The 144,179-nt window shown below is 42.7% G+C and overlaps 3 protein-coding genes across 7 annotated transcripts in view; 2 read left to right on the top strand and 1 right to left on the bottom strand.

Annotated features, from left to right (window-relative positions):
• The window catches only part of TUT4 (terminal uridylyl transferase 4), a 76,173-nt gene extending 10,232 nt beyond the window's left edge, over positions 1 to 65,941 (bottom strand). The window contains exons 1-26 of one of the 5 annotated variants that reach the window (XM_077824821.1): positions 65,799 to 65,941; positions 54,190 to 54,865; positions 51,858 to 52,021; positions 50,337 to 50,453; positions 46,018 to 46,195; positions 41,919 to 42,007; positions 36,604 to 36,655; positions 31,517 to 31,586; positions 30,031 to 30,157; positions 26,983 to 27,102; positions 25,362 to 25,580; positions 25,055 to 25,229; positions 21,802 to 22,553; positions 19,280 to 19,430; positions 17,578 to 17,664; positions 15,293 to 15,396; positions 15,063 to 15,120; positions 14,863 to 14,966; positions 14,119 to 14,208; positions 9,910 to 10,023; positions 8,707 to 8,784; positions 8,134 to 8,311; positions 7,705 to 7,752; positions 7,528 to 7,610; positions 4,489 to 4,604; positions 3,480 to 3,640 (exon numbers count right to left, since the gene is read on the bottom strand). In XM_077824821.1, coding sequence (XP_077680947.1) covers positions 3,480 to 3,640; positions 4,489 to 4,604; positions 7,528 to 7,610; positions 7,705 to 7,752; positions 8,134 to 8,311; positions 8,707 to 8,784; positions 9,910 to 10,023; positions 14,119 to 14,208; positions 14,863 to 14,966; positions 15,063 to 15,120; positions 15,293 to 15,396; positions 17,578 to 17,664; positions 19,280 to 19,430; positions 21,802 to 22,553; positions 25,055 to 25,229; positions 25,362 to 25,580; positions 26,983 to 27,102; positions 30,031 to 30,157; positions 31,517 to 31,586; positions 36,604 to 36,655; positions 41,919 to 42,007; positions 46,018 to 46,195; positions 50,337 to 50,453; positions 51,858 to 52,021; positions 54,190 to 54,751 — 3,997 coding nt within the window. In that variant the 5' untranslated portion in view covers positions 54,752 to 54,865; positions 65,799 to 65,941. Of the gene's footprint in view, positions 1 to 3,479; positions 3,641 to 4,488; positions 4,605 to 7,527; positions 7,611 to 7,704; positions 7,753 to 8,133; positions 8,312 to 8,706; positions 8,785 to 9,909; positions 10,024 to 14,118; positions 14,209 to 14,862; positions 15,121 to 15,292; positions 15,397 to 17,577; positions 17,665 to 19,279; positions 19,431 to 21,801; positions 22,554 to 25,054; positions 25,230 to 25,361; positions 25,581 to 26,982; positions 27,103 to 30,030; positions 30,158 to 31,516; positions 31,587 to 36,603; positions 36,656 to 41,918; positions 42,008 to 46,017; positions 46,196 to 50,336; positions 50,454 to 51,857; positions 52,022 to 54,189; positions 54,866 to 65,798 lie in introns of all 5 variants that reach the window. The other 4 variants (XM_077824820.1, XM_077824819.1, XM_077824817.1 and 1 more) reach the window with 4 other exon arrangements.
• A 6,169-nt stretch (positions 65,942 to 72,110) lies between these two features.
• On the top strand, positions 72,111 to 101,235 carry GPX7 (glutathione peroxidase 7). The gene is made up of 3 exons (XM_077824823.1): positions 72,111 to 72,347; positions 93,291 to 93,552; positions 98,077 to 101,235. Exons 1-3 carry the CDS (start codon positions 72,111 to 72,113, stop codon positions 98,238 to 98,240), a joined length of 663 nt encoding a protein of 220 aa, XP_077680949.1. The 3' UTR covers positions 98,241 to 101,235.
• Positions 101,236 to 107,288: 6,053 nt separating this feature from the next.
• On the top strand, positions 107,289 to 122,231 carry SHISAL2A (shisa like 2A). The gene is made up of 3 exons (XM_077825379.1): positions 107,289 to 107,470; positions 121,582 to 121,721; positions 122,212 to 122,231. The coding sequence occupies exons 1-3, from the start codon at positions 107,289 to 107,291 to the stop codon at positions 122,229 to 122,231; spliced, it is 342 nt and encodes a 113-aa protein (XP_077681505.1).
• Positions 122,232 to 144,179: the final 21,948 nt, after the last annotated feature.

Below are 144,179 nucleotides of genomic sequence, written 5' to 3'. Positions count from 1 at the left end.
TTAAACCTGCTGCCTATTTATTATACCGGGGGACCACTCGTTCTTATGTTATATGAAGGGGTAAATAAAGTTACCTATTCACTTTCTCCACACCATTCATGATTTTATAGACTTCTATCATGCCCCCCCCCCCCAGCTGTCTCTTTTCTAAGCTGAACAGTCCCAGTCCTTAACCTCTCCTCTTATGGAAGCTGTTCCATACTCCTAATCATTTTTGTTGCCCTTCTCTGTACCTTTTCCATTCTAATATATCTTTTTTGAGATAGGATGACCAGAATTGCAAGCAATATTCAAGGTGTGAATTACCATGGATTTATGTAGTGGTATTATGATATTTTCTGTCTTATCTACCCCTTTCCTGATGGTTCCTAACATAGTTAGCTTTTTTGGCTGCTGTTGTACATTGAGCAGATGTTTACAGAGAACTATCCATGATGACTCCAAGATCTCCTTCTTGACAGGTAATGGCTAATTAAATCTCCATCATTTTGGATGTATAGTTGGAATTATTTTTTCCAATGTGCATTACTCTGTACTTATCAACATTGATTTTCATCTGCTAGGTTGTTGCCCAGTCACCCAGATTAGTGAGATCCCTCTGTAACTCTTCGCAGTCAGCTATGGACTTAACTATCTTGAATAACACTAAGCAAAGGACCAGGAGCCAGAAACTCCTGAGTTCTAATCAAAACTCACTGTATGGTTTAGGTATATCACTTAATCTCATTAGCCTTGTCTACAGCAGAAAATTTATCCATTAATGAAAACAGGTGTTAGCAATGAGTGCAACACAACTGGCCGTTTAACCTTGTTCTGAGCAATATGAATGCTCATGTAAACAAGACTCCTTATCTAGAAGACATGGAAGCCCCGTCTGAATCAGAGCTTCAAGAATTGCTACCAGCAGTGGAACTTTACCAGCATTAGCATCATTGGGAAATTTTTGCCAAAAAACCCTAATGCAAAAAATGGGGTAAACATTTTCAAAAGCAACTCTGAAACATAGGAACCTAACTCCTTGATTTTCAATAAGACTTTGGCTCCAAAGTCAGTTTTTAAAATAGGATCTAGGCTCCTAAATGATTTAAGTGCTTTTGAAAATTTTAGTCAAGGCCTTTGTGGGATTATATTTACCTAACTCAGAGGGATGCTGGAGGGTTAATGTTTACAAAGCACTTTCAAGAGGAAATGCACGACATAAATGTGAAGTATTGTCATTTATTATTAAATGCATCAATCAGGGAATGAAAGGCATTTAACTATAAAACTTTGGATGGGGAATCAAATATGATATTCTGAAACTAAGACTAGAAACTAGACTACTTACATAATGGTTTTTAGGCAAGTCAGGCAGAAATTGTTGTAAATTATTAAGACACTTAAAAAATCTATTCTAATGTCAATCACTGTTTTATGTAAGGGTTGCTCTGCCTGCCATTTTTTCTGAAATTTTAAACCACTGATCCCCATTCCTCCCTCTGCAAATCGCAGCATAGGAAGTCTCATTCTAAATACCTCTCCACTCTAACGGTATTTTTGCCTCATACAGCAGAACCTTCACTTTCAGAGAGATCCATGAAGCAGCAGACAGCATGTGGAACATTCTATTACAGCAGTTAATTAGAATTAGCATTTTTTTCTTTGCTAGTCTAAAAAGCAAGATATTCTGTGGGTTCATAGAATTTGGTATTGTCAAAACAATGTGTGACACCACTTTGTAATGTCACAGAGAGACAAGGACACAAACTCTTACCAAGGGATACTGTAAGTGGTCTTGTGAATGATATATACAAGCAATACAAAGAACTAGTCCATGATATTTAGTGTGCTGGCTAAAGAGCAGGGCTGTAGTAAGACTAACTGAGGCCTGGACCCATCACAATTTCAGCACAGCTATATCGCTCTCCCCATTCAAAGACCTTGTCTACACAGAAACTTAGTGCAGGATAAATACGTGTAAATCTGTAGTGCGCTAGCTTGCCATGCACTGATTGGTCATGTGTACACTGCTTCTGAGCATTAAGCTCCATAGTGCACTTTGATGTATGTCAAAATGTATTAAGGAACTTTTAATGCAGGGTAACAGGATCCACATGGTAACATAGCGTGCATCAGGCTACTGCGCTGTACAGTCACATCCTGGGTTGCTGCGCACTAAGCCTCCACATAGACAAGCCCAAATAGAGACATCATCTCCCAACACTTTCCTCCTTACTCTTCCTTCCCAGCTCCTCTGATTATCTACCCCTGTTTGGTCTTCTTGTTCTTTCCTCACTCCCAGTCCCCATACTCATACTATACTTAATTTCTCACTGCTTTATGCTGTTGGGCCCCTTCAGACCACTCAGTCATGTCCCAAGGATCCTTCCTTAACCCACTCTTGCCAAACAGTGAGAAACTACACTTTATCATTTCAGAAAGAGATATGCAAGGGAGCCTGATGATATTATTTAAGAGAGGTGTATGACCAAAACCCTGGATCCAAACACCATTGCACTCTAAAGGATTTTGGATTTCAACTTTACATCTTAGACCCACCTCCAACTATAAAGCACTTCAACACAGAAAAAGGTATATAATTTAAAAGTATGTTTATTTGTGAGAAGAGACAAATAAAATCTAGTGTTAATTAAACCGCCATACCCTTCCTGTCTTCACTATAATGGAATGCACTTTCACACAGCAAGGCTCTGAGTGCAACCCCCCTTTATAAATTAAAAACACATTTTTTTAAATTTAATACCATTATAAATTCTAGAGGTGAAGTGGGGTTTGGGGTGGAGGATGACAGCTCGCGACGCCCACATATTAACCTCACAACCCCCTGAGGGGTCACGACCCCCAGTTTGGTCTCAATGAACAAGAGCTAGGATCCCTGCCCCCCGTTGTGGCTGCTTTGAGCTGGTCATGCAGCATAAAATACTTCAGGATTCTGTTTACATAGGGGAATACCCAAGAGGGATTAAGCTGATGCAGCTGACTCTAAACCAGCCAATCCTGGCCCTTCCAACGCGGTGTAGGGTGGGTAGGCCAGGGGCATAGCCTAACATGCTAAATCCTTAGCCAGCAAAGCAGACCCTTCAATAGCCGTTCCTGGTGGCATAATTTGCAGCAGCGCTTAGGTTGCTTTAAATTATGCTGGGGTCCAAAATACCTCCCCAACTTTTCCAGGATCAAGAGAGTGGAAAGGTGACTTAGATATACCTTTTTCCATCCATTCACTGTGTCTTATGATGAACTCAGCATATCTGGACTCAAGAATCTGGTCCAAAGATTCTAAAGCTTGAGCAACATCCCTTTTGGAGAAAAGAGGTGCTTAAAATGAAGCTTGTGTTGACAGACAGTGGGTGTCTTGTGCTGCAAATGTGAGAAGGTGTAATGCTGAGGAGGGTGGTGTAGAAACCCAAATAGAATAGAATAGCCTCAGAACTTTCTAATGACAACAACAGAAACCGTTATAGATGAGACCGCTTGTTTACCTGGCACGCTGTTATTTCTCTGTCGAGTCTGTTTGAATTCAGGACAATCCCTTCGAACATGTCCCACATCCCCACAGATGAAACATCTCTTCTCTCTAGTCTCTCTATCCTCTTCCTTCACTTCTTTTTCATCGTCTTTCTCATTCTCCTTCTTCTTCAGCCTACATGGTAAAGTTTATTAACACTGGTGCCAAAACATCATCTGTACAATTCTACAATTCCTATGCCCAGGAAGGAATATCCTGACCAACATATGTACTGGAACACAACTACCCCAGAGCCCACAGGGAAACACTTTCCAGAGCCTGGGCTGGTTAAGGAACAGCTTGTAGTAGAGTCAGTGAACTCAGTTTCTGTTGGATGGTGGAGGTGCTACAACACAAGGTATTCTCAGGAAGAATACATTAGCATCCTGGTCCTGGCCCAGCAACAGCACTGATGGGTGCAGCACAAAGCAGTTGAGCACTGACAGAAGAAATGGCAAACTGGAATTAATGTGAGGAATAAGAAACAACCTTTCTTTAAGCTGTACTGTTTTTTCATCATAAGCAATACAATAATCCACTGTAATAGTTTATACGGTTGTACGCTTTAAAGTCATGTGGTAAAACGTAGTCCCCCTCCCAAAGCTTACAATCTAAATAGACAGTGTATTGACAAAGGCTACAGGACTGCTTGCAATGAAGAGCAGATGATAATACTGGTGTTTAGCACATATCTTGTTAGTTCAACCATGCATGTGTGTGCACGTTCTTTCAGGAGAGCACTGGGAATTGGTTGTGGTTAGTCATACAGCTTGGGCAAGGCAAAAAGGGGGTGGGAAGGTGAGGTCAATGGACTCTTAAGAAGGATAATGGGAAGCTTTGATAAGAAATACACTGTACTCTCTGTAATATGTTTTTCTTATCTGCATTGAACATGCAAGCCATGAAAGTCCTCCTCAGTTAATATGATGATCGGAATTAAATAAATTTTAATTTAAGATGTCTGCTTCATGTATTTTACCCACCTTCTCCTTTTCGGACAGTCTTTCATGTAGTGACCAATTTTTCCACAGACACGACAGCATCTATCATTGGGTGCCAGCTCCCCATCTGTCAACACTTTGGAATCAAAGAAGTATTCCTGCAGACAAGTATCAGACTTTTACACTACAGAAGTTGTTCATTTATTAATTTACAACAGCCAGAGAGGACAGATAAATCAGATTGTCCCAAAGACCTAAAGTGGGGTGGCATGCTTTCATTTCCTACTCTCTCATGTTCGTTCTATGACAGACTCCACGCAGCCTTTAACTTACTCTAAGTTAAAGCCAAAATATGTGTTTTATAAAGAGAGCAGCTTGATCTACAGGAGTGAACGTAGTAACTCCCCTGTTATAATCACAGCTCTGGGACAGACTCCCATTGTGAACTTGGGCAAATCATTTAACTCATCTGTATGAATGGGTGTGATCTGGAGGTGTGGGGATTAGTTGTTTATTAAAGTGCTTTGAATAAATAAAACATTATAATACCATAATTCATAGTATTTCCCTCATGTTAGGGTGCACAATTAGGGCGCATATGTTGACTTGGCCAACTTTTCTGTTAAATGTTGGATGAAACCTTGGGACAGACCACTGCAAATTGAAGAACATCCAAGATATTTCCATTTAGGTACTGGAGCATCTTGCTGAATGCCCTTGCAAACAATAAACTCAGATGCTGCTTGAGAGACAGTTGATTAATAATAATCTGTGAAGTGGTTATTACACAGACACACATACACTTAGTTCATTTTATTCCTCAAACACAAAAAACTATGTCTAACATGCTAATTTATTACTTATTAATTGTATATATGCAACACCCAAAAACCCCAATCAGATCAGCACCCACTGGGCTAGACACTGTCTAAACACAGAGCAAGAGACAGACCCTCCCACAAGCAGCATATGATGCAAGGTAAGACAAAATACAAGCGAGTATAACCAACAAATGGAAAGAGTGGAGGAAGGAGGACCATGGTAATTGTGATAGCCATATTTATTTACATATACCAGTTATATGTTCAATTTGCAGATTTTGAAGGTGAGGGGTTTTTTGTTTTTTTTAAAGATATAAGCGAACAGTAAGGTTGAGATTTTCAAAAGCACCTAAGTGACTTAGGAGCACAAGTTCTATTAATAATCAATGGAACTTGCACTCCTAACTCACTTGCTTTTGAAAATCCCTTCTTATCTAAATAATCCCATCTGGCCACCTGCTTAGCTATTATTTCAGGGGTGGGCAAACTACAGCCCATAGGATTGCCAACACGGTGGTGCCGCAGGCCCCGTGCCACTCCCGGCACCACGTCCCTACGGTCCCTGGTGAGGAGCGGGGCGAGGGAGGCTGCAGGCTCTGCGTGCTGCCCTCGCCTGCAGGCACCGCCCTGTTCAGCTCCCATTGGCCAGGAACGGGGAACCGTGGCCAGTGGGAGCTTTGGGGGAGGTACCTGCAGACAAGGGCTGCAGGGACTTGGTGCCGGCTGCTTCCGGGAGCAGCGTGGGGCCAGGTCAGGCAGGGAGCCTGCCCTAGCCCCGGTGCGTGCCACTGTCACCCTGGAGCTGCTCCAGGTAAGCAACGCCAGGCCGGAGCTCGCACCCCGAACCCCTCCTGCACCCCACCCCCTACCCTGAGCCTCCTGCCACACTGTGCACCCCAAACCCCTGCCCTCAGCCCCAAGCCGCACCCCTCCTGCGCCTCAACCCCCTGCCTTGAGCCCCCAACCCGCTGCTGCACCCCACACCCCTCCTGCACCCCAACTCCCTGCCCTGAGCCTCCTGCTGCACCCCATGCACCTCAACCCCCTGCCTTGAGCCGCCAACCTCCGCCACATCCCACCTTCACCCCAACCCCCTCCTGCACCCCAAGCCCCTTCCCTGAGCTCCCTCGTACACCCCGCACCCCTCCTCCTCCCCAACCCCTTGCCCTGAGCCCCTTCCTGCACACCGCACCCCCTCCCACACGCCAACCCCCTGCCCCAGCCCTACATTCGTGGCCCTGCATGCAATTTCCCCACCCAAATGTGGCCCTCGGACCAAAATGTTTGCCCACCCCTGTATTATTTCAAGGTTTTTCAAAGATGTTGTTTGTTTTCTGTCTAAGATACAGGTGTTTCAGCTAAGACCCTTCCTTGGGGTGTAAACATCAGTCTGCAAGCACAGGTTCTTTGAAATACTGATCGCTTAATGGGAATGGATTTCTGATAGTGGTTTACAGTGGACAGTACACGTTCTACTGGTTAGGCTTGAAAAGTTTATTTTCTTAATGAGCAACCAGTCATTACCACTGAGTGTAGAAATTAATAATACTGGGTATGTGCAAAGCCTGATGCGATTGTTTCTTCTATTTAGCAACTAATTCAGACTATCACCAAAGTTCTTAAAGCCTTTAGTGTGTTTTAAAGCTGATTAAGCAAAAAGTCTTCTGACTGCTTTAGCAAGAAAACTAGTATTGATCATTATTTTAAGGATTCACACTCAATTTTTGCTCCTAGATAAAATCTAGGATTCTCTTCCCTTTTGATGATGTATTTTGTACATTAGAGCTGCTTAGCACATAGCTGGAGAGCCAAATGCTGCTCCCTGTCTGTAAGTCTAAGACAAGAACAAAGCTCATCAGCTTCACATTTTTATTGCTGAGGAACTCAAGCAATAAGCAAATTTTATTTATTTATCAAATAAAATATAATGATAATGGTTATGTGTGTACTCTTTTTTTTAAATAAAAAAAGTTATAAAAATCTACATACAACTCAGGTGCTTCTGGGAAGTTGCCAGTGCAGTACTTACTATTACAAAGGGTTTGATCTACTACATAGCTCCCTTCTCTGAGAATGCTGAAAATACCTGCTGGTCTGTTTCTATATGCCTAGTACTCAGCCTTCTATCCAGTTGTACCTTTTTTATTCAGTTTATGCATGAGTGCATGTCACACACATTTGAAAGAAGCCAAGAGAATGCACCACTGATAGATATAGGAAAGGAAACTATACTAAAGCTTAAGACACAAAGAGAACTTACAGCTTCTCTTCCCAGGATTGGATAGAATGGGGTACCAAACAGTTTTCTCCCATTGATGAATGCCTTCATTATGAAATTGGTCACTAATGAAGAGAAGATAAAATCATTGGAAGACAAAAGAAAGGCACTTTGCTTTAGAAATTAGTAAGAGCTCTGTAGTAGGAATAAATATCTTACTTTTTCTGGAGACTCCAGCACCAAGATTATGATTCAAGTCAAAAGGATCTAAGGGAAGGAAGAAAAATATCCAAGAGTGGGCAAAATATGTTGCAGCATAAAATATTCTCTCACTTAATGTATCTATTTAAATGTGTATGGTCCCTTATTACATATACCTATAGGTGGGAGCAGAGCAATTTTTTGGTTATTGATTGCAATGGGTGTATCAATTGATTGCAATAGATGTGAATTATATACAGAAGAAATATTAAAAGTTAGGGGTCTATTGTCCCATTTACGTATGCTGTAGGATTTGCAAACCAAAGTCTCATCATCATTAATGGAAGTTCCCCATGTAAAGATCCTGTGCATCAATGGGAGATCAGATCCCCAAGCACGTATTCATGGTTTTGTTGCATAACAGAACAGAAATTCAACAAAAGGTACCTTCAATGGCAATGCATTTGGATGTCCACTGTTTCTCAAAGGTGGTTAGTAGTTTCTTCTGCCGAATGCTGATCACATATTCTTTGAAGTCAAATTCTTCAGTGTAGAATCGCAGCAACCCTAACCAGAGTTCTCCAAGTGACTCGGTGTTCTTTCCAAGTGAAGGCAAACGCTTCTTCTACATGCAATTTAAGACACAGTTCATATAGGTACAATTAATCAAGTACTTTCCCCCACAAACTACGCATCTTAATAAGGGGCTTGTCTACATGAAAAAGTTATACCTGTATAAACTAAGCCACAACTTTAAATGGATATTTTTATACTGCCATAACTCCCCAGGTGGACATTTATTCCAGTACAAGAGTGCCTTTTTCTGCTTTAACTTATGTTGCTTTGGAAGCAAGTTTGGGGTTTTCGGTTTAGCTTACTCTTATACTGGAGTATGAGTATCTACACAGGGAGTTATAACAGTATAATCATGACAATTTAACTATGCTGGTATAACTGGTAAAACTCTCCCATGTATTCAAGCCCTATGTTTTAGTGAGTATTTTGGAATTGGAACATTACCAGCTCTTCCATGTCATCAAAGAAAAAGGCATTCCACCCATCAACCATTCTCTGTGGAATCTGTTTTCCATCAAATATCTGCAAAAACACAAGAACAGTTATCTTCCTCGTGTTCACTGCCACCTTGGGTTTAAGTAATCATAAAACAGTGACAGTTTTGCTGCGAAGACTCTTGCAAGAACAGCTTTCTATTTCAGTATTAGTTTGAAAGGTGCTTGGCATTACATGGAAAACATTCAAATGCATTTTACCTAAAGGCAATTCTGCTCATCTATCAAATATTTCATGTATTTTAATTTCTTTGTTCCTTAGAACTAAGAAAATGTGCATAAAATCCTCCCACCTGGTTGCAGTCAGCTGCTCTTTCCTATTAAGTCTCTAAATTAAGAGAGACCATAGCTGGCCTCACCCATCATGACTTTAATTTGGATAGGCCAAAGGGAGACTCAGCTGTTACTTAAATACAGCCCCAGAAGCAGCAGTATTAGACCATTAAAGTAGTGGCAATGAAGTAATGGTCTCAAATAGAGTGACTCAGCCAGAGTTCCTCTTTTATGCAAAAGAGGAAAAGGCAGATAGATCTGAGAATTATTCCTATTAGGGAGCTCCAGAGAATGTCAACGTTTCAGGGAAAGGCAGATGGCTGAATAAATGCAGTTTGCCTCACCTTAAACAATAATGGAGGTATATAATGTTATTTTATTAGTAAAATTTCTTAGCATTTATGTAACACAATCTTCAAAGCGATAGAAACATTAATTGTTCCAACACCTTATCAGGTAGGAACATAAACATCACCCTTCTTTTGCAGATGACGAAGCTGAAGAGCATTGAGTAATATGCCCAAAGTCATAGAGCAAGTCAATAGCAGAGCTGGAATTAGAACTCAGGACTTCTAACCTGGACCATCATTACACCTCCTTGCTGACTGAGTCCTCTTTCTCTTGATTGTACAAACACCATAATTTGACCAAAACCCAAGAAAGTGAATGCAGCAGCACATAACCAGGTCCAAAATACATTCCTGGTTTTGCTGCTGTTTTCTTTTTAAGTGTTACTTACAAAGTAAAAGTTAGAAAATGGATGATGAAAAGAGGCCCAGGATTTTCATTTGCACCCAATACCCCTAGGACAAAAAACTCTCAAATCTGACTTGAAAAAACAATGCCATTTTTTCCATTACATCTTTTCCTGAAAACCTACCTCCTGAAGAACTGGGATAACTGGGGGATTTCTCTGTTGCAGAAAGTACAACACCATAAGGATATAGGCATATGAAGATAGGCTTCCTCTGGATGCATCTCCAATGTCGCAACGCTGGACAAAATACATTTTGAACAAAGCACTGAATAAAAATTAAATGACAAGGTATTTAACTCTGTGAACTATGGAAATGAACCAAAACTCAGTTACTGTTTCAGAATTAAAAAGTGTTTAATGAAGTCTGAAAGATAACTGTCAACAAATTTAGAGAGAGACACTGTCAAGTAGTTTAGGAACAAAATTTGACCAACTCACAAAGCTTCAATGATCTGATGGGAAAATGTCTTCCAAATTCTATGGCCCAAATTTTCCAAAGCAGCCTCTAAAATTGGGCAGTTTTTGATATCCAGCTCAATTTAGTTCCAAAACTTCTATGTTGTGAAACCAACGTTTTCCTAACCTTACGTTAACAAAGATGCTTCCATATTTTTAGTTTTATTTTTTATTTTAAATTTTTATTTTAATGATTTTGATGTGAAGTTAGTTATTTTCCTGTGGTATTTGCAACTTACTTAATTGTTACATTACACTAGTGTATAATACCCGCTAAATGTGAAACCAGCTAGCCTACTTTCATTGCCTGGGCTCTATGAACATCACACATAAATGGTGAATTACCTTATTAAAATTGAAAAATGTATAATTTATTATGGTTTTATTAGTCACAGATATGGACATAAGATTTTATGAAACGTATCAATTTTAATCTGGCAAATTCCCTTTAAAATATTTTGAAAATATAGATGATTGCTTTGCTGTAAAAAAAAAAAAAAAATCTTCTTTAGCTATATATTAACTGTAACTATTATCAAAATGGAAGACATTTATTAACCTGGTCTGGAAAAATGAGAGCAGTACTTTGTGCTACTTACTGACCCCTGAACTCACGTGCTAACATACTGATGTGCTTTTAAACTCTGTTCCCATGTCTAGCATACAAATAACTCTTATTGGCAGTTCACTTTACTCTAAATACATACACGCAATGCAGTGCAATTTTAACAGCCTCTTATTAGGGCTGTCAATTAATTGCAGTTAATGCCTGCGATTAACTGAAAACAAAATTAATGTGTTAATTTTTTTAACACGTTAATCACATACCTCTGGGCGGGGAGGAAGGTATGGGCGGCGGGGGGCTGAAGCGCTCTGGGGGCAGCAGGGGGGCTGAAGTCGCAGCTCCAGGGGCAGCGGGGAGCTGAGACCCCAGCCCGCAGCTCCGGTGGCAACGTGGAGTGAGGGAGGGCTGAAGCTGCAGCTCCAGGGGCGGCAGAAGCCACAGGAGATGGGTGGGCCTGAAGCCACTGCTCCGGTGGGCAGTGGGGATGGGGGCCTGAAGCCACTGCTACGGGGATAGCGGGGGCCAGAGCCCCGCATCCCGAGAAGGGCTGAAGCCTGGCGTCCCCCACCCTGAGGGGGGTTTAAGCCTAGCGGCCCCCATCCCAAAAGGGGTTTAAGCCCCTCACCCTGAGCGGGGCGAAGGTGTGTGGGGGGACACAATTTTTTCGGGGGGGGGGGCAAACATTTTTTTTTTTTCGTCAAAATGGGGTCACCATCACAAAAAGTTTGAGAAACATTGCCATAGAGAACAGAGGCCTGGCAAACTCAGCCTCCCTGCACCAGCCTCCCCTCCCCTGCCGCATGCCAAATACCTGAAGTAAAAATCCACCCTCCCTTGTATACAAGAGCTAAGTCAGCTAAAGGGAGTCATGTAAAAATAATAATACCCCTCTACCCCAATATAACGCAACCCGATATAATGCGGGTTCACATACAACACGGTGAAGCTCCGACATGCTGCTCTGAGCAGCGTGTTAAGGGGGCCAGGCCAGGGCCGAGGGGTTGGATAAGGGGCAGAGGGTCTCGAGGGCGGTCAGGGGCTCCCCGCACCCCCAGGGTCTGGGAGGCAGGAGCTGTGAGGGGGCACTTTTGGGGGCCCCACAGTCCCAGAGTGGCCCGGGTGATTAGCAGGGGGCCGGAAGCAGCCCGCTCTGCTTCCCTTGCCCCAGCCCCAACCGTGTCGCTCGGGGGCAGGGGCTTGGGGGAAGGGATCCCCCCCGCAGTCACCAGCAGCGGAGGAGCCCGGTCCCAGCCCGCTCCACTCTGCCAGCTCCCAGCCGCTGTGCTCCGCTTCCCGCCGCATGTGAGTGCAGGACCTTTCCCCACCCCCCAGCGACACGGCTGGGGAAGGGGTAAGGAAAGCGGAGCGGGCTGGGGCCGCGTTGCTCCGCTTCCCACCGCAGGTGAGTGCAGAGGACGTCCTTTCCCCAAACTCCCCGCACTCACCGGCGGTGGAAGCGGAGCACCGCGGCTGGGAGGTGGCAGCGGAGTGAAGCGGGCTGAGGCTGCGTTGCTCCGCTTCCCGCCACTGCCAGTGAGTGCCTGTCAGGAGGCGGGGCATGTGGATAGGGGTCGGAGCAGTCAGGGGACAGGGAGCAGAGGGGTTGGGTAGGGGGTGGGGTCCTGGGGGTGATTAGGGACTGGGTCTCTGAGGGGGTGGTCAGGGAACAAGGAACAGGAGGGGCACCAAAGCAAGTTCAATATAACATGGTCTCACCTATAACGTGGTGGGATTTTTTGTCTCCGGAGGACCGCAACCCAATATATATCGTTATATCGGGGTAGAGGTGTAATAATAATTCTACATTTGTAGTTCAACTTTCACGATAAAGAGATTGCACTACACTACTTTTATGAGGTGAATTGAAAGACATTTCTTTTATCTTTTTTACAGCGCAAATATATGTAATCAAAAAATAATATAAAATGAGCACTGTACACTTTGTAGTCTGTGTTGTAATTGAAATCAATATATTTGAAAATATAGAAATCATCCAAAAATATTTAAATAAATGGTATTCTATTATTGTTTAACAGTGCAATTAAAACTGCGATTAATTGCAATTCATTTTTTTAATCACTTGACAGCCCTAGTAAATATTAATCCAAATTCTTTGTTATTAATAAACACATCACACCTTCCACTATCCCAATTTTGACAGACAGGGAAATGGAGGCAAAAGGATTTAAGTGATTTGCAGGCCAGAGGAGGAGTGTCCCAGCCAGAGAAAGTCAGGAATTCCTGGCTTTCAGTCTTGGGCTTAGACCCTATCCCTCTCTCAGTTCCCATTGTGCTCTTCCAAAGAATGTAAATACAGAGTCTAATCCCCACTTGTGAATTAATTATTAGCATAAGTGATAATACACTGGACAAATGACTATCACATTCTGGAACAAAGTCAGAAGTATATTTCCATTATCTCAAGGGACAGCAGTACATTAACAGCTTGTATTATGGTACAGCTCTGAAGCAATAATAAAACAAATTCCGCTAGTCTTTTCATGAAAATCCATTCATGTAGTTAATTAAATAATGTAGAGCAAATAAAGAGATAGTGTTTCAGTCAACAAACAAAGAGGCTGCATGCCAAGTCATTTACAGAGCCACATACCATTTATCTCCAAGATCTCCCTGCATAAAAAAACAATTTCTATTACGCTTTTCTGCATGATTATAGGGGAAAGAAATAATATTTTTTTTAGCTAGAAAAAATACCATCTGGATGCACAGTGCATTCTGATTCCCAATTATATTGTTAAGCTTTTTTGTTGGTGTAGCTGGCTTGAGTTAAGGAAATTAAAACCTACTTTTTCAGAATATCAGCTTTCCATCAAACACAAATGGTTCAACAGCCAACAGAGAGCATTTAGGCCAATTTTTGCTCTAGAATATGTTTGCAACTTCACTGGCTTCAATGGGAACTCACCGTACATACCTGAGGACAAAATCTGGTTCTAAGAGCTTGTCTACATGAAGCAGCAATGCGCTCTAGAGGGGTGTGATTTCTAAAGAATACTATGGAAGATTAGTTTGTGCCAGCAGGGTCTACACAGGCCACTTAGTGCACTTTAAAGTCACACTCTTCTAGTGCACATGTATAGACATGCCCTAAGGCTTGAATATGCCCGTACACAGCCATTCAGAAGGTAGCATCTTAATTCTCAGATTAAGAAGATTCCGCTTGTCTCATTTCTAGCTGGCATCAGCATCATGTAAGCTCTTTGGGACAAGGACAGTCTAGCACAGTGCATAGTGCTATACAAATAATAAATATTGATAAAGTCAAATGTTGTACTGTATCTTTATACTACCTTAGCAAAAACTTTCATTGTATATCCCAAATATTGCACTCTAGGATCAATAGCTGCATACGTAGCCAGCATTCTTGTGTTATGCTGTGCCTGGAAAACAGACAAGTATTAGACATAGTTTAAAATGGTACAGCTTGCAGTTCAGACATGGGGATGTAGAGAGCCAAAATATACAGGGAGGCAAATTCTATGCTCAGTGACACCCATGCAACATTTCAGTGTGGTTGCAAGAACACAATTAAAGGCTGACTTCAGACCAGTATATATGTAAAAATTAGCACCTGAATACACCAGCTTGTTCAAAGATGGAGTCACTCAAAAACTGAGCGAATCTGGGGCAAATCCTGGTCTCTCCTTTGCTGGTCTGGAGGGGTCCACGGCAGGGAAAAGCTGTTTGTTTTCACAATGTAAGAAAAGAGCCAGAAACTGAAGGACACACAGGTTCCATTAAGCTGAAAGGCCACAGTGACTCCTCTGCAGCTCAAAAAAGGAAGGCCCCTCCACCACTGTGCCACAAAACTAACCAACTACCTGGGCTGGGCACTGGGGTGAGGATTTGGGACTATTTTAATTAAAATATTTTAAAAAATAGGATATGGTAGTTTCATTTCTAATTCAGAATTATTCCCTAGTAACTTTAATGCTATCTCCATCTTTTAGACTTCCAAGTATCACCACCTGTAGGCAAACTTTCCAAACAATCCTGCAAAGTATGCATTAGCTTTTACAGAAAGAGACACTTACTAGCGTATTGTATAAGCTGATGTCTCCCTCTAAGCCACTCCGTCTGTGTTCAAATTTTACTATAGGCACTTTGGCTGTTGTTATAGGCAAGATGTTTTTTAAACCTGAGGAGGCAGGATAAAATATTTCCATAAATGTTAAACATACAAATAGATACATGTAATTGTAAATATCATGTAGAGTACATTTAAAATACATACCTGGATGCTTTTTAAGAATTTTTGCCAAACCTTCAATTATTTCCTTACAATTTAGTTTCTAGAAAAATAAATAGCAAAATCTGAGCAATTAACTATGGATCCTCGCCCCACAAATTGAACAAATATTATATTATATTTCATGGAGTAAGTGAATGAAGGATCATAAATCTTTCTTCATTTTCAGTATAAAATGTAATTGCAACACATATTTTCAAATATTGAACTCCCACCTCTGCATTTTCATGGCCTTCCAAGGTCATGCAGATATCCAGATCACTGTCCCGGAATCCAAATCCATTTTTTGAAGAGCCAAATAAGCACAGTCTGGCTTTGTCTAACCAAAAGAATAGACAAAAAAGTCACTTTTTTTGTAATATCTTTTGGCACTGCTTACTACTGGAAATTGTTTATTTGAGATGAGAGGCTGGACCCAATTTTGCATAATATATTTAATGGACTTTTAAATCAGTTTTTATTGGACACCTCTGACATCTCATGTCAAACAGAAGTAACTGGTACATTATTTTAATTTCTATGTGCAACTGACGAGAAATTAAAATGCAATTTTTGATGTGCCTGCTGTGTTAGGGACTCGGTAACTAATTATTACATATAAATTTCTACATGCATTAATTGGTTTTTTACTGTACAATACAGTTTTAACAGTTTTGAAAAGTATATAAGTACATGCAAAAAACTAGTCATAATACATGTTAATGACACCGATACTAAAGTATAGCTATTCGTACTTGATTCTTTGTGATTTTTTGGTTCGTGTATACTTCCTATGGTTTTGCAACTGTAGGGATATAGGCTGACAATAAACCAGGATGTACTATGGTTTTAAACTGAGCTGGGATATTAGCATGAGCATTAGGCTCAAAGCATGTGACCAAAAAGAATGAGATCATGAGAAAGAAGAGTTGTTGTGTTAAACTGGCAATGACCATTTGAAATACTAATGTTATCTTATTTAAGGTTGGGCTGCAGTAATAAAAATAAAACAAGGTAAATTGGGAACCAAGCGCAGTAAATAATTGGCTATGTAAGATACTGCTTCTTCTGGCTTTAGCTAAGGTCCGATAATTGGCAATGATATCACTTGTTTGTTAATGGGTATAAAAAGGTAAACTCAGAAGTTCATTGCTAATACCTGCCTGATCAAGTTGGAGCTGACAATATAGGTTTAAGCACCCCTGAGTTCAGCCCATTTGTAAGTGCCTTGATCAAACAGCTTATAAATGGTTTGTTGCTCTTTGGATGTAATAAATTGCTTATTTAGGCTTTATAGGCATGTTTAGAGCAATTGTAAACATATTATTGGGCTTTGGATGTAATAAAGGAATTTAAGGTTAAATTGTTGTTGTGGTAATAAATACAGGTAATAACCCTGTATAAATCATGATAATTCCAACAACAACATGAAAATTCCATTTTCTGTTACTAGGAAAGTTTGGTTGATTGGGATGTTTCTCTGTGCCCGTTAACCATAGTCTATGGTACAAGATACAAATAATTAAGCCAATGCAGTTCCTGAATGAAACTTTTTATTTCCATTTTGGGTTATTCATTTCCATTTTTGTTTGAAATTTATTTTCACTCACTTATTAATAAGCATGGTAATATAATTGAGAAGAATTTCTTTCTGAATGACCTGTTTTAGATCACTATAATTTGTTCACTTTGAAATCAGTGATAAGAAACTATGTCGATCAGCTCATGGCTACTTTCAAACCTTTGATGGAATCAGAAACCTTCAGTCTTAAGTTTTTGTGACAGAAAGATAGTGCCCTCAATCCTCAGATGTCACCAATAAGCACAGGGCACAGCTGAAGAGTGGGGCTGCAAAAGCAGCATTCACAGCTACCTGATCTTGGGGCCAATTCTGGAAGAAAGAATGGTCTTCTGGGTAAGGCAACAGACTGGAACTCAAGTGACCTGGTTCAATTCCTGATTGTGCTACAGACTCTGGGTGTGACCTTAGACAAGTCACTTAGTTTTTCTATGCCTTGGTTTCCACAATAGATATATATTGAGAATAATGTTTCCTACTTCATGGAAGTGATGCGAAGATAAAATCATTAGGATTTCAGAGGCACTCAAACACTATATTGACAGGGTCCATGTAAGTATATGGGCCACAATGCTACTCTAAACTATATGCAGTTGGCTACAGCCCAATAATACTCTTTCCATCCTATGGCATGCCTCCTGTGCTTAGGGTCAGCTCAAGGGTTTGGTTATGTCAACCTACATCATGAAGGCTTTTCCCCATGCTGGGGAGATGCACCAGTTGCCAGCATCACTGGGGCAGCACAAAGGGGCCAGAGAAGGGTTAAGGATTGAGTTTATATGTCTACAGGTACCTTTATATACACAGTCAAAGGGAAGATGCCACCATTTTAAAATAGAAAAAGGAACAAAGAAAGACAGTTCTATATTAATGGGCTAGACAACTGGAATGAAGGGAGAAATTTTAACAACAAATGATAAGTGGTTACCTATTATTACATACCATTGTATTCTTTTCTAATAAATCTTTCCAAACTTGCCAGAATTTGTTCTCTGTTTTGTTGCTCAGAGAAAGGAGGTGATAATTCATCTGAGAAAAAAAAGTTAGACTCTGATGTAACATTCCACTACATTTTTGGCCCTAAATATCTGATTTTATGAATTAAAGTATTTGCTAATATTTATTCTCTTTGAATACCGATTTTTTTTTTTTTTTAAAGTCTGACATTTTCTATGGTAGTTAGTACTGACTGCATTTTACTTTGGGACTTGATCCTGTTGTCATTACTCAGGCAAAACTCTTGGGAGCCAATAAGAGCTTTGCCTGAGTAAGAGCTGTGCAATCCGGCTAATACTGAGGGCTTGTCTACAGTAACAGTGCTGCAGCTGCATCAGTGCAACTGTGCCGCTGTAGCACGTAGTGAAGATGCTACCTATGCCGATGGGAGAAGCTCTCCCATCAGCATAGGTACTCTGACTCCCCAAGAGGCAGTAGCTACATCGACAGGAGAAGCCTTCACATTGACATAGTGCTGTCTACACCAGGGGTTAGGTCAGTATAACTGCATCACTTAGGGGTGTGGATTTTCTACACCCCCGAGTAACGAAGTTATACCTGAGCAACGTAGTTATACCAACATAACTTGGTAGCGTAGACCAAGTCTGCAGCCACACTGCTTACCGCACCAAATCTCTGTTACTCCTGGGGGGATTCTGCATCAAAATATTAAAAATTCTGCCCCAAAAAATTAAAAAATGTGAAAAATTCTGCAAATTTTATTTGTCAAAATAATGCAATATAATCAGTATAATATATATAATAATATATAATGCAATATAAACCAGTTTCAATTGTTTTGGTAAGTTATTTAAATTACAATATAGAATAAAGTCACAATAACCATCAGCATTTCCTAAACACATGAAAGTTAAATTACAAATGCTTGGTAACTAATACCCTGCATTCCACTTATAATCCTGGATTTTCATTTAAATTAAATTACAGATCACCAAACAGCAATAAAAAAAAAAGTAGAATGTCATTTTAAATTGCTCAGACTTTTACACATGAAAGTCGTACAGTTTTGCTAATCATTGTCCTGGACCTGGCTGAGTACTTTGGGAAGTGCTTGGTTCTGCTTGTCCTGACATTTTATTGACTGCTTGGTAAATGTTTTATTTGCGCCATGACAGTGATCAACGTCTCCCCCACAGGCACGCATGCCCAGCCTCCCTACCCCCACAGTGATTTGCCTTTCTGAGGCTGCTTCAGGCACGCTGGAACAGACACACTGTCCCCCTGCATATATCTTTTGCATTTTTCTGTGTGGGGGGCACGGAAATATGTAGACCATATGAATTCTACGTGCCTGCAGGTGTGCAGAATTCTGTCAGGAGTACTCCATGCACATTGGCTGCCTGTTCTCTCCAAAACCAATAATAACTGAAGATAAAAATTCTTGCTTATTTTGGGGCCAAATTCTTTGCCAGCATAACTCTACTGACCTCAAACTGTATGACAAAACAATATGGGCCAAATTCTGTTTCAGCTACATTACTGTACTTCCTCCCACTAAAGTCAATGGAGTAACCACCACATTAAAGGGAACAGAATTCGGCTCTACGGCTTTAATTTTTAGAAATTATGAATTACAGCCTATGAAGTGAAAAGTCCTACACTAGTCCAACAGTAATACTGTACTTACCAAAGCATCTCTTACACACTATATCAAGTATTTCCCGAAATCTGTTTGTCATTGGTGGTAGTGGTTTTAGATCAATTTTCTTAAAATCCTCTGGGCAGTCATTTTTGGAATGGCCATCACGTTTGCAGATGCTGCATACTATAGTTGGAGGCTATTAGAAGAAATAAAATAAACAAATTTTAAAATATTTCAATAAATGCATACTATTTCCATAGGAGTGTGGTGAGCAATAACAGCGTTTATCTACAGAACAATAAAAGAACACCCCCCTTGACAAATCACCTTTAGCTCTTGCAGTGCACTACGGAGCTCAGGAATTCTGCCCCCAGAGGACAAAGGGAAAGGAGAGGGCTGAAGAGGAGGGAATCACTCTCGTACTGAAAACAAGAGCTTTTCATGAGGAGGAAGGGAACTAGCCTTCCCACTCCAAAATTGTATTTGCCACCAAGTATATGCACAATTAACCTCCTAGATAGCCACCCACTGACTGATCTGTTAAGGGTGATAAAAATGTAATGTTACAAGCCCAGTCATGTAGTACTTCTTTACAACCTTCTGCCCCATAATTCTCTCCTGATTCTAAAAGTCAAGGAGAATCGAAAAGATTGTTGGACAGAAATCTGATTGTTACCAGTGTCCCTTTAATAAATTGGACTTTTACAAAAAAAGTCTGAAATGACTAAAACATTTTAAAAATCAAAATGAGGAAATATATGTTTATATTACACAGCTATCACTCACAACAGATCTAGGCCCTTAGAAACTCCACTTTCATAACATGCTATATTATCGTCTTTAATACCACATGTTATCTGACACTCTGAAATTACAATCAGACTGTTCTCCAGTCTAAGTGTCAAGAAAAGGTGGGAGTGGATAAAAATCAATGTTTCAAACAAAAATTAAATATATTTTTATTTAATTTAAATAAAAATTATTTTAAAAAAATTAAATCAGATTTTTTTATTTACATTTAATACAGGTTTATTTTTAGGGGGAAAAACTAGTTAAAATTAAATTTGAAATTAACAACCTATGTTAAGGTCTAAACTTTTTACAATCGATTAAAATAATCTAAATTAAATACAGAAAATAATATTAAGCAATACGTTTCCTACCAAGTTGTAAAAAAGTCAAAACAGCGAACTCATGGAAGTTACTGGCTAAGCACCTGGAACCAGAGTTTGCTGAAATGCTACATTAGTTTTTGACAGCAATTGCCTCTTCTACAGGTGCAGAGAGAATGTTTTCCTCATTTCAGTTTATTCAATTAATTCATTTCAATGAATAGTTCATTCAAAGCTAAGAAAGCAATGGGAGTTTAAAAGCAGGAAAGCTTGTTTTCCTCTTCCAAATAATGAATAAAAAGTAGATATGAGATTCACTAATTCTAAAATATTGAAAAACATGATGACTAGAAACAATAGTTCAAGTTACTAACTATATTAATAAAGACACTGTAGAAATTGCAGTAATCCTATAAAGTCTGGCAGAATTGAAGCAGCACATACCCTGAACTCCCATTTAATTCCTTCAGTGGCAGGCAAAAGAAAGGAGATGTAATCAAGCTGGAGTCACTGATCATTTTTTGATAAGGCCTTTTTGGCTCTGGTCACTTTTGGCTGGGTGCAAACTGAGTGATGTCAATTTGCTCTAAAACATCTAATATTCAGGAAGATGCCTGCATACTTCTTATCACTGCACTGGCAAGTCTTTTCTCGGAGTTACATTTTTTAAAACTGAAAATCTGGAGTTTTCCATATTGGAATTTATCAGTTTTTTTACCTAGAGAAGGAGAATATGAGGAAAGCCAACCTTCCAGTCCTTGGGGATAGCTATAGCTAAGGTGGTAGCTAAACATTAGTCTGGTGCATTTAGATAGGGTCAAATTAAGTAATGTTTGTACAATCCTTTGAAAACTGGCAAATGATATAAAACTACTATCAATAAGTTTTATTCAACATAATAATTTGCCTTCTTACAAATGAACAAAAATAAAGAACAAAAAAAATCAGGTCCCCAAAAAGATGGGCTATCCATCTTTCTTTCATTCTCTTCTATGGAGAGCAACTGCACTGCACTTCCCAACTGTGGAAAAGTAATGAAAGTTAGAAAATAGCCTATACCTCTCTAATCTGACACAGTGAGGAACATCACATTATATAACCAAGATAATTATACATCTCTTTGTACCATAGGTAAATGGGTCGAGGTGCTGGTAAAGGTATGTTGTAACTCCTCTCAAACCATGGTGATACCCTGACATGTTAACTTATTTCAGCCCCCTAACAATATATTCATCTGTGCTGAGGGAGCAAGTATTTGAAACAGGAAAAGTAGTAATCCATGACAGAGAATGGAATAATTACTAAACCATTCTCCCACCTAGCAGTCTAACAGTTTGGAAGCAGGATACAGTTCTAACAGGCAGTGAAAGGAGATACTTTGCAGCCAACTGTATCTTTTATTGATATGGGAGTGAAATAACTCCATCACTTATATATCTTTAAAATGCATCTTACCTTTCCAGAAGTCAAAATGAATTTATCAAACACATAATGCATTTCTTCTCTGGAGGGTTTATCTTCATCTTTAAGGTTACAAAGATCTACCATTGCTTTGCAGTTGTGCGAGGTAGCTGATGTGCTAGTGCGCTTATTCTTCTGTGAACACTCCATTACTGAACTCTGTCCACTTTCAACATCAACAAATTCATTCACAGAATTTGGGTCATGGAACCAACGTTCACTGCAATTACAATGGTGACTTAGCTTGTCTTTAGTTAGACAAATTTCTGAAAGCTCTAGATCATCTTTCTCTTTGAGTGATTTTTGCTTTAATTCACAGCATTCTTTAGAAATAAGAGATACTGTTTCCTCTCTGTCTTCATCATAATTGGAGTCCAATGCATCTGTTTTATTTACTAACAAACTGTCTGTGTCCTCAGAAACACATTTCCTGGATGTAGATTCCATTTCATTACATTTAAGTTCATATTCTTGTATACTACATCCATTTCCTGCGTTCTGTTTCTCTAAAATGTTTTCTCCCTGTGAAAGGCAACAGTTGGCTACAGGTTCTCCAGATTTTGCAGATTTCTTGCTGCTAATTTTTTCCTTTTCTTTTTGCTTGGTATCTGATTTGGATTTAATCCCATCTTTAGTTTGTGGACATGCAAAATATTTATAAGCTGTCCTGAACCGCTCCAGGATGTACTCAAACACCATCTGGCTATTTAGGCTTCGTGCAACATTCCTCTTTAGTGCAAAAGGATCTAGAAAAAGACAATTCAAGTAGTAATTTACTACTTTACATTAAGTAATACTTACACAATAATGTATTTCAAATGCATAAATTATTAGTATTTTGTATTTCAAATTACAGAACCCTATAATATAGTCCAGAACTATATTTATCATGCTATACATCCTCTTCTTCATTTCATCCTGGTACCTGACTGTTTTCATTACAAGGCTGAAGGATATAATGGAATAAATAGCTCACAATCATATATTGTTCTTAAGTACCATTTAAGGATCTGCATCCCAAGAGAGTCTTTAGATTTTTCTGTATAATCACCATATATTTACTGTAAATGTCTGATTTAATTAATGAAAAATTGTGTACCCTTTCTGCTTTGTTAAAAAAATCCCACATTATGGCTGATTCCTAAACTTCAAAGTAAAATAAATATCCAGACATTACAATCAATCTTCGGGCAACTCTGCCCAATATTTTCTCCTTCTTTGATTTTTTTCATTGATTTAATTTGATAAATAATTTATTTAAAAGTGAAGCAACAGTCAGGAAACTGACTATTTAAAATGATCTCATAGAGTTTCATATTTAGTCTCTCCTTGTAACTTCCAGATCAAATTTGTGGTTTACAAGTCAAAAGAGGACCTTCATAATTGCAATTACTGATAATTCCACCTCAGATCTTAAGTATCAAGGTGGGTTGCTTCTTCCTCTTACATCAACTCCTGTACTAAAAATTCATCAAATGGAATTTAGCTGAAAACATTGTTAAAAGAATATAATCCCTCCCTCTTAGAATAACCCCTATTTGATCATTATCTTGACACACTTTCCCTTTTTTCTCATGGTTCAGATACTCTTTGACTCTATTCAGTTCCTTACTCTAATCTCAGGATATGTCTACACTGCAATAAAAGACATGCTGCACCAAGTCTCAAAGCCCAGGTCACTTCCTTGGGCTCACAGAGCTCACACTGATGGGCTAAAAATAGCAATGTAGATGTTCCAGCTCTGGTCGGAGCCTAAGCTTTGAGACGCGGTGCTGCAGGTTTTTCTTTGCAGTGTAGAGATACATACCCTTAGGGACTTCAGTTTCCAGGATGATGACTAGGTTGGATTCTCATCTCCAAAACTCAAAGTTTATTCACACAGACTTAACTTCCCCTCCCCAACATTTCTTTGATCATGTCCAATACAGATATCCATCTTACCAACACCTCCGTCACCAAGGTCATTAACAAACTTCCTTTTAGCAATGTCAGAGGAAATATTTTCAAATCCTATTTCACTTTGTCTCCTGCCTTTGACACATTTCATTACTGTTCTCTCTACCTTCCCTAACACTGTTCTCTTCCTGTTCTCCTCATACCTCGCGGATTCCTCCTCAGCATCCCTTTGCTGACTCCCATTCTCCTCTTTTCTGTTGGCATTCTTTAAGATTCTCTACTTGATCCATTCCTTTTCCCTCTATGTGCTTTATGAGATCTCAGGCACTACCATTTCTAAGCTGATAACTAACCAATCTACCTCCTACTTTCAACCTCCACCCCTTTTGTCCAGTTTCTCGTATCTAGCCATCTCTCCTACACCCCCCTCCTGGCTGTCTCACTATCTCCATCTCTTATAAAAACTGAACTTATCTTCTTTCCCAACCTTTTTCCCCACTTCCTCACTTTTCTATCACCACTGGCAACAGAGTTCTGGTACGTTATTTGCTGATCTTTCCGAACCAATACTGTTTATTTTTTAAAAAAATAATAAATAAAAGATTAATGTTTTCCAAATGGAAATGGATAAAACTTAGGCAAAGACAGGGAACTATTCTTTCTCCCATCACCACATAAGGTATCACCATCAAATTTATTCTGCCTCAAGGCTCCCAAATGTATTACTTATGGTCAGACATCTAGTTTTTAATATATTTTCCAGGACATACTCATCATTCCACTATGCTGACAGTCAGCTTCCCAGTGTGGGAATATGGCCCATGGGAGCTTTTACTCCACTGAGCTGGTTCCATTCACTCCAATCAATGCTCTCCTCTCTGCTCTGCCCATATGTCAGAAGCAGGGGAAATAAACTGATGATCAGAGGCAACTAGAAGACCCAGTGGTATGGGATCTTGCAGAGGTAATGTTCCCACAATCCCAGAACAAATGGGAAGGAAGAATGGGTGGAGAAAAGTGCAGATAATGGGGAATGAAATAGATGGAGATGGTTCAAGGAGAAAAGGAACAGTACTGCAGAGACGGAATGGAAGGAAAAAAGGGCTGGGGGGAAATGGTGCTCCATCCATATTTCAGGAGTCATTGTACTCATACTGCTGTGCTGGGCAGATGACACATCCTCAAGTAGCCTGATTAACTTTTGTACATTTGCCAGCTAAACTGGTACTTTCCTCTCCATTTGCATCCAATGCAATTTCTTGTCCAAGTACTAGAAATAAATGTTAGATAAGTAAAATCCAAAGAATAAAGCATAATGCCTGTAGACTTGGTAGAAAGAACATTACCGCACCTTCAATGGCTATTCGCCTTTTAGGCCAGTTTTTGTTCTCTCTGGTTAAGAGTTCTTGTACCCGTATACTGATGACATATTCCTCCAAAGCAAATTCCAGTGTGTAAAACTTCAACAGTTCTAACCACAGTTGCCCCAGAGATATTTGGTGGGGTTTTTCAAATGCTAAGGGAGACTGAAACAAACATGAATGTTTAGTTGCAATAAGAAATGAAAATTCCAGTATTTTTCTAAGTTTTTTTTTTAAATAAAAAGTTTAAAGATCAGACAGCAGATGTGGTCTCCATTCAGATAAACAATGACTCACTTTGCCATGTTTCTCCTTTGCATTACTTTGGTTGTCCGTTTCTGAGCTTGTTGACTTCTTACCACCTTTCTGCTGTTCAGCTTTAGCTTTGCCGTCTACACCACTTGAGTTTTTCCCCGCTCCATTATTTGGTGGCTTGTATTCCCATCTTACAAACTTCTCCTCTTCTATACCTCTCAGTGGGTAGTCATCTGCCCTCTTTAAATCAAAGCCTTCAATCTAAATACAGTTAAAGGATTTCTGAGAACAAGATTGTATGTCACATACCATACTTGGGCCAAAACACAGAAATGGCAATTTCAGGGCCTAAAAAAGATAATTTCACCAACACTGCTAATGCTGGTTATGCATGGTAAGAAAAGGGTATCATGTCTCAGTGTGTCAACTGAGTTAAAAAATAAATTCCCTCTCCCAAAGCACAGAATTGCACAATTGTCCACGTGTATTATGAGAGTCTTTCACTTTCCTCAGAAGCAACAGGCACAAGTCAACCACACAAAGAAAAATGTGCTAATGTCTTTATTTGGAGCAGGGTCTCAAACACGCAGCCCGCGGAGTTATTTCCTGCAGCCCGCCATAGGCACTGACTCCCCCTCTCTGCCCCTCCCCCCTGCCCTCCCCTCCTACCCATCCCCCCAGAAAGCGCCGCATCCCTGCTCCTCCGCCTACCTCCCAGCGCTTCCTGTCACCAAAGAGCTATTTGGCGGCACTTAGGACTTTCCAGGAGGGAGGGGGAAGGAGCGATGATGCGGCGTGCTCAGGGGAGGAGGCAAGGAAGAGGCGGCTTCAGGGCTTTGTTGCAATGCACGTTCTACCAAAGCCTGTTCTGAAAGGTGCTAAGCACCCTGAGATCCCACTGGTCTCAGTAGGAGGAGAAGGCATCTCAGCTCCACACAAAGGAAGTTCTAACAGAGAGATGACCCAAGGGAGGAGGGGGGATTCAAAACCTGCGTCCCAGCCCCTTGCTGTTCTGGGCTGTGACCTGAGGCTGAAAAGTGCTGCCAGCTGCCATCTGTGAGGTTCAGCGCATGCTCACGGCCAATGGCTCTTGGCCCATCAGTTCCCATGACAGCTCCCTCTGCTTCCGCAAGGGTAATGGCAATGTTTGGAAATACATATATATGTGAACATGAAGATTAACAAATCCATGAAGATTAACAAATCTGTGTTAAGGTCAAGGCTCACTGAAGAACATTTGCAAGCAACACTGAGATTGGTTTCATCTCAGGATATCAAACCTAATATTGATGCTCTGGTTGATGCAAAATGCTGCCAGCTAAGTGGCCAAAAATGAAATGACTGTCAAAATTAGCACTGACTTTTTGCATTACAGTTTTTAAAAAGTTAATACATTGACTTTTAATAGCATACTATATTACTCTTCATTTTTTTCATTTTTGACTATACTTTTGTATCGTTGTTTGAAAAGGTTTCAATGATGTGGCCCTCGGGCCAATGTACTAGTCCTCATGTGGCCCTCATTGTGATTTGAGTTTGACATCCCCAATTTAGACTATTCAATCTCGTATGACACATTTTATGATCTGTAAAATAACCGTGCAGCACTGCCCCTTAAAAATATTGCAAGAGTAGGATTATTATATTGTCAAAAAGAACTTACCCAAGTGCCTAAATAGGATGGTAAAATGGGTGGTTTTCTTTGTTGAAGAAAAAATATCACCATTAAGGCAAAAGAATATGAGGGAATCCCACCTTCTGCCTGGCAGTCAATATGGCACAACTACAAAAAGATAAGACAGCTATAGTTTTCTGATAAGATTTTAGCATTTTAATTATATAATACATAATATAAATGAGCCATTAGAAAAGTTCAAAAGGAATATGGAATATATGCTAAAGCTAACTAGAAAGTCTTTCATCTCAAAATCTAAGGAAACAGTAAACTTTTATATAGATGTTTTCTGTGTTATCTCCTTCTCACTCACAAGCCATTCAGAACACAGCACCTCACCTACTTTTTTCCACACCTTGCAACTCCCATGTTACAGCATTATTTAGAAAGTTACAGTAGATATACATTGGCCAGAGGATAAAATGTAAACTCTAATCATTTGTAAAGTTCTTCAACTTTACTATTATTATTATTACTATTATTTATGATTACACATTGATTCTATTATAACTCTGCAGTTGTGGTTCACATTTATGCTTCTGCCAGGGATTTATGTTTTTGATAAAGAGAACCTGCTATTGTGCAATCGCCAGGTATTCTTCATATCTGGCTCTATGCTGATAAGATGCTTTTCCACGTGAGCTCAACAGGTTTTTCAGTATTTTTAAAGTCAGACTTCAAACAGTTCTCTTTTCTAGTTTGTAATGTTATGTTCTTATGTATTGTATGGCACTAATCGATTTATGAAAGCCTCTTCACAAAAATATCAATAATATTAATAATACTATATAATGGAATGCACTTTTCAATAAAGTCAAGTCATTTAAAGTCAAGTATTGCTTAATAGTGACCCCAAACCTGAACTATGAAAGGATTTGACATCTGAAGTATACTTTATACGGCTGATACAGCTCAATTCTTATACTCAACAATGGTATCTCTAGATGACCCAGTGGGAGATGGAGACAAAAACTTGTACAATTGTTTTGCTGGCAGCCTGACATGAGCTCATTTTTTAAAACTGCCTTGATTTTGATGAGTGGTGGGTTTGGCAAACGATGCTTGCTTTCTTGGGATGAATTCTGGGAAAGTTCCCAGTCCTAGAATGAGGATCTGCAGAGCCCTGCACCTGTTGAAACTGTACTGTGGGTGATAAGACGTCCAATGTTTGCTAGTTGGTCTGCTTCATAATGTTATGGAGGCCAGAATAGAGCCAATGATATAGTGGCAATTTCAGAAGTGTGTATAATATAAATGAAGGGTGAGATCCTCACCCCCTCTCTGGCCCCTTTACATCAGATAAAAGGGCCAGAGCAGTGTAAGGGGGCATGTCAGAGGGAGGCTAGCGCCTGTGCCACAGCAGGTGCTCCTAGTTGGGCACATTAAGAGGGTAGGGGCTGCACCTGGGCTATAAATGGTAAGAGGCTGCTCCAATACAGGAGGACTGGCTGTGATAATAGAACTGAGAAAGAGGCAGGAAGCCGCAGGAAGCAGGAGCAGCAGGACTACCACAGTCCTCTGAGAGGGGAGGCAGGGAGTGCCCAAGATGTGACGGTTGAGTGAGGAACTGTTTAAGTTTGAATAATAAAACTGCTAAAAGGAGATTGTGGGTGTGGCAGTGTGTCTTTCCAAGCAGAGGAGAAGTCATGCCTTGTACAGGGCCCTATAAGCCCCAGTTCTGACTAGGGGAGAATTCCCCTGCACAGGCACGGTGGACAACAGCCATAAGACAGCCATTCAGCAATCTCCTTGCAAGCCCTGGAGTAGGGGGCATGCCAAGGGTGTGGATGGGGGCAGGGCTGCAGCACTGCAGAGATTCTGGCCAGTATCACAGCCAACAGGGCAGCCTTGGACATCATCCATAACTTTGACAGGCCCCATCCAGCCCCCAGAGTAGCCCAGGATCAGGAGAGTACAAAAGTGACTTAAAGGTACCTTAGCTCTCTCCTCCCTCTGGGCTGTAAGAGTTCAGTGCTGGCAGAGCACAAAATCTTACCCAGTAGATCTTTGGCCAAGTTCCACTGGAAAACTCTTCATGAGTCACTAGTGTACTGCAACCTGGGAAGATTTCATGACTTTTACAAGTTAGACTTTTTCAGGAATCTAGCTAGGAATTTTAGCAACACAAGTTCCTTAAACTTAGTTGCACCACTGGGAGTCTGCAAGCAATTTAATATAAAACATCTCTCCACAGATGTCAAAAAGGCGGTATATACTTGCCTCTAGACACAAAGTGGACATATTCTGCATTACATGCCACTGCATACACTTCAACTCACAATACAGAACAGAAAAGAGAATTCAGAGTCATCGGGTTTTTTTAAAAAAAACTATCTATTGTAAACATGCATAAGACTATGCACATAGAGCTGCAATCTACTTCCAGGTTCTGATGATATTAATAAATCATTCCAGAGACAGTTCACTAGAACTCACAAAGGTTTATAACCCTTTTACATACAGCTAAGTCTGTGTTGCTTCTTGTATTTCAGAATCCAGTTCAGAACTACCCTCCTTAAGCTTACTGTAGCCTACTTCATAGACCTTGTCTTTGTATTCCCTCTACTCATCTTGCATCTCTCTACTCCCTCTTTTCGTTCAACAAAATCTTGTCCCTGTTGATGAAAGAGTGCCTCCTCCTCTGCAGCTCCTCCTGTCAGTTCTCCATCTCAGCCTCAAATACGGCTCTGCCTTAAGTCTCAGAAGAAAGTATTTTTCACCCTTCCATACCTCTCCATTCCTCTCTCCCTATCCTAACATTTCTTTCTGTAATTGTGGGATACAAATGCTGAAGAACTTGGGGACACAGTTTACAGGAGAGATGGATGCTACATTTGACTATAGTACATTTTGATTTAGGAAAAAAAGAAAAAATTCATTACAAACTTTGATACTACTGTATTACAAATTACATGCTGGTGTCTGTGTCACAGGAAATTTACTCCCATAACACATTCGTTGCTGTATTATATTTTATGTGCAATCCTCAAGGGGAGAACAGACATGTTTAAGCGGTCTTTATTTGTATTAACTTACTCTAGCCCAGTAGCGGAAAGCCAACACCAAGGGAGCAAGGACAGGTTCCAGTTTGCCAAGTGCAGCCAGCAAGTCAGTTGTAAGACAGGCCACATCATTTCTAGCACTCACTTTACAAGTTAAACCACTGTCATTAAGAGAGAAATAAGAAACCAGTTTAAGTTCATAATTTTAACTACAAGTATGCAGACAAAGTTGGAAAGATTGCCACTCCCAGCATACTGAAAGCAAATACCAGAACGCACCTCGTGAATGAAAGTGACCATTTTAGCAAGCAACATGATACCTATCAAACTGAGTTAGATTTTCATTACTGCAGGAGTTGGATTTAGAACTCACAAAAATCCCTTCCAGCTATAACAATGAAAAATGTCATAGATCTATGCTCAACTCTGCCACTGATTAACTATGTAACCTTATGCAAGTCACAAACTTCCTGTGTATCTTATCTCCTCCTCCTATTTCCTTCCCCATTGTTCACTTGACATTAAATGATATTGGGTACAGAGTGGACATTTGACTGAGATGGGTTAATATTTGTTGCCCTTGTGGAGAAAGTGAATCTGCAGGAGCGGGAGGAGTGCCAAATCAAAGGAAACTTGGAAAAGCTAGTACTTTAAATATAAAATATATGGTAAACTAGGGCCTTGATTATCATCTCTGAAGTGCACTTTTTTGGTTTCTCTTTGTATTATCTTGATTTATCTTCTCTCTCAGATTTTTTTTTTTTTTTTTTTTTTTACACCAAATGGTAAAAGGGCCTTGACTTTTTCAGATTAAACACAAAAACCAGAGCCAGCCCACTCGTTTAAGATCTATGCTATGTGTTTATTTTTTAATGTAAGAGCTGGGATGTACCAGCTAAATCTTCTCTCAAGAAACTTCATTCTGCCTCCCTAAATTATTATTTACATTGTGTTGGTACCTATAATGTGCTAGCAACATCCACACACAAAGGAAGCAATAGTTCCTGCCCCAAAGAGTAGCCAGGGACTCTCCTGGGTTCAACCAAATACTTCCTATCCTAAACTGTCATATAGTGGTGCTGTACACCATTAAACAGCAGCTAAATTTCATTGAGGTGGCTGCATTTCAGTAGTTGATGAAGTTATCTGCCCATCTCCCCTTTTCAGCCTCTCACGTGGGTAGTGAGGCTTAAATTTGTGAAATGCTTTGAGATCCTTGGATTAAATGGTTGGTATAAATTTTAAGTATCCCCTGAGAATGACTTTTCCTTTTCCTTATTTAACTCCATCCAGAAGGGACATGACCAGATTCTCTCAACTGGTGTCCTTGGTGAATCAGGACTAGTTCAAGTGAAAGGATGAAGCCAACCTCTCTTTCTGGGCTACCCTTTCTACTGTTAGCATGAATATTACATTGACATTTATTGCTGGGAGTGCAAGCAACCAGCTGCCAGGAGGTATGAATAAGCAGAATAAATGTTGATATATTGTTAAGGATCCTTTTGAACTCTTAAACACACCTTTTAACATCTCTGCAAAAGACAACGGGAACTTTGGCATGGAAATCTGACTCCACATCTGAGTAAAAAGCTAAACAAGGAAGAGAAGACAAAAATGTTAGCTATAAAAGTCTTGCATAGTTCTCCCTAATTGTTTCTTTTAGCTGCTAGATTCAAATTAAGTACATTTAAGTTGCAGGTGCCATATGTCTAAATATTTTCTGATCACTTTGGATTCTCACCACCACAAAAGTATATTCAGTAAGGAAGAAAGGTTACAGTAACTATGGTTCTTTGAAATGTATTGTTCACATGGACTACATTCTTGGTGCACATGCTCCTCATGCATCAAATTCTTTTTTGCCAGCAATGTCCGCTGGGGCTGCATCTGCACCTTCAATATCCTCCTATCCCCTCACCCAATGGCATAAAGGGCTAAGGAAGCCTACACATCCCTCAGTTCCTTTGCCAATACAGAACCCCAAAGGAGTAGGACTCTAGAGTAGCGGGAAAGGAGGTTGGAGCATAGAATCCAAATGGACAATACATCTTTAAGAACCACAGTTACTGTAAGGTAAGTAATCGTTCTTTCTTCGAGTGATGGTCCACATGGATTCCACTCTTGGTGACAAACAAGCAGTTACCTGTTTGCTAGAATGTGGATCAGAGAAGTCTTACTTAAACAATAATTCCAGAACAGGCCTGTGAAAATGAGCATCCAATGTTGGAACCTCTACCAAAGAACAGTGTCTTGGAAATGTGTAGACTGAGCTACACTTTGCTGCCCTACAAATTCCGGAAATTGGACATACTTCAAACAGGCAGCACAGGCTGCTTAAGCACTATTGAAATGAGTCTAATATGTCTAGGTGTATCTAAACTGGTTAACTCTCTGACCAGTGAGTAAGTATGGAATAGCCCTTTGAGGAACTTTGATACCATCAGGTGGGGCGGGTAGGGGGAGGAGGGAACATGACTTTAGAGGCAGACCGTAAGCCAAAATTGCTACAAGATGGCCCTTAACAGAACTGAACAAAAGGCCAGCCTGTTTTAAGTGTGATAGGTAGTTGAGGGTCTTTGGTATTAAGGCCTGGATCAGGTCCAGAACCTCTTGAGCTGCCCATATTTCTTGTTTATGTTTTCCTGCTCTCTATTAGGACTTCTTGGACCTATAGGGAGCAGTCTCTCTATGGTACTCAGCCAGCCAACAGCCACACTGACAGTTGCAGTGACTTCGGGTCTGGGTGTAGTATCTGGCTGTGGTGCTGTGAGATCACTTTTGGGCAGTCTGGGAGCTAGATCAGTGTCTGAATGGACATGTGTATTAGTTCTGTCAGCCAAAACTTGCTAGTGCAGAATATTAGACTAATCGTGGCTTTGTCTTGTGATTTTGGAAGTTACCCTGGGGATGAGGGGAAATTGGTGAAAAGGCATACAGAACACCATGAGATCCTTGCAGAAGGAAGACATCCAGTAACTACCCCAGGTTTACAACCCCTTTGGAACAAAAGTTCTGGCTCTTTGCATTGCCACTGGGGTCAAACAGGCCTATCAGATGGTTCCCCCAATGCAAGAATATCGGCTCTATGATGGATTTCCTCAACGTACGCTCATGTGTGATAACAGACTGACTGCCAGGTTGTTGCTGACTCCCACGAGATGAAGAACCATTGGGTTATCCCGTAGCGGTGGCACCATGTCCAGAGCTTCATAGTTTCTAGAACTAGGAGGAACAAGTGTAAACCACCTTACTTGTTTATATAGTGCATTGTTGACATGTTGTCCATCACTATATGCACTGTGGAGTTTTGGAAAACAGGTAGGAAGGGCATACAGGTTAGTGTGATGGCTCTGAGCTCCAGGGCATTGATGTGAAGCACCGTATTTTCTAGGGACCAAACCCCTTGGATCTTAAGATGGTCCGGATGGGCTCCCCAAGCCTGTTCCTGACACATCTGTGATTAAAGTCCTTGTAGGGGAGGGAACCCACTGCACACATTTGTGGGTTTCTTCCACCATCTGAGTTCTGTGATGATGTGAGATAGAACCATGATCTTCTTGTACATCTGGTGTTTTGCCAGGGAACAAACCAATCTGAGAAAGATTTGGAATGGGCAGAAATGAAGTCTGGCAAGTGTCATCACATACATCCATACTGATATATGGCCTAGCACCCCAGACATGTCTGACCCGTCATAGACAGGTTTGATTCTATCCCAACCAGTAGTGACTATACTGAAACCCGGAGTCAATTATGGCTCTGTCGCACTCTATTGCCTGCAATACAGTAAGATGATTTTGTTTACCAGGAGGCCCAACTGAAAGAACAAAGTGTCCATTCCAGGCTTGCTGCCATCTCAGCCTGGGATCTGCACTGCTTCAGCCAATTGTCCAGGTAAGAGTAGATATGAATGCCCTTCATGCTGAGATCTGCCGCTACTATCACTAGGCACTTCATAAAGACTCTTGGTTCCATAGAGTCCAAATGGCAGTACCTCATACTAGTAATGAGTGGGCCTTACCACAAATCTTAGGTATTGCCTGTCAGATGGATGGATGGCTACATGGAAGTACATATCCCAGATGTCAAGAAACACTCATCAATCTTGAGAAATGCAGACAAGCATTACCATCCTGAATCTGAGGTGGTGTATATACACATTCAGTCTCCGCAGGGCTAGGATAGGACAAAAACCACCTTTCTTCTTTGGGATAAGGAAAAATTGGGTGTAGTATCTCTTCTATGCCTCCTAGACAAAGCAATCAGGCCATTTCTGTTTATAACAGGCTCTTGTGAGAAGGATCCCTGCAAACGTATGAGGAAGAGAGCAGGGTGGGTAAAGAATGGAAATGTAAAGGGTAGCTTTGGGCAATGATGACTAAAGCCCATTATAAGCTGTGATGGCCACACAGTCCTGGGGAAAGCAGCAAGGTGGTTCCTGAAAGTGAGAGAAGGCTCTGAATGTCTTTAGGTATGCTTCAACACTCCTGTTAAAGCTGCTGCCTCCAAGAGGCTTGCCAAAGAGGGGCAAGATGGGAATCCCCTGAAGCATCTGGTCTTCTTTCTGTGCTGCTTCTCTCAACTCCAGATGTAAGAACCAGTCCTCTCTTTGCTGGGGCTGATGCTTGCATAGTCTTCTATAGAGAGCCAGTGTGTAGATTCCCAGGGACCACAGTGTGGCCCTTTAGTCACTAAGGGAGTGTAGGCCTTAGTCTGTTCTCTGGCTGAAGAGCTCTAATCCCTCAAAGGACAGGTCCTCTACAGTAGCCTGTACTTTGCATGATACCTTGCCCAGTGCTTGGAGCCATGAGGCCCATCTCATTGTGACAATCCTGGCCACTGATCTTGTGGACATATCAACCACACCATGGCTGCCTATAACAATCTCATAACCACCTGAGATTCTTCTGAGATCTCTTTTTAACTCTTCACGGTCTGCTTTGGACATAACTATCATGAGTAATTTTGTATCATCGCCAAACTTTTCCACCTCACTGCTTACCCCTTTTTACAGATCATTTGTGAATATGCTGAACAGCACTGGTCCCAGTACAGATCCCTGGGTGATCCTGCTATTTACCTCTCTCAATTCTGAAAACTGACCATTTATTTCTACCCTTTGTTTCCTATCTTTTAACCAGTTATTGATCCAGGAGAGGATCCCTTCATCTTATCCCATGACTGCTTACTTTGCTTAAGAGCGTTTGGTGTATGGCCTTGTCAAAGGCTTTCTGAAAGTCCAAGTACACTATATCCACTGGATCACCCTTGTTCACATATTTGTTGACCCAGTCAAAGAATTCTACTAGATTGGTGAAGCATGATTTCTCTTTACAAAAGCCATGCTGACTCTTCTCCAACAAATCGTGTTCATCTATGTATGTGGTTATTCTGTTCTTTACTCTAGTTTCAATCAATTTGCTTGGCACTGAAGTTACGCTTACTGGCCTGTAATTGCCAGGATCGCCTCTGGGGTCTTTTTAAAAAATGTGTCATATTAGCTATCCTCCAATCATCTGGTACAGAAGCTGATTTAAATGACAGGTTACATACCACAAATAGTAGTCCTGCAACTTTATATTTGAGTTCCTTCAGAACTCTTGGGTGAATACTATCTGGTCCTGATGACTTATTACTGTTCATCAATTTGTTCCAAAACCTCCTCTACTGACACTCCAATCCAGGACAGTCCTTCAAATTTGTCACCTGAAAAGAATGGCTCAGGTGTGGGAATCTCCCTCACATCCTCTACAATGAAGACTGATGTAAAGAATTCATTTAGTTTCTCCACAATGGCCTAATCTTCCTTTAGTGCTCCTTCAGCACCTCAATTATCCAGTGGCTCCACCGATTGTTTCGCAGGCTTCCTACTTCTGATGTACTTAAAAAACTGTTTTGCTGTTAGTTTTTGTGTCTTTTGCTAGTTGTTCTTCAATTTATTTTTGGCCTGCCTAATTACACTTCAATACTTGACTTACCAGAGTTTATGCTCCTTTCTATTCTCCTCAGTGTGACGTGACTTACAATTTTTAAGGCATGCCTTTTTTCCTTTAACTGCCTCTTTTACTCTGTTGTCTAGCCTTTGTGGCATTTTTTGGTCCTCTTATTATTTTATTTGGAGTATACATTTAATTTGAGCCTCTTTTATGGTGTTTTTTAAAAGTTTCTACGTGGCTTGCAGGCATTTCACCCTTGTGACTTTTCTTGTAATTTCCTTCTCGAAGTTAAAAGCTATTGTCTAGGGCTTCTTTGGTATTTTCCCTCCACAAAGATGTTAAATTTAATTACATTATAGTTACTATTACTAATCAGTTCAGCTATATTCACCTCGTGGACCAGATCCTGTGCTCCACATAGAACTAAACCGAGAATTGCCTCTTCCCTTGTGGTTTCCAGGAGCAGCTGGCTCCAAGAAGCAGTCAGTGTCAGTCTAGCACCATTCACTAGCATTAAACTGATTGAAAAAGGCTACAGTAAAACATAAAATCTCTATCCTTTTTGTAATTCAAATATTCTGTGTGCTTTTTGGGTATTTTTCCCAGCAACGTTAGTACAAAAAGCAATTAAATAAGCAAAGCGTTAATTACAGATAAAGAAGTTAACTCACCACAGGTTTTTAAAATGTCAAGCACCTGTATCAGAACATCCGGGTGACTCATCTAAAAATGAGGACCAAACAAAATTAGGACAGGGTTATTTTATTCAGAAACTGAGTTACTGAATTTTATAATTAGTTTAACACCATTTAAGGTGTACAATTTAAATACATAATGTTTATTGTCAATTTTCCTACAATAATTCATTGTATTCATCTACTGATATTTATGAAAAATGTTAAATATATTCATCTACTCCATGAAAATGGGCACTACTAAATGATTCAGACATCTTTCACTTTCAAGTTATATTCTATGAACTCTTCTGGTAAACCCATCTGCTCAATCTATACATTAAAATATAATTTGAATCCTTAAGTACCGACGTTGAAATCTGAATCCTCTGATATAGCATATGTTCAGCTGTGAGTGTTGGATCTTTACTCCTGGGGGAATTCTGCGCCACTGCGCATGCACAGACTTTATATCCCCCAAAGATTTCTTTGCTTCCCCATAGAAAAATGACTTTCTGACGAGGAAATAAAGAAAACACACAAGAGCAGCCATACAACCCTCCCCAGCGTATGTTTCAGGGGCCCAGGGCAGCCATCAGAGAGGTAAATCACTGTGGGGCAGGAAGCATGACTGGGGAAAACCCAGCTGGTAACTCCTACCCTGCATCGAGCTCAGCGGCTAGTCCAGGCTGGACTGGGGAGGACAGGACTTACTCTTCCCCTGCACAGCATCCAGGGCCGGGTCAAATCCGCCTCCAGATTTTTCCCCCAGGTGCAGGAAGCTATGCAAACTCCCACTTCCTCATCCCATCTCCCTGCTTCTTGCACTCATCCCTCCTCAGCTGCCGGGGGAGAGATCCCTGTACAGGAAGCTGCTACCCCATCCACCCAACCCCCTTGCATCCAGACCCCCTTATACCTATACCCTCTCCAATGAGCCCCACTCCCGACGAGCCACCCACACCCAGATCCCTATCCCACCGAGCCCCCCAAACAGTTGCACCTGGATCCCCACTCCATTGATCCCCACTCATCAAGCATCTGGACCTCCCCACTGAGACACTCACACCCAGACCCCCCGCCGAGCTCTGTCCTGCACACCCAGACACTGAGCCCCAACCACCTTCACCTGGACCCCCCTGCAGAGTTCCATTACCACTGCACCCAGAAACCCCCAAGTCCCTGTGCATCCAGAGCCCCTCCACACCCAAATCCCCCATTGAGCTGCCTGCACCCAGACTGCCCCACACAGAGCCCTCTCAACTCACACCAGGATTCCCACACACACTAAGCCCCTCCATATTTGGATCCTGCCTTGCTGAGCCTGCCTCCCACACTTGGTGCACCTGGCATGGAGGAGCAGTGCCCTGGGGTGTTTCTGGGGCAAGTCCAGACCTAGCACTGTCAGGGTTGGGTGCAGCCTCACCCCTGAGACCATGTCTGGGGAAGGGGGCGGGGGAAAGGGAAGAGGGGGGAAAACTGCACAGTGATCTCCCACCTCTGTGCAGCCAGTAGCCTGTGCTCCACAATGCCATTCTGGAGCCTCTACATTTATTTGACAAATAACATTTGCAATATTTTGCAGAATTTTAAAATATGTGCAGAATTTTAATTTTTTGGCACAGAATTTTTTATTTTTTTGGCGCAGAATGCCCTCAGAAGTAGCTCTTGAGCTCGTCAAATAAATATGTATCATGAACTTTGGTTTACTTAATGAATTTTGTTAAAGTAACACATTTTTATACATGGATAAAAATCTTATTTTCCAGAAACCTAATACACTTTTCAAAACAATATTTTAAAGGTGAACTGGAAATAAATAGTTTTAACAAAGATGAGTTAAAAATTATTTTTATGTGCTCAGAGACCCAACCAACAACAGACATGGGGTACTGAGCATATATTTGCTTTAAAAGGTATCCCTGTGTAGCTCCAGCTGATCCTAATTGCTGAAACACCTCAGAATGCAATACTGCACCCCGAAGTACCAACACAGATGTCATGAACTTCACTGGAACAACACAGTCAGCCCAAAAGGGCCCACGGTAGTAAGGTTTTTGAGTATGTTTTGAGGGTGTTGGTTTTTGTTTGTTTGTTTGTTTTAATTATATGTTTTGTTTCTTACATTACTTTTGTATTAAGTTAAAGACGATCACCCCATGTATTATAAAAATGCACCAATAACCTTAGCCTCCTAAGGGACAGCTCCATTATTCTGGAGGAGTTTTTGGTATTTGTGATATCTGAGATGTGACAGCAACAAGGAGCTGAGTAGAATACCAAAGGAAATATTATGGCAATTTTAATACAACTTTCCATCAAATTTGAGTGTTTAGTGACTTTTCAACACTTACTATTTGGGCATCCTGCACATAAAGATACACAACTTATTTGGGGTAAACTATTTGCATTTAATCTCTAATGCTTAGAAGCAGATTCAACAGAATAGAAAACGAAACGGCAAGTAGCCCACATAAAGCTGCAAAAAACTGAAATTAAAGCTACCACATAGATGTAATTTTCTTGAAATGATGCAAAATGATAAAACTTGTCAATTTGACTTATAATTAGGGCTGTCAAGCGATTAAAAAAATTAATCATAATTAATCACGCTCCTAAACAATAACAGAATACCATATATTTAAAGATTTTGGCTGTTTTCTACATTTTCATATATATTGATTTCAATTACAGCATACAATATGAAGTTCCAGTGCTCACTTTATATTTATTTTATTACAAATATTTGCACTGTAAAAACAAAAGAAATAGTATTTTTCAATTCACCTAATATAAGTACTGTAGTGCAATCTCTTTATCAAGAAAGCTGAACTTACAAATGTAAAATTATGTGCAAAAAAAATCTTCATTCAAAAATAAAACAATATAAAACTTTAGAGGGCACAAGTCCACTGAATCCTACTTCTTGTTCAGCCAATTGTTCAGACAAACAAGTTTGTTTACATTTGCAGGAGATAAAGCTGCCCGCTTCTTGTTCACAATGTCACCTGAAAGTGAGAACAGGTGTTTGCATGGCACTGTTGTAGCGACGTCACAAGCTATTTACGTGCCAGATGTGCTAAAGATTCATATGTCCCCTCATGCTTCAACCACCATTTCAAAAGACTTGTGTCCATGCTGATAACGGGTTCTGCTCAATAACGATCCAAAGCAGTGCGGACCGATGCATGTTCATTTTCACCATCTGAGTCAGATGCCACCAACAGAAGGCTGATTTTCTTTTTTGGTGGTGTGATAAATGAAAGGCGGGGGGCGGAGGGGAGGGGGCAGCTCCCTTTTATGGACCCAGTCAGCCAGTTAGCTATAAAATCCCTCTTAGCAGCTGTTCTCTACTTGCTTTACCTGTAAAGGATTAAAAGTCTCACTGCAATGCATAGGTAAAAGGAAGTGAGTGGGCACCTGGCCAAAAGAGCCAATGGGAAGGCAGAACTTCTAAAAATTGAAACAAGACTCCCCTTTTGCCTGTCTGTTGTTGTTCTCAGGGAGAAGCAGACAAGGCTACAGTTATGTTGTATGGGCCAGGTATGAAAAATCATCAGTATCATACCTAGAAACTACTCATTTGAAATCCCAGATATGTAAGTAGATCAGGAAATGTCTAGGAAGACGCGATTAGGTTTCTCTCTTTTTATTTTTTTATTTCTTGTAGACTCCTCTGTGCTAACCCCAAATGATTTTGTTTCGCTTGTAACCTTTAAGTTGGACCTCAAGAAAGTTATTCTTGATGATTAATCCTTGTGTTTGTTTTTTAAATCTAGCAATAGCCTGAGTGTCCAGATGTATTTTCTTTCTTTTTGTTTTTAATAAAATTCACCTTTTTTAAGAACAGGATTGGGTTTTTGTGTCCTAAGAGGTTTGTGCACATGTTGTTTAACTAGCTGGTGGCAATAGCTCATTTCCTTTGTTTTCTTTCTCAGCTCTTCTCCGGAGGGAGGTGGGTGGGTGAAGGGGCTTGAGGGTAGCCTAACAGGAAGGAATTCCCAAGTGCGCCTTCCTAGGTCCTTAAAGGGGTTTTGCACTTGGGTGGTGGCAGCATCTACCCATCCAAGGTCAGAGAAAAGCTGTAACCTTGGGAGTTTAATACAAGCCTGGAGTGGCCAGTATTAATTTTTAGAATCCTTGCAGGCCCCCACCTTCTGCACTCAAAATGCCAGAATGGGGAATCAGCCTTGACAAATGGTTTGGGATCTGCAGTTTCCACTTCGGAGTATTGCTCTTTTAAGATTTCTGAAAGCTTGCTCCACACCTCCTCCCTCTCAGATTTTGGAAGGCACTTCAGAGTCTTAAACCTTGGGTTGAGTGCTGTAGCTATCTTTAGAAATCTCACATTGGTACCTTCCTTGTGTTTTGTGAAATCTGCAGTGAAAGTGTTCTTAAAAAGAACAACATGTGCTGGGTCATCATCCAAAACTGCTATAACATGAAATACATGGCAGAATGTGGGTAAAATAGAGCAGGAGACATACAATTCTCCCCCAGTGAGTTCAGTCACAAATTTAATTAAAGCACTATTTTTTTTAACGAGTGCCATCAGCATGGAAGCATGTCCTCTGGCATGGTGGCGGAAGCATGAAGGCACATACAAATGTTTACCATATCTGGCACATAAATACGTTGCAATGCTGGCTACAAAGGTGCCATGAGAACATCTGTTCTAACTTTCAGGTGACACTGTAAATAAGAAGTGGGCAGCATTATCTCCTGTAAATGTAAACAAGCTTGTTTGTCTTAGCTGAACAAGAAGTAGGACTGAGTGGACTTGTGGGCTCTAAAGTTTTACATTGTTTTGTTTTTGAGTGCAGTTGTAACAAAAAAAAAATCTACATTTGTAAGTTGCACTTTCACAATAAAGGGATTGCACTACAGTACTTGTATGAGGTGAACTGAAAAATACTATTTCTTCTATCATTTTTTACAGTACAAATATTTGTAATAAAAATAATACTATAAAGTGAGCAATGTATACTTTGTATTCTGTGTTGTAAGTCAAATTAATGTATTTTAAAATGTAGAAAAACATTCCAAAAATTTAATACATTTCAACTGGTATTCTATTGTTTAACAATGCAATTAAAACTGCGATTAATCATGATTAATTTTTTTGAGTTAATCACGTGAGTTAACTGCGATTAATTGACAGCCCTACTTACAATATATTAAAATACCAAATAACATTCAAACTATGGGCTATTTGCTATTACAACAATTAGCCTTAGTGGAAGATACAGACAATGGAGCAGATATAAAGTGCAGGTTATTTACTCTTTTTAGTTTGACAAGATACTACTCACCTTGGAGGGAAATTTTATGTCAATATTAACATCACTGGTTTTAAAAGCAAATCTAGTTAGACAGGAGCCATACATCCTCAGTGAACACTCTGGAAAACAGAGAAAGGCTTTGTAACTGAGCTGGTCGCCTCCACTACGCCCTCTTATGGCCTAGGGTAAGCTACAGGTAGCCTGCCTCATTTTCCCCTCTTGGACTGTTCTAATAAAATTTCCCATCAGGCTTTGTCTTGGTCAAAAGCAGCCCTCTGTGAAGACTGGGTTTATTAATAAAACTCAAAACCCCAAAACAAAGTCCATTCATAAGTCCACACGTCCCAAGATTTTTCTTTCTCTTCCCAGATCTTCCTGCCTGGGACCTTGGCAGTCTCTCCCCAGCTTGGAAAGAGTCTTTCCGGGAATGGGGGGAGGGCTGGGAAAGCCAGCAGGAAGTCTTACAGTATGGGACAACTGACTTGGCTTGCGCTAGAGGATAAAAAATAGCAGAACAGACATTCCTACATGGGCTCTGAGACCTACCCCCTTCACCATATTTCAGCACAAGCTTAGTCAGTTAACCCAGGCTCTGAGACTTGTTGCATGAGTCTGCTTGTTTTTTTAGCAGCGTATATGTATCATCCCAGGCCTCTGTGCCTAAGCTTTCCTCGGTCTCTGCAGACTCCACCACAGCTTCCTGGGCTCTCCCCACTTCACTGCAACTTCCTGCTTCAGGGCTGAATTACCTGATTCAACTCAAGTATGCCTCATTCTGTAATCAAGGTTAGTTAGCTACAGCCCTCCTAGCCCTTAAGGGGCAAGCCACCCTATTATAGGTTTAAGTGATGATGGGCCAAATTATCCCTTCACTGAAGACATTTAAAACTTTCTTGAGACACTATATCTAACCTCAGCAGTTATACCCTAATGAATGATTAATCACCTCCCCCACTCGGTTACTCATTCTAGCCACACTTCGAATGTGGCATCACAGGAAACTCAAAGAACAAAATTTTCACACTCTCACAACAAAGAAAATATTGTTCTCTAAATTTTTATGCTGTAATTTATTTATTTTTTATCCTGTAAACTACAGTTAGTGTCATGGTATTAGTGTATACTTTTGAATAATGTTTAGGTGGTTATCAAGTTGCACTGTTCCACCTGAGTATCCAATGCCCTGCAAAACTTTTCTCTGATATACTCCTTTGCCACAAATATTACTCCTTGTATTTACCATGGCATCTGTGCCAAATAATTAGATTAGCAAGTGCTTGTGCATTATTCACTAGTAAAACTTACACACAAAACATAAGTTACCAACCTGGAAACCATCGTAGCCACAGAAGTACAGTAGCTACTTACACAATTGTATTTCTATAGCTACAATGGTTTCTGACCAGTTCAAATACACATTAGGTCTGCTCTAAGCCAAACAATGGTATCGTAAGCAAATGCCATTCCATTGCACAACATCATTTATCAAACATTTTGATATAATTTATGTAGGAGACAATTATTCTGTGTTGTTTGTGCTGTAGTCATTAGACAAAATCTGGCTAGCCACAAAACTGGCAGTAGTCCCTCCTCCCCTCAATTTAGGACATGCTGCTAAAACAGTGTTAGTTGCCTTTATCCTGGCTGTGATCAAACCAAAGAATGTACAGATTCTCAGGAGAAATCATGGTTTGGTAGAAACTGTTTTCCACATATATACCGAACATTCCACTGACCAGAAGTAATGAGGCCCTGTGGAATAGACTTGTGTACGTTAACCATGGAGCTAAAGTTGGCAAAATCATCATTTTTCATGCATCCCTGCAAGAGGGGAGTTGACTTGTTGTTGTTATGGTGGGCTCATGTGAACAAAACAAGCCAGAATGTTCAATTGTTCCTGGACTGTTACTGGATAAAAAATTTAGTCAGATTTTGATAAAAATCAAATCCAGAAACCAGTTTTTAAAAAGGAGCACAACAAATTGTCTTTCATTACTAGTATCATTTTCTCTATTTACCATCATATTTTAGTTAATATGCATAGTATATGTTTAAGAAGCATAAGAGATAATTACCCCTAAAATGAACAAAAAAGTCATAATTACTACTACACTCTTATTGAGAAGGAAAAAAAGCGGCTATTTATCAAACAAAAAAAGATGATAATATACTAATTTCTAGTCAGTTTTGATATAAATGAAATCTGCTAGAAAAAGCTACTGTCTACCAATGAAAAACCAATACCTCATTCACTGCAGCTTCTCTAATAATTGAAATATTGCTAACATAATGCTGACACATTTGTCTAGCTTCAAATATCTGCTCTCTTGTTTTGAGTCTACCAATTAACATCATAGGAGATAACAAGAAGTTAAAGCGAAGAAGGAAAATAAAACCAACAATACAAATTATAGGGACATACATAAATTGGATTTGAAAGTTAAATATTTTGTTAGTGAAGTAACATGAGGGATGGCTGATGTATGAAGGTTTAGAAAATATGTGATCAAAATAAAGCAAGAGAAGGAGGATGGATAAAGCTGATACTGAATCTACAGAGAGGTATTATGTATTTTGGCTGACCCAGCAGAGACAGTTTGCACAGCTGTTAAGAACAATAAAGGTATTCAGGTGATTCTTGGAAGCCATAATAGACCTCCAGAGCTGTAAGAGAAGGAGAAGAAAGGAAATAAAGGCAAAATTAAAAAAATTACATGTGGAAGGTTTTGATGAAATTGAACAAGACAAAAGTACTTTAATCAATAAGTGGAAATTCTTTAATCAATAAGTGGAAAAAAAATAAGCAACAAGGTTATCTAGTCTATTAATTTAAATGGAATTTACATTTTGTCTAGAAAGCATATATGGCCTGATTTTAAAAGGTGATCAGCACCTGCAGCTCCCACTGACTTCAGTGGGATTTGTGGGTCATCAGCACTTCTGAATATCAGACCCATAGTGAATGTTAAAACAGCAACTTTCTTGATAATTTTCAAAATTCTGATGTTACTATCCATAATCACCACAGGCCTTTGCAATGCATGGTTCATATCTGGCAAGTGCAATAATACTCAAATCACTGAAAGTCCAAAGAAAACAAATTTAAGGCCAGAGTTAATCCCACTAGAAACATACACCTATCAGGAATAATTATTTAAAGAGATCACTGAGACTGAAATGTCATTGACTGCACACAATCTTTTTCACTAACAGATGTGCCATCCTGGTTATTTACTAATCCCCAGGTTGTTTACAAATTCAGTCAAGCTAGTTTATGTCATTACTGCATTGGTGAGGGTCACTCACCATTGAACTTCTACCTGCGAGTGGCAGTAAAAAGAGAGAGCACAAACAGCATGAAATAACATTTGGAATTTAGATACTCAGATTTAAACAAAATTATCAACTTCTACAAGCAATTTTGCTCAGTTGAGGATCCATTGCCCTCATATTTAACATGGAGAGACCTGTGAGAGCTATGCTCCTTCTTGATTTGAGCGACCTCCACTTTCAGTAAAAGAATGCATATGAGGACCTGTAGGCCATGTTTCACCTATGTATCAAGAGTGAACTGTAAATAAAACTATTGGGATTGGGTTGTTTTTTTTGCTGTTTCTTTTTAATTTTTTTAAAATTTTATTAATTAAAGTCTTGTCTATCCTGACAGATTCCACGGACAACTGGAGAACTAGTAGAGAAAAAGTAAAAATTAATTGAGAAGGGAAGTGATATTTAGTCACACTGTTTAAAACTCTTTATTTTGTTTACACCTATTTAATTTAAATGTATTACAAATACTTGTAAGAAGAAAGATCTTCGTTGTAGCCGCACCACTATGATTAAGGACTGGAACTTTGGTCCTAAAAATGCTTGTGTAACGTTAAGCGCATATGTAAGAGTTTGTGCAACTGAGAGCTAAATCTCTTTGAGACCTCAAACAAGCCAGCTAACAAAACCAGGGAAGGTAAGACTTGACATTCCTGATACTTCTAAAGATATAATAAAGATATTTCAAAACAAAATTAAAACTATTCCAAACTGATGAAGAGACCAAGATTTAACTTATAATTGTAAGAATAAATTAAGAGAATGTCTTGTATTTAAAGAAAATGAGGGAGATCACACATACCTGGTAAGGGCTGTTGAATAATCTTCTCCATCTCGTTTACAATTTCTTGGCGGATTCTGAAGTCATCATCCGATATGCCTTGTTCATTTGCTGCCTCCATGAGCGTAAAAGTCAAAGCAGCCACCTGTGCAGGGGAGGAAGGTGGGAGGCCACGCAGCTCATTTTCTTCCTGTTTTTCCTGGAGAATTTTTGGATGATAAGAAGATAATTGTACTTGATTATATTATTTTTAACTTGAGGGTTTGCTTTATATGGTGCCCTGAGCAGCCAATTTCCACAGGATTCAAACTCTGCACAGCCCAATTGGCATATATGACAACTGGGCTCATGGAAATGACACTGGATGCTCCATTTAGCAAAGGAGCAGGTTCTTGCAGAGCCAACAGCCAAAGAGGGAATCTGAAAGCTTATGTTCCCTGAATTACATTTGCATGGCTGAGAGCTCTGAAACAGAGTTTATCCGAAGACATGAAAGAAGATGTAATTTTTTTCTTGCACAATAAACACTAGTGTTTGAAAGGCGAGCCCATGTGCAGGACTCCAATGAGGCAAACAGTTTCCTCTGACTCCCAATTAAATATAAGGGGCTGGTTCTCCTCTCACTACAGCCCAACCAGTTACTCTCATCAGGTGCTAGTTTTAATCAATTGCATTGTAATAATTAACTTCATCTATTGGAGATAACTACTTTAGGAGCATTAAAACCTGATACATCTCAGATCACATGGAATCAGCAGTGACCACCAATTGGTTCTGAAATTCACTGATTAATTGAAATTGTATGACTCACCATGGAAACATCTTAAGCAATAGCATAGTTTTTGAATAAGTGAATAACAACCTGTTATGCATCCACACAACATACCACCATAATAAAAGTGTTCTACCAGATCTCCACACTTATATGAACACAGTTAAGTTTATTTATCAAGTTAGCTCTATTTTGATTTCCTTACTTTAAAAATTAAAACTTGACAACAAAAAATAATATAAATTTTGCAAGATTTTTTTAAATTATTTATTTTGTCACTGTTGGGTTTGCTTTTCTGTGGGGTTTGTTTTTTGTTTGTTTAGGGGTTTTTTGGTGCAGAAGCTGCTATTAGTAAGCTAGTTTAGTCACTCATTAAGATAAAGGTATCTATCCTCAGCTCTACTGGAATATTAATGTTAAATAATATTAATAAAAGAGTGTATACTTAGATGTATAAAATTAGAAACACATGATATTTTTAGGGCTTGACCCAAGTCTTAGACCCATTGGATGGGAATGGATGGGCATATTTTACAAAATACCATTTAAAAGTTTATTTTGCACCCATCATTGCGAATCTGGACTTACTCTATAAATTAAAATTACAGTGGACAACAAATGGCATAGATCAAACCCAGCTCTTCACACATTAATTAGAAGTATCCACATCTCACCCTCCCACCCTGACTATTCAGATATACCAATGTAGCAACAGTGGCCAAAAACACCTTACTTCACATCTCCTGGCTAGATCATGCCCTTTGGTCTCAAATGCAGAACTAATTATAGGGATCTGTGATTTTTGTGACTTCAAGATTGGATTATTACAACACACTATACCTTAGTCTGACCCAAAAGACAACCCACAAACTACAGATAATTCAGCACACAAAAATCCACCTATTAAGTGAAGCAGACCAATGAGAGCACATCATACCAAAACTTTGTGCCATACATAGGCTGCCAGTTCAGTTCTGAGAAGTCCAAGAGCCCAGTCCTTATCATTAAAGACCTAAATAGGCTAGGACCAGTCTATCTCAAGGACTTCCCCTTTCTGTGCAGCTCCCCAAGTCATTCATATTCAATAGAGATGTCATGAGTGATGGAATCCTGATATGAATTATAAGCTGAAGAAGCTCTTTCTCAATAGTCTCAATAGAGTGCTCTCAACTGTAGAATATGCTACCACTGGAGATTAGGGTATGGCCAAGTCTTGCAATCTTCAGACCACAATGTAGAACTCTTCATCAGGTATTTGCTCCAACAACTAAGCTTCAGAATGTCCCCAGCAACCTGCTCCTGGAGAAAAACACCTATATCCATCTACTCATAATGGAGTGGCTTAAAAGTAAATGGTGACAAGGGAAGATCAGGTTCCTTCTCTTGAAGGATTAATGAAGACCTTTTTTAAAATTTTATGGCATTTAGATATTACAGAGATAGACATATTAGAAATTACTCCTGGGAGAATTCTGCACTACTGCGCGTGCACATAATTAATGAGCCACACATATTTTTAATTTTTTGCACAGAAAAAAACATCTGATGAAATGTGGCTGCAGTTCTGCCTTTTGCCACCAGAGGGTGCTGTGGCAATAGAACACAACAGCAGTTCCCAGCCAGCGAGGGAAGAGAAAGAGCCTGCCTTCTTCACAGTGCCAGTCAAGCCAGGTCAGGAGACAAGGGCTATGCGGAGACAGAGCATGGGCTGCTGGGGGAGAAGGGGTGTTCAGACAGGGGCTCATAAGGGTAGTGGGGGAGGACAGACTGGGGCACAGGCTGAATGGGAGTGGAGGCAGAGGGCCACAGGGGTGAGGAAAGTGCAGGGCCACATGGTGATGGGGTGGGGGGTTCAGAGCTACATAGGGATAGGGAAGTGGCTGGAGAGGGGCACAGAGACACATGGGGACGGAAGAGTGGGGACAGCGGGAGGGGGTGCAGGGTCACATGGGGATGGTGGCGTGGGTGTTTGAGTGGGGGTGGAGGGACACATGTGGAAGGGTGTGCAAGAACACATGGGGGCACAGGGAGACAGAGGCAGATGTTCCTGACTGAATGGGAGAGGCTAGGGATCAGCCAGCGTCTGAATGGGAACACTCCCTAACAATCTCTCCCCAACCCTCAAAAAATTTTGTTCCATACTTTTCCCATCCATACCCAACAACCCTCCAAGTTCACACCCAGGCTCCTTCCAGGCAATTTACTTCCCTCTCCCTCAGCTCCTCCATTATCCCTGATTCCCCCAAGCCTCTGCACTGCTTCTGAGGGCTGCGGGAAATATGGTTCTGTATTGTAGTTTAAATGAACTATTATCAGAGTTCTGTATTTAATATGCCTAATAAAGCATCTATTTGTCAAAAAACAAAAACATTTCCTGAATCTTTTGTTGTCGTCTGTGTTGTTACAGACATACTTGTTGACAAATATTTTGAAATAAATGACCAAAAATAATTGAAACTTGCGTGATTATATTGTGTTATTTTGACAAATAAAATCTACAGAATTTTGCATAATATATTGTTATGCACATAATTTTTAAATTTTTGTTGCAGAATTCCTCCAGGAGTATAAAAATGCTTCTGAAAAAATTATTACTATTTTTATATGCGACATTATAATGGGCCACACCAACTGGCTAACATGGCAATGTATCCCACAGAAGTTCTGTTTTTTATAGGTAGTACTTCTAAGAGTGAACTTTATCAAAAATTTTAGCTCCAAGTATCAGAGGGTGAATTAGACACTTCTGAGTCACCTGGATAGGTTTGTGGGTCAGGTATTCCACATTCTGTATTTTCTATTTCAAAGTAAATTTTATATTATATAGAGAATTCTGGTTACAACATAAACAGTATTACCATATATACTCGTTCACAAGCCAAATATTTTTGGTAAAAAAATGACACATCAAAGAGCGGGGGTCAGCTTATAAACGGGTCTACACCAAAATTTGATGATTTTAAACTCTATGAAATCACTGAATTGAAAATCTAATACATTGTTGTTTTGTTTACCTGGAGCATCTGCAGGCATGGAGCCCCTCAGTGCCCTGTGGCCGCGGATTGCTGTTCCCAGCCAATGGGAGCTGCAGGAAGTGGCACTAATTCCCGCAGCTCCCACTGGCTGGGAATGGCAAAGCACAGCCACTGGGAGCAGAGGGGCTCCGTGCCTGCAAATGCTCCAGGTAAACAAAACATCCCGACCTGCCAGCGGCTTACCCTGACGGGCCGGGAACCGAAGTTTGCCAACCCCTGAAATATAGGGTCGGCTTATGAAAGGGTCATACAGTTTTTACCATTTTTACTTATCCATCTTGGGGGAGTCGGCTTATAATTGAGTAAATACAGTACATATTGTAAAGTACATTATAAAAAGATTAATAACCTGAAATAGATTCAGTTACAAAATACTTAGCCAGCACTAATCTCACAAAAAACAATTACTTTTTTTTTTAGTTCTGATTTATCAGATTCACAGCATATGCTATCAAAAAAGTAACCTGAAATTCTTACTACAAAACAAAATGTATGTATTTCACCAGACTCAAAGTCTTCATTAATTAACTTACCATTATATTTTTCTTATGGCGTTTTTCTTTAATGTGCTTGTGAGCTCCCTGGATATTTTCAATGTGAACCAAGCAGAGTTTGCATAGATACTGGCAATTCGCATATTCTGGGGAGCGCTGAAAAAAAGAGGCCAACATTTTTTTTAAAAAGAGACTTAAATACTTCTGCCAGTACTCCATGACCAATTGTGTCAATAATAAAGAGTACTTAGCATTAATACAGCACTTTTCAAGTCAAAGTACTTTACAAATATTAATTAATGAAACTTAACAAGACCTCTGTGGGTTGGATTATCCCCATTGGACATGAGATGAAAGTGACTTGCCCAAGGCCACGTAACATGTTAGTGTCAGAGCCAGGAGTAAGACTCACAAGTTTCTGGCTTCTAAACCTTAGCTCAGGATCACTAAGCCAATCCCTTCTCTTTCTCAAGCTCTTAAAATGTAAGGATCTGTAAAATCTCAGCATCAATCCTCCCAATGTCTTTTTCCAAATTGACAAGAAGGGATATATTCACTATAGTGTCAGCCTACACATGTACTCCCTTTTTCTGCCATCTTTTGTAATTTTAAAAAGTATGTATTACCATCATCCCTCCATTCTAACATGTTTATATTTGATAAATCCACAAAGCATTTTGGAAATGTCAGCTATTCAAATAGTATGGGGATTAATGCATACATTAATTTTAACATTCATTTTAAAACACTATTTGCTCTTGCTGAATTTGGTCTTTTGTGGTTTCACAAAAACTTGATATTTTCTGAATACGCTTAATATTTTCTGATTAAAATGTCAATGTAAAATAACGTGGCCATTTTGCTTTTACCAATATAATACTCTGAGCCTTTATTTCATTTGTTTGACGAAGAAACCGAACAAGATAAAGCCAAATATCAATCTGCTGGGGCTCGTTTGACTAGTTTGGGGGGAGGGTGAAGGATCTCCTCAATACTGAGGCAGACCAAAAAATCTTCTGAGTACACTTCAAAAGCAGAGGGAATCTTTTTGTTTTCTTAAATATCCATATACTGATTTGGGTATTGCTTTAGATCAGTTTAAAGGGGAAGGTTTTCAGGGATAGAAATGTATGGGGAAGTTTGGCATTCATTATTTACAGTACTAGGACAAGTGACATTCTGTAAACACCTAAGATAGATAAGCAGTGGATCCTTTAGATCTATAAAATTAAAAACACTGGTAAATACCCTACATATGCCATATGGGAGATCTATGTTCAATTTTCAGTCAATGTTTCTTGCTCTCCAGGCCAGCAAGACTGAGGAAGCAGCCAGCTGTAATGGATAGTGTCTTATGTCACCCAAAAGAACCATTCTAAATAAAGAAGGAATAGTGGCAATATGGTCAAAAGGAAGTCCTATCCAAACAAAAGTATGGTGATCATGATGTGAAGTCTCATAGGCCTAGGGCTAAAAGGGCTCTTTACCAGAGCTACAGAATACACTGAATTTCCCTTCGCCCTAGATGAGAAAAAAAGGAACAAGAATATTACAACCGACTTTTTCTAGTCGGGAGATATAATCTCTTTCCAGTCGCTCTTCTGCTTGTTTCAAGCCTAGTTGCTGTTCTGCCGTCAAAGTAGACTCATCAATCACAGCAGTGTTTTCTAAATATTCAGTCTCCAAATTATGTTCTTTAGTTGATTCAGGATTCTTCATTTTGCCTGGAGAAAGAAGTTGGCACTTAATTATTGTTTTCCAGAATAACTTTTTTTAAATGGGGAGGACGACGAGGTAAGCATTAGAAACAACATAAGGTATTCTGTAGGTGCTTTCACGCAGGAGTCAACTCTGTGGGCTAAACATGAGAACATTCACCGGTACTTTTTAAATAGCATCACATCGGGCTTTAGTTACTTGGTTCCCAAAAACATCAATGGGAATCAAATGGAAAATATCATAAACAACAACAATATAAGTGTAACCTTGCGTCTCTACAGAGAAAAGACTACATTAGAATCTCTTCAATGCTCTTAAGATACCATACCTTCCAATGATGCATTACAGGCGAGTCTCATCTTACGCTGGGGTTACATTCCGCAGTCAGCACATAAAGCGAAAATCACATATAGTCAAAATTATACTGAGTGTAATGGCAGACGGAATTGCCCACACTACGGGTACAGGATTTAAATGGTTATTTTTCTCTTTTTTTTTGTTTTTGCTGACCGCACAAAGCTGAATTCGCGCATTTTAAATGCACGTAAGATGAGACTCGCCTGTACTATTGTTTGTTTACCACCCTTAAGAGGAACTAAAGAGCCAAGTATTTAATATAAGTGTTCTATCAAAGAAGAGAAAAAATGTAAGATATCAGTACTGTGTAAGAGTTTTGTGCAAAGACTATGTTGTAGGAGGTAAGCTGTTTGGTGCAGTAATCATCTTTTTGTTATGATTACATACAGCATGTGGCATAAAAGGACCGTGATGTGCCATGAGAATACAAATAATAAATTATAATAAGATTTAAATTGTTACACTGCATGTTTAGTCAAGAAAACTACCAGAAAGCTACTTTAAATAAATTCACAGAAAAATGTTTTACAAGGCTACTATCTAGACATTTCAATTGCACCCACTTACTAAGTCAATATGATGTTAAGAACATACTTATGTTCTGTGACACATTAGCATTCTATGGCTGTTCACAGCAACCATGCTGCATTGGAATGTTGTCATTTATAAATATATAAGTTTTTGAAATTACAATCCCTCCTGAAGACTATAATCTGCACACAGTTTGTTAATGTACGCAACCATCTACAGTGTACGCTATTCTTATGAGCATAGACCACATCAGTGGGAGTGTTACCAAGAACAACTAGATTTTACAAGAGTAAGGAGAAGAGGGCATTGAGATAGATAGCCTGGTGACACAGACTGGAAATTGCTTAGTTATCTGATCCCTAAGTATGGTCTGTGGATGACTGGTGGTCCATGCAACACTTGCTGGCTTTCTATATATAGCTGGCTAGTCATATGCTATTGGTTTTCCAGACTGGTTCCTGCTGCTAAATTTTATCAAGACAGTTAAAAACACATTAAATATTTTACTAATATTACTTTTCCACATCAGCAGTTGCTGTATTTACCACAGGGATGCAGTGTGACCACAAACAAAAGGGAAAGCAGTCTTCACAATAGCAAGTGGCTCATGACCCATTTCTATTAAAAGCCACACTTTGAAACAGTTCGAAAATTCCTGAACTAAGGGGCTAACTCAGAAGGAAAAGAACTCTGATGCATGGATTACATTCTGAAGCTGAAGCAGACTTAAATACGAACGGTTCACAAGAGTGGCTGCTGGCAGTATCTAGACTGAAAAGAAGCCGTCTTTTTTTGCAGAACAAAAATAGCATAGCAATCAGGTAAAGGGCAAGTGTGTGTGTGTCTTCTTCATGCTTACAGTGAAGTTTTCTTAAACTTGGATGTAGCTGATTTTTGTCAGCACTTTAAAAACAGTATTACTAACAGGCATCTAGGTAAGAGAGCATGATATTTTGAAGATTTCTGTTTAAATGTTTTCTAATTTCACAAAATAGCCTGAAATTGACACACAATCAGTTAAAATGTGGTTCTAAATAAATTTAAGATATTGCATAATCACTTTTAAACAACATAGAAAAGAAATTTAGTTAAATGCTATTCTTATGACCTTTATTCTCCAAGTAACAAAGGGTCTATATTCACACTACACTCTTTGTAACCGTGCTTGATGATTTTCTGTATGTAACTGAGAAGATATGCAAAGCAAAAATACTTCAGAGCCCATTTCAGATTGTTAACAATTTCTCAAAGAAACCTGAATGAAGCAGTGTGCTTTAATACTCACTGAAGTCATCAGACTTGTGCTCCACTGTTCTTTGTTCTGAAACTGTCTTACCAGAGTCACCAGTCTGATCCATGCTTGTTTTCAACATATGAACTCCTGGTGGATTTTCCAAAACCAATTTTCCTCTTTGTGTAGCTGGTAAGGTTTCCATACTGACTCCATTCCCAGAAATATGGGAGCTTGGAGAGTTTTCTCCTGTCTGCTGAACTTTTATCTGTTTCAGGTTTTCTGCTGCTGCTGGTAAATTAGATTTTTTTTTTGCTTTGCCATGACTTCGATCCTGAAGGTTTGACCCCACATCTTTAGATCCAGGAATACAACTATTTACTTTACATGATTTATTTTCTCCTGATTTTACAGAACAAACATCATTTTGTTTACTCTTTTTGCTACTGTTCCCACTTGGAGAACTTCTCCCAACATCTTTTACAGATTTATCATTTCTACTGTGTTTATAATTCTGATTGTTTATAACTCTGACTGCTTTGCCTTCTTCACAGACAACACAGGTAGACTTTCTTGGGTCATGATTTCCATTTTTTGAGCTCTTGGCCTCTTCCATTATAGTGAAGACCTGCTTCTTCTATCACTTGAGACTACTTGAAACGCAATTCTCCAGTAATATTATGTTGATTAAAATCCACTGTTTGGGCATGGGAATCTGGCTGATTGTCTGCTGGAGAAAAACAACAGTAAGCATTTAAAAATATGACAGGAACAATATCAAAACTCTAAGAAAATATGCATTAAACAGACCTCTCTCTAAGGAGTAAGGAAATGTATTGAACTGAATTATGTTGAAAGGAAGAAGTACTTTTCCAAAAACAGTTTTCAACAATAAAATCTATATTATTCTTGAAGTAAAATAATGAAAGACTCAAGAATATTTTCCTAATAGGGGAAAGGAAGAGACAAAAGAGCAGCAAAAAAACTCTCACACAGTTTTAAACTGTCATCAGGTCTGTTTTCTCTCTTTTCTACACTGTTGTTGTGGTGTTATATATCGAATATTTGTCATCAGATACCATCTCCTCTTCTTTTGGCTTTAGAAAAGCAGTAAGAATTAAGGAAATCTATAACTACAGTGAAGAAAATAAGTTAATTGAAATATTAAAAACACACAAGACAAAATTACTCAAATAAAATGTATGACTAAAATCAGCCCCTGAGGAAAGCTAATTCAGTTCTATCAATTCAAGAAAAATAATTTTTTTCCTCACACTCAAATGGTTAAGAAGCATGGATTTGGCCCTCTATTTACTGTGGCGCCTGTATGCACAGAACCTTGGGTAATAAGCTTTTGGACATAAACTACTCAGACAAAATGTCATGACAAATACATTAATTTATATAATATGTACCTTCTTCAACTGCTAGAGTTGTCTAAATAGTCTACCTAACCTTAGATTAGCTAAACCCCTTTGAACCCTGATTCCTTGAGGAGGGCATCATCAGCACTCAATTCTGGGGTACAGGGCTTATTTGTTTGACCAGGCTTTCAATTTAATTTAACAGTAAATGGGAAGACTGATAAGCAGTAGGATTCCGTTTGTTTGTAACAACTGATTGTTTGTGTTAATGCGAAGCAAGGAGATGGATTTGTGATAGGCACTAATACAAATGTCTAAATAATTTTGAAATGATAAGTATTATAAAGGGCTGAGAATTAAGTGATCCATAATATGCAGGCAAAAGAACAATTCTATATGTAACTCCACAATATGTGAATATGAAATGTAAAGCTGACGCTTTACCAACTACGTTACATGTTGTGGGTAGCAACCACGGGAATTTATGGGTGCTTATTTAACCATCAAAACAAGTACCCACATTGTTCTATTGGGAAAAAATATAAGACTGACTAAATGGCAATTAAGTTCAAGCCACTAGATTCTACTAGATTGTAATTCATGCAAAACTTCATTAAAACTACAGTGGAAGGAAAAACAATCAGGTTAAAATTATATACTTGTAAAAACCAGATTTCCTTATATGTGTTATAAAACCTCAGATTATATACACTGAACATATAAAAGGCTAATGTACTAATAGTCACTTATGATATTTTACTTTCAGCATTTCTCTCAGCTTGAAAATAGACTAATCAATTTCACTTTCTGGCTCGTTAATTTGTATTTTTTGGCTAGCAAACACTTCAGGAAAAGGTTTAAATTCCCTACTACAAACTGTTGGAAACCATGTATTTATATTACTGGTTTTATAAAACCTTACCTTAAAAAAAAACTCAACAAACACCATCACACTGTATTTTGGGCCTAGATCTATAAGGCACGTACAGTAGTTTTAATTTACTGTGTATTTTGCCTCTTCAAGAGCAAAGGGAAGAATAATAACTGTCCAATATTTCAGCTATAACTTTCTCCATAAACAGAATGCATATTATCACTGTTTTCAATTGGTTATGTTGGAGCACATAGATTTAAAAATAAATCAATAAATAAAATAAAGTCAAAAATTGGTCTTGTCAAGTTAAGCCTCAATAGTCATCAACTTTAGTTTTACATAAAGCCATACAAAATGAACATAGAAATGACCTACAGATTATCAAATTCATTCCAATGCACAGGCAGAAAAGATTCTCTCTTAACTATACTGAACTGATATTACAACTACCAGCTATTAAAGTGTTATTACACTTCACTCTAACTCTAGCTCTTGGCCCAATGGCCAAAAAACCAAGACAGTAAATGTGATTCTTATTGGGCTTGGAATTAATACTTTTACATTCCCTCTCTAGCGTGAGAGATATAAAATACTACACAGATAACTGTAAGCTATACTACTGTTGGATCATATTAAAGAAGTTCTGTATTAAAATCACAAATGAGTTTGATTCTCCATAGTTTAAATTCCAGGGTATTACTAATTAAGAGGTATCTTGGGTTTTGGTACTGTTTCTCTCCCTCTATGTGTGAAACTTGCAAGTTGCTAATTGTGTTAGTATATTCTAAGACAGAGTCTGTTCTCAAAGCAATTCTTTGTAACAACAACTACTCAAAAAGAGAGAGACTCAAAGCAATACTCTGTAACAACAGAAACAGCACCCAGAGACTCCCCGCCCTTTTGTTGTATTCATCTTGCTTTGTTAACAATTGTGATTAAAATAGAGATAGAGGATGTATGTGGATGGATGCTTGGTGTGGATAATAACTGAATGATCAGGGAGGTGCCAACCTAAGAATCCAGTGTCCATCGGCTGAAGAAGGCGTCAAGTGGAAATCACCAGAGGACACCCGGAGGGCAGACTGGAATCCACCCAACAGCCTCAAGTGTGGGAGAACCAAAGAACAAGATAACATCTGGCAGCACGGAGCCATCAGGAATGTGCCATCTGCTGACTGATTCAGCAACAGCATGATGAATCAATTCCCATAGAGTGGCATAGGAAGAAATTCCTATAAAAATGGACTCTAGAAAGTGAGAACTTTGGGGTCTGATTCTGCAAACCAACTTCCAGGGGTATCAGATGAGCATCTGACGAGGCCCTGCTCCCTCCTCATGTCCAGGCCACCTGGCCAGTGGCTTGGTATGAGCAACTCTAAGGCTGGTAACTATGATGACAACCTTGCAGAATGTGTGTGCGTGCGTGCGAATATGAAATTGAATGGAATGTTATCGCTATAACTAACTGCTTACTATGATGCTTTCTGTATTCACAATATATGTGGCATTTTGCCTTTTCCCCTTTAATAAGATCCTGATGGTTTTTATTTTATTGGTATAACACTACCGCACAGTATTTTGAGGCTCTACAATGAATCTCAAGATGTTTGGGTATCACCAGAACCCAGTCACAATTTTCCAATGTTTCATCCGTTTCACAGACATGTCTCAATCATATATAACATATATTACACACCCTTTCTGCTGTCCTTTGGAGTTTAGCTGTTGTAATTTTGAACTCCGTAGGATTTTCTTTGAGATTTAATACTACTGGAAAAAATCCTTCAAGACATCTGACGGTCAGCTCTGTGTTGCTACGGTGTGTTGTGGAATTAGAATATTAGAGATGACCAAATCAATCTATGTAGAGCTGACTTCAGCTCCTTTTCATAGTATATACACACCAAAACTTCCAGCCACAGTGAGTTTAATGCAATTCCTATTGGCTCTCCCCCTTTTGGCTCACCTAATAGAATGGCTGCCTGTGAAGCACCAGAGTCCCATTTTGAGTCTTGGCTGAGACAATATGCAAGCAGCAAATCCAAACTGGGACTGGGAACTCTGCTTTAAATTGTTTTAATGTTTGACCACCAGCTGGCAGGCACAAGTCACTGCTATAACGACTAGTGAAAATGTTATATCTGATAAATGGACAATGTCAGGTTAAAGAAAGTTCTATTTTTAAAAATTTCCTATGTTACAAACAAGACTTTAGATTAAAACTCAAATAATTTTTAAAATCTAAACTATTACTGTTTGTTTATTTTGCATTTTTCTCATCCTGGACCATTAAAATAGACTACTTAGTTTCATTCTTATTTCTAGTTAGTTTCTGACTTTCATGCACCTGAAAAATACTTGAATTTATAGACCTTCTACTAGTGATAAAAGCCACTGAAGTAAAGCTTGCCTAGGCCAACTGGAATTAGAACCTGTAAATTATAGTACAACCTGAAAACACATGGACAGTTAACAGCTATTAATATTGGTTACTACTAGCAACTCCAATACCAAAAATCAGAGATGTGAAGTTTAATTTGTATTCTAAACAACATAATTGAAGAGTGCTTATCAATACTGCAACAGCAGGATGGCAACAGCTCTGTGCTTTTACTAAAAATCAAGACACATTTCTATCAATTGCCTTGCTTCTACATAAATAATAAAAAGTGTTTTTCCAAAATAGTGATGTGGGCTTATCTAACTTTGCTCGACAGATATTGCAATTTGGGCTGTATATTTATCTTTAGAGTGGAATAACAAGTCCACCATCATCATGTGAAACACTCATATGAAAACATAAGTTTGCATCTCCTTTGTTCATAAAACTGCTGCTAAATTAAAGGAAAATAGCAGAAAAAGTTGAAAACAAGATAGCTGCTAGCACTAGAGACATCGGTAGTAAGTCTGATCATATCCTAGCAGGCCACTATTTACCAGGTTTTATTTTTTTAATTAATTTAAATCATTATTGGTAGTTGTGGGGACTGGATGGCTCAAGGGACTAATAATGCAGTAATTTCACCATTAGGTCACTGCCTCAAATCCAACAGAGATAGTGATCAAAAGTCATTATTTTAAATTATCTAAAGGCTATTCTGTGACTAACATGAGCCAGTTTGGTGATCTAGGTCGAGTTCCTCGAAAACATGAGTCCACAGCTAAATTGCCACTCAAACAGATTTCCTTGCAGTAGTTAGGAAAGAGGACAAGGAAATATATTGAATATTAAATTATATTTAATCAAGATAGCCATACATTTCCTTAGATTTCCTTCAGCTGGATTTTTTTCTGTCACATTTAAAACACCTCGACCCTCACAGCACAAGAACTTGAATGCTATAATAATGTTACATATTGACAGAGAGAATATAATCAATATTAAGTTAGTTATGGCCAAAGTACAGCAGTGCTTTATCTCTGAGACAATTATAAGAGAAAACAAGCGGGCAGTTCTTAATACTTGGGTATTTTCTAGCATCCAAAAAGGTGAATATTTCAGAGGCCAATTTTAGCCCTGGCCTAAGCAAGTGAAACTCCATTGTTGTCAGAGTTCCATTTAATGGTGCCAGGCCTGAATTTGGTCCTTCTTGCACAAATAATTACAGGAATTTAATTTGCTACACTGCTGCAACACGTACTCAAGAGTACTTAGATTTTCTAACTACAGGGTAAACTGAATAATACAACTTTTAAAGAATTTGTTTTACATTTTTTTTAAGATACTTCCTTGCATTACTATAATTTACAGAATATATAAAATCTAATTTACTCTTCTCCATTTTTACAATTCATTTGGCTTGCACAATGAAAGAACTAGACATTTTCACTTTTGTTTCTTGACAGTTTGTAAGTTTCACTTCCTGGCTCTCAGACGTCAGTACAGGTGAGTCTCATCTTACGCGTATTTAACATGCGCGAATTCAGCTTTGCACGGTGGGGTGGGGGGGAGAAAAATAACAATTTAAATACCGTACATGTAGTGCTGGCGATTACACCCGCCATTACACTCAATGTAATTTTGACTAGACGTGATTTTCGCTTTACACACTGACTGTGGAACATAACCCCAGCATAAGATGAGACTCGCCTGTATTAGCAAATATAGTGTTTAAAACTGCAGGGAAATGTTTAATCCAAACAGTATGAAAAGCTCTTTTTATTGATTTATTACATTTCATGGAGACATTTCTATCATTTTGTAAAATCTTTCACCCCACCCAAATAAAAAGTTAAATTTTGCACTTAAACTACCTTTAACTATCCTTTTAAAATTTTCATTTTGTATCTGATTTTTTTTTGTACCAACATATTTTGGGGGTGGGGGAGAGAGGGACTTTGTGCCCAGACTGTATATAGCCTTGGTCTACACTTCTGCCTGGGTGCATATACAAACCATTCACGCTTCTATCATACTTTATGACAAGAAAGTATTTCTTATCCTATAGTTGAGAGCAGTTAAATCTCCATTCATATAATTAGATCTGGATTATGTTATGAAACCAAAATTAAGGAGATTTAAAATTCAAAGAGGCATTGTCAGTGGCTACTGGAGACTGCAGCTCTTTAGATTTAAGGACCTACCACCAATAAACCCAGGACATAGGTACTTTTTAGTTAATGAATGTAAATGCTGAAGGACAACACATTACAGTGCTGTTTCTATGAGAAAGACCAATACTGAAAAACTGACAAGAACCTTACTCCAATCAAACAGGAAGAGCAGAAGAGAATGCAATGTGCACAGTGTGTTATGTGTAAGATTGTCATTACAACAAATCCAGTAAGAAGTTATGATTTTAATAGGGTTACAACCCTAACTCTAAGGACAAATAGTTTTGGCAGTGTTGTTCCAAGTTCAGACTTTGATAGAAAATATTCCATGCAAAGTTTCAGCATGGGTCAAATGCTTTATATCTGCATTATACAGCTGCCTATTGGCATTTGCTTGACGTGAATTTAGCAGTTAGATATGGTACAAGCATTAAGATTATTTCCTTAAATCTCTAAAACATACAGGACAGTCATCATTTACAAGATATGCTTACTACAAGCTATTTCTATTTGCAAAGACATACTTTTTCTGAGCTGTCATTCTTCATACTGGGTAAAGGCGAACAAGTCAGAGAGGAGGGGACGGGGGTGGTCTCAGCACAGGACCAAGAGCCAGGGACTCCTAAATTCTAATTCCTGCATTGATAACAATTCTCCCTGCAGCTGGGCAAGTCACAGTCTCAGTTTCACCACCTGTAAAATGAAGCTAAAAATACTCCCCTATCATACAGGGGTGTTGTGAATGTTAGTTACAGTTCATCTTGCTACGGTACTGTGCAGATGGAAAAACACTATGAACCTGATCCAGAACCCACTAAAATCAGTGGACCCACTGACTTTGGTCGGACCCACTGACTTTTGGATCAGGCCCTGTAAGTGCTAAGTATTATTGTAATAATTCCAGTAAAATATGTATGTATTTTATAAGTTACAGGAATGCATTCTACCACACCATTTAAACAGGACAGCATTTTATCTTCAAAGCACTCCACAAACTATGGATTACTTTAGAATTAACTGTAAGCAGTTGAGATGTTTTTGACATAGGAATTTGTATGGTAGAAAAGCTGTGGCGAGAATATGTTAAAACACTTCAATATACAGACCAAGTCTTGGCAGTCTGCAAACAAACTACCGATAGTAGTCTCACAAACCAACACTTATTTCAGTCAAGAAAGAAATTTTGAAGCTACTTATCACTGCCAATTTTATATTTAAAAAATAGTTTTTATAAAAGGCTTTTACCTCAGCCTTGCTTCACAACGGCCGCATTTAGAAATATCAGCTATTATTGTCAGCCTCACTGTAACAGAAAAAGATAGCTGATTTCATAATGAAAATTGATTTAATTTCATTTGCAGACAAAATTATTTCAAGTATAGGTTTGTTGTAACATCATAGCCAAAGGGGGCTAATTAGAAACCATGTACTGTGTATACAATTGTACATGTGTGATTCTGAATAAAAAACTGGGTTTACTCGCAAGATCATTGAGGTCAAAGGACAGTGTATAATAACGTCATAAATTATAATACTGCAAAATTCAAGAGATAATTATTGAATTATCCACAAGAACATTAAACAGAATTTGTGACTATCACCAACTCATAGTTTAGGTTATATCAGTACATTGACTGGTAATGTGTAAAAAACAGTATAAATATTGAGTAATACATTAGACTTTGATCCTGCAACTGGGTCCATATGAGCCAGTGGCATGATCAGGACTTTAATTTGTGTGTAGTGAGTAATTTACGCTAAACTCTTCTATAGTTCATTCAGTGGGACAGGGACAATGATAATATAAAGAAACTTTGAAATTTAGAAAAGAATATCAAAGACCAATACTCCAATACCTAGAAAACATTAGGATCTACTAATGCTGTGCAAGATTTTGCACTGGCTTATAAAAAGAACACTAGTGGCACCTTAGAGACTAACCAATTTATTTGAGCATGAGCTTTCGTGAGCTACAGCTCACTTCATCAGATGCATACCGTGGAAACTGCAGCAGACAGTCTGCTGCAGTTTCCACGGTATGCATCTGATGAAGTGAGCTGTAGCTCACGAAAGCTCATGCTCAAATAAATTGGTTAGTCTGCTGCAGTTTCCACGGTATGCATCTGATGAAGTGAGCTGTAGCTCACGAAAGCTCATGCTCAAATAAATTGGTTAGTCTCTAAGGTGCCACAAGTACTCCTTTTCTTTTTGCGAATACAGACTAACACGGCTGTTACTCTGAAAAAAGAACACTGTGACTACAAAAAGCAAAATTATTATTCTTCAGGCAGAGCCACAACAGAGTAGAGGAAGTCCAGCTCACAAGAGGCGATGGCTGGAGGTGTTCTGCTTTCAGGGATGTTGGAGGGAAATGTGCTCATTGGCAAATTGTGCCCCACCCCCATTTTGAAACTCTTCCCAAAACAGATCTCCATGCATTTTTCTCTGCATAGGTAGAACAAGACCACCATGGCCTTGTCCCCGACTATCCAGATACCCCTTGTGAGTAATTCTGTACTGCAGGCACCTTCCTTCCAGGTGTTTGTTCACAGAGTGCAGACAGCCAAATCATGGCTCCTTCCTATGGAGGTCTTGGAGATACACCATGTGGAGAAAGGGACTCCCTGTTTCCACTCCTCCTATGTGCACTGGACAGCCATAATTTCACCCGAAAAATCACCTTTATAGGGGGGACTTTCATACTGGGGTAGGTTTAGCAGAACTATTATACAACAAGCAATTACTTTGCAGGAGGTAGAATTGCTGATATGTTTAGATAAGAGATCTCTTCCTCCAAACTGTTAAGAATTATACCTGATAAGACACGCAAACAAATGCTACGAATTACACCTGGTAGGACACGCACACAAATGCTACGAATTACACCTGATAGGTTTCCTTAACAAAACGTAGCTTCTTCTGCCAGATGCTGCAATTAAGTCATACTTCTGTGATTGGGTGGTTCCTTATCATGGAAATAATGTCATAACCATTTAGGGCTTGATTATCAAAAGCACCCACAGGAGTTAGGAGCACAAGTCTCACTGAAAGTCAGAAACATTATGACTTCTCAGTAGATTCAAACAGGAGGGAGGAATCCTGGATCTAATGCATATTGTCCAGGAACCCAAATCAGCAGAAAGTAGTGTGAGACAGCACATGCAAGGTTATTAAATCCCTGTTTAAATATAATTTAATATTGTACCTAGTATGACAGTCCCTCTCTAATGATTAACTCAATATTTCAGAAAATAAGTCTACATCTGCCTGTTTTGCCTTATCTTCAGTGTTTACTGCTACTTTTGAGACCTCTTTAAAAGAAGGCTCAAAGTAACCTGACATTTTCAGCCAATTGACAAATCCTCTACATATGGCAAAAGCATGTATTCATTCAGCTGCATATGTACCTATTTTAAGCCAACACAAGGGCAGGAAAAGATTAGCTAAAGTGATCCCTGTGTACAGTATGCAAGGAATATTGGGGTCTTGTAGGATGGATGACTACATACTCTAGGAAAGAAAGATCCCTTCCACTCCATTACCCCCAAAACTTTAGTACATGACTTAGAAACAGCTAATATGATTCTTAAAACCTTACAAGTAGCACCAAAGTGCAGTAACTGTCACTAAGATTCCTAGGATAGTAAAGAATACATGGGGAAATCCTAAACTGATTTAAAAACAATGCAACTGGCTAAGAAGAAAGCAGAGAATTATGCCAGTTTACAAACCATATAAAGCCCGCCCCTGACAGTTTATCTTCCATATGTAACATTAAAATAATGAATTACCATGGAGATTAAAAATCAAGAAAGCCCTGTCTTGATGGACAAAAGTGTGTTTTTCAACTGAGTTAGTTTAACACAACTAAAAAGTCACGTTAAGATGCAGGCTAATAAGTTTGAAGTTGCATTCACTGGCTGGGTTACAGTCTAGTGGGGGAACCCAGACTGCAACATGGCCTGCTAACCCAGCTTCAAACACATTAACTTGCATCTTAACAAGGCTATTCTGTCATGCTAAGCAAACACGACTGAACCACACACCCTTTTCACCTGTCAGGATCTACCCAAGGAAGAATGGCCAATGGGAGGGGGGAGGGATTCTTCTTCGGCAATGTGAAACATGAACAATTCTGTTACTTCTGAAACATACATTTAGGTGAAGTAAGGAGGAAAACAATCACTTGAACAGGATATGAAAACATATCTGCAAAAGAGTAATCTATTAATAAACATGAAGTATAGCACAGTGGCTATAGCCAAGGATCAGGAGCTGGGAGATCTTTTTGCGTTGTAGATCTGAGATGGACTTCCGGTGTCAACTCGGGCAAGTGGCTTCACCTCAGCTTCCCCAGCTGTAGAATGGGGCTACTGCTCTCCTCTCGCCAGCCATTGCCCCCCTTGGATCGAGGGGACTGGGGAAAGGCAGAGCGCTGCTAAGGCTGTGTACCTGGCTGTCATGCCTCCCACCCAAGGACCTCCACGGCAGGCCCCGGGCTCCCACCCGCAGGGAGCATTCAGTGCCCGCACCTGCCCCCTCCATAGGGATTTACACCCTCCCCCCCACAAGTGGAGAGAGGCCAGAAGCAGGGAGAGAAACTGCGGAGCCCCCCCAGCGGGAGCAGCAGGGCTGGGCGGGACGAGTCCCACCACAGGAGGGCACCGGGAGCAGAGCGCCGAAGGGAACGTGCCAGGTAAGCAGGAGCCCCCCCCCCGCGGAAAGAGGCGGGGAAGGGCCGGGGACGGGGGGGTCCCCAGGAGCCGCCGCCCCCAGCAGAGGGGAGAGCCCAGAAGCAGGGAGGGAAGCAGCGGCCGCCTCTGAAGGCCTCGGGGCTCCCAGGAGCCTCCCCTACGCCCCGAGCCCGGTACCTGGCTGCTGCCCTAGGGGCGCTGAGGCTGCGCCCCCCCCATGCCCGGCTCTGGCTGCTGGAGGCCCTGACGCGAGCGGCTCAATCCGGCCCGGCCGCCATGTCAGCCGCGCCGCGCACTGCATTGTGGGGGGGAGGGGGCTCACACCTCCGCCTGCCCGGAGGGAGGGGGATGGCGGCACCTCCAACCCCTGCCCCGCCCCCCCCGGGGGGGCTCTAGGCGGGGTAGACCCTGACCCCCCACTGCAGGGGAAAGGGGGCGTGGCTGAGCCGCAGAGAAACCTCTGCCCCCCCGCCATCCCAGGGACTTAAAGGGCGGGCCGGGCGTATGATGGGCCCCTGGCGATGCAGCCCCGCGGAGGCGCCTCTCCTGGCCTCACACCCCCGCTCCCCAGCCCGGGACAGGTGGCTCCGAGCCTGCCGTGCCGAGGCAGCCGGCTGTGGGGTTTGTCCCAGGCCGACGAGCGCTTCGCCAAGTGGGGCCTGCCGGGAGTCCCCGCCCTGCTGCTCTGCCTTAGGCCCTGCTGTCTGCTCGGGTGAAGGTGCCCGCCCGCCTCACGAAACCGCTCTGGCCTCCGCCTGACCTTGGCGGTAAAACCCTCTTTGCAGCTGGGGGCTGGGGCTGGACCCCTACAGCCTGGCGGCCGCTTCCCAGCCCTCGCCAGGGGCTTGACTGGCCTGTGGGGCCCGCCCTTGGCATTGCGCTGAGGGAAGCGGGCGGATGTTTAGGTAGCTCAAAATCTCTGCAAAAAGAAAAGGAGTTCTTGTGGCACCTTAGAAACTAACCAATTTATTTGGAGAGTGAGTTTGTGTGTGTATGGGGGTGGTTTTTGGAGGGGGGTGAGGGAGTGAGAGAACCTGGATTTGTGCAGGAAATGGCCTAACTTCATTATCATGCACATTGTGTAAAGAGTTGTCACTTTGGATGGGCTATCACCAGCAGGAGAGTGAATTTGTGTGGGGGGGTGGAGGGTGAGAAAACCTGGATTTGTGCTGGAAATGGCCTAACCTGACGATTACTTTAGATAAGCTATTACCAGCAGGACAGTGGGGTGGGAGGAGGTATTGTTTCATATTCTCTGTGTGTATAAAAAGTCTGCTGCAGTTTCCACGGTATGCATCTGATGAAGTGAGCTGTGGCTCACGAAAGCTCATGCTCAAATAAATTGGTTAGTCTCTAAGGTGCCACAAGAACTCCTTTTCTTTTTGCGAATACAGACTAACACGGCTGTTACTCTGAAACCTGTCAAAATCTCTGGATGAACCAGCGCTGCCCCTCACGAGCAGCAGGCGATTATGGCATTGGCACCTAATAACAGCTGAAGGAGGCCTCCCGAGAAAAAGGGGAATTAAGGATCAATATAGCACCATTCAAGAGATTCAGAGGAAGCTCTTGAAAATAGTGTATGCTACTAATAGAAGAAATAGCACATTGCTTTAGACTTTATATGTCTAAGTAAATAACTGCATTAATTTTATTGAATGTTACACACACTGGCAAGATGTGCTCTTGACCAGATGCAAAAAAAAATACATTGTAAAAATGGCATGATCCGTACGAGCGAATGTGCTCCCTCCTGTTGCAGTTGAGACTCGCAGTTGAAAAAGGGTGAGGATTGTTGCCCGGTAGGAGGCCAAGAACATCTGAAATTCTTTCTGTAGATCAGCCAAGGCTTTTCTGTGAGTCAGCTCCCAAACCCAGATTTCAACCTGCCACTTCAAGTATAATCTGTTTTACCATTGTACATTTGATGTGTCAATATCCTCTAGCTTCCCCAGAAAGAAATGGATCCTTCTTCAGTTTGGCTTGTTACTGTACATGTCATTTTACAGGACACAGGGGGGAGGGGGTGAAGAGTGTGCAGGAGCTCAAAGACATGGAGGGGGTTGAAGGGAGACTGAGGCAAACAATAAAGGTGGAGTCTTAACCACCTTAAAGCTTTTACACATTTAAACATTTAACATGCTTAAAGTTTTCACTGTGGATAAAAGACTTCCACTGCATTCCCCTACACCATCCATTATCCTCCATCCCAGTGCCATGGATCTTTTTTCAATCCCTACCCCAAAACTTCTTATGGACTCAAAGTCTCTAGTAGGGGAGCCCTACTTTGGTGGGCCTCTTGAGAGCTATCAGAATGTATAGATTCTTACTAAAAAAGAAAAGGAGTACTTGTGGCACCTTAGAGACTAACCAATTTATTTGAGCATGAGCTTTCGTGAGCTACAGCTCACTTCATCGGATGCTTACCGTGGAAACTGCAGCAGACATTATATACACACAGAGATCATGAAACAATACCTCCTCCCACCCCACTGTCCTGCTAGTAATAGCTTATCTTACTGATTTTCATTTATGTTAAGGCTGCTTTACACCACATTGGCAGAGTAAACAGGCCTTAAAGTAGCAGTCCATTTTAAGGTTTCTACACTGCCAGGACAGAACATTATTCTCATTCATGCAGTGTAAAATGGATATAATAATATTTAATTTTATTCTGACAAAGTTCTACAAAAGAAGGAAATTTCCCCACCAAAAAAACCCTCTTAAAAATGTTAATGTTGCAAGTGTGTTTCAATGGAGTCCTACTAACACCTAAATGTTACTTTCTTTACTGAAATTTTACACCTTAAAAAAAAAAAAAGTGTTACATGTAAGAAGTCTGGAAATGACCAGTTAAATGCAAATCTCTCAACCTTCAAACAAGCTTGTGGTTGATGTAGTTAGATGTTTTACTGCATCTGTGTGTGTTTTTTCTGTGTGCTGTCCCAGCTCCTTGATCAAACTGCCCAATAACCACAGCAAAAGAACTTGGTCAGGTTTATTGTCAACGAAGCATGGTCCTAATGCCCTGGCTCAGTGGTTACAGGTACACTAACACGTATGCCCATGGCAATGGACTAGCTCAGTTAGTGGCAGAAATTTCCCTTATCCCCTAGGCCAGCCAAAGACACTCCCGCTGAGACTTCATTTTATACCCCAATACAAACAAGTTACATGTTGCCCCTCTGGCAATTGCTGCCTCCTGACATAGGTTGTTACCACCCATTACCTTGTACATGTTGGTTCAATCAAAACATCTCTATCCGTCATTCTGTCATCCTGACCTTATCTTTCGGATGGGTCAGCACGTTCCTGTTATCTTTAGGGAACGTGTTGATATTGAGGTGTTCTGGTACCACCCTTCTGGAATGTGTTTGCATGAATGCTCTGTGCCTACCACCTCTTAGCAATGTGTGTTTTTGCAATATCAGCCGTGTTCTTGCCAGATTCTGTGAGCAGGGCCTTCCTCTTGCTCACAACCTGACTTTGCTTTATGTCAGCAAAGCTTTGACCACTACATTAGCTCGGACCTCATACCAGGCCTCTGATACAAGGGCTTATGTCTCAGGCTCTCTTCCTACTACAGGTGAAAGAAGTGATCAACATGTGAGAAATTACATAAAAATGTGGTCCACCTTTATTTTGTTGTACATGCTACAATTGACAAATTATAACTTTTAAAAAATATATAACTTCTTTTTAAGGATATATTCTCACTCAAATAAACCAGTTGGTTTTTATTATTGTTTTTAAAGAGAGTTTATAAAAACAAAAAGCAGGAAAACCAAATGTGCAACCAAAAAGACCTTTACGTGGGGTATCAGTAAGGTTTGAATGCTGGATCTTCAGATTACCAGCAGAAACCATGACCATTTGCATGAAGGGTATAACTGTTGTCCTCTATATGGACCAGTCACTAAAGGGGAACTTGGCATACTTTGCTGTTAGGTTACGCAACTATTTGCTCAATATCACAAGAATTCTTGAGATCAGGAATCTTCAGATCAGTTCCTGGCTCTGGAAGAGGCTATGATCTGGGGGTTAAGGCAGTGATGTATGGTCTAGTGGTTACAGACAACGTATCAAGGATAATATATTTTACTTTTTGTACTGAAAGGCTATGTGACAAAATAGATAAGGTTATATTTGCCATCGGATACTCCTGGGGGGATTCTGCGTGCCTGCAGAAAACGCCGCCCCCGCAAAATTTCTGTGTTTCCCTGCAGAAAACGGCAGGGAAGCGGCGATCAACCGTGGGCACAGTTTTGGGGGGGGATTGTCCCCCTCCAAACAGAGGCGAGGCATGGGGGGGGCACACTGAGTTACCTATCATTGCCCCCTCCCCCCCATTTCTGCAAGCGCAGAGCTCCCCAGCTGAAGAAGGCTGCGTCTGGGCTCCGCTGACTCTGCAGCTGAACATCGTCTCCTGGGTCCTAGTGCCCGTCGGATTTCCCTTCTGTGTGCTGCGAGTCTTCCTGTTTTCTGTACAACAGGAAGTGCCCGCAGTGGGGCTGGGTAAGGGAGGGGAGAGTGGTGAAGGGGTGGGGGGGAGAGGCAGTGGGGAAGGTGGGGGGTGGTGGAATAGGGCAGGGGTGTATGTGTGAGTGAGGGGAGGGGAATGGAGAAGAAAAGGGGATGGGAGAAGTGGAAGCCCAGCATGCGGTGTCCCCTCAGCATCAGCTGGGGCGCCCCCATTAAGCAGGCCCATCGAACCTTCCCCCTGACAAGCCCTATCCCCCTACACCTGGACCCTCTGAGCCCCCCAGACCTCCACCCCACTGATCCCCCAACGAGCTGCACCTGGACCCCCACCCCATCAAGCCCCACTCCCCCAGCAGAATTTTAAAATGTGTGCTTAATTTTTTGGCACAGAATTCCCTCCAGAGTAATAGGAGAGACCTGGGTTCCATTCCCAGCTATCCTGAAATGACTGTATGAAACTTCTCAGTTAACTTATTTGTAAAACAGGGGAATGATACCTGAGTCCTTTCTATGGCAGGAGCCTTTGCTCAATAATGAAAGATCACAAGTGCATAGAAATATAACAGTAGTCAGTAGAGGGGAGATCAGAACTCCTGGTTCCCAACTCAGTGGACCTTTCCCTAGGCTGCTGGGGTGGGGGTGGGGGGGATTTTTTTCTCTCACTCATCTGTGGAACATAGCTCAGTTTGGTGGGAAGTAGAACAGGCAGCGTGATTTAGCAGAAATGTGGAACATCCAATAAAACATAGGAAACAAATGTTTCAGCTAGTTCTCCATTGCCATATAATCCTGCCCCACTCATCTATCCAAACTTAATGTAGACCCGTAAAATTTGCAAAACTACATGCAAAAGCGAAAACAAATGACTAGATTACAGAATTTAATTTCCTATTCAAGGGATCAATTTCCAATATACTATACATATGCTATTACCTTACTCATTATAAAACACTACAGGTTATTTCCCCCTTTGCCAAAGAGTAGCTGAATTCCTGACATAGCAAGTCAGTTTCCCCTTGGAGCAGAAATTGGTGACATGGAGTCAGGTATTTGCTTGGTGTAATTTATTTACAAGTACACATGTCCAGTTCCTTCAAACAACGGTGAAAATAAATGGCACACAGGCAACTCCCTTTAGCAAAGAAATCTCTTGCAAGGCCCAAAGGTAGGTGTCTTGCTGTTTCTTTCAAGGCTCTCACGCCAAACTCACTGTTTAACCCTAGTTACTAGTTCCAGCCCCAAGCTCCTGCATTTTTACCTGGAAAACCCTGCTAGCCCCCAGACTCCAGGGGTTGAATAAGTGACTTGACCCTTAACCCCTCCTTGGTGAAACTGCTCCGCCACACAGAGCTCAGAGGCCTAATGAGGGATGTTTTAACCCACATAAGGGGTCAAAAGCAAGCAGGACAAATGCCCACTTCTGTAAAAAAGTGGGGTGCAGAGAAACGTGCAGGGGGGAGTGGTGACACCAGCCCTGCACAGGGGGGAAGAAGTGTTCAGTGTGGGTTAGGCAGGGCTCAGGCAAGCGGTTCTGGCCAGCTGTGTGGGGCAGCCGCGGGGAAGCGGCTCAGGTCAGCCCTGCACAGGTGGTGGTGTGGGGAGTCTTAGGCGAGCGGCTGGGGTCAGCCCTGCGTGGGGGGGAGCCTCGGGTTAGCCCCACGCAGCGGTTGGGGTTGAGGGAGGAAGGTGAGGGCTCGGGCTAGCCTCACCCAGTGTCCCATTTTCCCTTTGGAAAGTAGTCATTCTACTAATGCTAGCTGAGTTGAAAGGACCAGCACAGAGCCAGACATTTATATGTATGCACCTACAACTGGCCTTATTTACTATTACACCACACAATACTTTTTTTATGAAATATTTTTATCCCCCAACATTTCTGGAAATTGCATACCCTCGGAGCATTGTGTGACACAGCCAGCTCCCAGATCTTGAGAGAGCCAGTGTTGCAAGCCCTTTTGCAACAGCTCTTTCTTTCCGGCAGTGCTGTGTGATTTGTGCAAGTGGTCTATGCAGCACTATGCTCAGCTGTCTTGCAGCATGCTAGATCCTGAGGGCAGTGTGGAGCACAGGGCTTCCTCCTCCTTCTTCAGAGTTTTTCTCATCCCTCTAGCCATGCTCCTTGCTGTAGCCGCGCTGTTTTTCTTAGCATTCGCCGCCTCGCAGCAGAAAGAGAACGATTTTTATACATTTAAACTGGTAAACATCAGGGGCAAACTAGTCTCTCTGGAGAAATACAGAGGCTCGGTAAGTTTGCAAGGAGATTAGCAGCTGCTCTCATTGCAGACTATAACTAACCAGCCCATCTTTGCATGCTTGCATAAGGGATTGGGGATCCAGAGATTGTACATTAATTTGCATGCATGCACGTTTATAGTGTCTCATTTGTGCATTTTGTGTAACGGATCTGGAGTATTGCTTGCATGTCTACTTTGATATCGTTCCATAGGTTTCTCCATTCTTTTAATAAAACGTTTGCTATCTAACCCCTATGTGTGTGACTCTGTTCCTTGGGGGCAGGCTGCTCTGTATACGTGGCACACAGGGTTGCTTGCCGTTCATTCACTATACATAGTACTCTATTATGTCTATGATTAATCATGAAAACATTTCTCCATGATTGGAAGCATGTGGCATTTTAAAGCAAAAATCTGTATTTCAAGATATTTCCCCATTTGAAAGACTTGACTTTTGCTGATATTGTTTGAGGCAGAAGGGAAAAACGAGGATGGCGTTTAAGAAGTATAACAAGTAATGCACCATAATAATAAACGAAACTGAGAACATAAAGCAAATTATTATATTAATCTACAATTAAATTATAGACATTAAAGATAGTGTGAGGAAAGGGGCAAGACCGCAGATCTGTTTAAAAACAATTAATTTAAATTTTACTGACATATTATTCAGGGAGTCCTAAATGAAACTCTCTCCCCAAAAGATGTACACATTTTCTTAATTTCTTGAAATGTGATTACGATAGTCATAAGGAAATTTATCACAATTATGTATATTCAAAGGTTAAGAAATAACTTAGTCAGCATATGCATTTAGAAACTGAGGCAAATCAGGGCTGGTTCTTCATGTTAGAATGGTGGAGAGAAAAGCAACTGTAAACCGGGCTTTACTTGCCAGTATGCTCCATGTTATTTGTGGCACAAGGCAGCTGGACTGTACCTATGAATTTGGCCGTAAAAGTTAAAATTGGCGAGGAGGACCTAAGGTTGATGCTACGGTCTTTAACTCATTAAAGATGTCACATGATAGCATTTTCTTTAGTTTCTTGTTTAGTGTTCATTTATGAAAATATTAATAAAGTAAGAAAACATGGAAATTTCCAGACAAAAAAATACGTTAAACTGAAGTTAAGGTTGAGAGTAAATATCAGTAATTTCAGAGTGAAAAAAAATAACAAGAACGTTGTAATTATTCCAAAAATAAGCAAATTAGAAACCCAGAAAATTCAGAGTTAAGTTAAACTTTAAAAAATAATCCACACATGTTAAGAAATGAAAATGCACAGTGAAAGTACCCAAATATTTTAACTCTGCCCTATAGTGATTCCATAAGGAAGCTATTATGAACAAACCAAATATACTAATCTACCTTTAAAATAAATTTAATCTAATGTGGGACCATAAATACTCAATACGGGTACTGTATTGTGTAACTACAGGACAGAGTTAAAGAGACTAGACCAAGGTAACAAAGCAAGTCAGTGGTTAGAACTCCAGGAACAGAACCAGGGTCTCCTGACTCCCACTCCAGTGCCCCATCTGGTGGAGATGTATTGTCCAAATTTCATAGTGCTTTTTTGTAAGTGTTTATGGCCAGAAGGGCCTGTTATGATAATCTAGTCTGTCCTGCGTAATACAGACTGTAGATTTCACCTGGTGATTACTGCATCTAGTGTAACATCTTCTGGTTGAACAAGAGCATATCTTTTAAAAAGATAAGTTTCAGAGTAACAGCCGTGTTAGTCTGTATCCGCAAAAAGAAAAGGAGGACTTGTGGCACCTTAGAGACTAACAAATTTATTTGAGCATAAGCTTTCATGAGCTACAGTTCACTTCATCGGATGCATTCATTGGAAAATACAGTGGGGAGATTTATATACACAGAGAACATGAAACAATGGGTGTTACCATACACACTGTAAGGAGAGTGATCAGGTAAGGTGAGCTATTACCAGCAGGAGAGCTGGGGGGAAAGAGGGGGACGGACCTTTTGTAGTGATAATCAAGGTGGGCCACTTCCAGCAGTTGACAAGAACGTCTGAGGAACAGCGGGTGGGGGGGGGAGGAATAAACATGGGGAAATAGTTTTACTTTGTGTAATGACTCATCCACTCCCAGTCTTTATTCAAGCCTAAGTTAATTGTATCCAGTTTGCAAATTAATTCCAATTCAGCAGTCTCTCCATGGAGTCTGTTTTTGAAGTTTTCTTGTTGAAGAATTGTCACTTTTAGGTCTGTAATCGAGTGACCAAAGAGATTGAAGTGTTCTCTGACTCGTTTTTGAATGTTATAATTCTTGACGTCTGATTTGTGTCCATTTATCCCTCCACGCAGAGACTGTACAGCTCGGCCAATGCACACGGCAGAGGGGCACCTCTGGTACACGACGGCATATATCACATTGGTAGACGTGCATGTGAACGAGCCTCTGATAGTGTGGCTGATGTGATTAGGCCCTGTGATGAAGTCCCCTGAATAGATATGTGGACACGGTTGGCAATGGGCCTTGTTGCAAGGATAGGTTCCTGGGCTAGTGGTTCTGTTGTGTGGTGTGTGGTTGCTGGTGAGTATCTGCCTCAGGTTGGAGGGCTGTCCGTAAGCAAGGACTGGCCTGTCTCCCAAGATCTGTGAGAGTGATGGGTTGCCTTCAGCATAGGTTGTAGATCCTTGATGATGTGTTGGAGAGGTTTTAGTTGGGGGCTGAAGGTGATGGCTAGTGGCGTTCTGTTATTTTCTTTGTTGGGCCTGTGTCCTTCTGGGCACTCTTCTGGCTCTGTCAATCTGTTTCTTCACTTCAGCAGGTGGGTATTGTAGTAAGAACACTTGATAGAGATCCTGTAGGTGTTTGTCTTTATCTGAGGGGTTGGAGCAAATGCGGTTGTATCGTAACGCTTGGCTGTAGACAATGGATCGTGTGGTGTGGTCTGGATGAAAGCTGGAGGCATGTAGTAGGCATAGCGGTCAGTAGGTTTCTAGTATATGGTGGTGTTTATGTGACCATTGCTTATTAGCACCGTAGTGTCCAGGAAGTGGATCTCTTGTGTGCACTGGTTCAGGCTGAGGTTGATGGTGGGATGGAAATTGATGAAATCATGGTGGAATTCCTCAAGGGCTTCTTTTCCATGGATCCAGATGATGAAGATGTTATCAATGTAGCGCAAGTAGAGTAGGGGTATTAGGGGACGAGAGCTGAGGAAGCGTTGTTCTAAGTCAGCCATAAAAATGTTGGCATACTGTGGACCCATGCGGGTACCCATAGCAGTGCCACTGATTTGAAGGTATACATGGTCCCCAAATGTGAAATAGTTATGGGTGAGGACAAAGTCACAAAGTTCAGCCACCAGGTTTGCCATGACATTATTGGGGATACTGTTCCTGATGGCTTATAGTCCATCTTTGTGTGGAATGTTGGTGTAGAGGGCTTCTACATCCATAGTGGCCAGGATGGTGTTTTCAGGAAGATCACCGATGGATTGTAGTTTCCTCAGGAAGTCCATGGTGTCTCGAAGATAGCTGGAAGTGCTGGTAGCAAAGGGGCCTGAGGAGGGAGTCTCCATAGCCAGACAATCCTGCGGTCAGGGTGCCAATGCCTGAGATGATGGGGTGTCCAGGATTTCCAGGTTTATGGATCTTGGGTAGCAGATAGAATACCCCTGATCAGAGTTCCAGGGGTGTGTCTGTGCAGATTTGTTCTTGTGCTTTTTCAGGGAGTTTCTTGATTTAAAGACTCCAAGTCTTGTAATAAATAATGTACCACATCCTTTGATAATCTATACCGATGGTTAATTATCCTCGCCGTTAAAAGTATGTATATTTCCAGTTTGATATTTACTAAACTGTTGTTGCAGAGAAAATGCCTGGCACACAAGAATCGATTGCACATGGTTTCATGCAAGGATTGTGGTCACTTAAGGACATTCTTGCATACTCCATTCTATGTCATTGTGCTACTTATATGTGATCCTTGTACTTTTGCCAATAGGAATGAGAGCTGAAGTTGGGGATTGTGGGAAAAGAGTTAAAAATATCTAAGCTCAAAAGGGAAGCTCCTTGGAAGATTTCGACTAAATGAGGCCCAGATCCAGTTTGACCAAAGCTCCCAACCCACCCACCCACCAATTCAGACTGCACTTAAGTGGTACATAGGCCTCACGTTGGCCTGCAACATAGAGGAGAATTTTATCCATTGCACACACAGGTATTTGTTTGTTTCCAGGAGTACCCACAACTTGCTAAATGCTGTACAAACATTAAAGTTTGTCTAAGTGTAGTTTGTTATATATATATATATATATATATGTAACAATGTGTAAATATATAATGTGGTGTCTCTCCCAGATGGATATAATATATATGGGATACCATCAAATTGCTTGTTATTATACAATAGTTGGCTTTTTTTCAATAGTTTGTTCCCATAATTTCTTCCAATGGGTCTGTCAAGAGTCAATAAATGCTCTGACTGGAGCACATCTTGTCTGCAGGGCAGCTGTGGCAGCTCTGGCTTTTGAAGGAACAAATACCTTCTTTAGCTTCAGTAATGCAGAGCCAGAATCTCCTGGGGGGAAGTTGAGGAGGAAAATTCTCCAAAGTTAGGTTTCAGAGTAGCAGCCGTGTTAGTCTGTATTCGCAAAAAGAAATGGAGTACTTGTGGCACCTTAGAGACTAACCAATTTATTTGAGCATAAGCTTTCGTGAGCTACAGTTCACTTCATCGGATGCATTCGGTGGAAAATACAGAAATATACAGATTTATATCTCCCTACTGTATTTTATATACATTTATATAATTTATGTATTTATATAAATCTCCCCACTGTATTTTCCACTGAATGCATCCGATGAAGTGAGCTGTACCTCACGAAAGCTTATGCTCAAATAAATTGGTTAGTCTCTAAGGTGCCACAAGTCCTCCTTTTCTTTCTCCAAAGTTACTCCGCACAAATCATTCTATCAAGGGACAGAGGGTATTTGCCCCACTGCAGAATGAGCTGCAGGGCCCATTCCCACATCTCATGCCCCTGCTCCACCTCTGGGTTTGCAGCTTCATTGTAGCTATGTAGTTAGCACTTTCTCTAGGGGTGACCAATCCCGTGATCTCCCATAATGGAGGGCTTCTCACCACAGAGAAGTACTGGGGAAGCATCATCTTTCCTTCTTGGACTCAGCTGTCCCCACCTTGACCAGCACTCACCCACCACAAGACCATCCAGTTCCTCAATGTGGTTCTCACACCCATGAGAGCCCTTCATGGGCTCCTTGTGAGAAGGCCAGGAGGAAAGGATGCCATGAAAGTGGAGACCCCCCATTCTGAATGGAACAGCAGAGACTCACATGTAGGGGGCCCCACCCTTCTCAATCCAGTTGAAACTTGACTACTCATATGCAAATATTTAAATGAGATTAGAACAATAAAATCTCCCTTATCTCCCATCCTCTTGCTGTGGCTGGGCATTAGTGACACATCCACATGCACTCTCTTTCAGAGGTAGGTAATGATTGCATGGTTAGAGTCTGTCGCACCATAAACTGTGGCCCCATGGACCTTGTAGTCATCCATGGGGATAAAACTCAGAACCCCCTGCTCCAAAAACAGAGGCTCTGACCACTTGAGCAGAAGGAGGGCTCCTCTTTACTGTAGGAATGTTAGGGCAAGTAGTCTCTGTGGGTTGTAGCCACTACAGTGTGACATGCATCTCACATGCATGAACAAGTGTAACATTTCATCCAGGCCAAAGCAATGGTGGAGATACATTATAAATGGTTAGTAGGACTAATGGGTTTACACATAGGATGACTTTGGCCCAGTATTTCTTAGGAATCTGTTGAGTTAACTTGTGGTCCATCTTGTCCCGGTTGCCTTAAATAAATAAAGTATTTTTAGCCCAGGAGATGTAAGAGATGTTCCTGAGAATGTCTCTTTTACTACTTTCACAGACTGCCGGTTGTCTGCGTTCTTAAGACCACATGTGGTCTTAATGTGTCTCCCTTCACAGAATAGTACAATGGATTGGATTTAGGCTAACTAGGAGAACTGGGTTCTATTGTCCGTTCGGCTAATGACCTGCTTGGTGACATTGGTCAAGTTCACTTCACTTCTCCATGCCTCATTTTTCCCCCATGAATGATGATATTTATCCTCTGTTGTAAAGCACTTTGACAGCTACCATTGAAATATATTACATAAGTGCTAGATATTTCTGCCATATAGTCATCTAAGTGCGTAGAAACAAGGCCTAGGCTGTGAAGAAGTGCCATAAGAGAATCAGCCAAGGAGATGAAATGCCAGCTTTGTTTGTCTATTCCATCTCAAAGCAACCTACTTCTGCTTTATCTATGACATTGAGAGAGAAAGTGGGTGAGGTAATATCTTTTACTGGTGCAATTTCTGTTGATGGGAGACACAAGCTTTCACAGAGCTCTTCTTCAGATCTAGGATAAAACAGAAGCATTATATGATCTACCTATATTAGATATGAAGTGCAATGAGCCAATCATAAAGAGCTATCAGAAAATAAGGAAATTTGTATCTTGAGGTAAACAAGGAAAGCTCATATTTTATTTTAAAGGTTTTATTGGTTTCATTTTTCAGAGTAGCAGCCATGGCACCTTCGAGACGAGACTAACCAATTTATCTGAGCATAAGCTTTCGTGAGCTACAGCTCACTTCATTGGATGCATTCAGTGGAAAATACAGTGAGGAGATTTATATACACACAGAACATGAAAAAATGGGTGTTATCATACACACTGTAAGGAGAGTGATCACTTAAGATGAGCTATTACCAGCAGGAGAGTGGGGGGGCTGGGGGGAGGGTGGGGAAAGAAAACTTTTTGTAGTGATAATCAAGGTGGGCCATTTCCAGCAGTTAACAAGAATGTCTGAGGAACAGTGGGGGGGGAATAAACATGGGGAAATAGTTTTTATTCCCCCCCCCCGTTCCTCAGACTATTTCCCCATGTTTATTTCCCCCTGCCCCCCCCCCCCACTGTTCCTCAGACATTCTTGTTAACTGCTGGAAATGGCCCACCTTGATTATCACTACAAAAAGTTTTCTTTCCGCACCCCTCCCCAGCCCCCCCACTCTCCTGCTGGTAATAGCTCATCTTAAGTGATCACTCTCCTTACAGTGTGTATAACAACACCCATTTTTTCATGTTCTGTGTGTATATAAATCTCCTCACTGTATTTTCCATTGAATGCATCCGATGAAGTGAACTGTTGCTCACGAAAGCTTATGCTCAGATAAATTGGTTAGTCTCTAAGGTGCCACAAGTACTCCTTTTCTTATTGGTTTCATTGTCACTGTACTCAGCAGAAACTGGGAGGCACTGTTTTTTAATGGTTACTACACATATGTAGTAGTCAGCACTTCTTGGTTCTGGTCCCCTCTCTTCCACTTCTCTGCTGTGTAATTTTAGCCTCAGTATACACATCCAGGTATTATAGCACTTACCTACCTATTATACATAAGCCTCGCAATAGTATACTTAACTACATTAATTAATGGTAGTAAAATGTTTTGAGAATCATGAATGAAAGGCAGTATACAAATGCAAAGTATTATTCTACTGCTGGGGGTAACGTTAGGTGTTCTGCATGAATCAGATCTCTCTGCAGTCTGAGAATTTAGTATTATGTGTAGAAATAAAGTAAAAATATTTAATTACTGTACAAAGCACTGGATTTTTTGGATAATGAGTCTGCAAACCAGTGTAATTTGTCGTTTCTGGATAGGTCATTGTCGGGTATATAACCAAGACCTGTGATTTATACAAGGCTCTGCTGCCTCAGCTAGAAATTCCACATCTGTTAACTTGAAGGCAGTAGTATATTAATAAACCTCTCTGTGATCCATCCACTAGAGAGCCATACTGTGTAAATGACTTACACCAGTATGTAATATTTTTTGCAATATTGAGTTTAAGATTAGAATGCTTGGATTTTCTAAGTACAAGAAGGAAAGTCTAGTATAGTAAGGTCCAGCAAAGGCTAATGCATATTGCAGCTTTATGAAAATATTTTTGGAAAAGTCAAGGATTAATTGTTTGCATTATGACAGGTTTCAGAGTAACAGCCGTGTTAGTCTGTATTCGCAAAAAGAAAAGGAGTACTTGTGGCACCTTAGAGACTAACCAATTTATTTGAGCATGAGCTTTCGTGAGCAACAGCTCACTTCATCGGATTGGCACCTTAGAGACTAACCAATTTATTTGAGCATGAGCTTTCGTGAGCAACAGCTCACGAAAGCTCATGCTCAAATAAATTGGTTAGTCTCTAAGGTGCCACAAGTACTCCTTTTCTTGTTTGCATTGTACACTAGATGGTGCACTTGACTCACATTCAAAGTTCCAGGACAGGGTAAGAGAAAAGAAAGCCTACATTAAACTCACATGTTTTACTAAATAATCAATGGCTTAAATAATTAAAATTTGAGTGCACAAGTGAGACAAAAAGTAAAGTGACTTATTTATAAAGAAAATTGTAACATGCTGCAAACAGATCAACTCGTTTAATCTTCTGTAATGCAGAATAGAACCACTTAAAGATGACCTGCTAACAATTTTAAAAAAATAGTTTTGTGCCTTTTTTGCTCCTTTATGATGTTTAAAGAAGGCATGAAAGGGTTTCTATTTTTAATTTTTTTTGTCTGCTTGTTTTATTAGCTCAAATCTCACAATCCTAGTTTTGTGGGAGACCCCCTGGAAGGTCTCAAAATGTGCATTGTGAGCACTCTCATGTAATTTGAAGGAGTTGTTGTGCTAGCAAAGACTTCTTTCTCCAAAATGTTAAGTCATTGAAGTTAAATAGATGTTAAAAAAATCACATTTTTATTGACAAAATTCTTTCAGGCCTTCTTTACAAATACTGTATATTATAATCAAGCAAAAATGACAAGCATTTTTTCTTTGCAGGTCATCTTTCACATTTCTTCACATACCCATAGAATTCTATACATTTTTATTCCTCTGTAGCCACCTGGAATAAATTGTTTATCAACCCCAGATGGATTTTGGGTGGGGCATCAGAGGGGCATTGCAAACTGCAAGCCTCAGGCAGGCAGTTCAGTGTTCAACACAATATATAGTACAATATATATGATACAATATATAAGAACATAAGAATGGTCATACTGGATCAGATCAAAGGTCCATCCAGTCCAGTATCCTGTCTACCGACAGTGGCCAATGCCAGGTTCCCCAGAGGGAGTGAACCTAACCGGTAATGATCAAGTGATCTCTCTCCTGCCATCCATCTCCACCCTCTGACAAACAGAGGCTAGGGACACCATTCCTTACCCATCCTGGCTAATAGCCATTAATGGACTTAACCTCCATGAATTTATCCAGTTCTCTTTTAAATCCTGTTATAGTCCTAGCCTTCACAACCTCCTCAGGCAAGGAGTTCCACAGGTTGACTGTGCGCTGAGTGAAGAAGAACTTCCTTTTATTTGTTTTAAACCTGCTACCCATTAATTTCATTTGGTGGCCCCTAGTTCTTATAGTATGGGAACAAGTAAATAACTTTTCCTTATTCACTTTCTCCACACCACTCATGATTTTATATACCTCTATCGTATCCCCCCTTAGTCTCCTCTTTTCCAAGCTGAAAAGGGCTAGTCTCTTTAATCTCTCCTCATATGGGACCCATTCCAAACTCCTAATCATTTTAGTTGCCCTTTTCTGAACCTTTTCTAATGCCAGTATATATCTTTTTTGAGATGAGGGGACCACATATGTACGCAGTATTCAAGATGTGGGTGTACCATGGATTTATATAAGGGCAATAAGATATTCTCCATCTTATTCTCTATCCCTTTTTTAATGATTCCTAACATCCTGTTTGCTTTTTTGACTGCCACTGCACACTGCGTGGACGTCTTCAGAGAACTATCAGCAATGACTCCAAGATCTTTCTCCTGATTAGTTGTAGCTAAATTAGCCCCTATCATATTGTATGTATAATTGGGGTTATTTTTCCCAATGTGCATCACTTTACATTTATCCACATTAAATTTCATTTGCCATTTTGTTGCCCAATCACTTAGTTTTGTGAGATCTTTTTGAAGTTCTTCACAGTCTGCTTTGGTCTTAACTATCTTGAGCAGTTTAGTATCATCTGCAAACTTTGCCACTCGCTGTTTACCCCTTTCTCCAGATCATTTATGAATAGGTTGAATAGGATTGGTCCTAGGACTGACCCTTGGGGAACACCACTAGTTACCCCTCCCCTTTCTGAAAATTTACCATTTATTCCTACCCTTTGTTCCCTGTCTTTTAACCAGTTCTCAGTCCATGAAAGGATCTTCACTCTTATCCCATGACAACTTAATTTACATAAGAGCCTTTGGTGAGGGACCTTGTCAAAAGCTTTCTGAAAATCTAAGTACACTATGTCCCCTGAATCCCCCTTGTCCACATGTTTGTTGACTCCCTCAAAGAACTCTAATAGAATAGTAAGACATGATCTCCCTTTACAGAAACCATGTTGACTTTTGTACAACAATTTATGTTTTTCTATGTGTCTGACAATTTTATTCTTTACTGTTGTTTCAACTAATTTGCCCGGTACTGACGTTAGACTTACGAGTCTGTAATTGCCAGGATCACCCCTAGAGCCCTTCTTAAATATTGACGTTACGTTAGCTATCTTCCAGTCACTGGGTACAGTAGCTGATTTAAAGGACAGGTTACAAACCATAGTTAATAGTTCCACAATTTCACATTTGAGTTCTTTCAGAACTCTTGGGTGAATGCCATCTGGTCCCGGTGACTTGTTACTGTTAAGTTTCTCAATTAATTCCAAAACCTCCTCTAGTGTCACTTCAATCTGTGACAATTCCTCACAGATTTGTCACCTACAAAAGACGGCTCAGGTTTGGGAATCTTTCTAACATCCTCAGCCGTGAAGACTGAAGCAAAGAATTCATTTAGTTTCTCCACGATGACTTTATCGTCTTTAAGTGTTCAATATAGTGTTCAGTGTAAAGAGTTCTGCAGAGGAGACAGGAGACTGCTCCCAGCTTGCACCCCTGAGGCAGGAAGTCTCAGAATTTTGTTTATTAACAGAGTGATTAATAGGTGATTTAAGATAAGAAAGGGCTGTTAGGATGTTTCCTAAAGGTAAATGATCTGTTCCAAGGTTCGTGAACTACAAAAAGTAAGTAGCCTAAATGATAGAAAGTAATTGTAGATTTTTCTACAATTGTTTCAATTGTTGTATTCAAGAAGTAGTAACAAAGTTATTAATATCTTTCTTTGAGAAGATAACTGATTTTTTAGACAAAAGAAATGCCACAGATCTAATCAGTCTAATCAGTCAGTAAGGTATTTGATACAGTTCCACATGAGAAATTATTAGTTAAACTGGGGAAGATGGGGATTAATATGAGAACTGAAAGGTGGGAAAGTATCTGATTAAAGGGGAGACTGCAACAGGTCATACTGAAAGGTGAACTGTCAGGCTGGAGGGAGGTTACTAGTAGAGTTCCTCAGGGATCCGTCTTGGGACCAATCTTATTTAACGTTTTTATTACTGACCTTGGCACAAAAAGTGGGCATGTTTTAATAACATTTGCAGATGACACAAAGTTGGGAGTATTGCCAATATGGAGGAGGACCAGAATACCATACAAGAAGATCTGGATAACCTTGTAAACTGGAGTAATAGAAATGGGATGAAATTTAATAGTGCAAAGTCATGCATTTAGGGACTAACAACAGGAATTTTTGCTATAAGCTGGGGACTTCTCAGTTGGAAATGACAGTGGAGGAGAAAGTCGTGGGTGTATTGGTTGATCAGAGGATGACTATGAGCTATCAATGTGATGCGGCTGTGAAAAAGGCTAACGTGATCTTGGGGTGCATCAGGTGAGGTATTTCCAGTAGAGACAGGGAAGTGTTAGTACCATTATACAAGGCACTGGTGATACCTCATCTGGAGTACTGCGTGCAATTCTGGTCTCCCATGTTTAAGAAAGATGAATTCAAACTGGAACAGGTGGAGAGAAGGGCTACTAGGATGATATGAAGAATGGAAAACTTACCTTATGAGAGAAGACTCAAAGAGCTTGGCTTGTTTAGCTTAACCAAAAGCTGAGGGGAGATAGGATTGCTTTCTATAAATACATCAGATGGAAAAATACCAGGAAGGGAGAGGAGTTATTTAAGTTAAACACCAATGTGGACCCCAGAACAAATGGCTATAAACTGGCCATCAACAAGTTCAGGTTTGAAATTAGGTGAAGGTTTCAAACCATCAGAGGAGTAAAGTTCTGGAGCAGCCTCCCAAGAGGAGCACAGGGGGCAAAAAACCTAACTGGCTTCAAGACTGAGCTTTATAAGTTTATGGAGGGGATGGTATGACAGGACTGCCTACAATAGCGTGTGGCCCATCGCCAACTGCTAGAGACAGGACAGTAGATAGCGAGGGCTCTGAGTTACTACAGAGAATTCTTTCCCAGGTATCTTCCTGGTGGGTCTTGCCCACTTGCTCAGGGTCTAACTCAGGGATCTCAAACTCAAATCACCACAAGGGCCATATGAGAACTAGTACATTGGCCCGAGGGCCGCATCACTGAAACCTTTTCATACAACGATATAAAAGTATACTCAAAAATGAAAAAAATGAAGTGTAATATAGTATGCTATTAAAAGTCAGTGTATTAACTTTTTTAAAACTTTAATGTGAAGAGGGGTTTTAATAAAATATAAACACTCAGGAATGCACCTCACGCATTTAGTTTTAGATTTACTTTTAGAATTACTTTGGTTAAAGTCATCCGTCCCACCCCCAGTATTGCCCCCACTCCACCCCTTCCATGAGGCCCTGCTCCTGCCCCGCCTCTTCCCACCCCATCTCTGCTCCCATTCCAATCCCTTCCCCAAAGACCCCGCCCCAACCCTGCCCGCTCCCTGCCCCTATTCCAACCCCTTCCCCAAATCCCTGGCCTGGTCCCACCTCTTCTCCACTTCCTCCCCTGAGCACGCCATGTCCCAGCTCCTCCCCCCTCCCTCCTGGAAAGTCCTAAGTGCCGCCAAACAGCTGTTTGGCGGCAGGAAGTGCTGGGAGGTAGGCAGAGGAGCGGGGACACAGAGCGCTCAGGGACGGGGGGGCCAGGGGTAAGGGCAGCTTGGCTGCCGGTGGACGCAGCGCCTATGGCGGGCCGCAGGAAATAACTCATGTTTGAGACCCCTGGTCTAACTGATCACCATATTTGGGGTTGGGAAGGAATTTCTCCCCTGGTCAGATTGGCACAGACTCTGGGTGGGTTTTTTTTTATTTCCTCTGCAGCATGGGTCCACTTGCAGATTTAAACTAGTGTAAATGATGAATTCTCTGAAACTTGAAGTCTTTAAACCATGATTTGAGGACTTCAGTAACTCAGCAAGAAGTTAGGGGTCTATTATAGGAGTGGGTGGGTGAGGTTCTGTGGCCTGAAAGCTGCAGGAGGTCAGACTAGATGATCATGATGGTCACTTCTGACTTCACTAAGAGTATCTGAGTAAGAATACGCTTTATACAATTTTGAACCTAACCAGTGTCACTTAAGTGACTTGCCACAAGATGTCAGACCATGTTAGTATTAGAGCTGTATGGGTCTAATATTTAATTTTCTTTCTTGTTATAGGAATTAGATACAATACTCCTGTCAGATAACTTAGAAATTATCTGCAAAAAAAAACACCCTAGAATTTTCAGTTGCTTAAGTAGCCCCTGGAATCACGGTTAAAGTTGCTCCCCTCCCCTCCCCCCCCCCCAAAAAAATCTGAAACGGTGCTCCTGTGGGCAGGCATGGAGTTTGCCCCCACACGCACAGCCCTGTTGGCCTCACTGGAGCCACCCCCCAACATAGAAGTCAAAATACACCTATGTTATTAACTATTGTATTTTGATTCCAGTAGTAGGGGTTACCATCCAAATAGGTATAACACCACTAACCTATATTACATGCTTGTTGCAAGGCTCAAATCATGATCATAAAGTGCTTTTATATCCTTCTATGAAAGGAACCACGGGCTGTGGGTATTGAAGCCCAGGGGAGGCTAAGCCTCCTCTAACCCAGGCCATGGCCCTGCCTATGCTCTGCCCTGAGGCGCCGCCCTCACTCCCACTCACCCTTGAAGCCAGTGAGAGCTCAGCTCCAGCCAGTGGCCTGGAGCTCAGGCCAGAAGCCCAGGGAGGTTTAGGCTGGCTTGGGCCAGCGGCCCAGTGCTCAGGCAGGCTAGCAGGGGGGGAAGAAGAGGCCTTAGGGCTAGCCTCCCCAAAGGGAAACTGTATGTTTCATGAAAGGAACTGTATGTAAGTGCAAAGGATCATAACAATTTGGTCTTTGTTGTAACCAGTGTAAATTATTGTTAATAATGGTTGGTAAGAATAAGTTATTCAGGCATACTTAAATTTTCAATAATAGGTTGGTGTTCAATTTATTTTAGGACTGTCAAATGATTAAAAAATTAATCATGATTAAGACTACATTTTAGTTACGGGTATTTTTAGTAAAAGTCACAGACAGGTCACAGGCATTAAACAAAAATTCACAGCCCGTGACATGTCCATGACTTGTACTATATACACCCCTAACTAAAGCTTGGTCCGGGACCCCCATGGGTGCTCCGGGTGTGTGTGTATGTGTGGTCTGGGACCCCCATGGGTGCTGGGGGGAGGGCGGGCAGTGGCACGCAACTCAGGACCCCTGCTGGTGCTGGGCGGGAGTGGGCGGCACGCAGCCCAGGACCCCACTGGTGCTGGGGAACAGGGGGGAGAAGGGTTGCAGGGAACCACAGCAGCGGTGCCTGCGAGCACGGGCAGCATACAGAGCCCCCTGACCCCTCCACTTAGGAGCTGCAAGGACATGCCGGCTGCTTCTGCGGAGCCCTCCCTGCCCGGAGGTAAGTGCCACACTGCACCTCAACTGCCTGCCCCAGCCCTGAGCTCCCTCCCACATCCAAACTGCCCCAGCAGTGGCTGATGCTGCTGATCCAGGGGCTGCCTGCTCTGCTCTGGTAGACCCAGAGCCAGCTGCACTGGCCACTGCAGAACTCACAGAATCCGTGACTTCCATGACAGACATGCAGCCTTAATCATGATTAATCGTGAGATTAAAGAGGTAGTCATGATTAACTGCAGTGTTAGTCGCACTGTTAAACAACAAAGTACCATTTAAATATATTTTTTTTTCTACATTTTTAAATATATTGATTTTAATTACTACACAAAATACATAGTGCTCACTTTATATTTGATTACAAATACATGTACTGCAAAAAACAAACAGTGGTATTTTTCAATTCACCTCATACAAATACTGTAGTGCAGTCTCTTTATTGTTAAAGTGCAACTTAAAAATGTAGATTTTTTTTTAACATAACTGCACTCAAAAACAAAGTAAAACTTTAGAGCCTATAAGTCCTACTCAGTCCTACTTCTTGTTCAGCCATTTGCCAAGACAAATGTAAACAAACTTGTTTACAGGAGATCATGCTGCCTGCTTCTTATTTACAATATTACTGTACCTGAAAGTGAGAACAGGCATTCGCATGGCACTGTTGTAGCCAGCATTGCAAGGTATTTATGTGCCAGATATGCTAAACATTCATATGCCCCTTCATGCTTCAACCACCGTTCCAGAGGACATGTTTCTGTGCTGATGATGGGTTCTGCCCAAAGCAGTGCAGATAGACACACATTCATTTTCATCAGCTGAGTCAGATGCCACCAACAGAAGGCTGGTTTTCTTTTTTGGTGGTTCGAGTTCTGAAATTTCCGCATCAGAGTGTTGCTCTTTTAAGACTTTGACACCATGTTCCACACCTCGTCCCTCAGATTTTGGAAGGCACTGCAGATTCTTAAACCCTGGGTCAAGTGCTGCTGCTATCTTTAGAAATCTCATATTGGGACCTTCTTTGGGTTTTGTCAAATTTGCAGTAAAAGTGTCCTTAAATCAAACAATATATGCTGCGTCGTCATCAGAGACTGCAATAACACAAAACATGGCAGAATGTGGGTAAAACCACAGAGCAGGAGACATACAATTCTCCTCTACAGAGTTCAGTCACAAATTTAATACATAATTTTTTTAATGAGCATCAAAAAGCAAGTAGACCATGTTCATTCAGTCTGTATCTATATGTTGATACTTTGAAAGTTAGCTAGATGGCACCAGAACATACTTTGTATGCCAGTGCATAGGGATTCCCTAGATTGTGCCTTGTTGTCACAATAAACCATTAAGGATTATTAAAATAAACTTTTGTTTTATGGGTTTGTTTTTCTGAGAGAAAACTAAGGGAGGATGTAGAGACCAGTTTTAAATACTGTATTGTGATCAGCTATACTGTGTATGTGCATCGTTGCCCTCTATTAGGTGCAATTAGAACTGCCCAACCGCAGGCTATAGACCAGGGGTCCCAGAACTTTTTATCTTGTGCTCCCTTACCACTACCTCCCACCCTCACAGAATCATAGAATATAAGGGTTGGAAGGGACCTCAGGAGGTCATCTAGTCCAACCCCCTGCTCAAAGCAGGACCAATCCCCAATTAAATCATCCCAGCCAGGGCTTTGTCAAGCCTGACCTTAAAAACTTCTAAGGAAGGAGATTCCACCACCTCACTAGGTAACACATTCCAGTGTTTCACCACCCTCCTAGTGAAAAAGTTTTTCCTAATATCCAACCTAAACCTCCCCCACTGCAACTTGAGACCATTACTCCTTGTTCTGTCATCTGCTACCACTGAGAACAGTCTAGATCCATCCTCTTTGGAACCCCCTTTCAGGTAGTTGAAAGCACCTATCAAATCCCCCCTCATTCTTCTCTTCCACAGACTAAACAATCCCAGTTCCCTCAGCCTCCCCTCATAAGTCATGTGTTCCAGTCCCCTAATAATTTTTGTTGCCCTCCGCTGGACGTTTTCCAATTTTTCCACATCCTTCTTGTAGTGTGGGGCCCAAAACTGGACACAGTACTCCAGATGAGGCCTCACCAATGTTGAATAGAGGGGAATGATCACGTCCCTCAATCTGCTGGCAATGCCCCTACTTATACATCCCAAAATGCCATTGGCCTTCTTGGCAACAAGGGCACATTGTTGACTCATATCCAGCTTCTCGTCCACTGTAACCCCTAGGTCCTTTTCTGCAGAACTGCTGCCTAGCCATTCGGTCCCTAGTCTGTAGTGGTGCATGGGATTCTTCCGTCCTAAGTGCAGGACTCTGCACTTGTCTTTGTTGAACCTCATCAGATTTCTTTTGGCCCAATCCTCTAATTTGTCTAGGGCGCTCTGTATCCTATCCCTATCCTCCGGCGTATCTACCTCTCCTCCTAGTTTAGTGTCATCTGCAAACTTGCAGGGGTGCAATCCACACCATTCTCCAGATCATTTATGAAGATATTGAACAAAACCAGCTCGAGGACCGACCCTTGGGGCACTCCACTTGATACTGGCTGCCAACTAGACATGGAGCCATTGATCACCACCCGTTGAGCCCGACAATCTAGCCAACTTTCTATCCACCATTCATCCAGCTCATACTTCTTTAACTTACTGGCAAAAATACTGTGGGAGACCGAGTCAAAAGCTTTGCTAAAGTCAAGGAACAACATGTCCTTGACTTTCCCTTCATCCACAGAGCCAGTTATCTCGTCATAGAAGGCAATTAGATTAGTCAGGCATGACTTGCCCTTGGTGAATCCATGCTGACTATTCCTGATCACTTTCCTCTCTTCTAAGTGCTTCGGAATTGATTCCTTGAGGACCTGCTTCATGATTTTTCCAGGGACTGAGGTAGGGCTGACTGGTCTGTAGTTCCCAGGATCCTCCTTCTTCCCTTTTTTAAAGATGGGCACTACATTAGCCTTTTTCCAGTCGTCCGGGACTTCCCCCGATCACCATGAGTTTTCAAAGATAACGGCCAATGGCTCTGCAATCACATCCACCAACTCCTTTAGCACTCTTGGATGCAGCGCATCCGGTCCCATGGACTTGTGCTCGTCCAGCTCATCCCCACACACACTCCCCTCGAACCACAGCTGGGAACAGGGCCACGGTCATGGCTGGGTTTGCAGCTGGGAGTGGGGCTGTGGTTAGGGCTGGGGTCCAAGACCAGAGCTGCAGCTGGGAGCCAGAACCAGGAGCACAGCTGGGGCAGAGTTAGGGCTCCCTCCACACCCCTTGTGGGGGCTGGCCTGGGCCCCACCATGTCCCCCAAACATTCCTCTGTACCCTCCCTCCCCCAGAGGGCACACCCCACAGTTTGGGGACTACTGCTTTAGACCTTAACCTTAGAACGGCTAAAAGTGTTCTCCCTCAAGTGAATGGGGCCTGTGCTTTTGGTGCAGGAGAACTTGGGTTCTCTCCTGCTGTGAAGTTCTGAATGGCCACAGTGTCCAATATAATGGCACCCATGAATTCTTGGTGGCTAAGAATTTGTTGCCCTGTATTTATTGTACAATCTGCAACCATATTTTATTTTTCCCTTTCAACTAAACCAAGTTTTGATGTGCTTTATTGATTGGCCTATGATATTTCATTGTGAATTTTATAGCAGGGGGAGGAAAGGCTCTGAGTGAATTTTTAGTGCTCAGGAAAGGTGCTGGGTTGACAGCCCTGAACCCCTCTGCTCATGCACATGACATAACTACCACCTTACAAGGAGGTGGATTAACTACACTGATGGGAGAGCTCTCTCCCATCAGCATAGGAGTGGCTTCACTTAAGTGCTTCACTTAAGTATATAGACCTGCCCCCAGTCTGTGCCTCAGACTCCCTTTTTCTGTTACATAGGTCAGAATCACTGTTCACAATCTCACAGTGGTCATGTAAAACTTGATACATTAATTTGTGCAACACTTTGAGCTCTTTGGTTCAAAGATACAGGATATAAATCAGGGCAGATTAATTGTATGGCCCCATTGAGTTCAGTAGGGGTGCACAGGTGTAAGCCTAATAGGATTTGGGCTGGAATCCTAACTCTTTTCTACAATATACTTGAATTAAATTTTCTGGTTGAGAAGAAACTTCTCTAATTATTCTAACTGGTGAATTTAATTGGTTAACGTTTATAAAGTGCTATTTAAAGTGAAAAAGTTTGTAGCACTATGCAGATAACATGCAGCACTGCATAAGTGCAGAATATTGTAATTAATTATTAGAACATCCGAAAGATCTATGGCAATTGGTTTTAACTGCCTCCAAAGAAAACATTAGAGGAGGGTTATTTTAGGAAGCGAGTTGCAGTTCTCCCTTGTAGCAGCTGCAAGAATACCCTAAGATCTCCTGAATGTTTTGTAAGGATTAAATATTTTTAAAAATCTTCAAAGCATATTTGAAGCCTGCATTAATAACAACTTCCACTATTATTTAGAATTTTAGGGCTGTTTTGAGAACTCAAATCATTTAACAAAAATACGTGAAGTCTGAGTTCATGTACAGATCAGGAAAGAAACACATGCACAAATTCTGCTTTCAGTAGCCCCATGGAAATCAGTGGGATTAAGAGAAGAATTTAGCTCCATGGGCAGATGTGGCCATGGTTGGTGTAGACATGTGTGACTCAGCTGATTTCAGCGGAGTTGGATCTGCTTACACCCAGACTGACTCTGGCTCCACAAGTCCTAACTTTGAACCCCAATCCCAAACCAGGGTAGTCAATGGTGAAATTCCTGTTCATGTCAATGGGAGCAGGATCAAGCTTTCTTATTCAAATATGTAAAAAGGGTGTAAGAGCTTCATTTCAGTGGGCCACAATATTCTCTTTACCTCTATGACTGGCATATTTGAGATCTGTGTACACACAGACACACACACACACAGAGTGAGGGAATGCTTCCCACATGGCCTCATTTCTCCCCTCCTCACTCCTGCATGTGCACCATTGGTATGTGGCTCTACTGAGGTTTGGGGACAGGCACCACTATCTTGCTCCGTCTCCAGATTCTGTGGAGGGTGCTTCCTGATGTTAGGGATCTGTCTGTAGAGCACTGTGTGTAAGGTACATCAGGCCTGGGGAAGGTCCCCACCATGGATCCTTTGCAGAATCTGCTTAACAATGATTACAGCTTGAGGCTGTGTTATTGTTCAAGTGAAGCCCTACTATGCTGCACACCCTCCCAACAGCAGGGCTCCAAAGGCAGTGGCATGTGGGAGAAGTGTTGTAGCCCACAGAATGTACATTTATAACAATGTAATTGTGTGTAATACAATAGTCCAGAAGCTCAAGGATGATGGAAGATGAAGTCAGAAAAATTCCAGCTGGAAAAAGGATTCACATTTTTAAGGCTACTTAACTACTGAGGCAGCTTCCCAAGGGAAGTGGTAAATTCTCCACCACTTGGAGTCTTTAATTGAAACTGGATGGCTTTCTGAAAGATACCCACAAGTTAGTGGGCTTGATGCAGTAATCACAGAGTGAAGTTTAATGTCCCATGTTATGTTGGTCAAGCTACATTATCATGATGGCCCCTCTAGCCTTAAGTGCATCAGTTGATTCAGCATCAATGCTGTGAGGGGGAAGATGTTGCACATCTAAAAACATTTGAAAGACCTGGAATAATTAATATGCACCAAACAACCTCATGTGAACAGTCATTTCTTTACATGTGCTGGATTGTTTATACTATAATAAATGTTTAGAAAATGCCAAGGAGACAGGACAGAGGAGATGCTGGTTTTTCTGAAAACAGAATTAATACCCCCAACGAATTTAGAATGTATTTTCTCTGCATGGATGCTACATCTGACTTCAATAAAGTGAATATTAAAAACTAAGTCTCCCTAAATAATCAAAAGAATTTGAAACAGTTTCAAACAGTAGCAAGATGCTCAATCCCAGTTCACTGAAGATTCTCAACCTGGATATTTTTATTCTGCTGAGAATGATCTGCAGTCAAACCTCCTTGGGGGAAAACCATGTCAAACGGAGATATGCAGTGTGTTTTAATCTCTTGTGTTTAGGTATCTCTGGTCGTCAATGTTGCAAGTGAGTGCGGATTTACAGATAGCCACTACAAAGCTCTACAACAATTACAGAGAGACCTTGGCCCGCATCATTTTAATGTGCTGGCATTCCCATGTAATCAATTTGGGCAGCAAGAGCCAGACAGTAACAAAGAAATTGAGAGCTTTGCCCGAAAGACTTATGGTGCCTCCTTTCCTATGTTCAGCAAAACTGCCGTCACAGGTGCTGGTGCTAATGCTGCCTTCAAATATTTAATTGGTGAGTAATATCTAGAGAAGCTATATTTAAGGAGGTAAGTCGCTGGCATTGAATTCATCTGATCTGGCAAGACTTTTATAAGGATTATTTATAGTGTTCATGATTGCAAATGCGCCTGTTATAATTATTTCACATACACATTTATTAAATAACCCTATCTAATGCCTATCCAAATAGGGATTCAGAATGTCTAGAAATACGAAGTCTGTGTACATGGGAGTGTAATACATTCCCGCTGTACCTGATCACAGGGTCATGAACGTGGGCAGTTGTGCCTGGTTTTCTCCACTTAGCAACCATTTCTCCAGAGCATTCATGTCAGGACACATCAGGCCAGATTTGATCAGATGCATTAGCAGAGCTGTAGGGTAAGAGGAGGCAAAAGGTCCTCAGTATCCATCCAAACCCCTCACTTTCACAAGCTTTGCATTCACTCACAAAACAGTGCAACCAGGTACTGATAGTGATTTTCTGGAAAAATTCCTTCCAGGTTCTTCACCAGGAATATGGAACAACCAAATTGTAAAACCCATCCAGCTATTTGTACAAGAACCAATGCATGCTAGGACAGGAGTCTTTGGGAGTTTTTGTTGGTTCCTGGCAGACAGCTAAGAAGCCTTCAGTAAATTAGGTTATTCTTATCTAAAGACTATATTTTTCTGCATAGGTTGAATGCTCCAAACACCATTCATATACTGAACTGAAATTGGAATTTTCATCCAATTTTTTAGGAAATGAGTCAAATCTAATCAAGCCCACCATCACATGACAGCACACTGAGTCTCACCTCCTCTACCCAGCAACAGTGTTCCTTCCACACTCTCCCATGGACTTACAGCACAGTTGTTTGTACTACTTTTGGCAGCTACATGCAGTCTTCCAGAGCTGACATTCCTGCAGGTGAAGCTTCCCCATGCTCTTCTTGTAGAGTTTAAGGCCAGAAGGGACCACCAGAGCATCTAGTCTGACCTCCTGTACATCACAGGCCACCAACTCCAACCAGCATCCACAAACTAAACCCAACAACTAAAATTAGACCAGACTGGTACAACTCCAGGAGACTAGACTATTATGTACCACAGGCAGAGAATAGGAGGGACCATGGTGCACCAATGCCTGAGTCCTCAGCAGTGACAAGGGCATGATTGAGATCTAGCCAGGTAATCCCGGTAAGAGACCCACACCCACACGCTGCAGAGGAAAGCAAAAAGACTCCAAGGTCACTTCACACTCTTCCAGTTCTGGTTCACCAGGTAGGATAGCTGCTGTGATGGGTTGGGTCACAGAAACTCCCTCAAGACGGTCACTAGATGTGCTGGGATACCACTGAGAACAAGCCCCCCTGCCAGAAAAGGCTTCCCTCCACTCTATTTTGCTGAGCTAGTCACACCAGTCAGCTTCAGCACAGACCAGGAGGTTGGGCCACACATCCCTGCAGTTCACAGAAACTAAGATCCACTTAGCCCCAGGGGCTTCTCAGTTAACAGGGACTTTTCCAGCGCCTAGTATTTAGTCTTTCTGGGAGCCTAAACCCCAAATAAATCCATTTTACTCTGTATAAAGCTTATACAGGGTAAACTCATAAATGGTCCACCCTCTATAACATGGATAGAGAGATATGCACAGCTGTTTTCTCCCCCAGGTATTAATCACTTACTCTGAGTTAAATAATAAACAAAAGTGAGTTTATTAAGTATAAAAAGTAGGATTTAAGTGGTTCCAAATAATAACAGACAGAACAAAGTAAGTTACCAAGCAAAATAAAACAGAACACACCAGTCTAAGCCTAATACATTGAGAAACTGAATATAGGTAAATCTCACCCTCAGAAATGTTCCAATAAGCTTCTTTCACAGACTAGACGCCTTCCTAGTTTGGGCCCAATCCTTTTCAGACCAACGTTGTAGTTTATGGCCTGGAACCAGCAATCACTCACACACCCATTTGTCCCAGTTTCTTTCAGGCATCTCTTTGGGGTGGAGAGGCCATCTCTTGAGCCAGCTGAAGAAAAAATAGAGAGGCTTCCAGGGCCTTTTATATTCTCTCGTGTGGGCGGAAACCCCTTTTGTTCTTCTGTGCAAAATCACAGCAACAAGATGGAGTTTGTAGCCATCTGGGCAAATCACATGTCCATGGATTCAGCTTTTTGCAGGCCGACGCCATTGTTTACATGTTAGTTTGAACGTTCCCAGGAAAGCTCAGATGTGGATTGGCGTCTCCCAAAGTCCATTGTCAGTTAAGTATTTCTTGATTGGGCACTGACTCAGAATAGTCCTTTCTCAAGAAGCTGACCAAATGCTTCACTGATGCTACTTAGAAACAAACACATTGAGATACAAGTACATAGCCAATATTCATAACCTCAAATACAAAAATGATACACGCATACAGACAGCATAATCATAACCAGCAAATTACAACCTTTCCATAGACACCTTACTTGACCTCCTTTGTACAAGATTTGCTGCAACTGTAGGACCTTGGTTACAGCAATGATCTATACGGTCACAGTTCATGTCAATAACGTCTCAGCTGCCACTTGCATATCGCATGCAGATTGCAAATCTCATCCTTCCCCAATGCTCCACATGTAGCATGAGGCTGTGAGAGTGGGACAGTCACCACTGCAACGTGAAAGGACAGTCACCAGCATAAGCCTGGCAGTGCAGTGTGACAGGAAACACTCACCTCTCATTAGTGCCTCCTGTCGGTTGTGTGCAAACCTGCACTTTCTCTCTCTGCTCCCACCACCGCTTTTCAGCAGTCAACCTCATCAGGTGGGTCTTCACTAGTCCAGCTCTGTGGCCAAGTGACATACAGTCAATGTGCATTAACAAACCCCTTCCAGGATAAGAGGTCCAAACAGGGCCTGTCCCTGTGCCCTTGTTAAAATCTTTAGCCATGTCTCTGTGCTCAGTCCTCAGCCCCTTCTAGGCTGGCTTTAAGACCATGCCTGCCCTGGTATAGAGCAGTACCTCTGGGGCTTTCTCCCTGGAGACTCTTTGCCATAACAGTTCTTATTGCCCCAGCTGGGTCACTCCTTCAAGTTCAGCTCCCTTCCAGGGGACAGGAGTAACAAAGTTCAACAAATGGTTGGCCCTCTGCGGGGTCTTCAGCCATTCTTGAGTCCTTTAAGTTCCATCCCTGGGCTTGGGCTACTAAACAAAATATGCCCCCTTCTCAGGGCCTTGGCCACGTTGCCAGTGGCAGGATCCAGGCCTGTCTACTATCTAGGTCCCAACCCAGGGACCCTACAAATGGCAGCTACATACTGCTTCGCTTCCTTCAGTACTTGCTGCTGCTATTCCCCAGGCTGCTTCCCACATAGCCCTTTCCTCTTCACCTTTACCTCAGGGCTGAAGTTCTCTACTCTTCTCCTGCCTCACCAAATGCCATTTCCACCAGAACCCATCTTTTGTGTCTCACTTGAGTTCTAGCAAGGAATACCCTTCCTTACTCCTCTGGTCCTAGTCCGGGACAGCACTGCATACAGCCCCTGCAGCTCCTTTTATCTGAGCCTGCGGTGCTCCGATTGGCTGCTTCCCTTCTCCTTCTCTGGGGCAGAGCATGGAAGGACCATGAGGTCTCCAGCGGGGGCCTCAAAGGGCCTGGTACACCTTGTCACATGCACCTTGGCAATCTGTCTGATTCCACATGGGGGTTTGGCCCAGAAGTGGCAAGAGATGTAACCTTGTCCCAGATGAAGCATGTATAGCTCTGGACCTGCACATTCTGTGCTCCTATCTTATGACCTCATATTTATGGGCAGAAACTCCTGCCCTTATTCTAAAATGCATTCCTGAACTTTTTCATTTCATAAAATAGAATCATAGAGGTTAGAGCTATGGGAAAACCTGTTAGGTCATTCAGAGAATAACCCAATCTCTAACTAATGAGGGTTAAGAAGAAACTTCTCCTCGGGGTAGGTTATTCCGTTATTTCCTTCTGCAGAGTTTCTTGAAACATTCCTCTGAAGCATCTGGTAATGGCTACTATGGGAGATAGCCTACTGGACTAGATGAGCCATTAGTCTGCTCTAATATGGCTGTTCCTAAGTCCATCTCCCTGCCAGTGCATGATTATTCCAAATGGTATATTTTCTGGTTTCAGAGTAGCAGCCGTGTTAGTCTGTATTCGCAAAAAGGGGTACTTGTGGCACCTTAGAGACTAACAAATTTATTTGAGCATAAGCTTTTCTGAGCTACAGCTCAGCTCACGAAAGCTTATGCTCAAATAAATTTGTTAGTCTCTAAGGTGCCACAAGTATTCCTTATATTTTCTGGTGCTTTCTCCTGTCTATATGTCTTATGGATTGGGCTTCTACTAGTTCCCATGGTAGACTATTCCACAGTCTAATATATCTCCCTGTCAGGAAATCCTTCCTGATAATCAACCTAACGTTTTCCCCTTGATGTTATGTACTTTCTTTCCTTAAGGCGCTGATTAACACATCATCATACTAAAATGTCAGGAACTGGTTCGTGTGGTTTTCTCTTCTGTTTGTATTTTTTTTTTCCTTCACAGAATCCACAGGAGAAGAACCAACCTGGAACTTCTGGAAGTACCTGATAGCCCCTAATGGGAAAGTAGTAAAGGCTTGGGACTCAACTGTCACTATTGAAGAAATAAAGCCTTACATCACGGAGCTTGTGAGGAAAATCATCCTGAAGCAGAAAGATGAACTGTGACTTTCAAAATTCCCATCACATCTATTATACCTGGATTGATAATTAGGACTGTAATTTAACTGTTTGCATTCCAAAAGAGAAAATAGAGGGACAGGAAATCATTATGACTAATTTCCCCATCATCCTAAGAATACAGGAAACAATAACTGAATGTGGTAAAAGGTGATTTAACTTAGGTTTGTGCTATCATTACAAAGTTACTGAATTTAATATGTGCCTTCTGAGAAAAAAATTATCAGCCATTTGTTCATTTTACTAACTCAAATAATGAATTGTTGATGGTATTATGAAGAGCCAATTAGGATCTTTTTGGCAGCCAGGCTCAGTTCAGCTAGAATTTCCTTAGAGAGACCTTACTAGCAACTGCAATTGATTTGTCATGATTTTGACCATGAATTGCATTTAAAAATGCAACCCAAAGTAGAAGAGTGCACTCGGCGTAGTATGGACACAGTTATAAGGGGCAGGCAAAAATAGGTTTCCTCAAAGCAGACACACTTATAATGATATGTGTCTGCTTAGTTATAAAGGACAGACACTTCACTTTCTTTATTTGTGTCATGGGTAACTGGGGGAGAAGGGCATGGGGAGGCCTCATCTATAGAACCGAAATAAAAGACAACATTTCCTACAAAAAGATTCTCCATAAGTTGTGTGAACTGTCTTTAAATTCTTTGTTTAAAAAAGGGTTACTGAGTGACATTAGAAAAATCTGTATAATTAATTTGAACATCTATAGGGCCAGATTCTCCTCTGGCTAAATCAATTTAGCACCATTAAAATCAACGAGCTAAGATGATTTATCCCAGCTGAGAATCTACCCCTATTGTTAGGTTTCTTTTTTCAAAAAGTTTTTGTATGGTGCTTCATGTTTTGGGAGAAAGAACAGTACTGATTCTGAGTCAGAGTTAAGGTGGTTTTGAAATCTGCTGGCACCATATGAATAATGTGTTTATTTTGTGGGCAATGTAAGATTAATGATGTCCTTGTTTATTCAGTTTTAAGTGCTTCATTTTGATAAATGATGTGATAGCCAAGTCCTCTGATATCACCCAGAAACTTTAATTATTTTTAAAATGTAGCCAAATGTAAGACAGCATTTTTAAATTTTTAAATAAATGGGATTGGACAGATTATTAAATTAAAGGAATTAGTGGTGCTGTCCAAGTTTAATGGCTTCTGCAAAGCCCTGCCTCATTCAAAGCACATCTGACAAAAGCACACACATTTACCGTGGGGCTGCTCTAGTGTTTGATCTGCTGCCCTAGGTCCCCTGTGGAACCTGGGAAGCAGAGAATAGCCTTATAAATATAGAAACGTGTTCCCAAGGTACCTGGTTGCACACATTAAATAAATAAATAAATGTTCCCAGTACTCTTTGCAGGTGGTGGTGGTTTTGTGTTTGTGGGGAGGCGGGGGAGCATAGGAGTGGATTAGAGCAGGCCTGGCATCGTCTGTACCAGCTGGTGAGACTCTTTATGTAGGGTATATTCTCAGGGGATTGTTTCTGCCAAAGCAGCAAAAAGGGGCCTTAGTATAACAGAGAATTATATACCAGTACAGTATAAGGGGGCTACAGCATAATAAAAAAAATGAGACTACTCAGTTCCTCAATCAGGAAAATGGACCTGTACCACATTTCACCCTAGACCAAAGGGTGGATCATGCAGGAAGGAGAATCATTAAACCAGATCCTGACCTTTCCTTTAACTCTGGAAAGTAGCCTTGGCCAATTCAGAGCTCCATGGTGAAAATATTCTTAGTCACTGTGATATTTTTTTTCCTCAGTTTCACTGACAGAATCATGACAAGTGAACAACTAATGGAAATTTCTTATGCATTTTACTGTTTTTGCTTTTGAAAACTGCCTCTTGTCTCAACCAATGTTAAAATCTATGTTCAGTTTATAATTCAAATCTTGTGGTGTAATGTGATTGCATTGGGAAGATCTAAGGATAGAGAGAAACATTAGAAAATGCAAAATTTTCAAACTGGTGACACTTTAAAATGTTTTAATCTCAAAAGATACTTACTCAGTTTAATCAAAATGTTCAAAAAACGTTCCAGTTGCCAGTGAGCCTTAACCCTAATTATTTGAAAGCATAAAGATTTCTATCTTTCTTGGGGGATAGGGAGGTGGGCAATAGGGAGAGGAAGTGGTTCTTACAAGGAAGATTAAATCCGCCTTAAAATTGGACTGTGATTGGAACCTTAAAAATGGCAATATTCTCCCCTCGCTAATATAAAACTTCATAGACCTATTCAGCTGAGATAAAAGCTCTGTTACTTTAGCTCCAAAAGTATGAGGCTACTACCACTTAAGCTAAAACAAAGATCTCTGTTAGCTGTCACCTACAGAAACACTCATAGGGTATCTTTTTTAGCATAGCCAACCAGTGGAGGGTAACATGTTCTTGCACACATGGTGTCTACACTACACCTTTAACTGAGGCTCTTACTTAGGTTTTAGCCTTACCCCTCCCTGCCATCCATACAGAAAAACTTCTGACCTGGGTTTGGAGGTGCTTTAAGCCTAGGTTAGCTTACTCAGGTGTCGGGGGTTAGAGCTGAGGTTGGAGCCTGCCTATTTTGCAATGAGGACATCGGCAAAATCATTTAAATGCTGATAGTCCTCCATGCCTTCCCATAATTTCCCTCCAAAAGAATAGACAAGTTCTCCCACAGTGGACAGGGAAAGAATCCTAGAGCATCTCAGCACAAAGAACCCAGGGGTACGCAATGCCTGTCAATTGTGGGATAACTTTTCTACCCTTTGAGGGGAACTGTGGGAAGGCACTGGAGGACTATCAGCACTAGATAGTAAAATAAGGCAATTATTTATAAAACAAGCTCTAGAGGCCAGCATGCTCCTAACCCTAAGATGCTTTAAAAAAGTATAATATTGCCCAGTTCTAATATTGTTGACACAGTAAAGCTGGTTTGTGCTGCATAGTGTTTTTAAAATGGTAAAACAATAAACTTTTTTAGCATTTTGCATACAGTGTAAACACTTTCCAAATGGCTGTTGCAATCATACACATTCATAATTATGCCGGTGTACTCCAGTAGAATAAAGAGGTGTGTGTGTGTACCATGATGCCTCCTGTCTTGCAACAGGGTGAGGAGCAGATGAATGGATGGAGAGGAAAGGAGAGATGCTAAAGCAATTGATGGTTCCTGGACCTGCACAGCTGCTGCTAGGGTCATGGATGCCTATCAGGAGCAGTCCAAGAGGGTAGAAGCTGGAACTGCCTTGAGACTTGCAGAAAGGCCAGGGGAACTGGAACCTGAACTGTGTTTTCTACTGCATCAAGCAAGCTGACATCATCTGAGAAAATCTGAGTTTTTAAAATAAATAAATAAATAAATAAAATAAAGGGGCAGGGGAATAAAAGGAAAAAAGTGTGTGTGTGTGTGAGAGAGAGAGAGAGAGAGAGAAGACAAATAAAGGAGATGGAGGGGCAGATCACAGCCCCAAGGCAGAAGGGCAAAGAATCTCTGAGCCAGCTGCAGTTGGAAATTGTGGAAATTTCCAGAATCAGGCAATATTGACACTAATTAACATGTTCAGTCCTACAAACCGATGTTAGACTAAAATGAAGGGCGTAACTTACACCTATGCGAGCAAGGAAAACCAGTGCTAGTGGGTGTGTCACATAGATACATGGGCATGCAGGAAGAAGAGAGCAGCAAACCCCCAGGTCTTTTCTATTATTCAGTCTATTTGCTAAATGAGTCGTAGCAGTGACTTCATCACACCTCTCAAGTGAAGGAGAGTCTGGCGTGTCTGTTATGTGGCAGGGAGATCACCAAGGAGAATCCAGGGTAATGGAAGAAAAGTGATTAATGATTCAGTATGTGGCTCTCTTCCCTCTACATAAATACGGAAACAGTGTCCCAGCACGGTAGTGGCAGGCATTATGCTGCTGGAAATACTGCCCTTTGGATAAGGTATATAACTGAGGCTCTGACCAGCACAGAGCACTCTTCATAATAATAGGAGCATTAGCCCCAGTGTCCTAGCCAAAGTTCAAGTGTGGTAATTAATACAGTCTGGTTCCTTAAATTCCTCTTCACTTTCTGTCCTAAACTGGTGGCTAGTGATGCTGCACAGTGTTAAACAGCTGATGCAGTCCACCTCACCAGTGGCAACAGTTTAGTGGTGGATGAAATGAATACTATGTAAGCTAGTACACTTAAACCCTGATCCAGTAAAGGACTTGAGCACATGAATGCTTACATTTAAGTTAACAGAAATAGTCATGTGCTGAGAGTTAAGCATATAACATGTTTAAATCCTTTGTTGGGCTGAAGTCATAGTTGGTAGAGCAAGTTTAGGTCTTTCAGGATGAAAGGTGCTAGATAAATGTAAATCATAATTTTTTTATTAGGAGAGAAATCTGTCCTCTAATCATTTGATATGATCTTGTCACTAGATAGACAAACCATAGATAACAAGCCAAATTGCACTGGATTGTATTTGTTCTCTGAGGATTCAACAAGTGTGTAGATATCAGAAATTATTCCTTTGGCTTATGAATTCTAACACAGTTCAAGTCTGACAGGGATCTTCCCCAGGGCACCTTCTGGAAACTACGTAGAACCATTGAATGTGCCATGCTTAAATCTTATCTGCATTGCAACTTGCCTGTATTACAGAAAGATTTGGTATGTGTTAACAAACATACATTTTTGTGAATGGATAGCAATTGTCTAGGGCTTTAAGATTTATAGCATGCAGATCTGACAGATGTAGACTATCCCTGTAAGAAATACGTTACATTGGTTTAACGTCTAAGATAAGTGACGAGATACATAACTGCACGTTATTATATGTCCCTGTATGGTATGACAGAGGAAGAAGAAATCACTTCAGAGCCTGGTCTCACAGCCATTATTCAGACAAAATACCTGTTGACTTTAAGAGTTTTGCCTGAGTAGACATTGCAGAATCAGACCCACATAATACAAAAAATTTGTTTGCAAAATGGGACTCATAACCTGAAATATTTACAATGAAACAGGGGTTTAAACATGTATTTTTGTTTTGGTTTTTGGTAAGTGACAAGCTTTATGGGTCTGGTTCATCCCTGTGTTATTCCAGTTTTATGCTGGGATCATTCCATTTTCATAAATGGAATCACACTGGTTTAATGCTGGAATAACGCAAAGGTGAGTAAGGCCTAATGTGACTTTGTTGGATGGTACCTAATGCACCATTTACAACACATTAGCACATTGCTCAACAACAGGCTGAATGTGGTCCAAATTACTGAATACAGACATCCATTTGTTCAAATGGACTGAGTTTTATAGTAAACTACAGTCAACTCTTGGATCAGCCAAGAGTACTTGTTATGTTGGTCAAGCTACATTATCATGATGGCCCCTCTAGCCTTAAGTGCATCAGTTGATCCAGCATCAATGCTGTGAGAGGGAAGATGTCACTTCATTGGATGCATTCAGTGGAAAATACAGTGGGGAGATGAATCTGATGAAGTGAGCTGTAGCTCATGAAAGCTTATGCTCAAATAAATTTGTTAGTCTCTAAGGTGCCACTAGTACTCCTTTTCTTTTTGCGAATACAGACTAACATAGCTGCTACTCTGAAACTTGTTAATAAGTGTAGAGGCTATAGCTTGCATTGTTTGCTTTTCTTTTACTTGTAAACTTATGTTTCCAAACCCTTATAGTTGCTTTTATTTGAATCCCAGTCTCAAGCTCTGTTAAATAAACTTCAATTTTGTTTTACTGTAGACATGTCTAAGCTCTTTGTAATAAGGAGAGTGGTGAACTGGGGTGGCATGCTTCTGTGGAGGTGGAAGCCACCTCACTGACGAACCTGTCACTTTCCTTAATGCAGCACCAGGTGCTAAGGTGGCTTTCAAGTGCCTGAGTCCAGTTCTTGTATTGCTCAACCTTTAGGCACCTAGGGCAGCTGAATGATTCTGGACCTTTGTTGGGGATTCATACATCTACAAACTGAGAGGCAAATCATGGCTGCAGTTCTACAGGTGCAGGAAGCCTGTAGGTTTGGGGAAGCAGGAAAGCAGAATTTGGGAGCATGCAATGGGTGTGATGCTTGGGTTATCCCGTAGGCTTTGTTCTTAAATGTTTATGTGGGAATATAATATTCACAAAAGGTGCCACTTTTTAAATGACCACTCTGGAGGTTTGAAGTCCTCTATTAATCCACAGAACAGAACCATCAGAGACAGCAGCCAGACATGCTTTCTAGACACTCCTCTGCCAACATACCTCCCTGTCCTGGAAAGAAAATGAGAACATAGTTCCATCTTCATGTCCATTCATTCCACAGCTTTTTACTGAGACTGTCAACAGGTGGGTTTAGATACTGTCATCTCTGCTGATGATTTTAGGGATGTGGATGCTGGACTGAAACCCCTACTGCCAGGGAATCTTTAAATTCTCCTCTGGATAGCTGCCAAGGACAGGCAGAAGGAACCTTGCCTGAATGCCTATTTGGAAGTTATTCCAAAGGAAATGTTTAATGCTTACGTCAATGTTTCCCAAAGTGTGGGATGTGCCCCCGAGGGATACAAAGAACTAGCTGAAGGACCCAGACAGGCTTGTTGATTGTTCTCCGGCTTTATTGTTTTTTTAAAGGAATTGTCTAGCTGTTATGGTTGCAGATTAAATTCAGTGCTGATAAATGCAAAGTAAAGAACATTTGAAAAAATAATTCCAACTATACGTACAAAATGATGGAATCTAAATTAGCTGTTAACACTCAAAAAAGAGATCTTGGAGTCATCATGGATAGTTCTCTGAAAACATCTGCTCAGTGTGCAGCGGCAGTCAAAAAGGCTAACAGAATGTTAGGAACCATTAAGAAAGGTCTAGGTAATAAAACAGAAAATATCATCATGCCACTATATACATCCAGGGGATGTTGCGAAGTCCAAAAGTATAACTGGGTTAAAAAAAAGAATTTAATAAGTGCCTGGAGGATAGGTCCATCAATGGCATGCAAACCCATGCTCTGGATATCCATAAACCTCCAACTGCCAGAAGCTGCCATGGATCGCTCAATAATTGCCCTGTTCTGTTTATTCCCTCTGATGCATCTGGCAGCAGCCACTGTCAGAAGACAGGATACTGAACTAGCTGGACCAGTATGGCCATTCTTATGATAAGTCCTTGTAACTGATGCAGTGATATACACCTGAGTTTTCTGAGAGCCTGAAACAAATGCCTCATTCACTTCAATAGGTGCTAATCCTAGGGCTTGTGTAGACTAGGATAAAATGTGTATTTTAAAAACTTTCTAGCTTACATGTTTTTAAATCCTAACATAGGTAGGGAAAGTAGCATTATAACATGTTGGTTGGTAGATATGAACTCTTGGCTCCTCCTACGGTTCGCTCAAGACAAGCCCTGAAATAACATAAACTACAGGCAGAATCATTTTGTTGAACCCTTTCACACCTTTTTTATACCACACAAAAAGGACAGGACTATTTTCTCCCTTGGAGGGTCACTTATGGGGCAGAGGACCTTAGGGCTTCAGCCAGACTCTACTGAGTCTATGGTAAAGACTCTATTAACCTCAAAGGGTTGTGGATCTGGCTCTTTATAAAGGCATCCTGAACTACAGGTGACATTCACCCATAATGATTTGGGATCTTAAAAAAAAAAAAAAAAGGAGAGGGGGATGTTTTGACACATTTTTAAAGCTTTGCACTTTCCCTTTGACTTAGCTTTTAGTTTGGATCAGGAATTTATCTCTGTACATTTTTTAATGTCAAAAAACCAAAACTAGAAAATTAAATACAATGTACTGATGAAATGATATTAACAAAATGACCAGAGCTGGGATTTTTTCCATATGCAACTGGTTTCCAAACAACATAATTAACTATAACATTCCTATATGCTATTGAAATTTATTTTTTCAGTATAATGGCTATGACTACTGTAGTCAAGTGTTCATTATTCATATTTGGTGCCAGGTGCCCATAATAGGCTTCAGGCAACATTTTGTAGAAAATTATCTTCAGGCTTTCTTTCTAGATACCCTGAAATGTCTAAAATTTAACAACAATAACAAAATCCACGTGTCATTTGCCATGTTGGAGGAGGAAATGCTCTTGGGAAAGTTTGAGATAATGCGTCCTGCCCCGAGGTGGCAATGTTGGAAGTAAAGGATCATTATAAACACTGGGTTGTCTGCAACTGGGATTGTCCAGCTACATCAGATGTCTACATCATGACAGTTGTTGGGGCGGACATGGTTTTGGGTTAAAGGGATTGTTATGTTTTGCAGAGAAAGACAATTACTGTATTTTAAATAGTGAAAAGTACCCTAAGGGGTGAAAACCCTAAGGGGGGGAGGGATAGCTCAGTGGTTTGAGCATTGGCCTCCTAAACCCAGGACTTAGATTTCAATCCTTGAGGGGGCCATTTAGGGATCTGGGGCAAAAATTGGGGATTGGTCCTGCTTTGAGCAGGGGGTTGGACTAGATGACCTCCTTAGGTCCCTTCCAACCCTGATATTCTATGAAATGTCTCCCTTGGTTATAAGCGATTGGTTTCGTCTGTATGGATAAAAACTGTCAGCATAACAAAAATCACCGCAGTGAAAGCTCCGTACCTTCTCCGTCTGGTCTGCAGAGGGCAGTGGGACGAGAGAAACAAGTTTTAGGAAAGTCTTTGGACTTAATCCTTCCCTGATGTAACCGAAGTGCAGGGGGGATCGGGCCCCTTCCACAGAATCCCAACCGCGGCACAGTGCAGCGCTTCCCGGAGCTGTCCTGGAGGGGGAGCCCGCGGGCTGGCCCGGGCGGGAGGCGGGTGGGATACAGTGGCCCGGGCGGGGTGCGAGGCCCCCGTCACAGGCACTGGGGGGCCGCGCTCCGCTCTCCAGAGGACTCTGCGGAGCCGCCTCTGGAGGCGGAGGCGGGGGCCGGGGCCGCTTGCCCGGCAGCATCTGTCGCGGCTCCCCACGGCGCGGCGCGGCGCGCTCTGGCACCAGCTCCAGCCAACTTTGCCGGTCCGGAGCCGGTGAGGGTTCCCGCCCGCAGCACCATGAGCTCCGACTGCACCAGCTACCTGAGCGCCGACGGGGCGCTGGTGAGCGGCTTCAGCTGCCCGCGGGCGGACGGCGAGGCGAGCGCCCTGTACTGCTGCGGCTTCCAGGACGTCAAGTACTGCTGCGATGACCCCCACAGCTTCTTCCCCTACGAGCACGGCTACATGTGGTGGCTCAGGTGAGAGCGGCTCCCTCAGCCGGCCACGAGGGACAGACCGACCCGCCCGGGGCGTTGGGTGACGGGGGGGCCGGGGGCACAGACCGACCCGCCCGGGGCGTTGGGTGACGGGGGGGGGGCCGGGGGCACAGACCGACCCGCCCGGGGCGTTGGGTGACGGGGGGGGGCCGGGGGCACAGACCGACCCGTCCCGGGGCGTTGGGTGACGGGGGGGGGCCGGGGGCACAGACCGACCCGTCCCGGGGCGTTGGGTGACGGGGGGGGGCCGGGGGCACAGACCGACCCGTCCCGGGGCGTTGGGTGACGGGGGGGGGGGGGGGCCGGGGGCACAGACCGACCCGTCCCGGGGCGTTGGGTGACGGGGGGGGGGGCCGGGGGCACAGACCGACCCGTCCCGGGGCGTTGGGTGACGGGGGGGGGCCGGGGGCACAGACCGACCCGCCCGGGGCGTTGGGTGACGGGGGGGGGCCGGGGGCACAGACCGACCCGCCCGGGGCGTTGGGTGACGGGGGGGGGGCCGGGGGCACAGACCGACCCGCCCGGGGCGTTGGGTGACGGGGGGGGGGGGCCGGGGGCACAGACCGACCCGCCCGGGGCGTTGGGTGACGGGGGGGGCCGGGGGCACAGACCGACCCGTCCCGGGGCGTTGGGTGACGGGGGGGGCCGGGGGCACAGACCGACCCGTCCCGGGGCGTTGGGTGACGGGGGGGGGGCCGGGGGCACAGACCGACCCGTCCCGGGGCGTTGGGTGACGGGGGGGGGGGGGGCCGGGGGCACAGACCGACCCGTCCCGGGGCGTTGGGTGACGGGGGGGGGGGCCGGGGGCACAGACCGACCCGTCCCGGGGCGTTGGGTGACGGGGGGGGGCCGGGGGCACAGACCGACCCGCCCGGGGCGTTGGGTGACGGGGGGGGGCCGGGGGCACAGACCGACCCGCCCGGGGCGTTGGGTGACGGGGGGGGGGGGGCCGGGGGCACAGACCGACCCGCCCGGGGCGTTGGGTGACGGGGGGGGGGGGCCGGGGGCACAGACCGACCCGCCCGGGGCGTTGGGTGACGGGGGGGGCCGGGGGCACAGACCGACCCGTCCCGGGGCGTTGGGTGACGGGGGGGGGCCGGGGGCACAGACCGACCCGTCCCGGGGCGTTGGGTGACGGGGGGGGGCCGGGGGCACAGACCGACCCGCCCGGGGCGTTGGGTGACGGGGGGGGGGGGCCGGGGGCACAGACCGACCCGCCCGGGGCGTTGGGTGACGGGGGGGGGGGGCCGGGGGCACAGACCGACCCGCCCGGGGCGTTGGGTGACGGGGGGGGGCCGGGGGCACAGACCGACCCGTCCCGGGGCGTTGGGTGACGGGGGGGGCCGGGGGCACAGACCGACCCGTCCCGGGGCGTTGGGTGACGGGAGGGGGGCCGGGGGCACAGACCGACCCGCCCGGGGCGTTGGGTGACGGGGGGCCGGGGGCACAGACCGACCCGCCCGGAGCGTTGGGTGAGGGGAGGGGTCCGCGCGGGGCCAGGGGCACAGACCGACCCGCCCGGGGCGTTGGGGGGGGGGGCCGGGGGCACAGACCGACCCGCCCGGGGCGTTGGGTGACGGGGGGGCCGGGGGCACAGACCGATCCGCCCGGAGCGTTGGGTGAGGGGAGGGGTCCGCGCGGGGCCAGGGGCACAGACCGACCCGCCCGGGGCGTTGGGGGGGGGGCGGGGGCACAGACCGACCCGTCCCGGGGCGTTGGGTGACGGGGGGGCCGGGGGCACAGACCGACCCGTCCCGGGGCGTTGGGTGACTGGGGGGGGGGGCCGGGGGCACAGACCGACCCGTCCCGGGCGTTGGGTGACGGGGGGGGGCCGGGGGCACAGACCGACCAGCCCGGGGCGTTGGGTGACGGGGTGGCCGGGGGCACAGACCGACCCGCCCGGGGCGTTGGGTAAGGGGAGGGGTCCGCGCGGGGCACAGACCGACCTGTCGGGGGCGTGAACACACGTGTATAATAGCCTGCCCCAGCACTATTAATATTAGGGGAATTGCTGTCAGGTGAATTGGGGCCTGATCCAGTTAGCCCTGGACTCTTGAGCGTGAAGTTCCCATTGACTTCCATGGAATTTCCACATGTGGAAGCTCTGAGGATTCAGCCCTTGATGGGCATTCTAGGAATGGGAGATGTTTGGAAACTAATAAATTACATCTCAATAGACCCAGTTCTGTAGGGTTTTTGCATCCTCCATTCCAGAGGGACAAATGAGGAGCAGTTGAGGTCAACAGCATCTCTCAAGAGGAGCTCAGCATTGTGTGGGATCAGGCTCCAAATGTTTATACTGTTTCCATCTCAGACAGAACTAAAGGTGAAGTAAACTTTCAGTAAAAGGGAGTAGAAAGTGATACTACGGGGGGCACAATTCTTAAGGCATTGCCAACCCTGTTTCAAATCAGACATAAAATCTGTACTACAGCCGATGGAAAAAAATTCAGTTGAAACTGTTTTACAACTAACACTGAGATTTTTGATTAATTTTTTTGTAAAAAGCATCTACTTTTTGTGGAAAACTGAGCTTTGTTTTTTGTTTTTCAAGTTTTTGATTTTGGAAGGACACTTTTAGTTTTCTGACAAACTGTCAACGTGAGGTACTCATCTCTAATCTTTACCCACTGCTGTAAATTGGCTCATAGAGGATCTTTGTCAATTTTTGCTATCCACTTTCAGATGCCACTAGTAAGATCCTAGCAGTTAGAAAAGATGTGTTAGGTTGAGTCCATATGTGCTTATGTGAGGCCCCATGTTCACTTTCATTTTGGAACATGCCTGAATCTCTCCCAGCACTGTCTCCTTTCCTCTTTGTTCAACAGTTGGAAATCTGTCTGCAGCTCCTTGAAGTGCAACTTGAACTGTTAAAGTGTTTGAAAATAATACTGTGCAGCACACTGAAAAGGAAACTGGGATTGTGTAAACTGCTTTGTGCAAAGGGAGAAATTGTGGAGACACTAAAAATAGTATATTTTGTTATCTTGTGCAGTAAAAGATTAATATCCTTTTGTGCAGTAAAAAACCAGAGGGAAAAATTATCTGTTTGCACAACTGTATTGAAGTCAATGGAATTACACCAGCGGGGAATTTGATCCTGAAGTCAATAGAATTACAACAGTAGGGGATTTGACTGTGAAGTCAGTGGAATCACAACAGCAGGGAATTTGGCCATAAGTCTTGAGGATGTCCTTATTTGTTCCACTGTAGTGCTAGGCACTCTGTCACAGCTACCAATTCCAGCTAAGAAGGTTTGGTCTGGACTCCATCGTGATTGTTAGAAACTTTTCTCAATCTGCCATAGAATCAATATAAAACAAAATTAGTCTTTTCCTCCCCACTCTCCCAAGAATGAATGTATCTCCTTGAAGCACTTGTCAGAAGCTGGTGTGCAAAGAGACTGAATCCACAAGAACAAAATATTTCAGCAAGTTGACTCCTCCTTAGGTGACATTTTTACTAGTACTTACCTCCAGATTGTTAGGTGGTGGATACTCATGTTGAAAGATGAATCATTGCAACCAGAGGGACTAGTTCTAGAGCCAAGATGTATATGCAGTCACTTGGTAAAACTGTAGTGGGGGTCTGGGGGAGGAGGGAGAGTGCCACCAGTAATGTCATAATCCATTTTTCTGGGAAAACCACAGTTCATTCTGCAAAATGGATCAGATGTTCTAGGCTTTTACTGTACTAAACATAAAGTAAAATTAATGAGAAAAATAATGTACAATTTTAATTGTTTAACAATGGGAATATTTAATTGACTCACTCTCTATGTTTGCAACCATGCCTCCTTGTGTTGTGTTTCTATTAGCCTTCAGAGACTAAGCAGGTTAGCTTAGGTGGGAGACCTCTGAGGGTCACTGTCACCTAGGTCTTCAGAACATGATGTTTGTGATTGTGTCTTCTTCCACTTCAGTTCATTAGGAAGCTAGTGTCCCAACATAGTGCTGTGGTGATGTTTTTCCAGGTGAGATGTAATATTAAGGTTCTCCTTCCTAATACAGTCTCCACAGAGCCCCGTGTAGGAGTCACCTGGCCTAACCTAGCCACACCACATGGCTACAGAACCTATTTGAGCAATAGAAGGCAGTTAGGAACGGTGAGCAATTCACTTGAGCCCAATATTCTAAAGACTGAGGTTCTAAATATCCCTTTCCCTCTAACGATCCATCAGCTCTTCTATCCAGCTGCAGTGGTCCTGGAACCAAAGTTTCCATTTCCATGCCATGTGTACTATTTAGAGCTAAGTATAAATAGTTATTTTACAGCACTAGCCTTAGTGTAGATTAAACTGAGTTGTAGGGTTTTATTTTGTTAGCTATTTTTAGACTGTTTTGGTTGCGGTAGGTCTTGCCCAAGATAAGAGACTTCTAAGAAACAGGGTTTGAGAGGTCTTCCCCTTATTCCCACAATGTTCTCCTTTGGGGAGTAAGGGAGGTGAGTGGGTTTTGGAATGGACATAAGCAACACATCTCAAAGATCAATTGTTACAAAAGGTAGGTAACCATTTTTCTTCTTCGAGTGGTTGCTCATTCAGTTCCAAGTAGGTGGCTCCCAAGCAGTCACCCAGAGGACGGGTCAGAGTTCACTGAGTTGCAGACTGTAGCACAGCTCTGCCAAAAGCAGCAGCATCTCTAGCCTGCTGAGTGATGGCATAGTGCGATGTAAACGTGTGAGTAGACCACCACGTCGCAGCCCTGCAGATGAAGCTTGCGCTCTCGTGGAGTGAGCTGTCAACGGTGGGGCTGGCAGCTTTGCTAGGTTGTAGCACGTGTGATACAAGCCGTGATCCATGAACAGATCCTTTGAGATGACACCGGTAGCTCTCTCATCCATTCTGCAGTTGTAACAAAGAGCTGGGTTGACTTCCTAAATGGTTTCATCCGCTCAGTGTAAAATGTTAACGCTTGTCTGACATCCAGGGAACAGAGCATATGTTCTCAGTTAGTGGCATGTGGTTTAGGGAAGAACACTGGCAGAAAAATGTCCTGATACGCATGAAATTGCAAGACCACCTTTGGGAGGAAAGCTGGATGTGGCCGCAACTGCACCTTGTCCTTGTAAACCACAATATAAGGGGGCTCGGACGTCAGGGCCTTGAGCTCAGATACCCTCCTAGATGAAGTTATAGCCACAAGGAATGCCACCTTGCAAGAGAGGTAGAGGAGAGAACATGTCACCAGGGTCTTGAAGAGAGTCTCGAGAGCACCAGATTGAGATCCCATGGGGGAATCGGCTGTCGTACTTGAGGTTACAGTCTGTCTAGCCCCTTGAGGAAGCAGCCAACCACAGGGTTAAGCAAATACTGAACGGCTGAGCCGGGATGGAAAGCAAAAATCAGAGCCAGGTTCACTTTTATTGACAATACTGCCAGTCCCTGCTACTTTAAATTAAATAAATAGTCCAAGATGAAAGGAATCAAGGACTGCAATGGAGGAGTGCCTTCTGAATAAACCAAATTGAAAATCTCTTCCACTTAGCCAGATAAGTTGTGCGAGTAGAAGGTTTTCTGTTGCCAAACCTCCCTGACTGAGTCTGTTCATGTAAGTTCTAATGGGTTCAGCCATGGAGCTTCCATGCTCTGAGGCGGAGAGACTCCAGGTTGAGGTAGCCATCATACGGGTGGCCGAATCTGCCGAGTCGAAGGCGGCCTGTAGCGAGGTCCTTGTGACCACCTTGCCTTCCTTCAAGACTGCACCAACTCAGAGTGGGAATCCGCGGGAAGCAATCCCTGGAACATGGCCAAGTTATTCCAGGAGTTGTAGCAGTAATGGCAGAGGACTGCCTGCTGGTTCACTATGTGAAGCTGGAGACCCCCGGTGGAGAACATCTTCCGACCGAAGAGGTCCAGCTGGTTAGCTTCTTTGGATTTGGGGGTAGGCCCTGACTGTCTCTGCTGCTCCTCGTGGTTAGCTGCTGGTGGGTAAAGAGATGCTTGTACCCTTTGGACAACAGAAAGTATTTGCGTTCCACCCTCTTAGCCGTGGGGGAATAGAGGCGGGTGCATGCCACAACACCTTAGTTGTGTTTTGGATAGTCTTGATGAGGGCCAACGCTACCCTCAAAAGTCCTTCAGGGAGAAGAATGTCCACCATCGGATTGGTCTCCTCAGAGACCTCCTCTGCCTGCATATTTAGGTTCTGGGCCACCCTCCTAAGTAGGTCCTGATGCGCCCTGGAGTACATGGCAGGGAGCGTAGTAGAGGTACCCGCCACTGCCTCATCTAGGGAGGATGAGGACAACGCTCTTGGGGGCACTGGGTCTCCTTGACCTCCGCCTTGCAGGGATCCCCCTGTGTGGCGATCCCTTGAGCGGTGCAGAGGATAGCGGTAGTGCTCAGTGCCGCTGCAGTATCAGTACTGGTGCCCATGCTGAGCCCACCTCGGTGCTGGCGCTGACCTGGGTGTCCGTGTCTTGCCCATGGGGAGGCTCCCGAGTTACTGAGATGGCCGAAGGAGGGATCCGAACCTCCGAGGCCACTGACAGGGATCTGGAGCCTGGGCCCTGTTGGTGGTAGGCCCACGGTGTCCAGAAGGGCCACTGGGCCGGCCCCTGCCACTGTGGGGGCCAGGACATCAGAGGCACCGGCTGCCCTACGTCCTGCCTGGGGCGGTGCCGGGAGTGGTACTGGCTATGCCTGGACACATAGGAGTCCGTCTCCAATTCTGAAGAATAGTCCAATCCCGGTGACCAGGGTGGTGCAGACCGAGACGGTGCTGGGGAACATTGCCGTGGCGAGGGAGATCGGTGCCGCATTCTTTTAGGCTTGCCCCTGGATGGCATGGTACCTCTCTGTAGAGCCAGTGCTGGAGCGAGAGGCTATGCAGTCATAGCAATCAAGTCCCTGGCAGCTTTAAATGTCTGCTGTGGACAGAAGGCCTATGTCCTCCTCCAGGTCCTTCTGTACCAGGGAGTCCCCCAGGACCAGACTCTACAGACCTCCCTGTGAGGCTGGAGTCAGCGGTGCCAGTATAGACTGGGCTGAAGCTGGGTGTTCCAACGCAGGAAGCACCCCACTGGTGCCTGCTTGCTCCACTAATTTAGTGTGGGAGCACCCCCTGTCCGCTCTCTTCTTTTTGTGCGGCACCGGTGAATGAGAGCGGTGTCTTGCACTGGCACCGGAGGCTGTCTTTGGCACCGGAGAATGGTGGTGCCAAGATTCCTTAACTGAATCCTTTCTTGGTGCCGAAGCCTCCTGCATCGAGGGAGGTGCTCTGCGCATCGAAGTGCCGGGCGCAGGGTCAGGTGCTGCCTGGGCCGGCTGGGGACAAAGGGCCAACTCCATCAAGAGGAGCTTCAGTCGAAAGTCCTGCTCCTTTTTAGTTCTGGGTTTGAAGCCCCTGCAGATCTTGGACCTGTTGGATTGGTGTGCCTCTCCTAGGCACTTCAGACAGGAGCTGTGTGGATCTCCCTTCTGCATAGATTTCAGACAGGACCACACGGCTTGAAACCCTGAGACCGAGGCATGCCCCGGTCCCTGGGTGGGAGCAAAAGATAGTGGAGGGAGGAACCCCCAACTAAAACCTGACTAACTACAACTTTTTAAAACTACTTACAAAAAAAAATGGATAACAGTCCACTAGGGAATCACTTGCTAAACACAAGAGAGAGAAAGCTGCTCCAGCGACGGTCACTGGCGATAGGAAAGAACTGAAGAGGTGGCAGGTCAGCAGGGACCTATATACGCTGCTATGAGGGTGCCACTCCAGGGGGTTCCACAGCCGTCCCAACATGTACTGCCAGGGGAAAAACCTTCCGATGACTGTGCACGTGGCACGCACAAACCTACTTGGAATTATGTGAGCAATCACTCGAAGAAGAAAGCATATCTCTTTCGGTGTTCTGGTCACAGGCTGTACAAAGGGCTATATAATTACTATGGAATTTCTGTGTTTTGTAGTGTGTCCTTAGAGCAGAGTTTAACTGCCCATGTCCATCATGTAAAACATCATGGAAAAAGATTTTAAAATGGATAAATGGAGTTATTAAAAATATCTCTAAGCAGATGTATTTGTGAACATTTATTAATTGGCCCTATCTCCAAGAAATTTTAATTACTTATGTGGAAATTGCGAGAGAGATCATTCCTTAAGTCACAAGTCAAATGGCAGCTCACAATCACTGGGACACTGGAAACTCTACAGCTTCCCAACACTATGATAATGGTTTATAGTACGTGCTATAGTTTATAGTATAGTTCTATCCCAAAAGAGTAAAAAAGTCTAGCCACTGAGAACAGTTTGACTTGTTTGTCTTTGTTCCAGAGCAGAATCTATATCACATTCATTATCAAGCACTTTTAAAACAACTAACTTTTAAACTAATCTCTCAAATGTTTCTTCTAGTTCTGGAGCACTTTTAAAACAGTTGGGATCATCACCATCCTTTAAATACTGTGTGGTACTACAACTTAGAAATTATATAACATTTCAAGGGCCTCATTCTCTACTGCTTTAGCCCTGGTGCAGTCACAGTTGTGATGAGAGTGGGTGCAAATGCTACTGTTCTGATTTGGTAAAATTTTGTCCCACATGACACTCACTCTGCACTCATGTGAATGACTACACCAGGGCTAAAGCAGTGGAGAATCAGGCCTTACATCTTCAAAGCAATGCACAGTAATCAAATAATGAATCAAAATCCTTCTAGAAGGACCACCTCTAAAAGATGACTCTGCTTTGACTGTTCATTGCTATTCTGCTTGAAAATATAATTCACAGAAATATTGTTTTCATGAGCTTTCTTTGCAACCATGTCTTTAGATGAACCTGGGGAGCGATTGAGACTAAGCTGAGTAAGTTAAATGCATGATGTATCCATATACTGTAGGTAGAAGGTAACTCAGTTCTAATTGTGTTTGCTCTATAATACGTACCATTTTTAATATTCAAAGTTCTTAAAAAATGCTGCATAATGAATCCTCTCAATGCATTTGGGAGAGGGTGACTGGCCCACCAAGGGCACACAGGAAGTTGGGTGTCACAGCTAGGATTAGAACTCAGAAATTCCTGTCTCCAAGTTCTGTGCTCATTACACTGCTAGTCATGCCTCTCTAATCAATAATAGTTACCCTTCCTAACATGTGCAGGACTTTTTTTTTTCCTGTGGGTCTCGTCCATGGTTAATTATAGAGTCCTGAACATCCATCATGAGCGTTTGATGCTTTCTCTCACTGATTTTTTTTTCTTCCAGTTATTTTTCTTTGCATTTGTTACCCACTCCTCACCTGTTTCTTTCTATCATTTTGTTACAGTATCTCTGTTTCTGTGGAATTTTGCTTTTGTATTTTTCCAAAGCTCAGTTGCTTTCTCATGACTTATTCATTATTGAACTCGTTTGCTGTCTTTTCAGTCCTCGTTTTCCTTTATTGAGACCTTGTCCCTTTACCTATTTCTCATTCTCTCCCTGACTTCTTTTCCCACAGATGCTTTCACACTTTATTTATTTTGGCCTTTTGTTTCCTCTTTCACATCAGAGCCTGGCTTTTATTAAGGATTCTTTGTATGAAGGTCTATGTAGCTGAACCAAGGCTTATGTATCTTTATGGATTTATTAGCTCCAAATCTGAACTGTGGCTGAGGAATGCTCTGTGTAGTTCAGGGGAGAAGTGCAAAGGTGTCTTTATTTAAGCCACCTTTGTGTGCCCTCAGTTCTGGATTGATCTACACCAGTCAGGTACCATTGCACAATTTAGCATGGCCTTAGTCTGCTCTAAATTGTGACAACTCCCTGTGGTGTAACTGTTACAACTGCTAGCTATAGCTATGCTCCTTTTCCGTAACCACTCCCCCTGCACTAGCCAGTGGGAGGGGGTTGGGATTAGAGCAACTACACAGGTTAAATTTATTTTTACTGCAAGATTAACAAAGGCTAGACACTGATGTCTTAAAAAAGAGCCCATATTGACAAGAACATGCAGCCAGTTGCATTCCAGAGCCGCATTCCATTCAAAAAGAACATACATACAGTTTATTTCAAGTTAAAAGGTAAAAAATATTTTAACATACCAATTCCACTGCTGCACAGCATATCACTAACATGTTGAGGGCAGAGAAATTCTAGGCAACCCAAATATCCTCCTTTGTGGATTGATCCTCTGATAACCATTTATGCCTGCTTTAAGGCAGCCTTTCATGAAGGGCTCCTTAACAGATACCAGTACTGTTATGCTTGTACTCTGGTTTCCCTTTAAACTTTTATTGTGTGTGGCACCTAATCAAGAGAAAGTAAATTCAATTTCTTTCAAATCAGTGCTTATGAGCTAATGCATGGGTTACCCAGGAGGTGGAGCTGAGATAACAAAACAATTAATAATTTGCCTCTGTCCAGCATCTCAGATCCAGGAACTCCTCAGAAGAGTTTGTATTTTCGGCTCTCTTGGTTGGTGCCTCCACAGGAAGTAAATTAAAGAAATACCAAAGAAGAGAATATTATTTAATAATTTTGCTTATGAAATATATAATTATTTATTAAAAGCTTGGAGGTAATTTACTTTGCATTTTTATGGTGATTTTTTTTTTTCATGAATTACTTGTTTTTGGACATGACCTATCCATGACTTTTACTGTATAAATACCCCTGACTAAAACTTAGCTGCTCCTGGGGCCCCAGGACACCACTGCTGTGGGAGCCCTGTGGCCTATGGCTAGCACCCGCATTGGCTGCAGGGGCTGACTGCCCCCAGCCACCCCTGCTCCAAGGTCCCAGGGACTGCTGCTCGGGTGTTCTCTGGGGCCAGCCGCCCTGGGACTGCTGCTTGGGTGCTTCCAGCAGGCTAGCTGCCCAAGCCATGGCCAGTGCTTGGACACTCCGCGGGGCTGCCCCCGAGACCGCTGCTCAGGCGTTTACTGGGCCACCCAAGCAGTGATTGGTGCGGCTAGCCCTGGAGTTGCCCCTGGGACTGCTGCATGGGTGCTCCCTGGGGCCAGCCGTCCGAGAAGTGGCTGGTGCGCCTGGCCCCGGGGCTGCCCCTAGGACCGCTCCTCAGACACTCCTCAGGGCCAGCCGCCCTGGGACTGCCTGAGCAGCAGCCAGTGCGGCTGGCCCCAGGCTACTCCAACTGTAGCTGGTGCGGCAGGCTGTGGGGCACCTGAGCAGCGCCTGGTGAAGCTGTCCAACGGGGCGCCCAAGCAGCTGGCCCCGGGATCAGCTTCAGCAGCCATTGCAGCTGTGAACGTCACAGAATCCATGACTTTCTGTGACCTCCATGACCAAATCTCAGCCTTAGGCTTGTCTACACTTACATTTTATAGCGCTCTAACTTGCTGTCTCAGGGGATGTGAAAAATCACACCCCTGAGCGCAGCAAGTCTGAGCAGTTTAAAGCGCTAGTGTGGACAGGCTCAGAGCGCTGGGAGAGCTCGTGGAGGTAGATTACCAGGAGCGCTGGGAGAGCTCTCTCTCACAGCGTTCATGAGTGACCCCGCTTGTACTTCAAAGCGCGCTTCTGCGTCAGTGCTTTGAAGTTTCCAGTGTAGCCATGCCCTTAGTGATAAGTGGGTCTAGGACATGGCAGTCTTTCAGATGTAGAGCACTTCCTTGGTGTCATGCTGTTCTATACCCTTTTACTTGTGATGAGGAATGCTCAGCACTCCTCTTGATGCAGTAATCCTCCTTAACTTTTCCATTTTTACCCCGAATGGTGGTTTGCACATGCCATGTAATGGTAGCACAGATGTGCTGTATAAAGAAATGCCTCTTGAGATGATTAAATGATGGGTGTCATGGTAAGTTGCAGCTGAAGAGGTAGTAGCTGGATGCATGAATAAGGAAGAGAACATGTTAGTCTGCATAATCCTGATCTTTCCTGAACATGCATAGGCCTCCTTAATATTTGGATAGGAGACTGTGGACAACCTTTCTTTTTTGTGCTCCAGTCTTTGGGTTATTGTATTCAGGCCTTCAGCTTGTAGAGCTAGTATTAACTGAAAAGAATCAATACTGTTTTTCTTTCTCAAAAGCCTCCAGATTCAGTTTCATGCTGGATTGGACTCAGTCATAAGGAAAATTGTTCATTTGATGGATGCTCATGTGGATCCCTTCCAGTACATTCCTTGTGCTTTGTCTATTCTGATTATAAGTGCCTGAATTGAAATCTCAGAAATGAGATCAGAACCCACCTGGCGAGGTACAGGCAGGGGGCTTAGGGCAGGGAGTTGGGGGGCGGGGTGCAGGAGCGGTTTGGGCTCCGGCCTGGCGCCACTTACCTAAAGCTGCTCCAGGGTGGCAGCGGCGGGCGCCAGGGCAGGCTGCCTGCCCTGGCCCCATGCCGCGCTGCTCCAGAAAGCAGCCGGAGCCACGTCCCTGCGCGGCCCCCGGGGGAGGGGGGACACAGGGCTTTGAGTGCTGCCATTGCCACGCCTCCAGGTACCTCCCCCGAAGCTCCCATTGGCCACGGTTCCCCGTTCCCGGCCAATGGGAGCTGCGGGGGGTGGTGTCTGGACGCAAGGGCAACGCACAGAGCCCTCTGCCCCTCCCACCCACTCTGGGCCCCAGGGACGTGGTGTCGGCCGCTTCTGAGAGTGGCATGGGGCCTGCGGCACCACAGGGGGCATTCCCACAGGACGGATCCAAAGTCCTGACAGGCCGGATCTGGCCCACAGGCCGTAGTATGCCCACCCCTGAGATTGCCTCTGCTGCAGTAAGTTAATATTATGATATAATGTATGTCTTGGTTCATTTCCCATCTCCTGAATATGTTCCCTTTTTTTTAATGCCTTTATTACTATGTGCAAGTGAATTAATATTCAGTTTTACACTGCTCCTTTGCAGCAGTGGCTACTGACAAAGGGCTTAGAAGCAGCAAATTGGTCTGCCTTCAAAACTTGTTACACTGAGTGCATGTCTTCACTAGCAACGTTAAAATTCTGCCACGGCAGCGCTTTAAAGTGGCTGTGTAGTCGCAGCACCAGACCTCTCCCAGCGCTATAGAAAAACCACCTCCACCAGGGGAACAGCTCCCAGTGCTGGTGCACTGTCTACACGGCTACTTTACAGCGCTGAAACTTGCAGGGCTCAGAGGAGTGTTTTTTCATACCCCTGAGCGAGAAAGTTGTAGCGCTGTCAATTGCCAGTGTAGACAAGCTGTAAGACAGAGGCATAGCGGGGGTCATAGAGTTCCACTCTCCCTTGCAAAGCTACTAGCAAAAAAGAGTGGTGCTGTTTGAATCATTAAATAAACTCCATTAGCCCTTTTTACACACATTTCAGAACCAAAAGGAGAGAAGCCTGTGACAAATATGTGTCCGCTACATCAAACATGTTCCTATTAGGTTTTAAAATAAGTGTATTTTCTTGAAGTACAAAAATTAACCTTCAATCTAAAATATTTAATACCCTTTATGTTCCTTCAGAGAAGAGAGCCAAGAATGAAATATTTGCATGGACTCCTAAGCAGTCTGTTAGCAGGTTGGGAGCCTTTTCTTTTATAGTGCAACATCGGAAGAAATGTTTTTTCCTTTGTCCTTTAAATCAAAGTTCCATGGTAGAAGTGCCAATAAAATCAGGGACGATTGAGATGAAAAAATCAGGGACAATTGTGAAGACAAGTAATCCCCAGTACTTTTTATTGATTTCTTGTTAGTGTGCCTTTGATGTTGTCTGATTTGATTTTTAAGAAGCCCTGGGTAATTTCTTCCAGCCATTTCACACACAGGAACTGATTGCTGCAGTAAATGATGAGCATTTCCCAGCAAAGAATATACATTTCTTTACATTTTTCTGATGACTTGTTCGGAGGCGGGCTCAGGACTAGAGAGAGAGTTATCTCACTGATACCAGTTTTACATGGGTGTTGCTTCAGTGGAGTTACTCCTGATTTACATCACTGTAAATGAGAGCAGAATCAGGCCCAATAAGTAGCAGGTAACATGATAAAAGCACTCAGCTACTGTAAAATGGCTTAGCTCCACTGAGGAACTTTACACCAGCTAAGGATCTGGTCCTAAATCTATACAGATAGTAAAAATGTAAGATTGTTTCCCTGCCCTATTGAATACAGGTAACCTCCAGATCCCATGTTGGGCATTTGTTTGACAGACATCACAGATTAGTGTGTACACTTAATCACTTTGTTTTCTCTCTTCTCAGTGTTGGAGCACTTGTGGGTCTGTCAATAGCAGCGGTGGTCCTGCTTGCTTTTATCATCACAGTGTGTGTTCTCTGTTACTTGTTTATCAGTACGAAGCCACGCAACAAGCTGGATACAGGTTTAAGCTTGCAGACAGCAGGTAAGATCAGCTTTGTGTTGTTGACATCATCTGCAGCGATAAAGGTTTACTCCAGCAAGAATTTTAAAACCCCACTAGGCATCCATCTGGGTACCTAAATATCCTTAAAAATCTGTCCCTAAGTGTATGTGTACACTGCAGTAAAATACCCATAGTTGGCCTGTGTCAGCTGACTTGGGCTTGCGGGGCTCAGGCAGCAGGGTGTTGTAAAATCTCAAACCATTCCTGTTATAACTCCTTAATTAAAGACTATGCGGGATATGCTGAGAGTTTTGTTTTTAACTATCTCTCTGGGTATTTAAAATCCCCATCACAAAAGAACTTCTGTTATGCTGGATTTGCCTTCACCAATTCACTGATGGAGTAAATCTTTATCTCTTCAGGGTAAAGGCTCTTGCAGGGTTCCAGAGCCCAAGCTGCAGCCCAAGCCTGAACAGCTATATTGCAGTCTTATAGCTCCAGCTGTTTTTTTTTTTTTTTTTTATTGCAGTGTACACCTACCATTTGTGATCTGGCCAAGGTCACACAGGAAACCTCTGGTGGAACATCCTTTCTCTCAAGTAACCTGTCTTGTCTTTATAGTTAGGTAGAATCTTTGCAATAATTCCTCTGTGAGAGGGCTGTTTATCTCTGCTGTAAGGTGTGGCCAGGACACTGCCTTAGTTGGGAGCATAGGTCAGCCCTCTGGCCAAAACCAAAATGGCTTCTCCTTTCTGGGGCCACAAATGCCCAAAACAAATTCCAATCTAGAGCTTTACACTAAACACTCTCCTGCAGTAACTTTTAGTTTACTGGAGTAAAGGAAATTCAGTTACAGTCCATGTTATTTTTTTAAACTTTACACTGTCATTGTGTATATAAGTATTAACCCCTTCAAAATTCAGGACGGGGGAATCAGTGGAATCTCTGTATGAGAGGGGTGGATGGAACTGTTGCAGCTGTGGAGGAAAACGGGCGTTTAAGCTGTGAGAGGTGGGCAAGGGAGGAGAGGCTCCAGGCAGGCAGGAGAGGAATATGGTGGAGCATAGCTGCTGCATCATTTCATAGGAAGGTGCAGCATAGTCTCCCCTCCATGGCTAGTTGGTGGGGAAAGGGATCAGCAAATCTACCCTGTCCCTTTTGAAATTACTGGCATCCCTGTGGTCAGTAGCAGTGAGCAATCCCTGAGCTCCAGGACTGCAGTTCTGGCTGCTTCTGCTCCGTGGTAAAAGAATAGTTAAAGGCTCCTTTTACTCTCCCTGCATATCACCCTGCACGTGGCCCACCAGTCTGACAGCATTCTAACAGTTCAACTATATGTATTCACCATATAATGTATATTAGCTTGGACAGTTCTCTAGGTCAGGCTATCCCACTCCATTGCAAAGTGGTGATAATAAATTACATTTTATGATGAGCACTAACACTGTCCTTTAAATCTGAGCCTCTATTTAAGCTTCCTGTGATGTATTCAAACTCAGATTACAGGGATCTCTGGGATGGAATATGGAGACAATTACAGACTTATAAATTACTAGTAAGGGCTTGAAAAGAATAATTTTTAATACAACAATTAGTTATTCTTACAAAATTAGGAGATTGGACTAAATAAGCAAGGTTTCATAATTTCATTTTACAAGGAAAAGCTTAGCCTGAAAAATAGCGCATTGACTTCTTTGTCTTCTATTATTAAAGATCCCTAATTGTTCAGATATGCCAATCATTTGTCTGTAGCTGGTCAGGAATTTTTTGAATTCTTTTTTTTTTTTCCCCTGAAATGTCAATTTGTGAAAATGGGAAAGGGTACTTTTTGAGGAATTTCTTGGTTTTAAAAATGTTCTGCTATTTTTTAAATGAAAAATTCTGTTTTTTCACTTTGAAACAACTTTTCATTAGAAATATAGGCTAATTGTCATTAAAAAATTTGAAAATGTCAAAATTAAATGTTTTGGTTGACCTGAACCAAAATGTATTTCTGATTGTCAGTTTGCAAAAAATTTCAAGGTTTGGAATTTTTAATTAATTAATTAATTGGTCCTGATTAAAGACAGGAAATTTTTCCAAAATCTCAGAATTTTTCCAAGGACAAGAAAGCAGTTTCCTTCCCAGCTTCACCTGTCTCTCCTGTACTCTAAATGCTCCTCTGTATGGGCTCAGGCTACATGGAGGAAGAAGCTGCCTAGTTTGAATGCAGAGGGCCATGGGTGCTGGAACTAGGGGTGCTGCGGATGCTGCCGCACCCCCTGGCTTGAAGTGGTTTCCATCATATACAGGGTTTACAGTTTGGTTCTATGGCTCTCAGCACCCCACTATAAAAAAATTTTCAACACTCCTGCAGAGGGCACAAGAGCCAGACGTGGGAGAGGTGGGGACGAAGGGAGAAGATTGGGACAAGGAATTTGCAAGGGAGGGAGAGGATTGGGACTGGAGGCTTGCAAGGGAAGGAAAGGGGAACTAGGACTGGGAGTTGGGCTCTGGGGGAGACTAGGAAATGGGGAGGAAAACATAGCAGGGGGACTCAGAACTAGTAAATTTGGGTGGGGGAAAAACCTGAGATTGGACAAGGGCCCAGAATGGGGGAGTCTGGGAAAGGCTGGGCAAGGAGAGTAGGACTAAGAATCAGTGGGGTAGGGAGAAGGAGATGATGTAGGAGGGGAGACATATTTGACAAGGGGCCAGGTGCAGGAGGGAGAATAAGGACTGGCTAGGCAAAGACTCTGGAGGAGCACTGAGAATGGATGAAGAGCCTGGGGAGGGAGTTTGGGTGAGGAAGTCAATGTGGGTGGGGTGAGAGCAATTGGTGACCACAGTGGTAGGGAACTGGACTGGCTAGGCAACGAATCTGAGAAAAAGGGAATTGTGTGGGGTGGGGATTGAAAAAGTCTGGGTAAAGAGACTGGAACTGGAGATAAGGGAAGACGAGATGGGGGAGTCTGGAGAAGTGAGACTATGACTTCCTGGGCAAGGAGACTGGGATGAGAAGTGTGAGGAGTGGAGACTGGGACTGGGTAGGCAAGGAGAATAGGACTGGGGTGAAGAGATGGGACATGACAGAAAGGGTCACAGTTGGTGGGAACAGTCATAAGAATCTGTGCCCACCAGAGCACAATCCCCTCCTGAGCAGGGACTGAAACCCAAGATTCCTGAGTCTCACCATTTTTTTGTTGTCAGCAAATATCTGTGAAACTTGCTGGCAAAGTGTGTCTCATCCCCTTTAGTCCACAGAAGATGACAACCTACTACTGATATGAGTTACTCAATTAGCTTAAGTGGCAGAGGTCTATGCAGTACATCTAAAGGTTCCAATCCTGCTGATGATCCATCTGGGTGTCACTAAGATGCCTCATGTTGAAATTTCTGTTTTTCAGTTTGTTTTTTGTAAAACCCTAGGAACCTACACACACAAAACTACTTTACAAGAATATTATTATGATTACAAAGGCAAGCAATAAAAAATTAGGAAATGCCAGAGTTAGATTGGCTGTGCAATCAATAAAATACCTAACTGCCGTTTGTGCCTTGAAAAATCTCCCCTTTAATCTGTCTGCAAAATGACGGTCATATTTCCCTATATTACAGAATGGTCGTGAGACTTCTATTGCAGAGTGCTTTGTGGTCATTGAGTGGAAGGTGCTATAGTAGTGAAAAATATTATTGTAATGTTATCCAGTGTTTTTCCAATCCATTTTACATGTCAAACATAGGGGAGTTTCTGCTACAGGTATTTCCTTTAGGAAACTGTTTTGCTGTTTAAAAGATCTCATTATCAGCAAAGCTTTCATTGTAATCTAGGCTATAGTTTCCTTTGTTGAATTTCACCCCATGACTCCTAGTTATGCCATACCCTGTGCCACCCTAATAACTCTTCTTTATCCTCTCCATTTTCTGCTATATGCTGGAGGGTTTATGAGACAGAAACAACAGAGGAAGAGAGAGACTTGGGTGTATTAGTCAATCTCAGGATGACTGTGAGCAACCAATGTGGTGAGGCTGTGGAGAAAAAAGGCAAATGCAATCTAAGGCCTTGTCTACCCTGCCACTTTACAGTGTTGCAACTTTCTCACTCAGGGGTGTGAAAATACACCCCCCTGAGTGCTATAAGTTTCAGTGCTGTAAAGTGGCAGTGTAGACAGTGGACCAGCACTGGGAGCTACTCCCCTTGTGGAAGTGGTTTTTTTAATAGCCTTGGGAGAGCTCTCTCCCAGCGCTGGTGCTGCGACTACACAGCCACGTTAAAGCTCTGCCATGGAAGCGCTTTAATGTTGCTAGTGAAGACATGCCCTAAGCATGTATCTGGTGAGGTATTTCCAGTAGAGATATGGAAGAATTAATTACATTACAAGACACTGGTAAGACCTCATTTGGAATACTGTGCACTATTCTGGTCATTCGTGTCAAAGGAAGTTTTACTCAGTCTGGAGCAGGTGCAGAGAAGGGCAATGAGGATGATCAGAGAAAGGAGGACCAATCTTACAAGAGAAGATTAAAAGAGTTTGGCTTGTTTAGCATAGCAAAATGAAGACTGAAAAGGAATATTATTTCTCTCTATAAATATGTCAGGAGGGTAAACACCAGGGAAGGAGAAGAGCTATTTAAGACAAAGGACAACGTTGGCACGAGAACAAATGAGTATAAATTGGCCATGGATAAATTTAGGCTGGAAATTAGAAGGGAGTTTCTATTTAGAGGAGTGAGACTCTGGAAACGCCTCCCAATAGGAGTAGTGGGAGCAAGAAACCTAACTGGTTTCAGGATGGAGTTTGAGAAATTAATGAATGGGATTATATGACAGGGGTGCCTGAGGTAGCAGGGGACTGGACTTGATGACCCAGGATGCCTCTTCCAGTCCTATGTTCCCATCCTGATGTTTATCTTTTTCTAACGTGTCCCTCAGTTATCACATCATAGGGTGTGTTTACACTGCAATGTTAGCTCAGTATTAGTAGAACTTGAGTTAGCAGACCCTGGGTTTGTTAACCTAGGGTTTGAGCATCTATACTTATTTGTAACTTTAGGTTAGGAATTGTTGAACCCTGGGTCCCAAACTGAGGCTCCAGTGTCTACACTGCATTGTGCAGGCCCAAGTCCAATCACCCATACCCCAGACTTCCTTGCACCCTCCCAAAATGTGGCCTCTCTAACCCTTTGTTCATGGTGCAGTGTGGGAAAACTTGACTATCCACCAAACCTGACTGTCTAGAGGACAAAGAAAGTCACCCCATGGCATTCTTTTGGCAGACTCACAGAGAATGAATCTAGTGGGGTTGTATCTACACTGCAAAGCAATATGGCTTGAACCCTGGGTCCCACCTTGACTCAAAGGATCGGACCCTCACCCCTGTGGGGTGCTGGGACCCTGGGTCCAAGCCTGGGTTGGGATGATTTGTGTGGAAATAGAAGGGAGCTTGGGCTTGAGCCTGAGTTTGAACCGTGGGTTTACACTGCACTTTAGACATACCCATAGAGATCAGAGACCAAAAAAAGGGCTCCGCTATCAGGTCATCTAGTCCAGAGGCTCTCAACCTTTCCAGACTTCTGGACCCCTTTCAGGAGTCTGATTTGTCTTGTGGACCCCCAAGTTTCATCTCACTTAAAAACTACTTGCTTACACCATCAGACATAAAAATACGAAAGTGTCACAGCACACTGTTACTGAAAAACTGCTTACTTCTCATTTTTGCCATCTAATTATAAAATAAATCAATTGGAATATAAATATTGTACTTGCATTTCAGTGTATAGTATATAGAGCAGTATAAACAAGTCATTGTATGAAATGTTAAGTTTCTACTGACTTCACTAGTGCTTTTTCTGTAGTCTTATAAAACTAGCTAATATCTAGATGAGTTGATGTACCCCCGGAAGACCTCTGCATACCCCCAGGGGTACACGTCTCCCTGGTTGAGAACCACAGATCTAATCCATGCCATCCCCTCAGCTAGTGAAAGATGGTTCCCAGTAGTGTGTTTTGTAATGCTTTGGGCAAGCTATACATAGTTAGTTATTTATTTAACTGAGAGAAGCATATTGCTGTTTGTTTTACTGAAATGTTTTTGTTTTTCAGGCAGTGAGACTAGAGGGTGTTCTTTGTGAAAAATAGAGAGGCGCTGGACCGGATTCTGCCAGTGCTGCAATACATAGGTACAGTGAGAATGTTATTCACCTTTCCCCACCCTCCATGCCCTCAGTTCTCTAAGCAATTTGATGGGCAGTCATTTTTCAAAATGCTATAAATTCCTAGGTTGATTTTTAGGATGTTGAAACATGCTAATGGCAGAGAGTGGATGACTTACACACTAATGACCCCTTATCAATGGGTCTGCTTGATTCACCCAGAAATGCTCCTTCATAGTAATAGTCTGAGAGCGAGCAAGCATTCCCCTCATACTGTAGTTACATTAGTGGCCAGGTAGCTCCGTGGCTCACTTATGAGGCAGCCAGTGTGACCTCTTTTGGGAAAAGATTCTTTGGTGATGAACAGGTAAGAAGGCATTTGTGTAAGAAAAATAGGGACTTAAATATCAGATAAGTAGTTCAGTATTGTTCTGTTTTCTGAATATACAGTCTGTACTGTTGCTATGCCAAATCGCAAAGAGAAATGGAAGGGAATCTCACAAAAACCCAGGTTTCTCATTCTGACTTCACTGCATGCTGGACTTGTTGTAAAAGGTCAAGTTGCCTGCCTCACAGACCAAGCTAGGAAGCATTCAAAATATAATGACTGTGCTTCAGCCTTGAGAAGGAATTTATAAATAATTTGCAGGACATTAGGTGAAATGAAACAAAATACTACTTTTTACCTGGGGTGAAAGCTCGTGGCTAAGCATCTATAGAGTGCATGCAAGGCCATGGACCAACAGTGTCTGTCAAGGGGAAGAGGGAACCTTTATGGCTCAGCAGCTGTTCTTGGAACAACAAGGCTATGTAATAAACACATATACAAGCAGTGAGAAATCCGTGCCTGATGTTACTTTGACATCCCATTTAGCAAACTGAACCAAATGGTATCTCTGTGCATTTCCCTTAATCAGCAGCACGAAAGAGGTTGGCTTGCGTTGTTTTGCTACTTGTTTTTTTATTGAAATATTTATTATGACAAAACTCATTTTGAAATACAGCATTGTACAAAGGAAAAAGATCATTGCTTCCTATTGTTTCAAATTAGATGGTTTATGGGAGAATAATGCCATGGTAAGATGGAAAAAGGCACCTGAAACTAGAAAGTCGCCCATAAATAAAGTCGTCATTTGTTTTGTCTTATTCTTTCCATTACACTGTGGGTTCTAAGATTAAAAGTGCCTGCAGCCCATGTGGCTTTAAGAAAGTTCCTCAGGTAAAAGTTTACTTTGAGTTCAATGATTTATTCTGAGGCCATGAGACCTAGTGAACAGATTATGAGCTAGGACCCCATGAGTTCGAATCTGGCTCTCATATCAATGTGGCCTTGAGTAAGTCATGCTCTCTGCCTCAGTTTCACCATTTCTGACATAGGGATGATGATAATAAGAAAAGGAGGACTTGTGGCACCTTAGAGACTAACATTTATTTGAGCATGAGCTTTCATGAGCTACAGCTCATTTCATCGGATGCTAACTCTCTACCTCCCAAGGGTGTTGTGAAGAGTAACATTTGTGCAGTGCTCTGAAATGTAGCATGTTAAGTGGTGGTGCTTATTGAGAGGGAGGGGAGAGAAGAATCATGTGGATAAGACAAGGGAAAAGACACCTAATTAGGGAAGGGGGACTTCAGTGAGTTTGGCGTTCCAGTTCAATTTTGATAAAGACCCAAAGGTTCACAGATTAACTGAGCCTCTTGAGTCTACAAAACTGGGCTGGAAATACCATGAGAATTAGCTTTCATATGAGTCGTCTTGTGGGATTTCTGTTTGGACTGGAAATAGAAAGAGCCTCTCAGTGTTTAAGCAATTTTGCTTCTAGCCCTGTCAGGAATTAAGAAAAAAAGGAGGTGTCTGCCATGAAAATGAAAAATAATGTGGTGATGTGGGAAAGTTATCTGAACTTTTCTGAACCTCAGCAAATATTTGGTTGAAGTTTTGGGGGGAAAGTTGGAGTCCAGATAGGTTTCTCCCATCCCTGCTTTAAATATTTTCAATTTGTTTAGTTGCTGGATTAAAAAAATGTCATTTATTTTACAATAGGCCAGTATGTTTTGATGTCACCAGCTATTACCGGGAGCTAACCCAGAATGGCAGGAATTATCCCGCCAAAGCCTATAAATCACCCCAGATCTGTCAAAAATTCCATCCAACGCTCCAAACCTTCACTTGCCGAAGAAAGCTACACAGAAGATGCTGGATTTTGCTTAATGTGCATACAGTATTTCCTCCACCTAATCCACTGTTTCTAAAATAGTAGTAGAGCACACCCCTTCCCCCCAGTAAACTCATTCTGGTTCCAAGAACAAGCTTGGGAAAGGCGTCTCAACACTCACACTGGCAAGTGTTTAGATTACATTAGTGCAACATGTGGTCACATTCAAAATATAACTCAATTAGGTATACTGTAGACTGTGCACCTACTTTATTACTCCAAGAGGCCTGTGGGAAATATCCTCACCCCAGCTAAGTAAGATTAAAACTCCGCAATGTGACCAAAACTTTGCCTCTGGGGACTGAATTTTTCTCTTGATTTTTAGCCACGCCATGCCATGTTGACCACTGTGGAGGAGCTAACCTTTAACATCCTGTGATGTTACCATACATACACTGCATAGGCATGGATTTCTTTGCATCTATTTGGCAAGCAGAGAATGGCTGAAATATTATATAAACTAGCAAAATATCAGCATCAGCTGCTGTGTTTATGTGTTGATGAAAAGTGCTGGGTAAACAGCTCTGCAGACCAAAATCCTCGGTGTACCCCTAGAACAGCTACAGCCCGAGAAGCAGTGTTGCAAGCTTCCTCACATCCTCCCACACTAGTCTCTGTCCTGGAAGGACCATCCCTGGGGGCAAGAAGGTATAATAATTCATTCTTGGTGTCCATTCACTCCTTGGTCACTCTGCCAGGGTTACCCACAAGGGGACCAATACAGGTAGTGATTTTGTGACACGGACACACACATCCACTAGGAACTGGACTGAAACTAGCTGTGAACTTCTCATGTACCATTTCAGCCACTTCCAACCTGGCCCTCATTAGAATCTGACTCACAGATGAAGATCTTCATCTCCCATTATAAGTCCCCTGTACGCCCTCTTGTTTTTTCGCTAATGAGAAATTCTGGTGGGGAAGGGATTAGTAGTAGTGGATGGAATTTGTGTGGCATAAAGAATTTGCTGTGCCTTATATTTTATTTTAAAATAGCCAAGGAGTTTGTTATAATCCCATAACTTCTGAAGTGCCATTAGCAGTGTATGTTGCAGTCTCAGAGGGCGCTGAATATAAATGTTAAACTACACAGTCTTTGATACAGTTAACCTTGGTCATTTCAGTCCAAGCATATTTCTAACCTTTATGCAGAGGGCCAGCACAAGACATGGCAACCATTTAGGTTCCACTTAAGCCCTGTTTTGAGTACTTATGTGGATTTAAGTGATGCATCAGTCTTGTAGGGGCTGTCTGTGCAGAGGTGGATTTCACTCACAATGAGCAAGAACAAATTTTATAAACAAAATCCTGCTGTTCTCTGTGTATATCTAAATGATGGTTGCTGTTTTCCAGGCATGGAACCGTATCCTTCAGAAGGCACCAGCTGAAGCAGTGCATCTGCAGAGCCAAATGGATTCAGGAAATGCTTCTTTAGCCATAAACTGGACTGTGTTATACCAATAAAATAAAAACCAGTAGGATCTTATTAAAGGGGAAAAGGCAAAATGCCACATTTATTGTGAATACAGAAAGAATCATAGTAAGCAGTTAGTTATAGCTATAACATTCCATTCAATTTCATATTTATTCACATATTCATTCATACACATACACACAGGTTCTGCAAGGTTGTTATCATAGATACCAGCCTTAGAGTTGCTCATACCAAGCCACTGGCCAGGTGGCCTGGACGTGAGGAGGGAGCAGGGCCTTGTCAGATGCTCATCTGATGCCCCTGGAAGTTGGTTTGCAGAATCAGACCCCAAAGTTCTCACTTTCTAGAGTCCATTTTTATAGGAATTTCTTCCTATGCCAGTCTATGGGAATTGCTTCATCATGCTGTTGCTGAATCAGTCAGCAGATGGCACATTCCTGACGGCTCTGTGCTGCCAGATGTTATCTTGTTTTTTGGTTCTCCCACTCTTGAGGCTGTTGGGTGGATTCCAGTCTGCCCTCCAGGGGTCCTCTGGTTGTTTCCACTTGATGCCTTTTTCAGCCAATGGACACTGGATTCTTAGGTTGGCACTTCCCTGATCTTTCAGTTATTATCCACACCAAGCATCCATCCACATACATCCCCTATCTCTATTTTAATCACAATTGTTAACAAAGCAAGATGAATACAACAAAAGGGTGGGGAGTCTCTGGGTGCTGTTTCTGTTGTTACAGAGTATTGCTTTGAGTCTCTCTGTGTGTGAGTAGTTGTTGTTACAAAGAATTGCTTTGAGAACAGACTCTGTCTTAGAATGTACTAACACAATTAGCAGCTTGCAAGTTTCACACATAGAGGGAGAGAAACAGTACCAAAAACCAAAAGACCTCTTAATTAGTAATACCCTGGAATTTAAACTATGGGGAATAAAACTCATTTGTGATTTTAATACAGAACTTCTCTAATATGATCCAACAACTGGGATAACCAGTCCCCAGACTATGACAGACTTTCCAGAGGTGTTTTATGGCAACTATAACCACCATTAACATCCAGGGCGAACATGAAGCCGGTCCCGGTTATGTGTTTCTTACAACCATTAATGTACAGATGTTGTACTGAGAAGCAATGGTGTATTTTGATTTGCACACTTAACCAAATGATGCTAGACTTCTTGGTGTAAATTCTGCTCTGACTTCCCTCCATGCAACTCCAATGAGTTATCATAGGTGTAGATCAGAGAAGAATTTTGCCCATCATATTGGACAGCTACTTTCTTTCAAGCCTTTTCAGTATACCATCTCAGTGTTGTATTTGTTTGTTGCCTTTATATTGTCTTTACTCCTCTAATACATTCTTCTTTAGCTGAAGGTGATAGTTTGACTTGCAGATGTATCTGAATAGCATATCTTAATAAAAGTTTAGAGTTGTTGTAGGTCTTTAAAATTTCACATTTTTTGCTCACTCATATTGCCTTGCAAGCTGCACATCTTATTTCCATGAGGGTCCCAGGGGAACAGCAACCATACACAGTGTTATACTAGCATACTTCTAAGTGCTGTAAAGATGCAGAACATATTTCCCTAAGTAGAAAACACCACTGACCAGTTACAATTCCAGTTTAACTTGACAAGTTTCTTTAAGATATGAGATGAAAAGATTTTCTAAACCTGACAGCATGTGTGAGTATTTTAATGGAACAGACAGATTTATATAATCCATTTAGGGCTGCAGTCCCAAAAGTTCATCTACCAGTCAGTTTTGCCTCCAGGCACTTAAAAACTGGGTCAAATAAAGATTTTTGGAACAGAAATATTTCTAGAAAATAGTATGGATCTTAAACTTTCTTCTTCTTATGCTTTTCGATGCACAAAGAACAATCCTGTGCTTTTGATTTAGCGGGGTGGTGAGAGATAAATAACTAAAGCAAAGCCGCAAGGAGAGAATATTTCTTCTGCAACATGCTGCATAAACTTTCTCTCTCAAAATTACAGCTGCCATTGCAGACACCTATGAATTTAAAGGCACAGTACACCACAGCTGCAGTTCATGTACCATAATTTCCAGCCTCCCAAATTCTCAAAGGAGCCTAAGGGAGTTAAGTATCCAACTCTCCCTGATTTAGCCACCTAATTTGCTTAGGTTCCTGGGAGAATCATTATCATGGTAGTCTGCAGGAGCAGTGCACATTTTATTTTAATAACTGTCACAGGGTGGCTGGCCCTCAATGGGAATGAGGGCCCAAGCTATGACAGGCTTCATTAGGGAGGTTGAGCCCATCAGTGTCAGACAATGCCCTGAAAAACAATAATGGAGATGGTTCCGAAGTGGAATTTTAAAGAATTTCTTGCATCAGTTTACTTCTGTTTTATTTTCATGTTATTCCAACATGGCCATTGAAAATAAAAGTATAAACTAGTAGTCAGGTAAATTAAGCAAAATATGCTGTCTTGATGTTTTAGCTTTTAAGAAAGTTTGTCTAATAGAGTTATGGATATTATTTATAACAGCTATTGCTTTTTCAAAGATGAGCCTCATTTAGAACACCCTCCTCCCCCAACTCGGGGAAGTTCCAAGACTTTGTAGTTAAGGCCCATCTCTACAAGATTAATTTGAAAGGGAACAATTAATCCAGTCTTCCTGAACTAAGCATAATGTGAAGGTTAAAACAAGTTGTGGAGGAAACTGAAGCTAAAGTTGAACAAGTGAACTCAACTCCACTTTGCAGGGCATGTGATTAATGAAGAGGGGTGAACTGTGGTGTAGTCAGCAGTTTCTTCCACGCTGGGAGACCTTGTACGGTGACACTATCCACCGTAGCCTGCGAGCTACAGAGCTAAGCATCAAACATGTGTCCAGCAGCCTTAATGTTCATTACTGCCAAGTCCTGTCTCTTCTCTGCTATGAAAGACACTACAGGATCAATCCTCTAACATGCATAGATAGTGATCAATTGTGCAACAAAGATTTACAAGCACTGACTGCATTCTAGTAGGCAAATCAGTAAACTTAAAAGAGTGAGGTGAAGTTAGTAAATTGTATAGTCAGTTGCTTGACCACACTTTGGTTCATTATGAAATATACTTGAGACCAAATAATCAATATCCGTCAGTTTTATTGCTAAAAGTCAACAGTAGTATAGTACAGGAAAAAAGGTTCAGTATGATACCAGTTTCTGGCAAGCCATGTCTGGCAGTATTGTTAATTCACCTTATACAGTGTCTGTGCTTCCAAAGTTACACATTTCATGTAGGAGTACTTATAGGATGATTTTACAAAGTACAAAAAACTCTACATGTCACTAAAATACAACAAGTTTCTTTACTTGTTCTGTACGGTCCTTATCTTTGTTTTGGATACTAGCATTCCAGGTCCTGGTCCATCAATGTGTCAAGGTACCTCTCTAACTTATATCAGGGCAGAAAATTAATGTATTTTGCCTTTTTCAAGTTCTCTATTTTCTAATGCCAAAGCTGACTTCATCTTTGCAAAGTGTTATGGCTGCTTAGCATAAGTGAACAGGATTATAGGAAGACACAGGCCAGTTCAGGCCATGTAACTGCTAGAAATATGTATGCACGACATAATGCTATTCATAGTGTATGCTTAATGCATATTAACATGTGGTATGAATAATACATACTGATAATGGGATATATACATTAGCCAGTATATGCTGGTCAACAGAGATTAATGGGAGAGATGGCTTGATGGTCCCAAGGGAACGGGATGATGGCATGGAAGAAGTAATGATCTGAAAGTCCGACTTGCATTTGAATTGTTCTGCTTGCTTATAATGTTGTGTGACTCAATAATATTGGTTACAAACAACAAAAGCAACCTTAAGGGCAACTGGAAGCTGCACCATATGATGCAGATTTGATGTATTCAGTTGCCTGCTCTGTTGTCTTGACTGGGAAAGCTCAGCGCACAGATCCAGGAATGTGGCCTTCCACATCAGAAAGTTCTGCAACCACTATTGAGCTTCCCAGCTGTGCATCATGATACAGTTCCACCTCTCAATGTTTGTTTCTCGGGCCTCATGTCTCCACCACATGGAGCTGGTCAGTGAATGCCTGCAACACCCTGTAATTTTTATGCACTGTCGGTCTATGTTGCTCACGACAATCTGCTGTCCTAGGCAAAGCTTCAGTGTGCCACCCCCTTCAACCTCCTTAGAACATCAATATGACTGAGGCAGTGGTGCCAGAAGGAATGCAGAAGGGGGAGGGGGCAACTGGCATTGTGATCCCATGCACCAGGTCACAATGCCACTTGCTCAGATTTGGCCTTGCTGCCTCTCTGTTGTGCCAGCTGTGAAAGGGGCTCCATGATTATACCATCCAGTGGTGCTGATCACTTTTCCCAGAAATCCAACACACTGGGAATCTGCTGTCCTACATCTGCCTTATTGTCAATAGCTTGAGTGGCCCCAGACTGTCAGCATCATCCACTCATCCATTTTGATGTGTCCTGTCTCATTGTCATCACAGCACCACCATCCACTGTTGTTGTGGTAGTCACTGAAGGAAGTTCTGCAAATACAGAACAATTGTGTTCCCTGTCTCCAAAACAGACACAAGATTAAGAACTCTGCTGATCTGTGGGGGATCTGCTGAGATGGCCAAGAGAGAGAAGCAGTGTGACCAACTGTAAGAATTTTTAAAATGGCACAAAAATTATGGACTGGAGAATAGGGAATTGTGGGAACTTGACCTTGAGCTCCTATAATTCCCTGAGCACAGTGCAAGTATCTCACAATGCACTACAAAAAACGTCCCACAAGGCATTGTACCAGATGGCATGCAGAAGACACTGGGACGCCTATTCATGGTGCACTATGTCTCCTGACGACACAACCTCTCACCGTGAAGACATGTGGTACTGGGAAGGCAGCCAGTTGTACATGTGCTCTAAGGCCATAGCAATGGTGACAGCTGGAAGCCAGCAAAAGTTCTGGCAGCAAAACTCTAGTGTAGCCATGGCCCATGTGTGCTGACAGCCTCTGTGCCTCAGTTCCCTCATTCATAAAATGGGCATAAAAAGCCTTTTCTCACAGGAAGCGTAATTAAAGTTGTGAAGTGTAATTAAACGTTCTTAAGTGCTTTGGGGTCCTTGGGTAAGGTGGAATGGAAGCAGGACCCTTTGATAGCAACAGTCAGCTTGGCCTTCCTGGGAATCACGGACATATCTCAGCCTTTTCCTAAAACTGGTCTATACCTGGTGCAGCCCCAGCAGTGCTAGCAATGGGGAACCACTACAGTAAACTAGAAGCTTGTGGCATAGCCTCAGCCTAGCCAGTCATTAGTGGCCAGAGACTGTTTCAGACTGTTTAAGTGACCACTGTAAAGCACATGTTTATGTACCAAGGCTGCAGCTAAGAAGAGATCTAGGCCCAGTCTACACTGGCAAGTTTCTGCGCAGTAAAGCAGCTTTCTGTGCTGTAACTCCCGAGGTGTACACACTGCCAAGCCAGAAACTGCACAGCTGTAGCACTTAACAAACCCATCCCAGTGAGAGGAGTACAGCTTTCTGTGCTGGGGCTACAGTGCTGCGGGGCCAGTGCAGACACTGTGGCGATAACAGCACTGTGATGAGCCTCTGGGAAGTGTCCCACAAAGCCTGTTCTCGCCTCTCTGAGCATCGGTTTGAACTCTACTGCCCTGACCTCAGGTGACCAACCATCATCCCTACCCCATAAATTCCTTTGGAAATTTGGAAGTCCCCTTCCTGTCATGGGCTCAGCGCATCTTTTCAGGTGGCCACGCCTGCTCCACGCACCAGGCGATTCCCCGCTTGGAGCAATGCCGAGCTGCTGGACCTCAGCGGCGTTTGGGGAGAGGAGGCTGTCCAGTCCCAGCGGCGCTCCAGCCATAGGAATTATGATACCTGTGGGCAGATTTCACGATGCACGACAGGAAGGGGCCATGACCGGGACACACGGCAGTGCAAGGTCAAAGTGAGGGAGCTGCGGAACGCCCGCCACAAGGTGCGGGAGGCAAACCGCTGCTCCGGTGCTGCACCCATGAGCTGCTGGTTCTACAAAGAGCTGGAGGTGATACTCCGCGGTGAGCCCCCCTCCACTACAAAGACCACTGTGGATACTTTGGTGGCTCGTGTGCCCGTCAAGAGTGGACTGAGCCAGGAGGGGGAAATCTTGGACGATGACTGGGAGGAGGAGGGGGAGAGGGACCCAGAGGTAGAGGATGACTCAGAGGTCAGAGTTGCATGCAGCCAGGAGCCTCTTTTCTACCCCGAAGGAGGCTAGCCGGTCACAGAAGTTGGATCTCGGTGAAGTGCTAACAGGAGAGGAGGCTGCTAGTAAGTGGATCTGATTTTGGGAATCACTGAAGTGAGCTGTTGGGGGCAGGAGGGTTGCAGGGAGCAGGCTTGTCTCCCACCGCATGCCTAGTCTGAGTGGCGGAACAGGCTGTTGATTGATTCCTTCACGTCATGGGAATCTCCCTCAGAGATCTCCAGGAAACTCTCGTGGAGATATTGGGCAATCCACTGCCGCAGATTCTTTGGCAGAGCTGCTTTGTTTCTTGCCCTATGAATGGTAACTTTCCCGCGCCACTCTGCCGTCACGGGGTGGGGATGGGGAGACACCACTGCTGCACACAGGCGAGCTGCATAGGAGCTAGGGAGGAAGCCGCAGGCTTGGAGAAGATCCTCCCTTGATTCCCTCTCACTCTCAGCAGCGAGATATCTTCCATAATGAACACAGCCTGTGGAAAGTGTGGGGACAGGAATGATTATCAGGCCCCCTCTAGAGTGCTGGCTCTTCCCAAGAACCATGTGCCCAGTGTACAGCAGGGTCCGGGAAGAGTGATTTCCCCTGCCCCTGCAGTTACTCACCATTTTGGAGGTCCTGTGACTCAGGTGTGCTTGCCTGGGGGTCAGCCAGTTAGTGACAGGTGTGTGAGTACTGGCTGTGTTTTAAGTCACTGAATCAATGCTGTCTGTGTTGCAAACAATATTGCTTCTGTATGTTTGCATTTAAACTTCACAGATATGACCTTGGGAGCCCAGTCCCCCTCCTTGTTATCGGCGGCTGAACAGCTGCACAGAATTAGAAAGAGGCCAAGAAGAACTAAGAAGGACTTGCTGCACGATTTCATAATGCACTCTGCCGCTGAGAAACAGGAACTGAAGGAGTGGCGGGACAGCGAGAAGAGGGACAGAACGGAAAACACTGCGTGCCAGAATGAAGCCACGGAGCGGCTCTTAAAGGTTACGGAGCGCCAAGCAGACATGCTCCCGGCGATACTAGCTCTTCAAACCGAGCAGCTCTGTGCCCACCCACTCCTGCAGCCGCTGTCACAAAACCCCTACCCATGCGTCCCCCCCAGACACCGCCAACACACTCTTATCAACCTCCTGGCTCCAGTCTGTATCCGCTGCATTGCACTCCTCCCCCGTCACAGTCCAGCCCTGCGGACTCTCACTACCCACTGCACTCAACACCCGTCCCTCTGCAGTTTGGCCCTGCTGAAGTACAGTACCCACTGCAGTGTACTCCAAAGGAGAAGGATGGATATGATCCCTGGACATACACAAATCTTTAGCCATCCTGGGACCCCTCCTCCTCCTGGGACCTTCCTTTTCCCCCTCCTCCTCCCTGCTTATGGTTTTGGGGTTTTTTTGTTTGACTCTCTCCTCCGTTGTTCCTCTTTTAATAAAAGAATTGCGTTGGTTTGAAACCAATCTTTATTCTATTAACTGAAAGCAAAAAGAGCCCTTCAAAGCAACATACAATTATGTTAATCCTCCTTATTGCATCATGTGCACCAATCACCTCCTAGCATTACAAGTACTGCAATCCTGAGGATAGCAACAAATATTCACGGCTTTCAGCTTCGAATTGCTGCCTCAAGGCCACCCTGAGCCTCATAGCCCTGTGCTGCACCCCTCTAATAGCTCTGGCTGTTCAAACTCAGCCTCCAGGCACTGAGCCTCTGCGGTCCAACCCTGAGTGAAGCTTTCAATCTTCCCTTCACAAATATTATGGAGCGTACAGCACATGGCTGTAAGCAGTGTCAGGATGAGCTCCACCCTGACATCTGGTGGTGAGGTGTGGCAAGTTGTGGAAAAGAACTCCAGGGGCTGATCTCATTTGCATAGGCACACCCACCACGCCTAGAATGAGACCATAGCTGCCCAAATGGTCACTTTGGCTGCTGTGGGATCCCCAGTGTCTCTGTTATTGGGGCAGGAAGAATAAATTGTTATTACCCTGATTATGGGAACTGTGCTTGGAACTGTACGTGGCCTTTTGTTATGATGGAGGGATTCACCATCAACTAAGTAGCACTCGCTAGGCAAGGGTCATGGGTTCCAAAACTGTGTGAATGGAGAGAGGCTGGGGACAAGTATTAATACTTGGTGGTATGGGCCCCTTGGTGAGGGCCTTACATGCTAATTGTACTTCCTTCTCTCTCCACTGTGGAATATCAGAGCTAATTTTGATTTCATTCGAAGTCTAGTTATAGGCTGCTGAGCTCACTTTGGGCTGACAGTGCACCAGCACTGGGGCGCCCCTACTACAAGCTGAATTCACCTAGGAGCTGAAATCGCTGAGTGTTGTGTTAAGTAGTGGGGGAGCCTGAAGATATATTGTGAAGCAGTTTGCGGGACGGCTGGTGAAGCAGTTCGACGCGGAGCAGCGTGTGGATGGCAGGAGCTGCTTGTGGGCCGTGGAGCTGAGTGAAGGAGTTCGTGGGGCAGCTGGCGGAGCGGAGCGGAGCACAGCTGAGCGAAGGAGTTCGTGGGGCGGCTGGCGGAACGGAGCGCAGCTGAGCGAAGGAGTTCGTGGGGCGGCTGGCGGAGCGGAGCGCAGCTGAGCGAAGGAGTTTGTGGGGCGGCTGGTGGAGCGGAGCGCCGCTATGGAGCTATGGGGCGGTCAGCTTCAGATCATGTAAGGTGCCTCTTACCCCTGTCCCATTTCCACTCAGATTGGGAGGTAAAGCTCCGCAGATAAACTTTCGAACTCTGGGGCTGCCCTGACCAGGGACAGAGACTTTTGGGGCATTGGACTTTTGGGACTTTGGGTGATTTGGGGTTGCTGGACTCAAGAACCAAAGGGAAAAGGGCATGCCCCAATTTGCCTGGGGTGGGTTTTTTTTGCTCATGGGTTGTGTTATGAATCCTGTTGGTGGTGTTTCCCCAACATAATGCCACATTGTTTCTCTCTGTTATTACAAGGCTTTTGCTACACTCAGACTATGTGCTTGCGAGAGGGGAAGTATTGCCTCTTGGAGGCGCCCAGCGGGGGTGGTATATATTTGTCCCAGGTCACTGGGTGGGGGCTCGAGCCGGTTTGCATTGTGTTATTGGAATGGAACCCCTAGATATTGAACCCGGCCCTTGTTGCTGCCAACTCTGACAGGCAGAAGGGTTACATGGCTATAAGCATAGGAATATTGTCATCGGCCAGGTCCAGCTTCCCACAGAAGCAGTGCCAGCGGGCTTTTAAACAGCCAAAAGCACACTCAACAGTCATTCTGCACTTGCTCAGCCTGTTGTTGAACCACTCCTTGCTGCTGTCAAGTTGCCCTGTGTACGGCTTCATAAGCCACGGCATTAAGGGATAGGCGGGGTCTCCCAGGATCACAATGGGCATTTCAACTTCCCCTACGGTGATCTTCTGATCTGCGAAGAAAGTCCCTGCTTGCAACTACCTGAACAGGCCAGTGTTCCAAAAGATTCATGCATCATGCACCTTTCCGGACCAACCTGCATTAATGTCTGTGAAACGCCCATGGTGATCCACGAGCACTTGGAGAACCATTGAGACATATCCCTTGCGATTAATGTACTCGGTGGCTAGGTGGTCTGGTGCCAGAATTGGAACGTGTGTGCCATCTATCACCCCTCCGCAGTTAGGGAAGCCCATTTGTACAAAGCCATCCACAATGTCATGCATGTTGCCAAGAGTCACGGTGTTTCAGAGCAGGATGTGATTAATGGCCCTGCATGCTTTGTCAACACAAGTTCAACGGTCGACTTTCCCACTCCAAACTGGTTAGCGACTGATCGGTAGCAGTCTGGAGTAGCCAGCTTCCACAGTCAATTGCCACGCGCTTCTCCAATGACAGGGCAGCTCTCATTTTCATGTCCTTGCACCACACGGCTGGGGTGAGCTCATCACACAGTCCCAAGAATGTAGCTTTCCTCATCCAAAATCTGCAACCATTGCTCGTCATCTGAGAAGTGCATGACGATGTGACCCCACCACTCAGTGCTTGTTTCCCAAGCCCAAAAGCAGTGCTCCACTGTGGTCAGCACCTCTGTGAATGCCACAAGTGATCTCGTGTTGTAGCTACTACGCATGGCGAGATCAATGTTGCTCTCCTCTTGCCTTTGTAGTTTAAGGAAATACTCCACTGCCACTTGTGACGTGTTAGTCAGAGCGAGCAGCATATTGGTCAGCAGTTTGGGATCCATTCCTGCAGCCTGAAGAGGCAGGGCGCGCAGTACACGAACCATTGAAAGATGGCACCAAATGTGGACGGAAGCCCAGGGATTGCTGGAATACGAAGCAATGCCTCACGGGGCATTGGGACAGGACCCAGGATGCCCTGCGACCCCCTCTGCCTTCCCACAAGTCTTAGCGGCAGAAGAGGAAGAGATGCTCGGTGGGATAGCTGCCCAGAGTGCACCGCTCTGAATACCGCTGCAAGTGTCACAAGTGTGAACACGCTGTTGTGCAGGCAGCTGACAGTGTGAACACACAACAGCGGTTTCCCTTCAGCGCTCTCTGAGCGGCGCTCTAACAGCTGGCACAGTATCTTTGCCAATGTAGACGTGCCCCTAGTATTTGCAAACCTGTTACTATGGCTTTTTCTCAGTTGGAAGGAGTTTTGTTAATCAAAAGGACAAAGAAAAGGGCATAAGAATGATTAGACAGTGAGCATTATGCAACAGGCCACACTTACTGCATTGCTAAGAAACCCCACCCTGTCTTATCAAATGGGCAGGACAGGGCCTTATTCTACTTGGCAACAGATTGAAAACCGTGGAAGAGTTGTCACTGCTTTCAGTAGCTTTCTTGCCATTGATCATTTAAATAAATGAATCTTTTAGTTGCTGGGCTGCTCTCGTGGTATATCCTTGCTTTAAACAGGATGCCACAAAGGTCAGCCCTCATGGATCAGATTGCAGAATCTCAGCCTTAGGTTGTGCACATGACTTAGTTATCTTTAGCTGTCTTTTTCAGCTGAACTGCAGGTTGCTAGCTATCATTGGATATTAACAACTTCAGGTAGTAATTTTTACTACTTTAGATGGGGAAAATGCAAGATCAACACTCCCACATCATCAGATAAATCCTTAAAGACCTTAACAAGTTCTTTTATTAAAGAAAATTAATGCTTCTTAAAAGTTTTGGCCTTTACAAGTTCTAATCTGAAGAAGAAAGACTGATGAATAGTTCTGATTATAGGAAACTCTCAGCCTTCTTTCTGCTCACATTCAGCATTAATTATAGACTAAATGCTCCTTCGCCTATGTTTTAAGTGTCCTCAAAAGTTAGGTTTCTCCTCCTTGGCTCAGAATCTACTTATTCTATGATATCCGCATGAGGAAATAAGCAAACAGATCAACAGAGCCAGACGTGTACCCAGAAGCCTCCTGCTGTGAGACAAGCCCAAGAAAGAAACCAATAGATTCCACTGGCCATCACATACAGTCCTCAGCTAAACCTCTCCAATGCATCATCAGTGATCTACAACCCATCCTGGACAACGATCCCTCACTTTCACAGGCCTTGGGAGGCAGGCCAGTCCTCGCCCACAGACAACCCGCCAACCTGAAGCATATTCTCACCAGCAACGACACACCGCACCATAGTAACTCTAACTCAGGAACCAATCCATGCAACAAACCTCGATGCCAACTCTGCCCACATATCTATACCAGCGACACCATCACAGGATCTAACCAGATCAGCCACACCATCACTGGTTCATTCACCAGCACGTCCACCAGTGTAATACACGTCATGTGCCAGCAATGCCCCTCTGCTATGTACATCGGCCAAACTGGACAGTCCCTACATAGAAGGATAAATGGACACAAGTCAGATATTAGGAATGGCAATATACAAAAACCTGTCGGAGAACACTTCACTTTCCCTGGATACACAATAGCAGATTTAAAGGTAGCGATCCTGCAGCAAGAAAACTTCAGGACCAGACTTCAAAGAAAAGGAGTACTTGTGGCACCTTAGAGACTAACCAATTTATTTGAGCATGAGCTTTCGTGAGCTACAGCTCACTTCATCAGATGCATACCGTGGAAACTGCAGCAGACTTTATATATACACAGAGAATATGAAACAATACCTCCTCCCACCCCACTGTCCTGCTGGTAATAGCTTATCTAAAGTGATCATCAGGTTAGGCCATTTCCAGCACAAATCCAGGTTTTCTCACCCTCCACCCCCCCACACAAATTCACTCTCCTGCTGGTGATAGCCCATCCAAAGTGACAACTCTTTACACAATGTGCATAATAATCAAGTTGGGCCATTTCCTGCACAAATCCAGGTTCTCTCACTCCCTCACCCCCCTCCAAAAACCCACCCCACTTAAATGAGCACTCCAATGATTGGGACCTAGTATTGCAGCAGTTGCTCTTTGCCTACAGAGCTGTACCACATCCCAATTTAGGGTTTTCCCCATTTGAACTTGTATATGGCCGTGAGGTTAAGGGGCC

The sequence above is a fragment of the Eretmochelys imbricata genome, chromosome 8, assembly GCF_965152235.1.
Source record: "Eretmochelys imbricata isolate rEreImb1 chromosome 8, rEreImb1.hap1, whole genome shotgun sequence".
NCBI classification, from domain to species: Eukaryota; Metazoa; Chordata; order Testudines; family Cheloniidae; genus Eretmochelys; species Eretmochelys imbricata.
The sequence above is the reverse complement of the archived record's forward strand: the minus strand, read 5'-3'. Positions and strand labels throughout refer to the sequence as shown.

Bases quoted from the DNA above. Each gene is read 5' to 3' on its own strand.
- GPX7 (XM_077824823.1), top strand. From the start codon at position 72,111: ATGCAGCACTATGCTCAGCTGTCTTGCAGCATGCTAGATCCTGAGGGC. The intron at 72,348-93,290 runs GTAAGTTTGCAA...TCTTGTGTTTAG, and splicing joins TGGAGAAATACAGAGGCTCG to GTATCTCTGGTCGTCAATGT. The intron at 93,553-98,076 runs GTGAGTAATATC...TTTCCTTCACAG, and splicing joins TGCCTTCAAATATTTAATTG to AATCCACAGGAGAAGAACCA.
- SHISAL2A (XM_077825379.1), top strand. From the start codon at position 107,289: ATGAGCTCCGACTGCACCAGCTACCTGAGCGCCGACGGGGCGCTGGTG. The intron at 107,471-121,581 runs GTGAGAGCGGCT...CTCTCTTCTCAG, and splicing joins GGCTACATGTGGTGGCTCAG to TGTTGGAGCACTTGTGGGTC. The intron at 121,722-122,211 runs GTAAGATCAGCT...TTTTTATTGCAG, and splicing joins TTTAAGCTTGCAGACAGCAG to TGTACACCTACCATTTGTGA.